The sequence below is a fragment of the Phyllobates terribilis genome, unplaced genomic scaffold (assembly GCF_046119375.1).
Source record: "Phyllobates terribilis strain yellow unplaced genomic scaffold, ASM4611937v1 Scaffold_5__5_contigs__length_657084704, whole genome shotgun sequence".
NCBI classification, from domain to species: domain Eukaryota; kingdom Metazoa; phylum Chordata; class Amphibia; order Anura; family Dendrobatidae; genus Phyllobates; species Phyllobates terribilis.
In genome coordinates, this window is record NW_027362765.1 from 394,157,976 (window position 1) to 394,302,154 (window position 144,179).

The window sequence follows — 144,179 nt, forward strand, 5'->3', positions numbered from 1 at the left end:
AACATCTGCAAGGAGTTTGTATATTCTCCCCGTGTGCGTTGTTTTCCTCCAGTTTCCTCCCACACTCCAAAGACATACTGATAGGGAATCTAGATTGTGAGCCCCAATGGGGACAGTGATGATAATGTCTGTAAAGCCCTGTGGAAATAATGGTTCTATATAAGTGAGTAAAATCAATAAATAAATAGCAGCTGAAAGTCACATTGATCAGTTATGATCGCTAGGGAATGGTCTGGCTAGCCACACGTTTGTATACGTATATGTAGGAGTACAATGCCCAAATACACCAAGAAAACACCCAGGATAAGGTATATGGTAAACAGCCATACTTATTTTAATTAATCTCAAAACCCTGTCTCTCTGAATCCATGTCCGGACGCATTTAGCCCCGGTATCATCAGGGTTCATCAGGGGACTAGATGAGGACTGTCAGTACATGCTTCTGTGGCCACAGGAGCATGTACTGACAGTCCTCATCTGTTCCCTTGATGATGATGATGCCCCGATGGAGTCACTAAACGCAAAAGCACAGTAATATCTTTATTAATGACCTAGTAGATGGGATTAAGAGTAACGTGTCAGTCTTTGCTGACGACACCAGACTATGTGGGATATTAAAATCTGATATTGACATTACGATATTGCAGAACGATCTGGATAAAATGACTGAATGGGAAAACACTTGCCAGATGAGGTATAATGTAGATAAATGTAGAGTAATGCACCTAGGACAGAGTAATCCTAATGCTACATACATATAAGGTGGGAGTATACTCGGGACTACAGAACAGGAGAAGGACTTGGGTATTCTGGTTACAAGTAAGCTGAGCAGCAGTACTCAATGTCAAGCAGCAGCCGCAAAAGCGAACAAGATTTTAGGATGCATCAAAAGAGATAAAATCCCGTGATCCCAATGTATTGTTACCCCTTTATAGATCACTGGTGAGGCCACATCTGGAATATGGGATCCAGGTGGGAAACTAGACTACACTGTGTTCCAAATTATTATGCAAATAATATTTTCTCAGATTTTCCCAAATTACCTATATGAATTGCAGTCATTGTAATTTTCCAGTCAAATAACTATTAGAGTACAATTGAAAGGTTTTTGTACAAATTGCCTATGATAACAGTATATTTTTAAAAAAATAAAAAAACTCAAACTGCACTCAAAATGCATGTTCCAAATTATTATGCACAGCAGAGTTTTCAACCTTTTCATTTTAATAAAGAACAAAAAAATGGTCATTTTTGAAATTATAAGCATTAGCCGGTTATTACAAACTGAAATCAAACAGTTTTCAACTCAAAACTTTATTCTAGGTGATGTTACATTTGCACATAGGACCCCTTGTTCGAAAGGAGCTTCTGAACTCTCTCGTCCATTGAATTTGTCAGGTTTTGGATGGTTTCTGCTTCAATTGTTTTGCATGAGGACAGAATACCCTCCCAGAGCTGTTGCTTAGATGTGAACTGCCTCCCGCCATCATAGACACTCCTTTTGATGCTCCAGAGGTTCTCAATGGGGTTGAGGTCAGAGGAGCATGGGTGCCACACCATTAGTTTGTCCCCTTTTATGCCCATAGCAGCCAGAGATGCAGATGTGTTATGTGCAGCAGTCCTGCCCCCAGCGTAGGACTTCTCCGGTCTGCCAATTCAGCATGGGTGCATGTCTCTGGAGCCAAGGTAGGCCTAACAAAAGGGCGTTAGAGAGTCCAGGTAGAACATGGAAGAAGATGCTCTTAGAGTGCAGCATTCCCACCTGCAGAGTTATGGGTTCGGTGATGAGTTGGATGGTTTGCGGTAAGAGGCCCCCATCCACGGAGGCGACAGATAAGGGTTCAGCCAGAGGTTTAGTGGGAATGCGGTATTTCTCTACCAGGGACTGAGAAATGAGATTTCCGGCAGCTCCAGAATTAAGTTGAGCTAGTTCAAAGTAACGGTTCTCCCCGCAGATGATAGAGACCGACAGCATCAGAGATGGAGAGGGTTTACTCTTGCCTAGGACGACCTCTCAGAGCGATCCTAGACACAGGCGTTTCCCGGCTTCTCTGGGCAGGCACGGATCCGGTGCTCCTTACTGCCAAAGTAGAAACAGCTCCCCTCGGCACGTCGTGACTCTTGACGGGGTTTGACCATCTTGGTCTGGTCTGCATGTGCTCTGGCGAGTGCGCCCGGGGAGTTACAGATGAAGAGACGGGTCTCTGGAAAGTAGGAGCAAGGCGGGGAAACTTCCTCTCACGGGTGACCTCTTTGGTACGCTCCTGAAACCGGATGTCAATCCGGGTGGCAAGTGTCACCAAGTCATCCAGGGTGGTTGGAATGTCCCGACCGGCAAGTTCATCTTTAATCCGGCCGGATAGGCCCTCCCAGAAGACGGACACCAGGGCCTCATTATCCCAGGCAAGCTCGGAAGCAAGGGTACGGAAACGTATAGCATATTGGCCCACAGTGAGACTCCCTTGGCGGAGGCGTAGCAGAGAGGAGGCAGAAGAGGTCTTTCGTCCTGGTTCGTCGAAGACTTTCCGGAAAGCCGTGAGAAAGGCAGGCAAGTTGGACACCAGGGGGTCTCCTCTCTCCCATAGAGGATTTAGCCAGGCCAGTGCCTCCCCAGTGAGATGGGACATGATGAAGGCCACCTTGGCCCGGTCGGCGGTGAACTGGTGTGCCAAAAGTTCGAAGTGCAGGGTGCACTGGTTAATGAGGCCGTGTGCCAGGCCGGGGTCTCCACCAAAATGAGGCGGGGCGGAAAGGCGGGGACCGGGAAGGGATGCCATGGTATTGATGGGCAGCGACGCTGCCGGGGTAGTAGTTGTGCGAGTTGAAGCATCTCCCAATGAGGCAGTCAGTGTGTCCAGGCGGGAGTTAATACTACGCAGGTGACTCAGGATGGACTCCTGTTGGGACCTCTGACGGGATAGTTCATGGCATAGGTCCGAGAGTGAGGGAGCTTGGGTGCCACCGGGTTCCATGGCCCGAGCAAACTGTAACGGGGCCGTGAGGTGGAACCTCTGAGCTGCAATACAAGGTGGAAGTCCTTGTAAGGAAGCGGGTGACTCCCAGGGAAGGCAAGCAGGTAGCCATAGCAAGTGACGGGGACAGTCTCTGGGTAAGCAGGCAGGTGGTCACGGCAAGTGACGGGGACAGTCTCTGGGTAGACAGGCAGGTGGTCACGGCAAGTGACTGGGACAGTCTCTGGGTAGACAGGCAGGTGGTCACGGCAAGTAACGGGGACAGTCTCTGAGTAGACAGGCAGGAGGTCACGGCAAGTGACGGCAGGATCTCCAGGCAGGCTGGCAGAAAGCAAGCAGGTGCTCCCAGGAGAGCGGGCAGACAGACAAGGCGGATACCTGACAGGTAACTGGCAGGCGCTCCCAGGTGAGCGGGCTGACGGAGACAGCAGGTAACAGGCAGGTAACTGGTGTACGCTCCCAGGTGAGCGGTCTGACAGACGAGGCAGGTGACAGGCAGGTAACTGGTGGACGCTCCCAGGTGAGCGGTCTGACAGACGAGGCAGGTGACAGGCAGGTAACTGTCGGATAACAGGCTGGCAGGCAGGACGAGAAGTCAGGCTAGCAGCGGGACCTGAGGGCTGAAGCACAGGAAGACACAGTGCAAACAACTTTGCTCGGGCACCTTCATTTTGGAGGAGGTGCCTTATATATGGGAGATCCTCCGGCAATTGGTGGGGGACTCCTTAGGACGGCGCGCACGGCCCCTCTAAGAGAGAGGGAGCGCGCGCGCGCCCTGAGCACAGTGCCTGGGAAGCAGCGCGGGAGGAGGACGGCGAGCACGGAGCAGAGAGGTGAGGGGAACGGCGTCTCTGCCTAGCAGGGGGCAAAGATGTCGATGCTACATACAAAAGATATAAAGCAGTTATTACGAATCAGTTACCGATCAGATGGACGACCTGGCTACATGGGCTGCCACATGGGAGGCTTGCGGGCCCTCTTTTTTTGTTGCTGGTATTTTCCCCCACGACGTGATGTCCCCACCTCCTAAGAAAAAAAGACAATGGAGCCAGCCCTGCTGGAGCTCTTAATCTCTCTGGGTCACTCCCACTCCTGCCTCCTGGCTGTGCCAAAATCTCCACCCTTGTTCTCTCCCAGCTAAAACTCCCAAAAACTACCATAGGCTATATGCTGTGCTGGGTATCGCCCTTTCCGTACACGCTGGACTGTGCAGAAAGCTAGGGTGACATTCCCCTTTCTCTTAGCTTTCCAAAAATCTAGTTGTTTTGTCACTGGAATGTATCGTATTCCCATAACTCGATGTTGAATTATAGTATCTTACACAAAAGAGCACATGGCCTGGGGAAGGGTCGTCCTGTGCCACTCACAGCTGATGTAAGGTAATTATTACTCACTGTCCCTCAGCCCCCTCCCTTCTGCTTGCTGCAAAAAGTGTTGAATTACACTGGGCATAGAAGAGCGCTATAAAACCCGCCAAAGAATGCACAATGATTGACATGGGATTATCTTGAATATTCTTCACAGGGACTATTTCCAGAATTAAAAAAAAGGATCAGAGTGGTGCTATACCTTGAGGCTCGATAACCCCTAGTATTGACCCTCTCATATGGGTTAACCTCTGCACCCAATATAGTTACACCCCTGGTGTAAAAGGGACAAACATCATAAGGTCTATCTTCAGCTGGTGACTAACTGGAGCACCGTTCTTTAGCCGAGTTTTGGCATTCTTCTGAACTAGTGCAGAGAGGGAAGAGGCTCCTGCTGCAGTTAGTTGTCTTACAGCCACACACACAGGATGGCAAAAAAGATAAGGAGGACATGGCTGATCTCCTAAGACATACAGAGAAGAATTGTGTTTGTGTGTATTTTTTTTTTTGCAATAGGAGACGAGAAAAGAAAGAATCAAAGAAAAGAAGATTACGGGAGGAAATGGTGGGATATTGGTTGAAATTACAACTATAAGACCACTCCACCCTGGTAAGAAGAGATGGTGTAAACCAGTAATGGGAAAAGGTGCTTATTTTCCCAAGGTTTTCCTTCTCCCCTATTTGCAACTCCTTGGAGTGATACAGATTATCAATGCACATGGTATTCAAGAGAAGAACAAGGAACTGGATCATTATATCGAGAACTAGAGAAACCAGGGTCATGGTGTTTTTGCCACAGGGTCCCCTACCCTATTTGTTCTTCGCTCTGTATAAAAGTGCTTATACATGCAATAAGAAATATTAAAAATTCCATATATATAAGAGTCGGCTTGGAGCCCCACATTAATCACTACGTTCTAGAATAAAATGTTCTAAAAACCCAAAGGGGTCCTTTTTTTTTCATTTTTCTCCCCCATCTTATTGAAAATTAGTAATAATAAAAAGATTTCAAAAACACAAAAAGGTAGAATAAACTGGCACTCGGGACGGTTCTTTTTTTGGTTTTTAATATGGTGCCATCTCTGCTTTCAAAGTGTTTCGGATGGATGGCAATGATTATTTTTCTGCCACTTTCACCCACACATGGTCCAGATGTCAACCCAGGTGCTTCTGTACAGGACACCACCCAAGGTAAATCAATGACTTTAGGCTCCTGTGTAATTTTTATTTGATTTGCCTTCAAAGGTTTTAAAAATAAGTTTGACCCAGTAAGTGCACGCGCCAATCCACACAGGCTACTTGTTTTCTGCCCGTTCTGTAACACTCTACATCCTCTTAGACATTCCAAAGGAATGAAAATAAATTTTTGAAAAAAAAAATGTCTGGGTTTGGGCCGATTAAGTACCTGTTTATCCTTCGCAGCTGAGGTTGATCTTTTCCACTTTTTCCAGTGCTGAGAGCAAACACATCCACAATGTATTATTCACAAATCTGTCTCGGTCTGGCAGAAATGGCTGAGTCAGATGTTGGACAGACACGTGTTCATATCCAGAGCTGGGATTACATTACACCCTCCAGCGATTATAGGTTCGTAATGACTCCAACATTGATGGGAGTCATTGTCAGACAGGGAAGCCTGCAGGAAGAGCCACATAGGATGGGAAAAAGAATTAATGTCATCATCAGTGAAAGTTAAATAATCCATTTTACAGAAATGGAACAGGGGATTAGCAATTTTTTGGATTAATAATATAGTTACATAATTTTAGAAATTTAATTATTCATACATTTCATTACTTATCTTGAACTGATCCTGAGTTACATTCTATATTATACTCCAGAGCTGCACTCACTATTCTGCTGGAGCAGTCACTGTGTACATACATTACATTACTGATCCTGCACTGATCCTGAGTTACATCCTATATTATACTCCAGAGCTGCACTCACTATTCTGCTGGTGCAGTCACTGTGTACATACATTACTGATCCTGTACTGATCCTGAGTTACATCCTGTATTATACTCCAGAGCTGCACTCACTATTCTGCTGGTGAAGTCGCTGTGTACATACATTACATTACTGATCCTGTACTGATCCTGATTTACATCCTGTATTATACTCCAGAGCTGCACTCACTATTCTTCAGGTGCAGTTACTGTGTACATACATTACATTACTGATCCTGAGTTACATTCTGTATTATACCTCAGAGCTGCACTCACTATTCTGCTGGTGCAGTCACTGTATACATACATTACATTACTGATCCTGAGTTACATCCTGTATTATCCTCCAGAGCTGCACTCACTATTCTGCTGGTGCAGTCACAGTGTATATACATTACATTACTGATCCTGAGCTGCATCCTGTATTATACTCCAGAGCTGCACTCACTATTCTGCTGGTGCAGTCACTGGTGCAGTTACATTACTTATCCTGTACTGATCCTGAGTTACATCCTGTATTATACGCCAGAGCTGCACTCACTATTCTGCTGGTGCTGTAACTACATTATATACATCACTTATCCTGAGCTACAGCCTGTACTATACTTCTGAGCTGCATTTACAAAATTTCTAAACTTTAAAGCTGACGTTCTTCACATTCGTTGTCAGCTCTGTGGTTGCACAGGGATTTGCATTCTGTGAAGTGTTAGACTTACACCAGGTACTGTACTCCACTAATGGCTGTTAGATTGCCCATTCACATTAGATACGTGACAGCTAAACAATTCTGTGTCGCAAATGAAGAGGAAAGAATAAGCTGCTGCCAGAAAACTGGAGGTGGCATGTCTCCACAACAAAAAGATTGGGCATGTTAAAATCCAACAGTCCCATCTTTCTCCCCACATAAATCTGCAATCAGAATATTTGCCAAAATGCTGCCTCCTCCTCAGCCATAAGCTGCTGCCAGAGATAAAGAGCTCAACAAAGCACATGGATGACGCAGCCAAGATAGCATGGGAGTCAGAGACTTCAAGAGTTTTCCCAGCAGTAAATATGGGGTTTGTGGGTTTTTTCCCCCCAAAAAGTGCCACTCTTATCCTTGGGTCAAATTTGGTATTCCAATTTTGTCTCTTTCATTCAGAGGGAATGAGCCGCAATACCAGACAAAGCCCGTGTAGTGGAGTGGTGCCGTTTCTATACAAAATCCTGCACAAAACCCCTCACTCCTGTAACACCATCTTCTTGTCACTCCAAGTATCGGACATTACTCTTCACATATCTGTGTTCTGTAATATCATTGTGCTATTCCTCTGTTATTTCTCCTAAGAAATGTATGAATACATTGATTGGGTGTTTTTAGTTGGACTTATGTTTCTACACAATCTGACTGTCTAATCAGTGCTGGCAGAGTCAGAGTGTATTGGGACACATCACATTGCCAAGAAAAGTGGAGAAGAGTGGAGAAGTGCAGAATGGAGAAGAGTGGAGAAGCATAGAGAAGCAGCATAGAATGGAGAAGAGTAGAAAAGCGGCGTAGAATGGAGAAGAGTAGAAAAGCAGTGTAGAATGGAGAAGCGTAGAAAAGCTGCATAGAATGGAGAAGCGTAGAAAAGCAGCATAGAATGGAGAAGAATAGAGAAGCAGCGTAGAATGGAGAAGAGTAGAAAAGCAGTGTAGAATGGAGAAGCATAGAGAAGCAGCATAGAATGGAGAAGAGTAGAAAAGCGGCGTAGAATGGAGAAGAGTAGAAAAGCAGTGTAGAATGGAGAAGCGTAGAAAAGCTGCATAGAATGGAGAAGCGTAGAAAAGCAGCATAGAATGGAGAAGAATAGAGAAGCAGCGCAGAATGGAGAAGAGTAGAAAAGCAGCGTAGAATGGAGAAGAGTAGAAAAGCAGAGTAGAATGGAGAAGCGAAGAAAAGCTGCATAGAATGGAGAAGCATAGAAAAGCAGCGTAGAATGGAGAAGCGTAGAGAAGCCGCGTAGAATGGAGAAGCATAGAGACGCAGCATAGAATGGAGAAGCATAGAGACGCAGAGCAGAATGGCGAAGCGTAGAGAAGCAGTGTAGAATGGAGAAGCGTAGAGAAGCCGCGTAGAATGGAGAAGCATAGAGACGCAGCGTAGAATGGAGAAGCATAGAGACGCAGAGCAGAATGGAGAAGCGTAGAGAAGCAGTGTAGAATGGAGAAGCGTAGAGAAGCAGCGTAGAATGGAGAAGCGTAGAGAAGCGGCGTAGAATGGAGAAGCGTAGAGAAGCAGCATAGAATGGAGAAGCGTAGAGAAGCAGTGTAGAATGGAGAAGTATAGAAAAGCAGCATAGAATGGAGAAGCGTAGAGAAGCCGCATAGAATGGAGAAGCGTAGAGAAGCAGTGTAGAATGGAGAAGCGTAGAGAAGCAGCATAGAATGGAGAAGCGTAGAGAAGCAGCGTAGAATGGAGAAGCATAGAGAAGCAGCGTAGAATGGAGAAGCGTAGAGAAGCAGCATAGAATGGAGAAGCGTAGAGAAGCAGTGTAGAATGGAGAAGCATAGAGAAGCAGCATAGAATGGAGAAGCGTAGAAAAGCAGCGTAGAATGGAGAAACGTAGAGAAGCAGCGTAGAATGGAGAAGCGTAGAGAAGCAGCATACAATGCAGAAGCATAGAGAACCAGGCAATGTGAACTGAGGTCTAAGATGGTAGACATGCAAGAAATAGGAGCATGTTCACACTAGCAAAAAAGAAACAAAACCTACAAAAGACAAAAGACAAAAATATATCTCATACCCTACCATCATTATATATAAATGTAAAGCAAAGTTGCATAATAAATATAGGGTACTTAGTGAACTATTTTTGATCAAAAAAAGTATACAAGCCGTCTCACCAGCGGCAAGGTGACCCTAAATTGGGACGGTACCTATACTGCCTATATTAAAAACCTTACTGTATATCAAAGTTGAAGTAATGCATATAAAAGGGTAGACAAATAGGACCGGGTCCCAACTCCAGACCACCCAGGCCCGTGGTAAGCTACATATATACCAGTCAGCTCAACAAAGGGGATGCCACACCCTTAAATTGCACAGAATGCAAACAAGACTAAAAACCAGGCAATGTGAACTGAGGTCTAAGATGGTAGACATGCAAGAAATAGGAGCATGTTCACAGTAGCAAAAAAGAAACAAAACCTACAAAAGACAAAAATATATCTCATACCCTACCATCATTATATATAAATGTAAAGCAAAGTTGCATAATAAATATAGGGTACTTAGTGAACTATTTAATATAGGCAGTATAGGTACCGTCCCAATTTAGGGTCACCTTGCCGCTGGTGGGACGGCTTGTATACTTTTTTTGATCAAAAATAGTTCACTAAGTACCCTATATTTATTATGCAACTTTGCTTTACATTTATATATAATGATGGTAGGGTATGAGATATATTTTTGTCTTTTGTCTTTTGTAGGTTTTGTTTCTTTTTTGCTAGTGTGAACATGCTCCTATTTCTTGCATGTCTACCATCTTAGACCTCAGTTCACATTGCCTGTTTTTTTGTCTTGTTTGCATTCTGTGCAATTTAAGGGTGTGGCATCCCCTTTGTTGAGCTGACTGGTATATATGTAGCTTACCACGGGCCTGGGTGGTCTGGAGTTGGGACCCGGTCCTATTTGTCTACCCTTTTATATGCATTACTTCAACTTTGATATACAGTAAGGTTTTTAATATAGGCAGTATAGGTACCGTCCCAATTTAGGGTCACCTTGCCGCTGGTGGGACGGCTTGTATACTTTTTTTGATCAAAAATAGTTCACTAAGTACCCTATATTTATTATGCAACTTTGCTTTACATTTATATATAATGATGGTAGGGTATGAGATATATTTTTGTCTTTTGTCTTTTGTAGAAGCATAGAGAAGCAGGGTAGAATGGAGAAGCATAGAGAAACAGCGTAGAATGGAGAAGAATAAAGAAGCGGCGCAGAATGGTGAAGCGTAGAGAAGCAGCGTAGAATGGAGAAGAATAGAGAAGCAGCGTAGAGTGGAGAAGAGTAGAATGAAATAGAGAGAAGAAGAGAGGATAAGGGTAGAATGGAGTAGACAGAAGAATAGAGGATAAGAGTAGAATGGAGTAGAGAGGAGAAGAGGGGAGAAGAGAGGAGAAGAAAGGAGAAGAGAGGAGGAAAAGAGAGCAAAAGAATAGAAAAGAGTAGAGAGGAGAAGAAGAGAAGAGTGGAGAAGAATTCCAAGAGGAATAACAGAGGAACAGTCTAATGCAAAGTTGTAGGAAATTACTTTAGAATTGTTATTTTATGGAGATTTATTTCCTAAGACCTGTCAGGAAAGGTGACGGGTCCTCTATGTACAGTCTTAAAAGTCCCAGTATAAACCACTTCACATTTCCTTTGGAGTTTCCCTAGATTGAAGGCAACCATTATTCATACACGACACCAGTCAGATTCGAATGACATGAGGGCCGCCATGAACTGCCTCTCCCAGAATGTCAATTATGCCAACAAATCAGCTGTCTGCTTAGAAAGTAGCCGTTCTCTCAGCACAATTAATGACCAGTGCATAGGCAAGGACATCTCAATATGGAAGATCCACAGCACATAGCGGTCTCAGGAGGCAGCTTGGATGCTGGTAACTTCATAATCCAATGCACTGATCTATGACTTTCACAACTCACAACTTTTTTTCTTTTTTTTTCTTTTAAAGGACCACACATCCGGCTCATAAAACTGCAACTGTGTCGGATCATAACACAACCTTATCGTCGCAAAAACTGACCTAATCCATCACTTGCTGTATGCCTTAGACAAGTAGCATCGGTGAGGGAGAAAGTAGCTAGTTTCTTCCCCGGCTTGAATTTTAAAGGAGTTGTCCACCTTTTGGGACTTGTTTAACTTAAATGCATGCATTTTTTTGCTAAAAAAAAAAAAACAACATTGAAAATGGATTTCATTACAAATTTTGGATTGTTTGTCTTCTGCAACCTTTGTGTTGCTCGCTGCAGAATGAGTTAACAGAAAATCCATCAGAGAGTGCATTTTGATGGTTTAATTGGAAAGTTTGTCTGTTTTTGAGCTTCTCTCAGCTGACTTATGACCACAGACCAACAATGAGGTTGAACGTGCAAGGAAACAAAAACAGTAAAAGTCAAACGGTGCAAAATTTTTATTGAAACCAAATTGGGGGAAATGACAACCCCAAATGCATGCATTTAAATAATAATAAAAAAAAGTCCTGAGATGTGGACATTCCCTTTAATAGAAATTAATATGGTAAATTTAAATAAATGCCATAAGGCGATACAATGTGCTAACTAAAGCCGGGATAAAATTCAGCAGAGCATGTAGATACATCCGTATAAGACTGGACAGATAATTTGTAGCGTCAGCCCTAAATGCTCTATGGGGGCCTCACGGCTTTCAATTGACCTCTGTAGCTTGGATAATGGAGTCGATACTTACATTTCTGTACGTCCTGACGTATTAATTACCATTAAGGACCAGTATCTAGTGTGGATGATCCGCGCTGTAAACTTTACGAGCAGTGAGGAGTTTATAAACCTCTCCTTCACATGGATACAGCTCTGCCACTTTTAAAAGTTTATGTAATGTTTTATGGCCGACTTGTAAAATAGATAAAGACGGAGCGTATGTCTGTATGGACTGTACGCTTAACATGGTTTACAAGACGGCGCCGGTACCAGATACAACAGCCGCACATACGAGACCGGAGGAGCCGCTTCTACCTGCAAGACGGAGAGAGAGAATCTGTAGAGGAAATGTCTCATACAGGGGCATGTAAACGTTTGGGCACCCTTGGTCAAAATTACTGTTATTGTGAACAGTTAAGCAAGTTGAAGATGACATGATCTATAAAAGGCCTAAAGTTATAGATGACATATTTCCTTTGTATTTAGGCAAAAAAAAATATATATATATATATATATATATATAGCCATTTTTTACATTTTAAAAATTACAAAAAGGAAAATGGGCTGACGCAAAAGTTTGGGCAACCTTGGAGATTTGCGTGCTCAGATAACCTTGACCAAGGGTTCAAACCTTAATTAGCCTGTTAGGGTTATGGCTTGTTTACCATCATCGTTAGGAAAGGCCGGTGATGCCAATTTCCCAGCTTTATAAAAACTCAGCCTTCTCTAATTTTGTACCAAAAAACAGCAGCCATGGGTTCTTCTAAGCAGCTGCCTAGCACTTTGGAAATGAAAATGGTGGAGGCCCACAAGCAGAAGGCTATAAGAAGATAGCAAAGCATTTTCAAGTTGTCCTTTCGTCAGTTCAAAATGGATTTAAGAAATAGCAGTTAACAGGAATAGTGGAGGTCAAGATAATGTCTGGAAGACCAAGCAAAATTTCAGTGAGCGCTGCTTGTAGGATTGCTAGAGAGGCAAATCAGAACCCTCGCTTGACTGCAAAATACCTTCAGAAAGATTTAGCAGACTCTGCAGTTGTGGTACATTGTTCTGCTTTTCAGAGACACCTAAACAAATATGGCCTTCATGGGAGAGCCATCAGAAGAAAACCTCTCCTGTGTCCTCACCATAAAATTCAGTGTCAGAGTATGCAAAAGAACATCTAAACAAGCCAGATGCATTTTGGAAAAAAGTCCTGTGGACCGATAAGGTTAAAATAGAACTCTTTGGCCTCAATGATCAAAGGTATGTGTGGAGAAAAAAGGGCACAGAATTTCAGGAAAAGAACATCTCGCCAACCATTAAGCATGGGGGTGCAATCATGCTTTGGTTGTGTTGAAGCCAATGGCACGGGGAACATTTCATGGGTAGAGGGAAGAATGGATTCAACTAAATGTCAACAAATTCTTGATGCAAACATAACATCATCTGTAAAAAAGCTGAGGTTGAAAAGAGAATGGCTTCTGCAAATGGATAATGACCCTAAACACACGTCAAAATCCACAATAGACAACCTCAAAAGGCGCAAGCTGAAGGTTTATAATGGCCCTCACAATCCCCTGATCTGAACATCATTGAAAATCTGTGGCTAGACCTCAAAACAGCAGAGCATGCAAGACGACCCAGGAATCTCACAGAACTGGAAGAATTATCCAAGGGAGAATGGATGAAAAACCCTAAAACAAGAATTGAAAGACTCTTGCCTGGCTACAAAAAGCATTTACAAGCTGTGATACTTTAAAAAAAAAGGGTGTTACTAGGTACAAACCAAGCAGGATGCCCAAACTTTTGCATCGGCCCATTTTCCTTTTTGTAATTATTAAAATGTAAAAGATTAAAAAATATATTTTTTTGACCAGGGGTGCCCAAACTTTTAAGAGCCAAAAGATGAACTGCAGAAAAAAAGGAAAAATGTCAGCCTATTGTGCTCACTCCTATTTGTAAACTAGAAATATTTCAGGGATTTGTTCACATAAAAAAAAAAAAAAACTTTTTTAGTCATTTTTATACCCTAGAGTTGTATAGGAGGGGCAAAAAAAGGGGCATAATTGTCAGTATTCTCCTCGGTTCTGCTATTCTAATCATGAACCAGGAGCTTGGGATGAATGACACTTAGAAAAAAAAGGATAACTCGAAAACTTGTGTCTAACTCTGCATCATTACCGGGGTATTTCCACTTCAGACATTTCTGGCACATCTTCAGTCCTCTGGCCCTGCCCTGCTCAAATAGGTGTGGGAGCTGACGGACACCTATGTGCAGAAAAAGAGAAGAGGGGGACACAAATATGGACGGCTTTTGCCACAACTCATAGAATTGGGAACTATGTAGCCAGACGAAGAATGAGACATCTATCCCAAATGTGTGGCAAATCCTGGGGATATTCCCTGTCCGAGATGAGAATATTTCTTTAAGCCAAAAACCTTTCCCTTTAGCTCCTTCACTTTAAATACTGCCTGTGTCAGTCTCCACTTACGGTCTGGAATTCTGTTCATGAACTAGGGAGCTCAGGATGAAACAAATGTACAAGAGCTTTTCTACTTAAGGGATTTTAAAGCTATGTTGTAATCCATAGGGGAGTGCGGGGGTATCCTGTATAATATATTTAAGTGTCTACGAGACTGTAGTCGGACTCATTTTCAGCACTGAGTGGGTTAAGTTTCCATTTTCCCGGATGCCAGCACGCCTCATGTAGAAGAAATGAATGGCCGCCTGTAAGCATGTGAGGTGCGGCCGTGTTTTCCTCCCTTCTGTTCATTGTACACTGTTTCATTGGAGCTGAGGGCTTAAAATCTCTGTGAAAAAGTTGAAAGGTATAAAAATATAGTCCGGTACTGTGAAGGAGAAGGGGTTTTCAGTGGGCAGTGATGTAATGCACGGGCTCTGGAATGCACATCACCTGAATGGGGCTCTGTACCAGTGTAAGGGAAACGGTGTGTAGTAACCATACCGCCATCATCTCGGTCAGGACAGGACCTATAGCCTCAATCATCAAATTCTTACAAAAGGTAGAGCAATATTAGGGGTAACAGGTACAGTTATGCTACGGGCTCCTTGGATTTCTTACAATATTATTATTTGATTTGCTCATTCCTTAGAAATTTGGTGGAGGATGCGGGCAAAGCCAGAGAATAACATGGCACACAAGCATTTCAGAGTAAACATCTCATAGTCGCTGATCTCAGTTGCCCCATATTTCATCTTACTAAGTCTGATAATAAAGAGAGTGTTTTTTTAAAAAAATAGACAGTTTTTTTTTATTGTTCTAAACTTTTAAATAGTTTTAAAACTACACTTTTTTTTTTTTGTATTTAGAAGCTTGTATGCAGGTGGTCGTGAAAGGTCATACCATATCAATCCACAGGATCAGTCATCAATGAGATCAGTGGGGGTCCGACACATCACACTCAGGACCACCCAGGATCAGTGGGGGTCCGCCGCTTCACACCCAGCACCACCCAAGATCAGTGGGGGTCCGACACCTCACACCCGTGACCACCCAGGATCAGTGGGGGTCCAACACCCAGCACCACCCAGGATCAGTGGGGGTCCGACACCTCACACCCAGCATCACCCAGGATCAGTGGGGGTCTAATACCTCACACCCGGGACCACCCAGGATCAGTGGGGGTCCAACACCCAGCACCACCCAGGATCAGTGGGGGTCTAATACCTCACACCCGGGACCACCCAGGATCAGTGGGGGTCCGACACCTCACACCCAGGACCACCCAGGATCAGTGGGGTTCCAACACCTCACACCCAGGACCACCCAGGACCACCCAGGATCAGTGGGGGTCCAACACCTCACACCCGGGACCACCCAGGATCAGTGGGGGTCCGACACCTCACACCCAGAACCACCCAGGATCAGTGGGGTCCAATACCTCACACCCAGGACCACCCAGGATCAGTGGGGGTCCGACACCTCACACCCAGGAGCAGTGGGGGTCCGACACATCACATCCATCACCACCCAGGAGCAGTGGGGGTCCGATACCTCAAACCCAGGAGCAGTGGGGGTCTGATACCTCACACCCAGGATCAGTGGGGGTCCAACACTTCACATGCATCACCACCAATCAAGCTGCTCTATAGCACCTGGCAGCGACTGCTACATAGTGAATTGAGCTACGCTCTGCCGCTCTATTCCATGTGTTCACATTTGGCTGGAGGCATTTTCAGCTGATCAGATTGATCTCATATTGATGACTGATCTAATGGATCAAGATGAACCCTTTAAGCAACAGGAGAGGAAGATGCAGGGGAATAACACACAACTACAGGATTTGGATCTGAGCTGCATAGATAAAACAATGGGATTCTTTAAATCAAGGTCATTTATAAAGTTGCTTTATTTTTGATTCAAGATACAGTGAAGCAATTCAACTAATTGTTTGTAAATTATTCATACCTCCAAAACTGTTCTCGGATGCATGCCACCAGTTGCAATATTTAGCATTTTCTTTATTCTTGCAAAATTTTTGAAGAAGTGAATAATTACAGTATTTCAGACTTCAGAATTTTCTATTTCCTTGTTCCTGCCATGGTCTGTATTCTCTTTGCTGATGAGGTGATACCTGTGTGAAGTGATTTCCTGCAAATTCCTCTTCACTCATAGAGAGTCGCGTTTTTAGACGGTTTTGTGCTGGAATGTCTGAAATGCATGCACCTTCTTCTGCAAATTGCTTCTTCAGAGAAAAAGAGGACTCGAACGCTATAGCGCCACCTATTGGAAGCAGCAATCCTACAAGTCACAATCGACCCTTTATCAAGTCGAGCAATATGACTTAGGATAAAAAGCAAATCAGAATCTTAATCTGCAGACTCAGTGTTTCGGGCTGTTAGCCCTCATCAGTGCAAAGTATGAGCATTGATTTGGCTAGATGAGAGGCTCTGGACTGAGGTCGAAGGGGTAACATTTCTCCTTGTGGAGAGCGACACACCGCCTCTGGCATATCAAGGTAAGGAGGCTTATTCGCCGTGTAATGCTCCTCTGTGAAATTAAATATGCAAATTGTCTCTTCGGAGAAAAAAGAGGACTTGCATCTTCTTCTTAAATCTTCATCATTCAAAAGTATGTGAGATATTGAGGATTTAAGAGAATAAAGGGTAATTATGTATAATAAAAAAAAAGTTTGTAAAAAAATAAATGAAAAGCTTTTCTGTATGTTTCAATTTCAAATTCTATTTTCTAGAGAATAACAGAGTCCGCTACAGTTGTATCCATTGTGCTGTTTTTCCACAGCATAAAAGGGGCTTTTTCGTGTTTTTACATTAATGTGTAATCGGTTGAACCATCAATCAGGGGAATAAATGAACACACAACCATGCGGTATACAGGGGACCGGGCTGAGTTTTGCAGTGATGTAAGAAGCCGACTTCACTGCATTATTTAATATAACACTTGATATAGCACCTTGTCAGTCAATCCATAAGGATAATAAATATTCAGGTTTAAGAACATAGAAGTGCGGGTTTTGTCTTTCTTCGAATATCTCTGTGTGCAGAATTATTATGCAACTAAATGAAAAATGTATAAATTTCCATCTTCTTGGAGTTTGTCAGTTTTTTAATCTGCTGATTTGGGCAGCATCAACCACAGCCCCAGACACTGATCAGAGAGGGGACCGTTTTCCTTCACCAGAAATCTCTGTGTAAGAAGGATCCACAAGTTCTCAGTAGGGTTTTGGTCCGGTGAGGACGGGGCTGGCACCGAGCAGTGGAGACTTCAATGCCGTGATGGAGCCTTGTCCTGCGGAACAATCCAGGCTTCACTGAAAGATGCAGATTTTCTTGTGCCGCTGCTTGAAGAAAGTGTCTTCTAAAAATGGCAGGAAGTTTGGGAGTTAATCTTCAACCTGGAAAAGGTCCAACCAGCTGATCTTTAATAATCCCAGCCCATGAGAGTGCCACCTACACCTCTCTGGTGTCTGAGGGGAAATGGAGGTCTGTGCCCGTTACTGATCCACCACGGCCCATTTCATCTACTTTGTCATCTCATCAGTCCATAAAACCTGTGAACAATCTGTCTTCAGATATGTCTTCACCCAGACTTTAAGGTTTCCACTTCTGTGTCTTTTTCAGTGGTGGTCGGGCTCAGCCTCCTCACCTTGGCCGTGTCTGAGCATCTTGTACTTCTGTGTCTAGCTCAGTGGTGGTCGGGCTCAGCCTCCTCACCTTGGCCGTGTCTGAGCACTGAACACCTTATACGTCTGCTGGTCTGGAATATGACAGCACTGGAGGATAATGGCTCCTGGTTGCTTCTCATTTGATTCTTCTCAAATCTATGACCATTAATTTATGTCTTTTTTCTCAACACGTTTTTTTGTAGCCCTGTTGACTATTTGCAACAAAAGTTTTGATGGCTCTGTGATCGCTCCAACATCGGAGCAATTTCAGGAGTGCTGCGGACCTCTAATATTTTTCAAAGTTTTTGACTGTTCAGAGTCAGTGAAATCTCTTTTTTGGCCCATTTTGCCTGAAGGAAACAAGCTCCAAATAATTCTGCCAGCAGTATAGAGTTCAGATCACCTTCAGTCAATTAGATATCATGAAACACCCCTTGCATATAACAGTTCAAGTCTAGTTGAAACCTTATAGTTTGCTTCATTGTATCAGTGCAGGTCACTCATAGCTGCAGTTAACGACCATAAGTTCTTGTTTTCAGATGCCAAATGTAATTAAAACGACTGATTCATTGATAGTAATCAGATATTTTGAAACCAGGAAGCAATCAAGACACAATAGGGATTATATATAGAAAAAAAATCAAATGAATACTTTAAAGCCCTGAAGGAGGTAATCTGCTGTAGGAATATCGTTCCTTCTCAGACTGACACAACCTATTTGGACATCATCTTCTCTAAAGCGGCATCTGGTGATCCGGCGATCGTTGGGGAATTGCAGGTGGCTGCACATTTCTTCAGCAGCGGCCACTGCAGGAGAATTGTGGTATTACATAGTGCCCATTCACCATCCTTCAGAACAGGAGCTACTCTGTACTGTGGCTTTTCCCATGGACTTACAGGGGAAATTTTTAAAGGAGAGGACCCCCTGTGTGACACTCACATGCCCTTACAATGGATATGAGCAAGGAATTTCAGAATAGTTCAACCACTATATTTAAAGCAGGTAACATCGTTAAAATGGTGCAAAAGGTCACCTTTAATTTAGATTTTGGAGGCTTTCTTAAAAAAAAAATAAACACATTATGGAAATGCAAATTAAGCAATATTGTTTCTTGGAAGTTGCTTTATCCTTTCCTGTTTAATTTGTAACCATTCCTTATCTTCAGTTCCCTCCTTCTCGGAGATCATGTCCCCGTATATTTTCGCCTTATTGATTTCTGTCTTAGGAGATGATAATACTCGGTTGCCAAAGGAACAGTTAATTGGTTCTGTACTACTTATCATCTGATCATCGCTACATAAATAATAAAGCATCGTGGCTCCTCGGGGGGCATTCATCTTCTGTTGTTCTGAATCTACACATTGCAGTCTGGCCTTTAACTAATGTTGTTCAGAAGGCACTTTCATAAGACGTCATCTCTTCCATTTGCTCATCTGCAAAGAACTGCAGGAGGGTGAACAGACTATTTAATATCCAGTAAATTAATGAAATCATTAAAGAGCCATATTGTTTTCCAGCTAGATTGACAGAGACAACTGCTATACTTGGCTGCACCAACACTGTCCCTTTAAGGCAAAGAAAAAAAGGAAAGTGTTAGGTCTTAGAAAACTATGTAAGAAAGTGAGTAATGATGTCCCCTCCCTGCCTATAATACTAAGTAACGACATCACTTCCCTGCCTATAATGCTAAGTAACGACGTCACTTCCTTGCCTATAATAGTAAGTAACGACGTCACTTCCTTGCCTATCATACTAATGATGTCACTTCCTTACCTAGAACACTAAATAATGTCACTTCCTTGTCTATAATACTATGTAGTGATGTAACTTCACCAGTAAAGTGAGTAATGATGTCACTTCCTTGACTATAATACTAAGTTTATTATGTCACTATATTGCCTAGAATATTAAGTAATGATGGCACTTCACATGTAAAAACCACAAATGAAATTGAAACAAATAGTGGAAATTATCTTGAATTTTTATATTCTGCAGATGTCAGGCAAAATCTCCAACAGCCTCTCATGCTTAATTTATAATATTTGTCTTCTTCTATGGGGGCAGACGGATCTTTTCATACTCGAGTGAATCGGTATCTACTATAGTTTCCCCTCTGGAGGGAGTTCCCTCCTAGTATTGGTTCCTCTCCTGCACTTTTCCTCTCTCGCTCTGTGGGGGCGGAGCCAATAGAACCCTGAACATTTTCCAATAATGGAATCAGAATCTGGGGAAGGGGGGAATTGTGGCAATTAGAAATTACTTATTAAAAAAAAAATTTTTTAAGTTCTATAGCTTCCTAATAATAATTACATTAGGCCAGGAGACCCATCGTCTAATAGTTACATTATTCCAATTCCCGGACTGTGTTTTTGGGCTAGTGCTCAAAGCAGTACAGTATTTCCTGTTTTGGCACCCTACTGGAAGGGTTGGCTGACTGCTTATTCCAATAACCTAAGTCAATTCCTTCCATGTCTATACACCTACTATATGTCTTTAAAGGGAATCTGTCACCCCCTCGGAGATATCAGACCGCTACTATGGGCATACAGGTTATAGAAAAGTAAATCTATACCTACCTGTATGGCCCATAGCAGAGGCCTGATTGCAGAGAAAAGTAGTTTTATCTTTTCGGTTTTCAACAGGGAACGCCAAGCAATGCCCACCTATCTGATTATTATTCCCCTAAATCGCCGCCTATCTGATTATCTGACTACTATGGCCATAGTAGAGGCCTGATATCTGCCAGGGGGTGACAGATTCCCTTTAAGACCTGTCACTGCTTACTACAGAGTATGCATTAAAAAAAGGGCGCACCCCTCCCGTCCACATTACATGGAATCGCTCGCTCCGAAAGCCTCAAGGACACAATTATTTAAAGCGCCGGCTCTTGTGGAATAATTGAGAACACCAAAATAAACAGCCGGGCTGTCAGGTTATCAGCGCCTGTCAGGGAGAATATTAGGTATATGTGTGAGAAGCTATAGACACTACTGATTTTATGTCCGATAGGGATCGCTCAGCCGTTATTGACGCAGCCAATCAATGAGCGCCATCTTTTTTAATTCCGAGTGGCATGAAAAAGTGCTAAACGAGGCAAAGTGGAAGCCAAAGAGCCTGGAGACAACAGCGGATCAGAAACCGGAGTGCTAAGAAATAAACAGCTTGATGTCCAGTAATACAATCGGAGGATAATAGGAGTTAAAAACTAAATGTCGTCCAAGATTACAAATGTTTTTCAGAAGAAACTTATAGTATATATTCTGCAAGTAAACGTCTGCACTGTGCCCATGATATACAAGTAGTCAACAAGGCAGCGATGTCCACTATGTAAAAAAACAAACCAAAAAAAAAACAATCTACAGCTATTTTCTTTTAAAAACAGCAGTGGACATAATGCACATACACTGTGTTCCAAATTATTATGCAAATAGTATTTTCTCAGATTTTCCCAAATTACCTATATGAATTGCAGTCATTGTAATTTTCCAGTCAAATAACTATTAGAGTACAATTGAAAGGTTTTTGTACAAACTGCCTATGATAACAGTATATTTTTAAAAAAATAAAAAACTCAAACTGCACTCAAAATGCATGTTCCAAATTATTATGCACAGCAGAGTTTTCAACCTTTTCATTTTAATAAAGAACAAAAAAAATTGTCATTTTGAAATTATAAGCATTAGCAGGTTATTACAAGCTGAAATCAAACAGTTTTCAACTCAAAACTTCATTCTAGGTGATGTTACATTTGCACATAGGACCCCTTGTTCGAAAGGAGCTTCTGAATAGAGATGAGCGTTGTTCTACTCGAACTGTTCGCCAACCTCAAATTCGAGCTGTTTTGGGCGGTGTTCGAGCCGGTCGGCGAACACGAACAATTTGAGAAAAATTCGGCTGTTCGAGGTTATGTTCGATAACTGTTCGTGCACCAAAATCATAACTGGATTTTTTCTCAGTAATGATGAAAATTAATGTTAATACGCAGTTTGAGTGTACAGCGGGGCGGGGGGAGGGGCAGGGGATGGATCTCTGCAGGAATAATGAAGATCTCCATTTTTTTTTCTCTTTCCTACATTTACAGTGGGGAGGTGCAATCTGTCAGCCTATCAGCAACGCCCACACGGAGCGAAGTGCTTTTTTTCACACAAGCAAGGGCATGTGTCATTGGCAGTGTATGTCACATGTCCTTGCCCTATAAGACCAAGCCATTTTCCCCGTCGCCACCATTTTCTCACTGCTGCAGCTGCGTGTTAGACGGCACCGCTGTTGCTGTGTGCGCTATACCTTGTTAATTTCAAGCCAATTTTCGCACAAATCTACAGATAGCTTGGGAGTAGGGAATAGTTGTGATTGCAGTCCTTTTAAGGACTAGGTTACAGCATTTCCTACGACTTTTATCAGGCAGGTCTGTGCTCTTAAATAGATAGGTTGTGGGAGTAAAGACTAATTGTAATTGCAGTCCTTTTCAGGACTAGGTTACATCAGTTCCTATCAGTTTTTGCCAGGCAGGTCTGTGCCAGTGCTGTGCAAGTTTTTTTCACAGCATTTGGCTGAATCTAGCAAAGCTAATCCTTTTTGGCCTATTGCAGAGTGTGTTAGTCAGTGGAGTAGCCTATCTGTGTTGCAAGATATACCACCTGTGTATAGAATACCAATTTTTTTACTGCACCTAGTGAAGTAAAACCTTTTGGGCATAGCATCATTCTATTAGTCCATCTATACTGACCTCCATCAGGTTGCAAACTGAATATTTTTTTTTCTGCATCTACCTCTGAAAAAATATTGGGCTTCTAGCTGTGTGTGGGTCTTGTTCTATTAATCCATCTATACAGACCTCCATCAGGTTGCAAACTGAATATAATTTTTTTCTGCATCTAGCTCTGAAAAAATATTTGGCCTTCTAGCTGTGTGTGGGACTTTCTCTATTAGTCCATCTATACTGACCTCCATCAGGTTGCAAATTCAAAATAATTTTTATCTGCATCTACAGTACCTCTGAAAAAATATTTGGGCTTCTAGCTGTGTGTGGGACTTGTTGTATTAGTCCATCTATACTGACCTCCATCAGGTTGCAAATTGAATATAATTTTTTTCTGCATCTAACCCAGCCAATAGTTTTGGCCTAATACCACAGTTTGGCCACTCAGCTCTGCTCGGTTACCATCCATTGTTTTTTTGTGCAAACAACTCCAGAGTTGTGAATTAGTTAACCACCAAAATGAGTGGAAAAAGGCCTGCTGCTGGTGGAAAGGGGAATAGGCGTGTTGGGAAGGGGAAAAAAGGTTGTGTCCGTGGGGTAGGTGTTAAAGCAACAGTAACATCTGCAGAAGAAAGACCATCTTCCAGCCAAACTAAAATGTCTACTTCTTTTAGCGGACAATGTGATAAGATCCCTTTCTTACGGCCACGCCAATCGCTACAAATTCCAGATGAGGCACAAAAACAGCAGGTGCTTCAACGGATATCAAGTGCTCCTTTAAGTGGGCTCTCCTCCACATCAACTTCAACATCACAAATACTCCAGTCCTCAAAGGTGTCACCCAAATCGCACTTGCTTCCTCACAGCTCCCAAATCTCCAGCTGCCCGTCTGAGTATGAGGTAGAACAGATGGTTGAGTCTGCAGAGCTGTTTACTCATACTATAGCCTGGGAATCAGAGGTCGACTCCAGCGCTTCTGTGAATCCAGACGAGGAAATGATCTGCACTGATGCCCAGAATCTTTATGAGTCGGATCCAGGACCAGACGCAGAAGGTTCTGACCATAATGTAGACCCTCATTCCCAAACTGTAACTCCTGTTGGTGGAGACAATGAGGAAGACGATGATAAGACTCAAATACCTGATTGGAGCGACAACTTTAGTTTTTTGTCAGGGCAGGAACAGGTTGGCTCTGAGGACGACGGGTGTGATAACACACAGGGTGATGATGATGAGGTTGGAGATCCCACTTACTGTCAACCCACAGTCAGTCAAGAGATGAGGTCAGCAGAGGAGGTGGAGGAAGATGCTAGTGACGACGAGGTCAGGTTGCGCCTTCCTGGACAGAGACATAGTACTGGAAGCACGTCAACAACTGCATCCTCAAACACAACTCTGCCTCTCACCACAAGTCGTGGTGGCTCTTCAGGTCGCATGGGTGCTAAGCCTTGCATAGCCTGGGCATTTTTTCAGATCGATAAAGATGACCCAACTCGTGTTATCTGTAACATTTGTCAGCAAAAGCTAAGTAGAGGCCAAAAAATACAGAGTTTGAGTACTTCATGCATGAACCGGCACATGGACATGAAGCATAAGTTGCAGTGGGAAGCTCAGTGTGCTACAATGCGGCCTAGCCGGCCGGGCCAACCACCGTCTGCCATATCTTGTGCATCCGCGGCCTCTTCATCCTCTGTGACTGGGGGGACAGCAGTCACACCTGTTTTGGGGCGCAGACCTGCCACCTCTTTACCCGCAACAGCCAGCGTGATTGGCAGGTCATCATTTTCTTTGGAGGTGGTAACACCAGCTGGTGTTGAGCGCTGTCCGACATCGATAGCACCACCTTTGGATCAAGGCAACCTAACATGTCCGCCTGCATCTTCCTCACAGACCGGCAGTTTGCCGGGGACACCCTTATCAACCCCGTCTAAGCACAATAGCCAGCCCTCGGTCCCTCAGATGTGGACAAGTAAAAGACCATTTCCTCCTAGCCATGAGAAAGCTAAGAGGTTGAATTTCACCATCTGCAAGCTCTTGGCTACAGAAATGCTGCCTTTCCGCCTGGTGGACACAGAGGATTTTCGAGACCTTATGTCCGTCGCAGTGCCCCAGTACCAGATGCCTAGCCGGCACTACTTCTCAAAGAAAGGTGTGCCTGCGCTCCACCAGCATGTCGCACACAACATCACCGCTTCTTTGAGAAACTCTGTGTGTGACAGGGTGCATTTCACCACAGACACTTGGACGAGTAGGCATGGACAGGGGCGTTACATGTCGCTGACTGGGCACTGGGTAACTATGGTGACAGCAGGACAAGGGGCTGCTGTCCAAGTCTTGCCGTCCCCACGAGTTGTGCGTCAATCCTCTTTATGTCAAAGTTCCTCCACTGCTTCTGCCTCCTCAACCTCCTCTCGGTCTTCCACCTGCACCCAAAGCCTGTCTGGTCATGCCACAAGCTTTCTAACTGCGCAGAAGGGATCCTGCACACCTCCTTACTATGCTGGCAGTAGGGCTCAACGTCATCAGGCGGTTTTTACTTTGAAATGTCTGGGAAATGTGAGTCACACAGCTGAGGAGTTGTGGTCAGCTCTGGAGAACCAATTTCATGAATGGTTGTCTCCACTGGACCTGAAACCAGGGAAGGCCGTGTGCGACAATGCTGCAAACCTGGGTGCGGCCCTTCGCCGGGGCAATGTCACACACGTGCCTTGTATGGCTCACGTGTTGAACCTGGTTGTCCAGCAATTTTTAGCCCACTATCCCAGACTAGATGGCCTTCTGCAGAGGGCACGGTCGCTGTGTGCTCACTTCCGCCGTTCGCATCCCGCAGCTCAGCGACTTACATCTCTACAGAAGTCGTTGGGCCTGCCACTTCACCGGCTAAAATGCGATGTGCCTACCCGGTGGAATTCAACTCTGCACATGTTGCAGCGACTGTGGCAGCACCGACAAGCCCTGGTGCAATACGTTCTGACGTATAGCCTGGGCCAACGAGATTCAGAGGTGGGGCAAATCACGCTGGAGGAGTGGTCTCAGATCAGGGACCTATGCACCCTTCTGCACAGTTTTGAAATGGCGACGAAGATGTTTAGTGCTGACGATGCCATTATCAGCATGACTATTCCGGTGATTTACATGCTGGAGCACATGTTAAACAGAATTCGGAGTCAGGTGGTGGCACAAGAGGAGGTGGAGGAAGTAGAGGAGGAGGAGTTGTATGCGGAAGGGCTAACATCTGCAAGGTCCAGACGGTCGGCAGCACCAAGGCGGCAGGCATGTGAGGGTGGGGGAGATGGTTTTACCAGGGCGCATGGTAGCAGCCAAACTAGTGAGGAAGGTGCAGGAGCCCAGGAAGAAGTGGAGGACGAACTGATGGAAGACTCATCAGATGAGGGAGACCTTGATCACATTTCTGTTGTGCGAGGTTGGGGGGAGAGGACAGAGGAAGGAAGCATGATTGTTACCTCGCCACCAACACAACAGGGACTTGGTGCTCCTGGATGCGCAACACACATGAGTGCCTTCTTGCTGCACTACCTGCAACATGACCCTCGAATTGTGAGAATTAGAAATAATCCTGACTACTGGGTTGCCACACTGTTAGATCCCCGGTACAAAAGTAAATTTGCAGAAATTATTCCTGCCATAGAAAGGGATGCACGCATGCAGGAGTATCAGCAGAGACTGTTGCAGAATCTTACATGTGCTTTTCCACAAAATACCAGTGGTGCACGTAGTGAATCTCACAGTTCCAACTTGCCAACCGTGGGACCGTCAAGTGTTCAGCACTCAAACCGTAACAGAACCACAGTATCTGCTGGTAACATCAATTTTGCGGAATCATTTCACCACTATTTTAGCCCATCCTTTGCAAGGCCACAGGAGACAAGAAGTCTGACACATAGTCAACGCCTAGAGACGATGGTACAGGAGTATCTCCAAGTAAACATTGAAGCCACGACTGTGTCACTGGACCCTTGCTCTTTTTGGGCTTCCAATCTGGATAAATGGCCGGAGCTAGCCACTTACGCCTTGGAGATCTTGTCATGCCCCGCAGCCAGCGTTCTGTCTGAACGTGTGTTCAGCGCTGCTGGTGGTGTGCTGACAGATAAGCGCACGCGGCTCTCCACTGATAATGTAGACAGACTCACGTTCATAAAGATGAACAAATCATGGATCCGAAACGACTTTTCTACCCCTGTGTCATCCTGGGGAGAGTAAAAGCTTGATGATTGGTTAAAATCACCCTACCAACCGTTTTAAGCTTTCAAATTACTAATCATGTTTATCTGTATCTTGACTGGAAAATAATTTGGGCTTTGTAGCAGTGTGCAGCACTGATCCTATTAGGCCATCTATAATAAGCTCCACCAGATTTAAAATTAAAAATAATTTTTAGCTGCATCTAGCCCGGAAAATAATTTTGGGGCTCCGAGATGCGCAAGACACATAAGTGCCTTCTTGCTGCACTACCTGCAGCATGACCCTCATATTGTCAGAATTCGAAGTAATCCTGACTACTGGGTTGCCACACTCTTAGATCCCCCAAACTTTTCGATCAACCTTTTCATTTTAATAAAGACCAAAAAAATGGTCATTTTTGAAATTATAAGCATTAGCAGGTTGTTAGAAACTGAAATCAAACAGTTTTCAACTCAAAACTTTATTGTAGGTGATGTTACATTTTCACATAGGACCCCTTGTTCGAAAGGAGCTTCTGAACTCTCTCGTCCATTGAATTTGTCAGGTTTTGGATGGTTTCTGCTTCAATTGTTTTGCATGAGGACAGAATACCCTCCCAGAGCTGTTGCTTAGATGTGAACTGCCTCCCGCCATCATAGACACTCCTTTTAATGATGCTCCAAAGGTTCTGAATGGGGTAGAGGTCAGGGGAGCATGGGGGTCACACCATAAGTTTGTCCCCTTTTATGCCCATATCAGCCAGAGATGCAGATGTTTTATGTGCAGCATGAGATGGTGCATTATCATGCAGAAAAATGATCTTGCTGTGAAATACACGGTTCTTCTTCTTGAACCATGGCAGGAAGTGCTGTTTGAGAAAATCCACATACATTATGGAGTTCATCTTTAGCGCCTTCAGGGATCCTAAAGGGGCCGACAATCTCTCTCCCCATGATTCCAGCCCAAAACATTACTCCACCTCCTCCTTGTTGGCGCTGTAGCCGTGTTTGCGTGGGGTGTCCATCAACCAGCCATCCTCCACTCCATCCATCTGGACCATCGAGCGCTGCACGGCACTCATCCGTGAACAAAACAGTTTTGAAATCAGTCTTCATGTAATGTTTGGCCCACTGGAGCCGTTTCTGCTTGTGTGAAGTGGATAGAGGAGGTCGACAGGATGGCGTATGCACAGCTGCAAACCTCTGAAGGACCCTGCATCTTGTTGTTCGGGGGACGTTGGAGGCACCAGCAGCTTCAAAAACTTGTCTGCTGCTATGACAAGGCTTTCTTGCCGCTGCTCTTTTAACCTGACGTAATTGCCTGTAGGAAAGAGTCCTCAATTTGCCCTTATCAGCACGCACACGTGTGTACTGTGAATCAGCTACATACTTCTTGATTGCCAAGACACTTCATCCTGATCATCGCACAATGTTGATTGTAGTCATGCCTTGACCTAAACACTCCACAATTTGTTGTTTCTCAGCAGCCGACACATCCTTTTTCTTTCCCATTTTGGCAGAAAATGTAGGCTGCTTAATAATGTGAGAGAGCCTTCTTAAGTAGTCTTGCCTTTCATTGGACACACCTGCCAAACTAATTAGCACAGGTGTCTGCAATTGCTTACAGTGATATAAAGAGCCCTGACACACATCACCATCAATGAGTTTAACTGACAAACAAACAAATTCTTCCCTTATCACTCCTAAACACTTTTTGCATAATAATTTGGAACGCAGTGTACATGTGCTTTTCCACAAAACACCAGTGGTTCACGTAGTGAATCTTACAGTTCTAACTTGCCAACCGTGGTCTGTATGGAGTTGTTCAATAAAGGGCCCAAAATTAAGATAACATAGATGGGAGAGGTCTCTATGAATAGGAATTCCTAAGTATTTGATACCCTGTGAGGGCCAGGCAAAGGGAAAGTTGGACTGGATGGAATCCTATATGGATTTGGGGAGGGAGACATCGAGGGCCTCAGACTTCGCTGCATTGATTTTAAAATTTTACCATGTAACAAAGTGATCTATTTCAGCCATAACAGCAGGGATGGATATATGTGATTGAGTGATATATACTAGGACATCATCAGCAAATAGAGAGCACTTGTACTCGGTGCCTCCCACCTCAATCCACCTAATATTGGGGTTATGGCGAATTGATGAGAGCAGGTGCTCCGTCACTAGGATGTATAAGAGAGGGGACAGAGGACATCCCTGCCTTGTCCCATTGGTGATTGTGAAAGGTGATGAAAATGTTCTGACGCGCCCCCTGGGCCTTGGGACACCCGGAGCCGGACCCTTTTTGGTGGATGCTGGTGGTTGTAGTCTTCGTGGCGGCGACCCGGTTCCGTGGCTCAGGGCGGTCAAACCAGTGGCGGAACTATTTATGTGGTTTTGATGTTTAAATGTCCGACTACGCCACCCGTGGATTGCGGTCAGAGTGAACCGCCGCTACAGGGCAGACCGCTGAGGCTGGTGTTGTGGGTGCAGCAGAGCGTAGCATAACTCCCCACGGGAGGAGTATAGCCTCAGGGCAGTGTATGCGGAGGATGGGGGTGATGGTGCAGGGCAGCAGCAGTAACGACACGGAGTGAGTGATGCAGTTCAGGGCCTTTACTCACAGTTCTTATTATCCAGACCACGTCTGCAGGTAACGGCTGCCCACGTCGTACTGTGCTCACCAGGTGAGGGGCTCAGACAACTCCCAGATAACTATGGAGCACTTCACAGGACCCCCTTTGTGTGTCCTTTGTCTGGCCTTTCTTACCAACACTTCTGTCCGGCTGCCTCGGGCCTCCTCTTGGTAAACTTGGCGCCAGTTTCCCTGACCCTATGTGGTGCCTTCCTAGCGGGTGTAGCGAGGGGCTGCGCCACATAAAATGTCAGAGCCTCCGGTTTCTAGCTGAGGGTCATTTCCTGCCTCCACTAGTTCGGGGACCGGTCTCCCCCTTTGGCCTGACCCCTCCACGCAGGTGGATTCGGGCGTGCGGTGGCGACTCGCCCGTCCGCACCCCTGGGATCCCTTCATTCCTCGTTCCTGGAGCCTTCTCCGCTCCTCTTCCTTCCTTCTCCCTCTTCCAGGCCTGGGCCTCTGTTACTAGGCCCGCCTCCGGAGCAGAGCTCATGCAGAGCCCCTGCTCCCTGCCACTTCTGCTCAGACTTCTCTGCACTGAACTAAGATGGTGCCCACCTTTTATACTCCCTTCTCAATGCACCCAGGAACTGCTTCCTCCCTGCTCCTGCACTACAGGGTTCCCCTTCCTCAGTGTTCCCTCCCCCCACTCCAGCCAGGGACAGGGACTGTCGTGCCCATCTCAGGGGCATATTGGTCGCCCTGCCCCACGGCAATGTGGTGTAATGCATGCAGGTGTCGGGTCCTGATCCACACTCCATCCTTACCTGAGAGTGAGATATCACACCTCTGGGTGAGGTGCAATACGTCTGTAGCAACCGAGCCCTCGGTGCTACAGTTCCATTTATCTTCAGCCTAGGTGACGTATTGCGATACAGGGCCGTGATTTTGGCTATAAAAGGGTCCCCTAGACCCCTACCCCAAGCTTTATAAGAGAATCATATATGGCGTGCCAGGAGACTCTATGGAATGCTTTCTCAGCATCCAACGAGAGTATCTAATTACAAATTTTTAACTGCATCTAGCCCAGGAAATACTTTGTGCCTAGTAGCAGTGTCTGCTAGTCAGCGGATTATCCCGGCTGTTAAGCAAGCTACACCACCTGTAGTTTAGACACTTAATTTTTTCAAAGGAAATGCTTCGGGACCATGGGATACTTAGTGAAGAGCATCAGGAGGCACCCCAAGGCATAGGGGCTGGGACTGGCAGTAGGATGCCTTGCGGTGGACAGCCGAGCTCGATCCTTATAAAAGCTTTTTAACTGCAGCAGCTTTAGTGGATGCTACTGGAGCTGGAATTACGCGGCTGCTGGCATGAGACTTGCCCTCCAATAGATCCTTGTAAATGGATTTAAGGTGTATTCATTCAAATTAGAGAGACAATTTAAATTAAAAAGCTTAGAGCTGCCTCCACCACAGGGGGGCTCGCTCGACCCACCAGCGGACAGGCACCAGTATTGGGAGAGGGGGGCTGGCCGTCAGGGTTCACCGCGGCTCTGGCACAAACCCGGTGGCACGGGCAGGAGCGGACTGGCCATGTCGGCTTCTCACTTTTTGGATTTTAGAAGGGCATGACATGCCTATATCTGTGTCTCCCCCTCCTTTTACTCCTCCACCTCTTTTATTTTCGCATGACTATATGTACTTGTCACTTTTCCATGTGTTAGTTATGTCTTCTGAGCAGTTTGTCAGCTTTTGGACACCTTTGAAGGTGTTTTCTATGTGTTTCTATGTGTTTTTGTTTGCCTGCCATTGGTTTTAACGGTGTTCGACGAACAGTTCGGCGAACACACGGGTGTTCGACGAACACAACCGAACTCGAACACTACGGGGGTGGCTCAACACTACTTCTGAACTCTCTCGTCCATTGAATTTGTCAGGTTTTGGATGGTTTCTGCTTTAATTGTTTTGCATGAGGACAGAATACCCTCCCAGAGCTGTTGCTTAGATGTGAACTGCCTCCCGCCTGCTAATGCTTATAATTTCAAAAATGACCATTTTTTTGTTCTTTATTAAAATGAAAAGGTTGAAAACTCTGCTGTGCATAATAATTTGGAACATGCATTTTGAGTGCAGTTTGAGTTTTTTATTTTTTTAAAAATATACTGCTATCATAGGCAGTTTGTACAAAAACCTTTCAATTGTACTCTAATAGTTATTTGACTGGAAAGTTACAATGACTGCAATTCATATAGGTAATTTGGGAAAATATGAGAAAATATTATTTGCATAATAATTTGGAACACAGTGTAATGCACAGCAATGCCAAAACAACTTGCACATGTTCTGTCTCATGTCACTTTTTAACAACTTCTAGGTTTGGAAAACCCTGAAGCAGTTAAAAGAAGTGACCGGCTCATTCTCCGGCTGGCTAAAAGAGGAGATGCCGGCAAAGACGCCGAAAGAACAATGGTTAAAGAGAAGCCGCTTCAGGAGAACAACAGCCAGGATTATCCTAAAATGACTTTGCCTGGGAAAACTCGATGGCTGCACCGATGTCTAAAAGACGCTGTGTGCACATAATGTGAAGGTGCGCTCAGTCGAGAAGGGGGAGGAGAGTGCGAAGGTGCGCTCAGTCGAGAAGGGGGAGGAGAGTGCGAAGGTGCGCTCAGTCGAGAAGGGGGAGGAGAGTGCGAAGGTGCGCTCAGAAGAGGAGGAGGAGAGTGCGAAGGAGCACTCAGGAGAGGAGGAGGAGAGTGTGAAGGAGCACTCAGGAGAGGAGGAGGAGAGTGTGAAGGAGCACTCAGGAGAGGAGGAGGAGAGTGTGAAGGAGCACTCAGGAGAGGAGGAGGAGGAGAGTGTGAAGGAGCACTCAGGAGAGGAGGAGGAGGAGAGTGTGAAGGAGCACTCAGGAGAGGAGGAGGAGGAGAGTGTGAAGGAGCACTCAGGAGAGGAGGAGGAGAGTGTGAAGGAGCACTCAGGAGAGGAGGAGGAGAGTGTGAAGGAGCACTCAGGAGAGGAGGAGGAGTGTGAAGGTGCGCTCAGAGGAGGAGAGTGTGAAGGTGCACTCAGAGGAGGAGAGTGTGAAGGTGCACTCAGAGGAGGAGAGTGTGAAGGTGCACTCAGAGGAGAGTGTGAAGGAGCACTCAGAGGAGGAGAGTGTGAAGGAGCACTCAGGAGAGGAGGAGGAGAGTGTGAAGGAGCACTCAGGAGAGGAGGAGGAGAGTGTGAAGGAGCACTCAGGAGAGTGCGAAGGAGCACTCAGGAGAGGAGGAGGAGAGTGTGAAGGAGCACTCAGGAGAGGAAGAGGAGAGTGTGAAGGAGCACTCAGGAGAGGAGGAGGAGAGTGTGAAGGAGCACTCAGGAGAGGAGGAGGAGAGTGTGAAGGAGCACTCAGGAGAGGAGGAGGAGAGTGTGAAGGAGCACTCAGGAGAGGAGGAGGAGAGTGTGAAGGAGCACTCAGGAGAGGAGGAGGAGAGTGTGAAGGAGCACTCAGGAGAGGAGGAGGAGAGTGTGAAGGAGCACTCAGGAGAGGAGGAGGAGAGTGTGAAGGAGCACTCAGGAGAGGAGGAGGAGTGTGAAGGTGCGCTCAGAGGAGGAGAGTGTGAAGGTGCACTCAGAGGAGGAGAGTGTGAAGGTGCACTCAGAGGAGGAGAGTGTGAAGGTGCACTCAGAGGAGGAGAGTGTGAAGGTGCACTCAGGAGAGGAGGAGGAGAGTGTGAAGGAGCACTCAGGAGAGGAGGAGGAGAGTGTGAAGGAGCACTCAGGAGAGGAGAAGGAGTGTGAAGGTGCGCTCAGAGGAGGAGAGTGTGAAGGTGCACTCAGAGGAGGAGAGTGTGAAGGTGCACTCAGAGGAGGAGAGTGTGAAGGTGCACTCAGAGGAGAGTGTGAAGGAGCACTCAGAGGAGGAGAGTGTGAAGGAGCACTCAGGAGAGGAGGAGGAGAGTGTGAAGGAGCACTCAGGAGAGGAGGAGGAGAGTGTGAAGGAGCACTCAGGAGAGGAGGAGGAGTGTGAAGGTGCGCTCAGAGGAGGAGAGTGTGAAGGTGCACTCAGAGGAGGAGAGTGTGAAGGTGCACTCAGAGGAGGAGAGTGTGAAGGTGCACTCAGAGGAGGAGAGTGTGAAGGTGCACTCAGGAGAGGAGAGTGCGAAGGAGCACTCAGGAGAGGAGGAGGAGAGTGCGAAGGAGCACTCAGGAGAGGAGGAGGAGAGTGCGAAGGAGCACTCAGGAGAGGAGGAGGAGAGTGCGAAGGAGCACTCAGGAGAGGAGGAGGAGAGTGCGAAGGAGCACTCAGGAGAGGAGGAGGAGAGTGCGAAGGAGCACTCAGGAGAGGAGGAGGAGAGTGCGAAGGAGCACTCAGGAGAGGAGGAGGAGAGTGCGAAGGAGCACTCAGGAGAGGAGGAGGAGAGTGCGAAGGAGCACTCAGGAGAGGAGGAGGAGAGTGCGAAGGAGCACTCAGGAGAGGAGGAGGAGAGTGCGAAGGAGCACTCAGGAGAGGAGGAGGAGAGTGCGAAGGAGCACTCAGGAGAGGAGGAGGAGAGTGCGAAGGAGCACTCAGGAGAGGAGGAGGAGAGTGCGAAGGAGCACTCAGGAGAGGAGGAGGAGAGTGCGAAGGAGCACTCAGGAGAGGAGGAGGAGAGTGCGAAGGAGCACTCAGGAGAGGAGGAGGAGAGTGCGAAGGAGCACTCAGGAGAGGAGGAGGAGAGTGCGAAGGAGCACTCAGGAGAGGAGGAGGAGAGTGCGAATGAGCACTCAGGAGAGGAGGAGGAGAGTGCGAAGGAGCACTCAGGAGAGGAGGAGGAGAGTGCGAAGGAGCACTCAGGAGAGGAGGAGGAGAGTGCGAAGGAGCACTCAGGAGAGGAGGAGGAGAGTGTGAAGGAGCACTCAGGAGAGGAGGAGGAGAGTGTGAAGGTGCGCTCAGAGGAGGAGAGTGTGAAGGTGCGCTCAGAGGAGGAGAGTGTGAAGGTGCGCTCAGAGGAGGAGAGTGTGAAGGTGCGCTCAGAGGAGGAGAGTGTGAAGGTGCACTCAGAGGAGGAGAGTGTGAAGGTGCACTCAGAGGAGGAGAGTGTGAAGGTGCACTCAGAGGAGGAGAGTGTGAAGGTGCGCTCAGAGGAGGAGAGTGTGAAGGTGCGCTCAGAGGAGGAGAGTGTGAAGGTGCGCTCAGAGGAGGAGAGTGTGAAGGTGCGCTCAGAGGAGGAGAGTGTGAAGGTGCGCTCAGAGGAGGAGAGTGTGAAGGTGCGCTCAGAGGAGGAGAGTGTGAAGGTGCGCTCAGAGGAGGAGAGTGTGAAGGTGCGCTCAGAGGAGGAGAGTGTGAAGGTGCACTCAGAGGAGGAGAGTGTGAAGGTGCACTCAGAGGAGGAGAGTGTGAAGGTGCACTCAGAGGAGGAGAGTGTGAAGGTGCACTCAGAGGAGGAGAGTGTGAAGGTGCACTCAGAGGAGGAGAGTGTGAAGGTGCACTCAGAGGAGGAGAGTGTGAAGGTGCACTCAGAGGAGGAGAGTGTGAAGGTGCACTCAGAGGAGGAGAGTGTGAAGGTGCACTCAGAGGAGGAGAGTGTGAAGGTGCACTCAGAGGAGGAGAGTGTGAAGGTGCACTCAGAGGAGGAGAGTGTGAAGGTGCACTCAGAGGAGGAGAGTGTGAAGGTGCACTCAGAGGAGGAGAGTGTGAAGGTGCACTCAGAGGAGGAGAGTGTGAAGGTGCACTCAGAGGAGGAGAGTGTGAAGGTGCACTCAGAGGAGGAGAGTGTGAAGGTGCACTCAGAGGAGGAGAGTGTGAAGGTGCACTCAGAGGAGGAGAGTGTGAAGGTGCACTCAGAGGAGGAGAGTGTGAAGGTGCACTCAGAGGAGGAGTGTGTGAAGGTGCACTCAGAGGAGGAGTGTGTGAAGGTGCTCTCAGAGGAGGAGAGTGTGAAGGTGCACTCAGAGGAGGAGAGTGTGAAGGTGCACTCAGAGGAGAAGGAGGAAGGTAGCGAGGCTTCTCCTCGCCCGGGGCAAAGATGTAAAGGGAACTGGTCACCGCTGCACGCAGTTTGGGCAGCATGATTTTAGCAAGGTGTATTTTTCTCTAAAATGCTCATCTTCGGCTATGGTCCCTGACCGGATCGTTTAAGTCTTTAAAACTGCTTAGATATTTTGGAGCAGAATATACCCGGCTGCAATGGTGCATCCAGGTTGCAATTCATGCTGCCCACAGTTTGGAAAGCATGAATCAGATAACAGGTTCCCTTTAATTTACTGCCCTAGTACAGTATGTGAGTATCCTGAACAAGGCAGATGGGACAATTAACCCAATGCCCCATTGAAGTAGCCCCCTTAGCTAAGTACCCTGAATTTGAATACAAATGCACGTAGCTTGGCAGGTGTGTGGGTGGCACTGTCATCGGCACCACACGCGTCCTGTAGTATGTGTGCATCTTAATGTTTAATCAGCACTGCTCACTATGGCGCTGGAGTGTTTGTTTCTGGAAGGTGCCGGATAACTTCTAACTTTTTTTTAGACTTCATTAAAAGGAGTATTCCCATCTCCAAGATCCGATCCCAATATGTAGTAAGTGTAATAATAATATTAGCAAATACCTCCAATTACAAAAACAGTATAGTTCTTCTGATTAGCTATGTCACTTACCCCATGGGCAGGGTATTGCAGTAGCTTAGGTATCCATGGTTACGACCACTCATATAGGTACAGTTAATTGTTAGTGCTTGCAACCATGCATTCCTAAGCTACTGCAATTCCCTGCACATGGGGTAAGCGACATAATGAATCAGAAGAACTATACTGCTTTTCTAAATTGGAGATATTAGCTATTATTATTTACACCTGCTACATATTGGGATAGGATATTGAAGATGGGCATACCCCTTGACGTACTTCAACTTCTCAGGATACCAATTCAATATATTACTGTGACATGACAAAACCCTCATCGGGATGCAATTGACATCAAAACCACTGGGTGGCCACATGTAGCATAAACATCTTCCGACAGAGTATCACAAAAAGCTTTACGTCGTCATCAACCGGTCACAGGTAGCCACAAATAAAATGTACAAGTTTATTTACAAGAAAAACACTAATTTTTCCGCATTCTTTTCATTCTCAAGAAATGTCTATTACAAGAATGAACAAGTATAAATAACATCGGCAATCATTACACAAATAGATAAAAAAAATAAAAATACAATAAACTGCTCAAACAACAAGTGACGACAAAGCCGGTGGGCCCGCTTCTGACCGGCCCTTGCCGTGGGATAGAAGATACAGTAGTGATGGCACGCTGGAAACAAATCGTCTTTTCAGGATGAATGGGAAACATTTTATGAGACTTTTTCAACCATTGTTACAAGTGCACTGACTACACAATACGTGTGCGATGCTGCCGCCATCTAGTGGCGGTTTGGGGGGATAGACTGCGATGGAAAAAAAAAAAAAAAAAAAAATTTGGGATAAAGTATCAATTTGGATCATAATTAGTTAAAATGACAATATACAGTGATATAGACAGATCAATGGGGTTGTTGCGTTGGCAGACCTGTATTGTAATCGACGGCGCTAGTATGTGGACATGATACATTTATCATTTTAGAGCAGCAGTTTTCAGAGGAGTCACAAGAATGCAAATCTTCCAAAAACGGTGCCACGCCTGTCGACTGGCCGTGTCTGGTATTGCAGCTCAAACAGATTAGCTTCTATAGAACTGAGCTGCAATACCAGACACAGCCCATGGACAGTTGTGGCGCTGTTTCAGGTTACCAGTTTAAGCGCATAATAGACAAATCATTCCCAATGCCAATTCCTTCCCCACAGAACATAGTAGCGCAGCGTTCATGCAAATCAGTATTAACCTCTTCATGACCAGGAATGAAAAGCCCTTAAAGGATATGCACACCTTCAGGGACTCATTTATTCTACTTAAATGCATGTACCGTATATATTGGGATAAAACTCATTTTTTGGAAATGGGTTTCAATAAAAATGTTGCCCCGTTTGGCTTTTACAGGTTCTTTGCTTCTTGTAAATTACTGGCTGCAGAATGAGCTAACTGAAAATCTGTCAGTGAGCTCTTGGGAAGTTTGTAACTTTTCTGTCTTTCTCGGAGCTCTGCTATGGTGATGTATGACCACATCAAAGTTTGACGTAGTCATAAAATCATCTAAGAGGAGATCAAAAAGGTAGTTTAAACTATAAACTATCCATCAAAACGTGCTCACTGACAAATTTTCAGTTAGCCCATTAAGCAGCCAGTGATGTGCAGGGAAACAAAGCGCTGGTAAAAGCCAAACTGTGCTAAAATTTAAAACGGAACCAAATTGCAAAAAAATTATTTTTAAGCCCAAAATACATGCAAGTAAAAATTGTCTGTACAGGTACATATATTTTAATGGCAGCATTTTTTTCCATTTTTGCCTTTCCACACTTCAACAATCAAACCTTTGGGGGGGGGGGTTTGAAAATAAAATGTAAGTGTTTAAGTGAAACAAACTATTTTTATTTTTGTGCAAAGGTTCGTGGGTGATTGCTTTTAATTTTGTGCCTTTTTTCCACTGTAACTGGGGAATCCAGAGGAGGCCAAGTTACAGGGGAAAACAGCCAGATACAGGGACACAAGGCTCTAGGCAGAGCTGACCTACATCCCTTAGACCCAGCAGGTATGCTGCTATTGATACCCGCTGATCATCAGATCCTACAGAAGAATTTGCATTGCCGATGCTTCTATTCACTATACAACGGCAAAAGAAAAAGACGGAGTCAGCAATAAACCGCTTCTGTCTTCTCTTCTGGGTCCTAGATGTCAGGAGCTTTAATTCTCCTCCTAAAAGAGCAGGAGAGCGCCGTAGATTTATGGAGCTTGGTTGTTATCAGGTTAACGCAAATAATCAGGGGGGGCAACATAATACGTTTTTTTTTTTCTTATTAAAAAGTCTGAATTTAAAAAACAGCATCGTATAACGGACCGAGCGCTTACATAACGGAACAAAAACCATCCGCAATATGGAGCGCAGCACAGATAAATAGTGTGCACCGTATGGCGGATAGTCCCTCGCTCTCATATTCATTTATATAATCAGTTTTCTAGGTTACAAAAATAATGGAGATTCAGGAAATACAGGAAGTCTCTCTGCTCTGAGCGACTCTTTGGCACAAAAATCCTTTATTCTTCACCAAGTAATAGAGTCATCCATGTGTAAACCTACACGAACGTTTGGCCTTTCTCAACAAGAGCAAAGACTCAAAGCTAACGGCCATGTTTGGTCAATGGTCACTTGCTCTTCGTCAGCATTCTGTCAGCACTATAGGTGTTGGAACCATCCATTGAGAAAGAAATGGTCTGTTTGACATTTGCGAGAATTGTTAAAAGAGTAGTGCGGCCATGCCTGGAACCCGGTAAAGGATATACAATTTATCAAAAGCTTGTATTCATACTGCCAAGCCCAAATCTGCAGCCAGACCAGGTCCAGAGTGCAGAAGGTAAAATTAAAGGGGCTCCACTTATTTTATTTTTTTTGTGGATTGGCTGAGTGAATGCAGTTCTTAACTAGTCAGGAGAATAAGCCAGGAAATTCAGAACACAAATCCATCCACCACAGGGCTGAAAAGATTTGATGGGTTAGGTCTGACCGTAATGATCCTTCTAGTGGAGAGTTACGGTTTAGTTTTTCTCCCCAAAAAAAAAACTTCTGCAGAGCGAAAGCAGGTGACCATGAGAACACGGCAAAAAAGTATGGTATATCTCATCTTCTAGTATTTCTGGAATTATGGCTTGATCTTTACTGGACTCCTAAATGGATTTTTGAAGAAAATTTGAGATCCATCAACACAAATCAAAGCCAGGGGCGGAAAAAAATGTAAGAGATTAAAAACATAAAAAAAAACACCGCTAAAGTACATAAAAGGCCAGTGCTCGGAAATAAATTACATGCGGTGAAAGGCAGGCATAGAAATCATTTCATAGAGAGAATTAATTCTTCACATTTCATGATATGAACCACGTCATAGATATTTTGGGGGAAATGTTTTCACAATAAAAAAAAACAAAACAGTGATCACTTTGGGCGAATTGTCAAAAAAAAAAAAAAAAAAAAGGATGTAAACACGTCAGATACAGTGTGAATATTCCAAGAGTTAAAATAGAGAGAAATCAATATAAAATAAGGCACATGGAAAAGAAGGCCTAAATCGCCACCTTCTCCAACCAGCTACGTCCACAAGGCAGGCAGAAGGTTTTTCTTTTTGGTCCTCGTTAGGCACAGCTCATATGCGGTGCGTGCGGCCGCAACAGTAAATGTATATATATAAAAAAATCCAAAACATTCACAAAAAGGTGATCCAGGTCTGCGAGGGCTGGAAATCCCTCCTTCACACCAGCTTTCCTGCAGCGACTGACGGGCGCAGCGGTCGTCTTCAAGAGATGGCTTAGAAACATGGAGGGAAAGTTTCATCTTGCAGACTGAGGCTCAAAATACCATATATTAAATAATGGGGGATGAAATTGCATAACTGAGGATTAGCTGGATGTTCGGCTAAATGTAAAAAAAAAACCAAAAAGCATAAAATGATTTTGCAATGTGGGGGAGGGGAATGAATAAATGTAAATGCATAAATGTGTGGATATATTTGCAATTAAAGTTATATTTTTCAGGTATTTGCAATTTTTTGTGTGCATGTATGTAAAAGGGAATTAAAAAAAAAAATGGGTTTTTTCTTTTCTGTTCATTTTTTTCTCGGGTAAACAATATTAAATTAATGGTCTTTTAATTCTATAATGGATATATAGTTATGTAATATATTTTGTTTTTCATCTTTAGGTGAATTTTTTTGTCTATGTAATATATAACATTATTAAATCTATAAAATAAAAATAAAATGTGTAAAAAAAAAAAATAAAAATAAATATATATATATATATATAACACATTTTATAATATCTATATTATAAAATTTGTAAATATCCATACACAAATATATATATATATATATATATATATATATATATATATATATATATACACATACATACATACATACACACACACACAATAAAACACCTAAAAGATGAAAAATAAATGAATTGTATAATTAAAACAACCATTATATAGCTTCCAAAAAAGGGAAAAAAAAAACACAAATGGGCTGCAAAACTATGGCATCAGTTATGCAATTTCATGGTGCGGTACAATACTGCGTTCGGCTGCCTGTTCATGAACAGATCTATAACAGGTCTGCATATTTCCAGAATAGTCGGTCCGCTCTGGTCTGTAACAGTTGGCACAGTGCGGGCAGATGCCCACTGCGTGGTCCAGTAGTAAAGTGCAGGCTCGGGTACAGCTCTCGCCTCATAAGAGATGGACAGACTGCGGCTTTTTTTTTTTTTTTTTTTTTTTTTAAGAAATTGCACTTGGATCGCATTTCTTCATGATGTCCTTCGGCCCTGTCCGCTCCTCCCATGGATTAACTTTTCCAAGGCTTTCGGTCTGCACCCTTGTTCTCCGGTACGTGGCGGTAGCGGCATTTCTCCCCATAAGTGCAGCCGTTCAGCCTCCAGTAGAAACATTCACTGGTTTTAGGGGGTACTTTCTTCTTGGCGCTAAAAAAAAAAAAAAAAAAAAAAAAAAAAAACTCATTTTATTGCATTTATTATCCTTCTTCGTTGTAGTTTACTAGTTACATTTATGGATTGTGCAGTAGCCTTTAAATGGATCAATATTAAAGGCCGCACGCGTATCGGGGGGCCGCACGCCTCTGCTTTCCCATGTAAGCAGTCAGGAATAGAGAGGCTCGCTGATACATTTCTGCTCGTCATTCTGATATTCCAGCTGCTCGGTAAAGTTTTTTTTTTTTCTACTTTTAAACAACAGACGTTTGGGTCGGCGCAGTTCAGCGATTATTAAATATTGATACGCGGTGCGCGCCCCCTTGGCACATTCCAGCTCTCGATTCACGAGCCGACTGCTCAGGCAGCAGAATTAAGGCGAGAAAGCAATCAGCTCGAGTTGCGAGGAGGGTGAACAAATGGTAGATGTCACCCAGGACTGCAATTATTACTCTGCAGCATATTAATGGGAGACACGAGGCGCGCAGACCAGAGGGAGGAGGATGGGCAGAATTTAAGGATCGGCACAGTCTGTTCATGGACAGAAGACCGCTCCTAAAACTAATATTATAAGAAGGAAGATGTTGCACCTCCGGAGCGATCATTACCAGCAGCAGGAAATAGACCATTACAGATCAATCAGAGGGCAGAGCGGCGAGGCCGCGGCCATGTCACCTCTCAAGGTCTAACGACAGTTCTGCAGTGTCACCAGTGAGACGCAGAGGGCTATATGCAACCAGATAAGACATAGGCATCACTTATCATTACCTCCACCTACTGCTAAAAAATTCTATACCCTTACACTCAACACCGGAGTAACAGCATGGTCTCAGTGCAGTCACCCTTTATTACCAGATAAAACTACCTTTGGTGCACAGATCATATGCACTGTAATTGCCATCCACCTTTATTCAGGAGGTGGTTCTTCTTAATCAGTATTCTGTCAGTACTATGTGGACTGGAACTTTCTTTCACTAACTTCTTAGCATGCCTTCCTACTGTCATTGTTGTCGAAGGGGTAACATTTCTCCTTTTGGAGCGTGACATACCGGCTCTGGCATGCCGATGTAAGGAGGCTTATTTGCCGTGCAATGCTCCTCTGGGAAATTTAATATGCAAATTGCCTCTTCAGAAGGGAAGAGGACTTGAACTCTATAGCGCCATCAGTTGGAACCAGCGATCCTACAAGTCACAACTGACACTTTAACGAGCCTTGCAATATGACTTGAGATTCTGATTCGGCTTTTATCCCAAGTCATATTGCAAGGCTCGTTAAAGGGTTGATTGTGACTTGTAGGACCGCTGCTTCCAACAGGTGGTGCTATAGAGTTCAAGTCCTCTTCCTCTCTGGAGAGGCAAACATACGGTCATTGTTTAATAGCTTGGTGTCCCGAACTGAGAGCTTGTCTTCACTATGCCTGTTTGTAGTTAGACAGGCAGCAGAGCAGAAGCAAAACAAAGCCCGCCCCCTCTTTGTATAGCAAGACAAAGGCCCGCCCTCCCAGCTTGGTGTAGCAAGACAAAGGCCCGCCCTCCCAGCTTGGTGTAGCAAGACAAAGGCCCGCCCTCCCAGCTTGGTGTAGCAAGACAAAGGCCCGCCCTCCCAGCTTGGTGTAGCAAGACAAAGGCCCGCCCTCCCAGCTTGGTGTAGCAAGACAAAGGCCCGCCCTCCCAGCTTGGTGTAGCAAGACAAAGGCCCGCCCTCCCAGCTTGGTGTAGCAAGACAAAGGCCCGCCCTCCCAGCTTGGTGTAGCAAGACAAAGGCCCGCCCTCCCAGCTTGGTGTAGCAAGACAAAGGCCCGCCCTCCCAGCTTGGTGTAGCAAGACAAAGGCCCGCCCTCCCCGCTTGGTGTAGCAAGACAAAGGCTCGCCCTCCCCGCTTGGTGTAGCAAGACAAAGGCCCGCCCTCCCCGCTTGGTGTAGCAAGACAAAGGCCCGCCCTCCCCGCTTGGTGTAGCAAGACAAAGGCCCGCCCTCCCCGCTTGGTGTAGCAAGACAAAGGCCCGCCCTCCCCGCTTGGTGTAGCAAGACAAAGGCCCGCCCTCCCCGCTTGGTGTAGCAAGACAAAGGCCCGCCCTCCCCGCTTGGTGTAGCAAGACAAAGGCCCGCCCTCCCCGCTTGGTGTAGCAAGACAAAGGCCCGCCCTCCCCGCTTGGTGTAGCAAGACAAAGGCCCGCCCTCCCCGCTTGGTGTAGCAAGACAAAGGCCCGCCCTCCCCGCTTGGTGTAGCAAGACAAAGGCCCGCCCTCCCCGCTTGGTGTAGCAAGACAAAGGCCCGCCCTCCCCGCTTGGTGTAGCAAGACAAAGGCCCGCCCTCCCCGCTTGGTGTAGCAAGACAAAGGCCCGCCCTCCCAGCTTGGTGTAGCAAGACAAAGGCCCGCCCTCCCAGTTTGGTGTAGCAAGACAAAGGTCCGCCCTCCCAGCTTGGTGTAGCAAGACAAAGGCCCGCCCTCCTAGTTTGGTGTAGCAAGACAAAGGCCCAACCCCCGCTTTGTGTAATCTGTCTCAAGACAGATTACACTCGGCAACAAGCAGTTAACTGCAATTTGTACAGAAGGAAGACCCTCTATCATTTTGAGTGAAATTTCTCGGTTAAAATATCATAATTATTAAAGGGGTTGTCCGGCGTTCGGGTACATGTCTGCAGTCTCACAGTGTGACTGCAGAATTGTGAATCTTCACACTCGGAGCGCTGTGAGGATTCTTTGGTTCCGAGAGTGTGGCCGCAAAATACAAGTGGTACCAGCGAGAGATGCGCGGCCGGACACACCTAATCACATCACATACTTGTGGTCACATGACCGCCCACTCCCAGCGCAGGAGAATCCTCACAGTGTGAAGTGAGTGTGAGGAGTCACAAGTCTGCAGTCACTAAGGCCGGACAACCCCATTTAAATGAAGTGATTTGCAGATCGTCTAATTATCATATCATCTATCCCTTGAGATCAAGTTGTCTGAAAGCACAGGGACCATTCAATTACATCTGTGTCCAAGAAAGCCGAGGCGCAATACAGCTCCCAGCACAGCCCCATAACGCTCCTCACACAGATTCCTTACCATAGAGTTGATGTCGCCATAATTTTTCTTTTAATACATATAATTATTAGGCAGAAATGTAATTTACAGATGGGGAAAGCTGAGGGGGCCGTGATGAGCAGGCATCACCCAGCAATAGAAGAATAGAATATAAATCATTGCTGTAGCCTTAAAAAATAATATAATGATTGATGCTCGATACTACTCGATTATCTATAAAGGCAGAAGTGCAGCGAGTGCTCGCAGGGGTCACACAACTTACTTTGCTGCTGCAGTTTTAGTTTGTGCTTCTGAACCGATGACGGCTAAGGGTCGGTAAGGCTTGTCCGGGTATCGAATCACTAACTTTGTGTTCTCTACTTCTTTACCCTGTGGATAGAAGCAAAATAATTTTTTTCCCCCTCTTTCATTTTTTTGAAAAAGACCCCTTCCAAAATTAGTAACTTATTTTCACACCGACCACTAATTTTTTTTTCTTCTTACTCATACTTCCTTTCAGTTTTCAGCAGGCTCGGAATACACCTCCATATACAGCTGCTACACCGAATCCACCAATCGCAATAGGTGAGGACACAGCTCACCTCCTCCTCCTTCACAGTGACCCTTGCACGCGCTCATTAGCTGCTTTAATATAAAAGATTGAGACCAAGTCTGTTCATTGTGGCTATGTACAGGTGTTGTTTCCTGAAACAGGAAGCTAGATACTAAAAAAAGCCCCAGTGGCCAGTGTGAGAATTGCAATTTTTCTATTTTTTTTTATTAATACAGATTGTGATATGGGAAAAAAATTGGCAAAAATAAGTAGTGTGAAATCTATTTTTCATACAGTTTTTTCCCCCATCACAATCTGTATTAAAAACATTAAAAAAAAGAGGAATCCTACAATTTTAACACTGGTCACCGGCGGGGTTTGACTAATTTCCTGTTTCAGGAAATAATACATGTACATTAGCTAAAATGACTCTGATGCCATCTTTTATACTGAAGCAGCTAATAAGCATGTGCAAAGGTCAATGTGAAGGGAGGGGGGGAGGAGGTGAGCTGTGACATCACCTATTGTGATTGGTGTATCATGTGTTATCATATGTGTACTCCTCCCTCTGATGATAATGAGCCTGCTGAAAACTTCTTGAAAGCACAGGAAGTATGAGAAAGAAAAAAAATTCCAGTGGCCGGTGTGTAAACTGCAAGATTACAATCTGTTTTTTTTTTTTTTTTTGTATAAAAAATTGTGATGTTAAAAAAAATTGGCAATTTAGCAGGGGGCGCTAAAACAGGCGTGTAACAGCAGGGGGCGCTAAAACAGGAATGTAACAGCAGGGGGCGCTAAAACAGGAATGTAACAGCAGGGGGTGCTAAAACAGGAATGTAACAGCAGGGGGCGCTAAAACAGGCGTGTAACAGCAGGGGGCGCTAAAACAGGCGTGTAACAGCAGTTTTTCTTCCTTCTGGGGGAGAGATAACTTGCATAAGCGGTATTATAGTTCTGCAGGCTTCAGAGCTGAGATCTTCCACCATAACCTACTGGTTTGATACCTGCATAGAGTTTGCTGTAATGATTTCAGTTCTGGGAAGCGTCATCTGTAAACTAGACATTGTGAAGTAATATGTACTGGGAAGAACGTGCTGCCCACCCAATCTGCTTGCTAGAAGCTTCCTTAAAAAAGCAGGATAAGAAGAGCTGTACCGCTACAACATACGCGCTCATACACCTAAAGAAGCTATTACTAGGTATACAGAATACACACGTGCGACTTCTTACCTGCAGCGCCTCAAGTGCTCTGGCTGTCGCAATGGGGCATTTAAAGTTTACAAACGCACAGAATCTTTCACCGAGGAGACGAATGCTGTGAATTTCACCATAACTGGGGGAGAAAAATGAAATAAAATTGCAAAAAAAAAAAAATATATTAAATAAGTTGCAAAAAATTAAAAATTGCTGTAAAAACGTAAACTCTACATTATTGATGTTTTGCCAGCAAGTCCCAGAGCTTTCTGCAGGGTCAGTTGGTTAATCAGATGCTCATCTAATTTCAGAAAATAAAAATTACAAAGGAATGGAAAAAACAGCACATCTGCCATGTTTGTTCTGAATTCTGCAATTCTTTATTTCTCCTGCGGAGGCGCTGAAGGAGAATTGAACACTTTCCGCCTTATTCCATCACTGATCACATCTGATCGCTGAGGATTTCAGCAGCAGAACACTCTGTGATCAACTGATAAATGGAAGTCATGCCCTCCGACCGGGCAATAAATGGTCTAAAAATTAAAATAATTAAGATAAATAATAAATATTAAATTATTATTTCTGAGTAAAAAAAAAAAAACCTCTTAGACTAATGAGAGGACTATGGAAAGGTGCTGGCATTGCCTCCCGCCATCCATTAAGCAGAGCGCTCCGGCTGACCACTGTTGCAGAGCGATGCTTTTAAGTAACACGTAACGACAACGCTAATTTCAAGGCTAATTATCAGAGGCAAACAGAGTTAATGAGATGAAGCCAAGACGTTCCCCTCCGCAGAATATACAGGTACAGTCACAATCTGTGAAACTGAACTAAGTGAAATGATGGCCAATCTCAATTCTAAGAAACAGAAAAAGCAAAAAAGCGTGCCGAAAACCAGAAAACCTAGTGCAAAATATGAGGAAAAGCAAAAAAGTGTGCTATTTTTACTATTTAATTTTAAATAATTATTTAATAATATAAACAATATTATTAGTAACAATGATATATAACAATTACATTTTTAATTACATTTATTTATTTATTTATTTATTTTTGCTTTTTTTAATGGCATGCGATAGTTTGCTACATCACAGTGTATTATTTTTGCTATTTAACCCCTTCACAACATGTGCCGAACATGTACTGCAAATGCCCTGTCCCCCCCTGTGGTGCAGACTCCGGCGCTGAGACCGCACTTTTCCGGGCACATGTCAGCTGATTCTTACAGCCGACATGTGCAAGCAGCAGCCGCGGGTGAAATCGCGATCCACCTGCGGCTGTTAACTAGTTAAATGCCACTGTCAAACTGACCGCGGCATTTAACTCGCGCTTCCGGGGAGTGAATTGTTGGCTCCGCCCATCGGAGACCCCATCACATGATCGCGGGTCACTGATGGGTTGGCATGACAACCCGGGGTCTGGATGAGACCCACCCTCCCCTTGTGGTTGTCATAGCCGATCTGCTATGAGCGCCACCCAGTGGTCGGCGTTCATAGCAGATGAGCACTTTTGTTAAACAAAGCAGAGGTGATCGGACAATCGCAGCTTCAAGTCTCCTAAGGAGACTATTGAAGCAAGTAAAAAAAGTAGAAAAAAAGGTTTTAAAAATATTAAAAAAAAAAATTTAAAAAAAAGTTTAAAATCACCCCCCTTTCAAAATAAAATTAAAAAAACAAACAAAATATACACATTTGGTATCGCCGCGTTCAGAATATATATATTTTTTTATGTTGATAGATTGGGCTAATCCAATCGGTAAACGACGTAACGATAAAAAAACGTAAACACCAAAATTACGTTTTTTTGTCGCCGCAACATTGCAATAAAATGCAATAACGGGCGATCAAAAGATCGTATCTGAACCAAACTGGTATCAATAAAAACATCAACTCGGCGCGCAGAAAATAATCCCTCACCCGGCCCCAGATCCCGAAAAATGGAGATGCTGAGGGTCTCAGAAAATAACGTTTTTTTTTGTTTTTGTTTTTTTAAACAAACTGGATTTTTTTTCACCACTCAAATAAAAAAGAACCTAAACATGTTTGGTGTCTACAAACTCGTAATGATCTGGAGCATAAGAATGGCAGGTCAGTTTTAGCATTTAGTGAACATGGTAAGAAAAAAAACCAATTGTGGAATTGCACTTTTTTTCCCTTTTTCCAGTACATGATATGGTAAAACCAATGGTGGCGTTCAAAAGTACAACTCGTCCCACAAAAAATAAGCCCCACACGGCCATATTGACCGAAAAATAAAAAGGCTATGGCTCTGAGAAGAAGGGGAGCAAAAAATGAAAAACCAAAAACAGAAAAGGGCTGCGGCGTGAAGGGGCTAATTTTAAACCATTATTTATTATACACAATAATATTAGTAACAATGATATATAACAATTACATTTTTAATTGTATTTTTTAATTTCATCAATTTTTTTTTGCTTTTTTAATGGCGTCTTAGTTTGCTACATCACAGTGTATTATTTTTACTATTTAATTTTAAACATTTAATAATATTATAAACATTATTAGTAACAAAGATATATAACAATTACATTTTTCATTTTGTTTTTAATTTTGTTGCTTTTTTGAATGGCATGTTATAGTTTGATACATCACAGTATATTATTTTTTACAAATTAATTTTTGTGATGTAGCAAACTTTAACCTCACGTTACATGCTATTAAATGTGCATTTAAAGGGGTATTCCAGACTATAAAATTTACCATCAACTTGATAGAGCATAATTGTAAGATCGGTGTGGGTCTCGCAATGATCGCCAGAATGGGGGGACTTGTGACTTTACCTGATCTCAGCCACACATGTTGCATGGAGCGGCCGGTTGCGCATGCGCATTGAAGATATGGAGATAGCCGGTCGGTGCGTCGTAGGCTTTGAATAGGATAGCGGGGCGCGTGCGCAAAAAGTCGCTCCAATCAACTGATCGTGTCTGGGGTCTCGTAAATAAGAGAACACATAGGTCCCAAGACCCCTGTTCTGGCAATCAATGGGGTCCCACTGCGTCGAGCGGCATACCCGGGAGAAGCTTTTTACTGCAGCAAGAAGCCGCCCAGCCGAAAACAAAGCAGCTTAAAATGCCGGCCCTTTACATAAAGCAGCAGAAACGGTGAATATAAAGCTTTTCCTTACTATTTAAACAGGTCCCGCAGCTGCTTTTCCGTTATCTGGTCGGTGACGTTTCCTACCCACAGCGAACAGCTCTGCGTCCTGCAGAACAATATACGAGGCAGGAGAAGTCAGTGCAGGGAGATGACAAAGAAATCAACCTGAGAAAAGCAAATCCTGAATAGCCACAAAATGTTGCTAAATAAACAATGTTCTGAGGGTGCCAAGATTTATGCAAATACTAAATCTTCGCATATTTTTATACATTCAGTTACAGATGTGAATGTCGCCTTGTCGTGGCAGGTGGGCTTACATGGCTAGCTAATAAAAACGTTTGTCTAGAACCTCACATTAAAACAGTGTTTGTATATACACATTATATGGAGAAAAGTATGTGCCCCCTCCACATTCCACATCCATAGACGTTAATATGGAGTCACCCCTCTGCAGATATAACGGCTCCAGCTCTTATCAGAAGGGTTTTTTTTTTTTATAGGATTTTGGGAATTTTTGCCCCTTCATCCAGAATACCATTTGTGAGGCCAGATACTTATATTGGGGGGGAGGCCGGACTCACAGCCTCCGGTCTAGGTGTTGGATGGGCCTGAGGTCCGGGCTCTGTGCAGCCGATCATGTTCTCCCCTCCATGTCTGTATGGAGCTTGTGCACTGGGCACCGCCATGGGGACCTGAAAATGGCGAACCCCAAAAGGTTCCCACAAAGCTACAGTTGTCCACGACATTTTGTGCTGAAGAATTAAGATTTCCCTTCACTGGAACTAAGGGACCAAACACTGAATAACGAGCCCATACAGCCAGTGGTCTCCTAAGTCATTGCATAGAAATAATCTTGCAGTACCCTGTGTGGCTACTACACAAAGTACGGGGCTGTGCCAGATCTGGTGCAAAAATTCAGCGGATCAGTGGGTGTTTCGGGGATTGGACCCATCAATCATCTAAGGTTATGTTCACATGTTGCGTTTTTGCTGCAAAACCTGCTCTCTTAACAGTAAAGAAGCTGCTTACAAAAAGCAGGTTTTGCTGTGCTTTTTGTTGCATTTTTCAGGATCCCAAAGTTCAGATTTGCTTCCCCCATATAAGTATGAACACAGGTCACCAATGCAAGACATATGGGAAACCATAAAAACATTTTTGGAAAAAGGGCAATCTGATTAAATTATTTAGTGGAAAAACATTTTTATGTCTGAGAAAATAGTGACTATTCTGAATAAAAACATTCACATGAAAAAATACACAAAATGTAACAGTGGGGGGAGGTGAATTGGTCAGGAATAGTTTACCTAAGACATTGGCAGAGTATTGAGTTCATACTACACTGTTTACTTTCACATTTTGGTTGGCCCCATGAGTTGATCAGGTATTGTTCAATTTCACACCTTGGTCAGCCAACATTTACTTTGCACACATTACTAAACTGTAATAATCCTAACTGCCATTCTCAGGTGAGAACATGAAGACATTATAGTTTAAACTTGGGGGAAGGGGGGACAGAAAAATAAATAGGTGAAAAAAATGCTGAAAGAAGTGACAAGCCGCAGTTTACAAAAAGGCAGCAGTTTTTCAATTCAGTCAGGAAAAACAAAAACAAATGTGTGTGCATGAGATTTCTGAAATCTCAGCTTTTGCTGGTACTGTAAAAAGCAGCTTTTAGTTTGCATAAAAAAGCAGCAAAAATGTATTTGTGTGAACATAGCATTATTATACCCTAAAAAAAGAAAAGAAAAAGAAAAGAAAATGCTCCGTTCAAAATTCAGCTCTGCTACATCTATAGTAACCAGAAGATAAAGAACAGAGTCCACCGCAGCCAACATGATAGAAAGCGGTGGAAACGGATCCTGTAATAAGAGACGGCAGTTGTCGAGAAACATTCTCCAATAAAATAGTTTATAATAATATCCCAGCGAAGACGCTCGGGAAGGAACTGAACCGTGGAACGCACGCCTGACTTCAAGATTAAAAAGGGAAGACAATCTGCATAAGTGAAATACTTGTGGAGAGCATTTATACGCTGTTGTCAGCCATTACAGATTTATAGGGTTTCCTCCGGCAGCAGATGTGGCGGCAGTCGCACTCACTCAGACAATTCATTTAGGAAGAGCAGCTCCTCTTCTACCGTCTCATCGAGCTTCATGTTCTCCTGCAAGACTGCCGGGAAAAGAAGGAGAAGAAGAGTCACCGAGAGTTCGGCCTGCGCCCCCGTAAATAAGGGTAACTGTCCGGAAAATCACCTTTAGCAGAAATTGGCGCTTCCAATACAGCAGCGACAGATCCGTATTCCTCTACCAAGTGAAGGCTTTGTCCCTGGGTAAAACCCAGATCCTACAAAAATAGTGAAATACACCTTAGAGTATGTTAAAAATACTAAAAATCTGTAGCTTACTTTGACGCAGCGTATCCAGTTTTCTGCTTTGATGATTTTATTTATTTATTGGAGGATTATAAACATCTATTTTATTTGCTCAGCATCTCCATAATCTCCGAAATCTGGATGTTAAGAATGAACTACTTCCCTGACAGCAATCAGAGATGTTGAAAATGATGGAGGCAACATTTGGCTACAAATTTGTGAACAAGTATAACTGTATGGAGTAAGGTGCAAAATCTTAAAAGGGTTCATCTCTTCTTCAGTCTTCAGGAGCGCACCGCTCCTCTGCCTCCTGCTTGCTGCAGAGCACCGCTCCTCTGCTCCTCTGCCCCCTGCTTGCTGGTGTGCAGCAACTTTCCCTTGAGTGACAGTTTGGACCAGCGGCACGGCTTTAATGCTAGTCTGAAATGTGTCCTGTCTCAGATGCTGCAAGCAGAGACAGATTTGCATGAGCAGCATCGGAGGGGCAATGAAGCTTGGCAGATCCAGTAATCCGGCCAACTTCACAGCAGTGCTTACAATCTGTATAGAGGACTTCTTGTAATTGCATGCTCCTTGCCTAGGAAATCAGCCACCCCTAAGACGGCAGAGTTGGCCGGTAACCTGGACAACAACCTAAAAACTATAGAATTAAAAGTCCTTCCGTTCTTGAGAGCAGAGGAATTTTAATAAGGCTACAATCACACATTGCAGAAAATTTCCGCTGCTGATTCAGTTAAGAATCCGCTGGATTTGGCTGCAGATTTTCCCCACAGTTCATCTACGGTGCATAGAATATGGGGGAAACTGCAATGATAATCCCCAAAATATGAAATCTGCACCATGCTTTCACTGTCATGCGGATTTTTTTTTCTGCAACGTGTGATTGGGATTTTGAAAAACCCATTTACTTGTACTGTAAATAGCTGCGGACTTGCTGTGCGGAATTGATACCGCAAATCTGCGACGTGTGAACCAGAGGTAAATTACAAAGTTGTTTGTTTTTATCATGTGGTTTGCAATTTTACCCCTTCATCTACACTGACTACTGGAGACTCACTTTCTGATGACCTGCCCTTCCTCCATGCTTTATATTGCACCTCAGCACTTTCACCATGCTTTCCACTGCAGCACAGCTGGAAATACAGAATTGTGATGTGATCGAGGAAAAAGAAAAAAAAAAAGCAGAGAACTATCCTGAGTATCCCAAGATTTACTGACATTTTTATTTTACCTAATGGCATTTTATCAACTATATTACACAGGCCAAAAATAATCAAAATGCAGGAATGTATAAAAAAAAAGCCACTAAATTACCATGAGTTGCAAAACTTGGCAAGTGTGTATCTCCTTTGAAGCCTCGCTGCACCCGTCATCCAACTTTAACACCATCTTGAAGGCTTCTTCTGCTTCGGGATACCTCTGTGCAAAAGGACAACAAACTGTTAATGGCAAGTAAACCTAGGTTATTTTATCTACAGGGAGAGGCGACCACATCACATCTATTAAAAGCTTCACAAAATGTTGAGCAGGATGATGGAGGGGCACAAGTGCAGGTGTAAGGCACAAGAAAGGCGACGGCTGCGCCCTGTGCAGCAGCATGCATGTCACAGGCTTCTCTTAACATTTAAGGGGGTCCCTGATTATACAGAAAGGGTGCAGATTACATAATACTTCTCATTGGTGGATATATACAGCGGAGCAGGATGCTGTATACCAGGCTCATCCAGTACATATATACCGTGTATAACCAGTGTGTGAATCTTCATCCATCCTACATTAACATTGCACACGACTAATACCGTATGCAACACAGACACGGGAAAGCAGCCAAAGCGCCTGAAGCCAAAGTTACTACAACTTTAAAGAGCGACGTACATTGCATCCCTTCAGGGCCCGGCCTTTCCTGAAATAACCCTTAGGGCAATCAGCTGAGAGCTGTATGGAAACGTCTGCGTCCACCAGGGCCTTGGGGTAAAGCTCTAGCTGCTCGTAGCAATAGGAACGGTTTCCAAAATACCTGCAAAGTGCACAAAATATTAGTGAGGCCAAGAAAGTCATTACAGGGGAAAAAAACAAACAAAAAACTTTCTCCACGTCCAATAGTTCGGCACCATCTGGTAAACTAGAATATCACAAGACTTAAACTCGGCCCTCCAAAAATAAATCAATCATTTTAGCTATATCTGGAGCCCTGTAACCTCCTACAGCATCCATAACCAGCGCCATCAATATGCAATGGGGAAAATGAGAAAACAACTTCTGCTCAAGTCAGTCTTCACAGCTCACCTCCACCTCCTGCTGTACAATGACACCTTTATATACAGTAGGTAACACAGGATCCACCATTAACAAAAGGTGATGTCACAGGTCACCTCCTCCTATACAATGACTGATAACACCTCTATATACAGTAGATATCACTCATTGTACAGGAGGGAGAGGAGGTGAGCTGTGACATCACCTATTGTGAATGATGAATCCTGTGTTATCTACTGTATATAGAGGTGTTATCACTCATTGTACAGGAGGAGGAGGTGAGCTGTGACATCACCTATTGTGAATGGTGGATCCTGTATTATCTACTGTATATAGAGGTGTTAACACAGGATCCACCATTTACGTTAGTTGATGTCACAGCTCACCTCCTCCTCCTGTACAATGACTGATAACTACAGACTTGGATGAGGTCAGTATATTCCCCATGTTACGTACACAGATAATGTTATCTATCACGATGAACAAACATTTCCTTAAAATTCAAGGAATCAGAGCACAAATCCAATTTCCACCGCAGTTGACATGATGGGGAGATACAAGTCCTCCGGCAGACCCGTCTGACGTTCCCCGGCTGCACATTTTTACCTGTAATCTTTAGGATCTAATCTGATGGCGTCACTGAACAGTTCAATCGCTTTGGTGTAGTTTCCGTCTTCCACTGAATTAATGCCTTGTTCTGGAAGAAAAGAGAAGGTTAATAAAAAAAAAAAAAAGGCGAGGAATGTGGGAATTCGTGTGTGCGGAGCGCTCGCTGCCCGCACGGAGGGGCAGCCACACAATAAGCAACTAAGAATTAAAAAGAATGGTTTTGTTTTGTTGTTTTTTATTTTGTAAGCAAATTGTTGAACGCCGACTTGTTTTTTTCCCTTTTTGACTATAAATGTAGATTATCCAAAGAGCAGCATTATCTACAAGAGGCAGAGTACCCAAAAGTACCCAATCACAGACCGAGCATGATACAGAGACCCCTAAAGTAGCAACAGGACATGTGTCCCCAGTACAGTCAGCATGTCAGAGCCCCCTACAGCGGAGCAAGCACAAGTCAGGGACCTCATAACAGACCCAGCATGCCCCCATAAAGCAAGCACAAGTCAGGGACCTCATAACAGAACCAGCATGCCCCCATAAAGCAAGTAGAAGCCAGGGACCCCATAACAGAACCAGCATGCCCCCATAGAGCAAGCAGAAGCCAGGGACCCCATAACAGAACCAGCATGCCCCCATAAAGCAAGCAGAAGCCAGGGACCCCATAAAAGAACCAGCATGCCCCCATAAAGCAAGCAGAAGCCAGGGACCCCATAACAGAACCAGCATACCCCCATAAAGCAAGCAGAAGCCAGTGACCCCATAACAGAACCAGCATGCCTCCATAGAGCAAGCAGAAGCCAGGGACCCCATAACAGAACAAGCATGCCCCCATAGAGCAAGCAGAAACCAGGGACCCCATAACAGAACCAGCGTGCCCCCATAAAGCAAGCAGAAGCCAGGGACCCCATAACAGAACCAGCATGCCCCCATGGAGCAAGCAGAAGCCAGGGACCCCATAACAGAACCAGCGTGCCCCCATAAAGCAAGCAGAAGCCAGGGACCCCATAATAGAACCAGCATGCCCCCATAGAGCAAGCAGAAACCAGGGACCCCATGGCAGAACCAGCATGCCACCATGGAGCAAGCAGAAACCAGGGACCCCATGGCAGAACCAGCATGCCCCCATGGAGCAAGCAGAAGCCAGGGACCCCATAACAGAACCAGCATGCCCCCATAAAGCAAGCAGAAGCCAGGGACCCCATAACAGAACCAGCATACCCCCATAAACCAAGAGGAAGCCAGGGACCCCATAACAGAACCAGCGTGCCCCCATAAAGCAAGCAGAAGCCAGGGACCCCATAACAGAACCAGCATGCCCCCATAGAGGAGCAAGCACAAGCCAGGGACCCCATAACAGAACCAGAATGCCCCCTCCATACTGAGCAAGCAAAAACCAGGGACTTCATAACAGAACCCGCATGCTCCATAGCAGAGTAAGCACAAGACAAGGACCACATAATAGAACCAGCATGCCACCTTAGTAGAGCAAGCACAACAGGGACCTCATTACAGAGCCAAAATGCAGCAGAGCCAGCACATAATGAAGACCCAGTTACACAGCCTGCATGCAACATACCCACTAAAGCTGAGCAAACACAAGGCTGTGACTTACAGTCGGCATGCAGAAGAGACCCCCATAGTACATTACAGGGCCACCATGCAGCAGAGGCAGCACATAATGCAGACCCCATTACAGAGCCAGCATGCAGCAGAGCCAGCACATGAGGACCCCATTACAGGGCCAGCATGCAGCAGAGCCAGCACATAATGCAGACCTCATTACAGGGCCAGCATGCAGCAGAGCCAGCACATAATGAGGACCCCATTACAGGGCCACCACACAGCAGAGCCAGCACATAATGAGGACCCCATTACAGGGCCACCATGCAGCAGAGCCAGCACATAATGAGGACCCCATTACAGGGTTACCATGCAGCAGAGCCAGCACATAATGAAGACCCCATTACAGGGACACCATGCAGCAGAGCCAGCACATAATTAGGACCCCATTACAGGGTCACCGTGCAGCAGAGCAAGCACATAATGAAGACCCCATTACAGGGCCACCATGCAGCAGAGCCAGCACATAATGAGGACCTCATTACAGGGCCACCATGCAGCAGAGCCAGCACATAATGAAGACCCCATTACAGGGCCATCATGCAGCAGAGCCAGCACATGAGGATGCCATTACAGGGCCAGCATGCAGCAGAGCCAGCACATGAGGATGCCATTACAGGGCCACCATGCAGCAGAGCCAGCACATGAGGATGCCATTACAGGTCCAGCATGCATCAGAGCCAGCACATAATGAAGACCCCATTACAGGGCCAGCATGCAGCAGAGCCAGCACATGAGGATGCCATTACAGGGCCATCATTCAGCAGAGCCAGCACATGAGGATCCCATTACAGGGCCAGCATGCAGCAGAGCCAGCACATAATGAAGACCCCATTACAGGGCCAGCATGCAGCAGAGCCAGCACATAATGAGGACCCCATTACAGGGCCAGCATGCAGCAGAGCCAGCACATGAGGATCCCATTACAGGGTCTCTGTGCAGCAGAGCCAGCACATAATGAAGACCCCATTACAGGGTCACCGTGCAGCAGAGCCAGCACATAATGAAGACCCCATTACAGGGCCACCATGCAGCAGAGCCAGCACATAATGAGGACCCCCTTTACAGGGCCTGCATGCAAAATAGCTCATATTAAAGCTAGCACATGACAGGGACCCCATTACAGAACTAGAATGTAGCGGAGCTGTGGATTTCACTCTGTGCATTGCTGCAAATGTCAATTTCCACAGTGGATTTTTTTTTTATCTGCTGAGTGAGAATCAGAATTAGTTCCATCTTGTTCATGATGCCTGTCCTGTAATACGCAGCATTAACCCAGCAAGTGAATCCTCAGCAGGACGTTAACTGCTTAAAATCTTTTACAGATTACCGGATCCGACACACGCCCGTACATAGAAAATGCAGCGGAAAGTGACCGGTGCATCAGCACGTCCATTAATGCTGCAGATTTTACTGAGGACTTTGCAATCTACAGAGTGAAATCTGGGACTAATCATGCAGCGTGTCACAAATTTGCCGCGGATTTGCAGCCGATAACCTGCACATGTGAACGCATCCTAAACGTTCAATCCTACAGATTTGCACCCACAGGTTTTCAGGGTATGAGTCGGCGTCTATTCTGTAATAGTCACAGAACGAGACGTCAGAGCGCAATGTATACAGTTGGGAATTGAGCAGAAACAGATGTTTAATGTGTAACCTAAAATGCACGCAGCTCTGAAGCACTTTACTGTAAAAAGCCAAATCATCATCATGTATAAATGCACGTTACAACACGGCTGGGAAAGTGTGAACACAACCTACACTGTGATCTCTCTGCAATTACGGCAGATCGGGTGCAAATCTGTGAACTTTTTCTTTTCACTACTGACCTCTGAATATCAATTAGAGATACATTGCATGCTTCCCACCCAGTTAGAGACTTAACCCTCAAACGTTTCTGGGATTTGAGAGAAAAAAAAAAATATACTAACTTTTTTTTTTCCCCGAGAAAGATTGCAATTTTTTACTGGGCGCTACGTCTTGTACTGCAGCTCAATACCACTGACATTAATGCAGCAATATCAAATCAAACCTATGGCCCAGAGGGGCGCTGTAATGAAGAAGATTTCACATAATCTCTTTTACTGCCTTAATTTATATTGTTTGTTCTTTTTACATACTATATCTCTTTTTACAACATAAGAATTGCCCTCAATTTCCTGTACAGAGACAAAGAGCCGCCCCCCCCCACGTCCTGTACAGAGGCAAAGGGCCGCCCCCCCCACGTCCTGTACAGAGGCAAAGGGCCGCCCCCCCACTTCCTGTACAGAGGCAAAGGGCCGCCCCCCCCACTTCCTGTACAGAGGCAAAGGGCCGCCCCCCCCACTTCCTGTACAGAGGCAAAGGGACGCCCCCCCCACTTCCTGTACAGAGGCAAAGAGCCGCCCCCCCACTTCCTGTAGAGGCAAAGGGCCGCCCCCCCACTTCCTGTAGAGGCAAAGGGCCGCACCCCCCACTTCCTGTACAGAGGCAAAGGGCCGCCCCCCCCACGTCCTGTACAGAGGCAAAGGGCCGCCTCCCCCACTTCCTGTACAGAGGCAAAGGGCCGCCTCCCCCACTTCCTGTACAGAGGCAAAGGGCCGCCTCCCCCACTTCCTGTACAGAGGCAAAGGGAAGCCCCCCCCACTTCCTGTACAGAGGCAAAGGGAAGCCCCCCCCACTTCCTGTACAGAGGCAAAGGGAAGCCCCCCCACTTCCTGTACAGAGGCAAAGGGAAGCCCCCCCACTTCCTGTACAGAGGCAAAGGACCACCCCCCCACTTCCTGTACAGAGGCAAAGGGCCGCCCCCTCACTTCCTGTACAGAGGCAAAGGGCCGCCCCCCCCCACGTCCTGTACAGAGGCAAAGGGAAGCCCCCCCCACTTCCTGTACAGAGGCAAAGGGAAGCCCCCCCACTTCCTGTACAGAGGCAAAGGGAAGCCCCCCCACTTCCTGTACAGAGGCAAAGGACCACCCCCCCACTTCCTGTACAGAGGCAAAGGGCCGCCCCCTCACTTCCTGTACAGAGGCAAAGGGCCGCCCCCCCCCACGTCCTGTACAGAGGCAAAGGGCCGCCCCCCCCACGTCCTGTACAGAGGCAAAGGGCCGCCCCCCCACTTCCTGTACAGAGGCAAAGGGCCGCCCCCCCCACTTCCTGTACAGAGGCAAAGGGCCGCCCCCCCCACTTCCTGTACAGAGGCAAAGGGACGCCCCCCCCACTTCCTGTACAGAGGCAAAGAGCCGCCCCCCCACTTCCTGTAGAGGCAAAGGGCCGCCCCCCCACTTCCTGTAGAGGCAAAGGGCCGCACCCCCCACTTCCTGTACAGAGGCAAAGGGCCGCCCCCCCCACGTCCTGTACAGAGGCAAAGGGCCGCCTCCCCCACTTCCTGTACAGAGGCAAAGGGCCGCCTCCCCCACTTCCTGTACAGAGGCAAAGGGCCGCCTCCCCCACTTCCTGTACAGAGGCAAAGGGAAGCCCCCCCCACTTCCTGTACAGAGGCAAAGGGAAGCCCCCCCCACTTCCTGTACAGAGGCAAAGGGAAGCCCCCCCCACTTCCTGTACAGAGGCAAAGGGAAGCCCCCCCACTTCCTGTACAGAGGCAAAGGGAAGCCCCCCCACTTCCTGTACAGAGGCAAAGGACCACCCCCCCACTTCCTGTACAGAGGCAAAGGGCCGCCCCCTCACTTCCTGTACAGAGGCAAAGGGCCGCCCCCCCCACTTCCTGTACAGAGGCAAAGGGCCGCCTCCCCCACTTCCTGTACAGAGGCAAAGGGAAGCCCCCCCACTTCCTGTACAGAGGCAAAGGGAAGCCCCCCCACTTCCTGTACAGAGGCAAAGGACCACCCCCCCACTTCCTGTACAGAGGCAAAGGGCCACCCCCCCACTTCCTGTACAGAGGCAAAGAGCCACCCCCCCACTTCCTGTACAGAGGCAAAGAGCCACCCCCCCACTTCCTGTACAGAGGCAAAGAGCCACCCCCCCACTTCCTGTACAGAGGCAAAGAGCCGCCCCCACTTCCTGTACAGAGGCAAAGAGCCGCCCTCACTTCCTGTACAGAGGCAAAGAGCCGCCCTCACTTCCTGTACAGAGGCAAAGAGCCGCCCTCACTTCCTGTACAGAGGCAAAGAGCCGCCCTCACTTCCTGTACAGAGGCAAAGAGCCGCCCTCACTTCCTGTACAGAGGCAAAGAGCCGCCCTCACTTCCTGTACAGAGGCAAAGAGCCGCCCTCACTTCCTGTACAGAGGCAAAGAGCCGCCCTCACTTCCTGTACAGAGGCAAAGAGCCGCCCTCACTTCCTGTACAGAGGCAAAGAGCCGCCCTCACTTCCTGTACAGAGGCAAAGAGCCGCCCTCACTTCCTGTACAGAGGCAAAGAGCCGCCCTCACTTCCTGTACAGAGGCAAAGAGCCGCCCTCACTTCCTGTACAGAGGCAAAGAGCCGCCCTCACTTCCTGTACAGAGGCAAAGAGCCGCCCTCACTTCCTGTACAGAGGCAAAGAGCCGCCCTCACTTCCTGTACAGAGGCAAAGAGCCGCCCTCACTTCCTGTACAGAGGCAAAGAGCCGCCCTCACTTCCTGTACAGAGGCAAAGAGCCGCCCTCACTTCCTGTACAGAGGCAAAGAGCCGCCCTCACTTCCTGTACAGAGGCAAAGAGCCGCCCTCACTTCCTGTACAGAGGCAAAGAGCCGCCCTCACTTCCTGTACAGAGGCAAAGAGCCGCCCTCACTTCCTGTACAGAGGCAAAGAGCCGCCCTCACTTCCTGTACAGAGGCAAAGAGCCGCCCTCACTTCCTGTACAGAGGCAAAGAGCCGCCCTCACTTCCTGTACAGAGGCAAAGAGCCGCCCTCACTTCCTGTACAGAGGCAAAGAGCCGCCCTCACTTCCTGTACAGAGGCAAAGAGCCGCCCTCACTTCCTGTACAGAGGCAAAGAGCCGCCCTCACTTCCTGTACAGAGGCAAAGAGCCGCCCTCACTTCCTGTACAGAGGCAAAGAGCCGCCCTCACTTCCTGTACAGAGGCAAAGAGCCGCCCTCACTTCCTGTACAGAGGCAAAGAGCCGCCCTCACTTCCTGTACAGAGGCAAAGAGCCGCCCTCACTTCCTGTACAGAGGCAAAGAGCCGCCCTCACTTCCTGTACAGAGGCAAAGAGCCGCCCTCACTTCCTGTACAGAGGCAAAGAGCCGCCCTCACTTCCTGTACAGAGGCAAAGAGCCGCCCTCACTTCCTGTACAGAGGCAAAGAGCCGCCCTCACTTCCTGTACAGAGGCAAAGAGCCGCCCTCACTTCCTGTACAGAGGCAAAGAGCCGCCCTCACTTCCTGTACAGAGGCAAAGAGCCGCCCTCACTTCCTGTACAGAGGCAAAGAGCCGCCCTCACTTCCTGTACAGAGGCAAAGAGCCGCCCTCACTTCCTGTACAGAGGCAAAGAGCCGCCCTCACTTCCTGTACAGAGGCAAAGAGCCGCCCTCACTTCCTGTACAGAGGCAAAGAGCCGCCCTCACTTCCTGTACAGAGGCAAAGAGCCGCCCTCACTTCCTGTACAGAGGCAAAGAGCCGCCCTCACTTCCTGTACAGAGGCAAAGAGCCGCCCTCACTTCCTGTACAGAGGCAAAGAGCCGCCCTCACTTCCTGTACAGAGGCAAAGAGCCGCCCTCACTTCCTGTACAGAGGCAAAGAGCCGCCCTCACTTCCTGTACAGAGGCAAAGAGCCGCCCTCACTTCCTGTACAGAGGCAAAGAGCCGCCCTCACTTCCTGTACAGAGGCAAAGAGCCGCCCTCACTTCCTGTACAGAGGCAAAGAGCCGCCCTCACTTCCTGTACAGAGGCAAAGAGCCGCCCTCACTTCCTGTACAGAGGCAAAGAGCCGCCCTCACTTCCTGTACAGAGGCAAAGAGCCGCCCTCACTTCCTGTACAGAGGCAAAGAGCCGCCCTCACTTCCTGTACAGAGGCAAAGAGCCGCCCTCACTTCCTGTACAGAGGCAAAGAGCCGCCCTCACTTCCTGTACAGAGGCAAAGAGCCGCCCTCACTTCCTGTACAGAGGCAAAGAGCCGCCCTCACTTCCTGTACAGAGGCAAAGAGCCGCCCTCACTTCCTGTACAGAGGCAAAGAGCCGCCCTCACTTCCTGTACAGAGGCAAAGAGCCGCCCTCACTTCCTGTACAGAGGCAAAGAGCCGCCCTCACTTCCTGTACAGAGGCAAAGAGCCGCCCTCACTTCCTGTACAGAGGCAAAGAGCCGCCCTCACTTCCTGTACAGAGGCAAAGAGCCGCCCTCACTTCCTGTACAGAGGCAAAGAGCCGCCCTCACTTCCTGTACAGAGGCAAAGAGCCGCCCTCACTTCCTGTACAGAGGCAAAGAGCCGCCCTCACTTCCTGTACAGAGGCAAAGAGCCGCCCTCACTTCCTGTACAGAGGCAAAGAGCCGCCCTCACTTCCTGTACAGAGGCAAAGAGCCGCCCTCACTTCCTGTACAGAGGCAAAGAGCCGCCCTCACTTCCTGTACAGAGGCAAAGAGCCGCCCTCACTTCCTGTACAGAGGCAAAGAGCCGCCCTCACTTCCTGTACAGAGGCAAAGAGCCGCCCTCACTTCCTGTACAGAGGCAAAGAGCCGCCCTCACTTCCTGTACAGAGGCAAAGAGCCGCCCTCACTTCCTGTACAGAGGCAAAGAGCCGCCCTCACTTCCTGTACAGAGGCAAAGGGCCGCCACCCCCTCCTGTACAGAGGCAAAGGGCCGCCACCCCCTCCTGTACAGAGAAGATTGTCTATTTATCACATTATCTGTCAAACAAGAACAAGTTCTCTAACAGTAAAGAGACCATTTAAAGGGACACTGAAGAAACAAACTGATGGGTGTAAGAATCAATAAACCTATGGGTCAGATTTCTACTGTCCATTTAACATTTTTTAAAAAACACACAGCACAGACATGTACAGCAGATATGTGAATGTGTCCTAAAGCTAACGCCAGACGAGAGGCCAGAGCATGAACTAGGCGTCATGGATGGGGATCACTTTTGTGCGCACTGTCCCTTTAATTCCACTACATGTGCACGGAGTTGCTCCTTACATACTGTTAAGCTGCTCTTCTTTGGTGCATTCATTAATTCAGGCCATTAACAGTCCAGGGATTTAAGGCAATTTGTAAGGTACTGAAGTTAATGTGCGGAGCAGCCCTCACACTAAACTATCCACACAGCACAAATCTGCTGACAAATCAATGATCAAAGCAAAGGGCCTGCCATCCCTTACTGGTCCATGTACAAAGCTTATGCTCCGCATTCATAATGCAATGGATCACAATCCCACCAGATCTTACAGCTGCTGTCATGTTTTCCTATAGTAAGCTTACAGGGGTTTCCGAGATATAAAAAAAAATACAGAAAAGTCCCTCAATCATGATAGCAGAATAGAGCAGAGGGCATTATTGCCATCACCTGTGCCGGCTCTGTGCTGCACCTTTGTTTTGGTGCCCCCGGGGCTGGTTGGAGCTACTGATAAGACTCACAGTTCCCATGATTTCTCTGCCTTCTCGTAGACATTGTATCCATTCTATAGAGAGGAAAACAATTCTAAAAGGGGTTTTCCTGAACTTCACATTGAAGGCCTATCCTTAAAGAGGCATTCCGGCAAAAGACGTGATCTCCTAGCAAGACAGATTCTAACGCTTACTGCCAGGTTTACCTAAAACTACAGCTGTACTCTGGGGGTCCCTGCAGTTAGACACTTCCTATTATTAAAATGAACTCTTAGCAAGTAGGGATGGTCCAAAGCAGAGAAATATAAGATACGATATAGATATTTTTTTATTTTTATTATTACATGATGTAAATACCGCTGTTATCCCTAATCTGGCGTTATTTCTCCTTTGTTCCTGGGATATGGCCCATTTTTCTCTGTATGTAAAGGTAGTCTTGTTAAACAAGTGGGCGTGGTCTTCAACTCTATTCCTTGGGAGTGTTCTTGGGGACCACACCCACTTGGCTAAAATACTAGATTTATATACAGGGAAAAGAGACATATCTCAGGAATGGAGAGAAGCAGGATTAAAAAAAACAAACAAAAAAACAGTGCCAGATTCAGAAGAACAGCAGCATTTATACCAAATTAAAAAATATTAAAAGGTCCCTTTAAGTGAACTGTATGAAACATCAGAAAAAGAACATTTTAATAGTGCAAAAAACATGGTTGCTGCTTGGTTGGCTTCCATCAACTCTGACCCCACGTACCGTATATCCATGAAATCTGCAGGGTAGTTTTTTCTTTATTACTGTAGACGCAATATATTAATATAAATGCAAAATATCTCTTCTTGTCTATGGGATATAATGCTTCTCCATAAGAGATCAATTTGCAAAAATATATATATATATATATATATATATATATATATATATATATATATATATATATATATATATATATATATATATATATATATATATATATATATATATATATATATACACACACACACACACATACACTACTCAAAAAAATAAAGGGAACACTTAGACAACAGAATATAACTCCAAGTAAATCAAACTTCTGTGAAATCAAACTGTCCACTCAGGAAGCAACACTGATTGACAATCAATTTCACATGCTGTTGTGCAAATGGAATAGACAATAGATGGAAATTATTGGCAATTATCAAGACACCCTCAATAAAGGAGTGGTTCTGCAGGTGGGGACCTCAGGCCACATCTCAGTACCAATGCTTTCTGGCTGATGTTTTGGTCACTTTTGAATGTTGGTTGTGCTTTCACACTCGTGGTAGCGTGAGACGGACTCTACAACCCACAGAAGTTGCTCAGGTAGTGCAGCTCATCCAGGATGGCACATCAATGCGAGCTGTGGCAAGAAGGTTTGCTGTGTCTGTCAACGTAGTGTCCAGAGGCTGGAGGCGCTACCAGGAGACAGGCCAGTACACCAGGAGACGTGGAGGGGGCCGTAGGAGGGCAACAACCCAGCAGCAGGACCACTACCTCCGCCTTTGTGCAAGGAGGAACAGGAGGAGCACTTCCAGAGCCCTGCAAAATGACCTCCAGCAGGCCACAAATATGCATGTGCCTGCACAAATGGATAGAAACCGACTCCATGAGGGTGGTATGAGGGCCCGACGTCCACAGATGGGGGTTGTGCTCACAGTTCAACACCGTGCAGGACGCTTGGCATTTGCCACAGAACACCAGTATTGGCAAAGTCGCCACTGGCGCCCTGTGCTCTTCACAGATGAAAGCAGGTTCACACTGAGCACATGTGACAGACGTGACAGAGTGTGGAGAGCGATCTGCTGCCTGCAACATCCTTCAGCATGACCGGTTTGGCAGTGGGTCAGTAATGGTGTGGGGTGGCATTTCTTTGGAGGGCCGCACAGCCCTCCATGTGCTCGCCAGGGGTAGCCTGATTGCCATTAGGTACCGAGATGAGATCCTCAGACCCCTTGTGAGACCATATGCTGGTGCGGTTGGCCCTGGGTTCCTCCTAATGCAGGACAATGCCAGACCTCATGTGGCTGGAGTGTGTCAGCAGTTCCTGCAAGATGAAGGCATTGAAGCTATGGACTGGCCCGCCCGTTCCCCAGACCTGAATCCGATTGAGCACATCTGGGACATCATGTCTCGCTCCATCCACCAACGTCACGTTGCACCACAGACTGTCCAGGAGTTGGCGGATGCTTTAGTCCAGGTCTGGGAGGAGATCCCACAGGAGACCATCCGCAACCTCATCAGGAGCATGTCCAGGCGTTGTAGGGAGGTCATACAGGCTCGTGGAGGCCACACACAATACTGAGCCTCATTTTGACTTGTTTTAAGGACATTACATCAAAGTTGGATCAGCCTGTAGTGTGTTTTTCCACTTTAATTTTGGGGGTAACTCCAAATCCAGGCCTCCATTGGTTAATAAATTTGATTTCCATTGATGATTTTTGTGGGATTTTGTTGTCAGCACATTCAACTTCGTACAGAACAAAGTATTCAATGAGAAGATTTCATTCATTCAGATCTAGGATGTGTTATTTGAGTGTTCCCTTTATTTTTTTGAAGTGTGTGTGTGTGTGTGTGTGTGTGTGTGTGTGTGTGTGTGTGTGTGTGTGTGTGTGTGTGTGTGTGTATATATTATATAATATACATACACATATGCATGTAGGTACGTACACATATATATTAATTATATATTTATTTTTTGCTAATTGTGCTCTTATGCAGAAGCATTATATCTATGCTTATATGTAAAGTAGGACATGGTTCAGCTTGCAAGGCCCTACTTACCAGCAAGATTTCTGGCTCTTTGGATTATGGGGTCGGTACAGTCATCCTGAAAAAAAGAACAAAAAAACAACACTTTATAACTACAGGAAGTCATAATTTTAAAATTTAAAAAGGGATTTTGTCACCAGGTTGGCGCCACCTCATCTAACGGCAGCAAAAACTAGATAATGCACAATATACAGAACATGCGATTAAGTCCCTTAAAGGGAATACAAGTTAAAAAGAAGGTTTTAAAAATAAGAAAAAAAAAGTGATTGTAATTAAACAAAAAGAGAAATCTCAGAACTACAGTTTGTCTGCACAAGTCCCCCCAAAAATGCACTAAAAAGCGACAGTATCATTTTGGGATACATAAAATGTTTTTTTGGTAAAAGCTTCAGCTCACAAAAAAAGACAAAAAAAAACAAAAACATACATACAATCCAAAATGTTTTTTTTTTTTTTTTTTTACAAATTACACCAATTAAAAAAACAAAAAAAACAAACACGAATTGCCATAATCGTAATGACGTGAAGAATTAAGTTACCAAAAGATTTTTACCATATAATGAACGCAACAAAAACTATACTCGAAAACCATGTTTCTTCTTTATCGCATTTGTACATTTTTGTACATTGCACGGCAAAATTAATGGTGAACTTCACAACTACAACTCTTCCCACAAAAAGTTAGTCCTCACACAACTAGGCTGCAAGAAGAAGAAGAAAAAAAAAAAAGTTATAACTTTTGGAAGAGGGGAAGCAAAAAATTAAAGCGCAAAGGGAAAAAAAACAATATTGTCCGTGACTAGGCAAGGGGTTTAGGAAACTTCAAAGTTCAGGTAGTCAAGATTTTCTGATCCTATTGTTGCCATCGATTCTCTGCAGTCTCAGCACCTTTTTTTTGGGGAGGGGGCACCATACTATGCATTTTCTCCATCTGTGCCGCCTCACCTCTTGCACCTTCTCTTCGTTCTCCTTGTTGGCACTGTGCTTCTTGTCAAGTTTATTCCTGCTCTTTGGTCTGATGTGACTGGCAGCGTTGGCAACAAACGCGCTATTTACATCCCACTCCGGCTCCTGCCAAAAAAAAAACAAAATTATAATTGTCATAAGATTCTCATGTAAAAATTTGATTATGGGCAAAAGGGAACCAGTCCGACCAGCTCCCGAGAGCACAACGCCTGAATAATGGAGAGAAGGGGCAACGCAGAGAATACACAGCGCCGAGCTTGTTTCATCATGTTAAAATTAGACTTCCTTCTCCCGCTGAGCCGCTCACCAATAAAGCATCATTATACCCACTGACGTGAGGCCATTCACTAACATTTTGTTTTTACAAGCACTTTGCAATTTTACCCATTTCATAACCTGAAACCACCCCTTTAATACAGATTTAGAGAATTACGCTATAAGCTATCGCTGACATAGCCCTATTATCCAATCATTTATGTAAACGGTTTTATCTCCCAGAGACATCAAGTCTTTATGACCTGCAGAGATTTTTCACTAATAAGGACACAGCAGAAAATTGCTCATAAAGCAATTCCTTCACATGTGACACTGAAGGAGGCTGACTTATAAAGAGGACTCCACTATGTCCCCTGAGATCTGACATGGTTTTGTTATGCTGCAGTAATTGCAACACGACACAACCCCGGTATCTTCAATAAACTATATAATAGGAGAGTCATAATTATATCAATTAGCAGCAATTATTGCGGCGAGTGGCTACACCAGGGCTCTGAAGAAATACTGGCGAACGCGAGTCACAACATCCGAGAAACAACCAAGAAATACTATCATAATACGGCATGACGGCCATTCACATATACTGAGGATTAAAGTTACATCCTGTATTATACTCCAGAGCTGAACTCACTATTCTGCTGGTGCAGTCACTGTGTACATACATTACATTACTTATCCTGTACTGATCCTGAGTTACATCCTGTATTATACTCCAGAGCTGCACTCACTATTCTGCTGGTGCAGTCACTGTGTACATACATTACATTACTGATCCGGAGTTACATCCTGTATTATACTCCAGAGCTGCACTCACTATTCTGCTGGTGCAGTCACTGTGTACATACATTACATTACTGATCCAGAGTTACATCCTGCATTATACTCCAGAGCTGCACTCACTATTCTGCTGGTGGAGTCACTGTGTACATACAGTACAGACCAAAAGTTTGGACACACCTCATTTAAAGATTTTTCTATATTTTCATGACTATGAAAATTGTACATTCACACTGAAGGCATCAAAACTATGAATTAACACATGTGGAATTATATACTTAACAAAAAAGTGTGAAACAACTGAAAATATGTCTTATATTCTAGGTTCTTCAAAGTAGCCACCTTTTGCTTTGATGACTGCTTTGCACACTCTTGGCATTCTCTTGATGAGCTTCAAGAGGTAGTCACCGGAAATGGTCTTCACTTCACAGGTGTGCCCTGTCTGGTTTAATAAGTGGGATTTCTTGCCTTATAAATGGGGTTGGGACCATCAGTTGTGTTGTGCAGACGTCTGGTGGATACACAGCTGATACTCCTACTGAATAGACTGTTAGAATTTGTATTATGGCAAGAAAAAAGCAGCTAAGTAAAGAAAAACGAGTGGCCATCATTGCTTTAAGAAATGAAGGTCAGTCAGTGCGAAAAATTGGGCAAACTTTGAAAGTGTCCCCAAGTGCAGTTGCAAAAACCATCAAGCGCTACAAAGAAACTGGCTCACATGAGGACCGCCCCAGGAAAGGAAGACCAAGAGTCACCTCTGCTTCTGAGGATAAGTTTATCCGAGTCACCAGCCTCATAAATCGCAGGTTAACAGCAGCTAAGATTAGAGACCAGGTCAATGCCACACAGAGTTCTAGCAGCAGACACATCTCTACAACAACTGTTAAGAGGAGACTTTGTGCAGCAGGCCTTCATGGTAAAATAGCTGCTAGGAAACCACTGCTAAGGACAGGCAACAAGCAGAAGAGACTTGTTTGGGCTAAAGAACACAAGGAATGGACATTAGACCAGTGGAAATCTGTGCTTTGGTCTGATGAGTCCAAATTTGAGATCTTTGGTTCCAACCACTGTCTTTGTGCGACGCAGAAAAGGTGAACGGATGGACTCTACATGCCTGGTTCCCACCGTGAAGCATGGAGGAGGAGGTGTGATGGTGTGGGGGGCTTTGCTGGTGACACTCTTGGGGATTTATTCAAAATTGAGGGCATACTGAACCAGCATGGCCACCACAGCATCTTGCAGCGGCATGCTATTCCATCCGGTTTGCGTTTAGTTGGACCATCATTTATTTTTCAACAGGACAATGACCCCAAACACACCTCCAGGCAGTGTAAGGGCTATCTGACCAAGAAGGAGAGTGATTGGGTGCTATGCCAGATGACCTGGCCTCCACAATCACCAGACCTGAACCCAATCGAGATGGTTTGGGGTGAGCTGGACCGCAGAGTGAAGGCAAAAGGGCCAACAAGTGCTAAGCATCTCTGGAAACTCCTTCAAGATAGTTGGAAGACCATTTCCGGTGACTACCTCTTGAAGCTCATCAAGAGAATGCCAAGAGTGTGCAAAGCTGTCATCAAAGCAAAACGTGGCTACTTTGAAGAACCTAGAATATAAGACATATTTTCAGTTGTTTCACACTTTTTTGTTAAGTATATAATTCCACATGTGTTAATTCATAGTTTTGATGCCTTCAGTGTGAATGTACAATTTTCAAAGTCATGAAAATACAGAAAAATCTTTAAATGAGATGGTGTGTCCAAACTTTTGGTCTGTACTGTACATTACATGACTTATCCTGTACTGATCCTGAGTTACATCCTGTATTATACTCCAGAGCTGCACTCACTATTCTGCTGCTTTGTACATACATTACATTACTGATCCTGTACTGATCCTGATTTGCTGGAAATACAGAACTTTTGCACATCCCCATCATAACTAGATGCCTGCATACCTGCTCATTTTCTTCAAGGTGTTTCTTCTTCTCGAGCTTCTTCCGTTCCCGCTGTCTCTGTGGAGAGAAATGGACATATGGAGTAAAGCGTTTTAGAGAGAAATATATAAGCCTGTATAACTAGGTCTCTTGCTAAAAAAAAAAGTTCCCCTCTACAGGCTCTCTCTGTAATTTTCAGTTGTCTCTGAACTAGTGGGTGGACATTAGCGGTTATGCTATCACACAGACATGAGGGACTCCTGCTCCCTAGTGATAAGCGCAAGTGCTCGTTGCTCGAGTTTGTCTGGGGTGCTTGGGTATGCACCGAGTATCACAGGTGCTCGGGTGACATGTTAGAGTTCCCGTGGCCACATGTTTGTTAGACAGCCATAAAATATGCGGGGATTGCTGTCTAACAGCCACGAAACATGTGGACACAGGGACTAGAACAGGTCACCCAAGCATCCGCGATACTCGGCATACCCGAGCACCCTATGCAAACTCTAGTAATGAGCACTTGCTCTCATCACTACTGCTCACATGTCTATGTAGCAGCAGTATGGAGGACATTATGCAGCAGGACTGAGCAGTGCAGCTGTGAATCCAGCACTGCAGTGAGCGAAAACATTTACTAGAAAGCAATAGCACAGTCTGTGTCTTTGCCTCTCTCTTTCACTCTGCTTCTCCCTTTCCATAGATTACAGCTGCCTACAAAAATCTAACACCCCATGAGAGCAACCTTTCTTGTTTTGACCAAGCAGATTTTCATGAGTACAGGAGGGAGGAGAAGTGGCTCATCAGTGGAGAAAGAAGCAGATTTCTCCGATAAGATATATTACAAAGTTTCTTATATCCGCCTGTACTTTTAATTCATGCCATGTCTGTTGAAGTGACGGTGACCAACAACCTTCACCACACATTGGCAATCCAGTGTCTGCAGGAAACCGTCAGAATTTGTAAGATGCCCGACAGGCTAGAGAGGACTACTTACCTTCTTCTTGGCTCGCCGCTTCTCTGCTTTTTGTCTGGACTGACCGTCTTCTGACAAGTCATCATCGGAGTTTATATCTTCTTCCTTCAAATGTAGAAAGAAAGAAAAGAAAACTTATTTTCAAGGCTCCAGATCCCCCACAGAAGACAGGAGGGTTCTTGGCTTTGGAAATGCTGCAGGTCAAGAACTGTCAGTAACTTCTCCGTGGATATGAGCTGAATTTTTTTTATGGGATTAAAAGGATAAAAGATCGATACACAAGTATAACATCATAAGAGCACAAGAATGTATCGCGAGTTATATACAGGACATATTAGGTGGGATGCAGATATAAACATCGGTATCTATATACTCGGGATTATGGACATGTAGACCCGGAATGTCTGATAGCATGAACTAGGCCATATCTTAGAAGACTATTCCTATTTCACCTGTCGAACAGTTGACTTGCTGATTGCTGGGACCCCCACCCACCGAACCATCAGAAATGCCGTATTAGGACGGAGCAGTGGGCATGCACATGTGTCACCTCTCCCCTCATGGTCAATGGGACCAACGAAGATAGACACAAGCTTTAGAAAGATGTGGTCCCGTTTTAAGGGAAGAAAGCAATGGCGGGTTTATAGACATCCCATTAAACCGGTTATCTCCATCTCCGCCTTATGTCCAATTTGGCAATAACTCCGTCCACTAGAGTTGGATTTTCAGTAAGAGTCGAAAGTGGCTGAGCTACGCAGTTCCCATAAGTCCAAATCCCTCCAAGGCCATTTCCATAAACCCATCTTCAGTGATCGCACCCTGAACGGAGGAATTCCCACCTCAGCTATGACCAATTCAAAGAGCCAATGACATCTTCTATGTCCCTTCCACCTCCAAAATCCCCTGCCAAAGTATGGCTCCATCAGTACACCTCCAGTAAAATGAGTTCCTTGTCTTCCATGCCCCTTCCTCGAAACCCCACAACTCCTTACCCACAAAATACCTTGGGCCAACTTTTGATTTCCATACCCATGGAACCTTTTTTACCCCCCTCTCACCTCCATCAGCTTCTCCTGTACCCCCCTTAAAAGTGCCCTCAGACTACCCTCCTCCTTACAGGATCTCCACCCGTCAAAGTTCATGTTCTCTGGTACTCAACCCAACTCCTAGTAATAAGGGGTTGGTAGCCCCAACTCTACAGAACTAGGAAGACCAGAATTTGCCAATGGCCTCCGATTTCCATAATATAAAATATACAAATGGGCAAAAGTTTTTCTTTCCCTAGCACTGCATAGTATTGGCTGTTCCGTTCTTCCATCCATGGTACCATACCTGGAGATTCAGGTCTTTTTTGTGCATTATCTCATTTCGGCAGCCATGGATACCTTCAGCAGTTTCAAAGTCCATTGCATTCTCTGATGTTTCAAGGTGAAGCTTTATGGTGAGGAAAGAAAAGAAACAAGAAAAGTTTTATTAAGAATCCAGGAGCTGAACTCTTACCTTCTTCATTATGGATCAGAAGTCTAATGAATAAAGAACTATCTACCTGGAACTAAAGCATCTGTCTGGTGTGAGCGGCAAATTACTACGTTACATTTACGCTGCATAAGCAAAAAAGTTCACTGAACTTTTATAAAGTGAATGAACAGAGGATGATTCACCCCCCACTGGAGACGGCAGGAGGTGACATTCACATTAATGCTCAAAAGTATGGACCCTTAAAATGAGTGTTATTGAGACGTGCTCTTAGCCTGCGATGGCTTGCAGACAACCAACATGGCTACTCCTCGCATTGGCTGCGACTCCAGTTTCTTTTCCAGGTAGGAGTTATGTGGAGGATCAATGGCTGTATAATGCCAATATTAAAATGGGCATTTTACGAGTCCAGTTAAAAAACAGGAAATCTGATGAGTCCAAGTTTACTTAGTCTCCACCAAACCAGCCTGAAAGCTGCAGCTTGTACTGATCAGGGTGAGATTTCAGCAGCAGCAGCAGGGAGGAGGGACACTGAGGAATTGTCAATTCGGCTCTGTTGGTGGAAGTTTAGCTTTGGCAGGAAAGATGAACACCGAGAAGCTACCAGTCAGGTTAGGTGGGAGGAGATCCAGCTTTAAGGAGGGACACTGAGGAATGGTCAGACTATGTGGGCAGTGATTCTGCAGCAGTTGGTAGGAGAGACCTGAGGAGTTAGGTGGGTGGAGATTGAGTTTAAACTTTCCAAAAACTTTTTACAGCTATTCTTACTTGGATTCTTACAGTCCGTACATCAGCCTCATCAGGTCTCGGAAGACCTGATTTAATAATTTATGCAGTTTGTATTGGAAAGTTTGGTGACTGATCCACTTGAAATTATATTGCAATGATACAGAACATTTTATATACTGTTGGTTCTGATTAATTCCTGACATGAGCTCTTTATGCAGATTTTATCTAATAATATTCGAATAGCGGATCGGCATGAGAAACATCCACAGAAGTATGTCTGACACTCTATGCGAGGATACAGGGGCGTTCCAGTGCCAGGACTTATGGACGCTGCCTTTGTTTTCCTCACTTCTGCTGCAGGTAATACTAATTACCAGATCAATCATTGTTAAATACTCCGAGCACCATACACAAAAGCAACAGGTCGGGGGCCGGAGCAGCGCCGCCCAGCAGCAAAGCAACAGGACGGGCCGAAGCAGCGCCGCCCAGCAGCAAAGCAACAGGACGGGCCGGAGCAGCGCCGCCCAGCAGCAAAGCAACAGGTCGGGGGCCGGAGCAGCGCCGCCCAGCAGCAAAGCAACAGGTCGGGGGCCGGAGCAGCGCCGCCCAGCAGCAAAGCAACAGGTCGGGGGCCGGAGCAGCGCCGCCCAGCAGCAAAGCAACAGGTCGGGGGCTGGAGCAGCGCCGCCCAGCAGCAAAGCAACAGGTCGGGGGCCGGAGCAGCGCCGCCCAGCAGCAAAGCAACAGGTCGGGGGCCGGAGCAGCGCCGCCCAGCAGCAAAGCAACAGGTCGGGGGCCGGAGCAGCGCCGCCCAGCAGCAAAGCAACAGGTCGGGGGCCGGAGCAGCGCCGCCCAGCAGCAAAGCAACAGGTCGGGGGCCGGAGCAGCGCCGCCCAGCAGCAAAGCAACAGGTCGGGGGCCGGAGCAGCGCCGCCCAGCAGCAAAGCAACAGGTCGGGGCACCGCCCCTCAAAGCAAAGCAACAGGATGGGCCAGAGCAGCGCCCCCCAGCAGCCTGGTGATACAAAGAACGACACGTGTCTAAGCTCTTAATGACCGCTCTGTTTATACAGCAGAGGATGGATCAGGATACAAGTTCACAGACGACATTCAATAGAAACGAAAATTAAAAGGATATTCCCAGCTATGTACCGAATGCCACCAACAACTACACTAACCCCACGAGATCACAGACAATATTTTGCTTTAGTTTCTTCCTTTTCGCTATCACAAAACTAGAACTTTTATTTTAGTCAACATAGCCTTATGCAGGTTTTTTTTGGGGGGGGGCACAAACTGAAGTTTTGAACAACTCCATCGACTTTGCAATATATTGTATTGAAAAAAGTAGAAGGGGGGGGTTCTCTCTGGGTTGGAATACAAAAAAAAAAATATATATATACACCATGGATTTTAGGCAGGTGTTGCTTTTAGGATGTTCACCTTGTGGTAAAAATAATACACTTAGTGTGTGTGCATAATATTAATATATATTATATATATATATACATACATACATACATACATACATACACACACACACTGTGTATATACACACAGTACAGACCAAAAGTTTGGACACGCCTTCTCATTTAAAGAAATTTCTGTATTGCTTGGGCTAAAGAACACAAGGAATGGACATTAGACCAGTGGAAATCTGTGCTTTGGTCTGATGAGTCCAAATTTGAGATCTTTGGTTCCAACCACCGTGTCTTTGTGCGACGCAGAAAAGGTGAACGGATGGACTCTACATGCCTGGTTCCCACCGTGAAGCATGGAGGAGGAGGTGTGATGGTGTGGGGGTGCTTTGCTGGTGACACTGTTGGGGATTTATTCAAAATTGAAGGCATACTGAACCAGCATGGCTAGCACAGCATCTTGCAGCGGCATGCTATTCCATCCGGTTTGCGTTTAGTTGGACCATCATTTATTTTTCAATGGGACAATGACCCCAAACACACCTCCAGGCTGTGTAAGGGCTATTTGACCAAGAAGGAGAGTGATGGGGTGCTACACCAGATGACCTGGCCTTCACAGTCACCAGACCTGAACCCAATCGAGATGGTTTGGGGTGAGCTGGACCGCAGAGTGAAGGCAAAAGCACCAACAAGTGCTAAGCATCTCTGGGAACTCCTTCAAGATTGTTGGAAGACCATTTCCGGTGACTACCTCTTGAAGCTCATCAAGAGAATGCCAAGAGTGTGCAAAGCAGTCATCAAAGCAAAAAGTGGCTACTTTGTAGAACCTAGAATATAAGACATATTTTCAGTTGTTTTACAGTTTTTTGTTAAGTATATAATTCCACATGTGTTAATTCATAGTTTTGATGCCTTCAGTGTGAATGTACAATTTTCATAGTCATGAACATACAGAAAAATCTTTAAATGAGAAGGTGTGTCCAAACTTTTGGTCTGTACAATATATATATAGTACAGACCAAAAGTTTGGACACACCTTCTCATTTAAAGATTTTTCTGTATTTTCATGACTATATATGTAGCGCCGGCGTCCCTGCCCTCTGCTAGGCAGGGACGCTGTTCCCCTCACCTCCCTGCTCCGTGCCCGGCGTCCTCCTCCCGCTCTGCTGGCAGCGCGCGCTCCTTCCCGTCCACTGTGCTTAGGGCGCGCGCGCGCGCTCTCCCTCCCTCTTAAAGGGGCCGCGCGCGCCGTCCTAAGGAGTCCCCGGCCAATGGCCGGAGGACTTCACCATATATAAGGCACCTCCTCCAAAATGGAGGTGCCCGAGCAATGTTGTTGCACTGTTTACTACTCTGCTTCAGCCCTCAGGTCCCGTTGCCAGTTACCTGCCAGTTGCCTGCCAGTTACCTGCCAGATTCCTGCCTGATTATCTGCTACCTGCCTGCTAGTCTGAGGTCCGACGGTCTGCCTTACTACTCCTGTCAGTCTGTCTAAGGACCAGTCTGCCCGCTCACCTGGGAGCGCACATCAGCCACCTGCCTGCTTGCCCGAGGTCCGACGGTCTGCCTTCCAACTCCTGTCAGTCTGTCTATGGACCAGCTTGCCCGCTCACCTGGGAGCACTCACCTGCTACCTGCCTGCTAGTCTACCTGGAGGCTCCGCCGTCACGTGCTGTGACCACCTGCCTGTCCAGTGACTCCTGCTCGCTCACCTGGGAGCGCTCATCTGCTGCCTGTCCGCTAGCCTACCTGGAGGCTCTGCCGTCACGTGCTGTGACCACCCGCTTGTCCAGTGACTCCTGCCCGCTCACCTGGGAGCGCTCATCTGCCGCCTGTCTGTTGGTCTTCCTGGAAGCTCCGCCGTCACATGCTGTGACCACCCGTTCTTCCAGAGACTCTCACCTGCTCACCTGGGAGCTCACGTCTATCATCAGCCGCCACAGGTCGTACCAACCCTTTACCTAGAGACTGCCCCGGTCACTTGCCGTGACCATCTGCCCGTTCATCCAGAGACTGCCCCGGTCACTTGCCGTGACCATCTGCCCGTTCATCCGTCCTTCTCCTACCCCAGCTAATCTACCTGGACTTCCGATTCCTTATTGGTCTTATGCTGATGTCTTTAATAAAAAGGAAGCAGAGACACTACCTCCTCATAGACCATACGACTGCCCTATCGACCTGTTACCTGGTACTACTCCTCCCCGTGGGCGTATTTATCCTTTATCCGCTGCTGAGACCCGGTCGATGTCCGAATATATTGAGGAGAATCTGGCCAGGGGATTCATCCGGAAATCTACCTCCCCGGCGGGAGCAGGCTTCTTTTTCGTCAAAAAGAAGGACGGCTCTCTCCGTCCCTGTATAGACTATAGAGGCCTTAACCAGATCACGGTGAAGAATAAGTACCCCCTTCCGCTCATTCCGGAGTTATTTGATCATCTGAGGGGGGCTAGAATCTTCACCAAACTGGACCTCCGTGGGGCGTACAACCTGGTTCGTATCCGTCAGGGGGATGAATGGAAGACGGCATTCAACACCCGGGACGGCCACTATGAATATCTGGTAATGCCCTTTGGTCTCTGTAACGCTCCTGCCGTCTTTCAAGAGTTGGTCAATGACATCTTCCGGGACCTTCTCTACTCCTGCGTAGTGGTGTACCTGGACGACATCTTGGTCTTCTCTCCGGATCTCCAGACTCACCGGAGGGACGTTCGTCAGGTCCTGCTCAGGCAGAATCACCTCTTCGCTAAATACGAGAAATGCCTCTTTGAGCAGACCTCGCTTCCGTTTTTGGGCTACATTATTTCTCAGACCGGCCTACGAATGGATCCAGAGAAACTGTCTGCCATCGAGAAATGGCCTCGACCGGAGGGGTTGAAGGCCATTCAGCGATTCCTGGGCTTCGCCAACTACTACCGCCTCTTCATACCACACTTCTCTTCCCGGACTGCCCCAATTTCCGCGCTCACCCGTAAGGGTACTAATCCCAAAGAGTGGCCGCCCGAAGCAGAGGAGGCCTTTCTTTCCCTAAAACAGGCCTTCTCTTCCGCCCCGGTGCTGCATCGCCCGGACGGCAACAAGCAGTTCTTCCTGGAAGTTGACGCCTCCTCCTCTGGAGCCGGAGCGGTACTTACTCAAAAATCATCTTCCGGGAGAATGGTAACTTGTGGCTTCTTCTCCAAACTCTTCTCCTCTTCTGAGCGCAACTATTCCATAGGAGACCGAGAGTTATTGGCCATCAAACTGGCATTGGAGGAGTGGCGTTACCTACTCGAGGGGGCTCTTCACCCGGTAATAATTTACACTGACCACAAGAACTTGGCTTACCTCCAACATGCCCAGAGACTTAACCCGCGCCAAGCCCGGTGGTCCTTGTTTTTTGCTCGCTTTGATTTTGTTCTTCATTTTCACCCTTTTGGTGTCCGATCTCGAGGAAGAACCTAAACATATCATCGATTCCGCCAGAGTAATGCAGGTGGCTCCCGTGAGCCTTAATCGTCTCCCTCCCGGTAAGACGTTCGTATCAGTACCTGATCGGGAGAAGATCCTACACTGGGGGTCACTCGTCTAAACTAGCTGGCCACGCCGGTCAGAAAAAGACCCTCCAGCTTATTGCCCGGCACTACTGGTGGCCTACCCTGCACAAGGACGTAATAGACTTTGTTTCTGCCTGTGTGTCCTGCGCCCGCAACAAAGTCCCGAGACACCTGCCAGCCGGTCGCCTTCTTCCGCTTCCTGTGCCTGCTGCCCCCTGGCAGCATATTGCTATGGACTTCATAACTGATCTCCCCGTCTCTGCCGGTTGTACGGTCATTTGGGTGGTCGCTGACCGCTTTTCCAAGATGGCTCACTTTATTCCCCTGCCTGGTCTCCCGTCTGCACCAGTGCTGGCTAAAGACTTTATCCGCCACATCTTCCGTCTTCATGGCCTGCCCCTCCACATCGTGTCGGATCGTGGGGTACAGCCACTTGTAAACTGCTAGACGTCACCCTGGACTTCTCTTCCGCTTACCACCCACAGTCTAATGGTCAAGTGGAGCGGATCAATCAGAACCTGACCAGTTACCTCCGGCACTTCGTTAATGCCCATCATTCTGACTGGGTGGATCTCCTACCATGGGCCGAGTTCTCCTATAACAATCACGAGAGCGAATCCTCTTCCAAATCCCCGTTTTTTGTAGTCTTCGGTCAGCATCCTCGGATTCCTTTTCCTGTCTCCACCTCTGTGGACAACCCGGCTGCGGAATCTCTCGTTAGCAAATTTTCCTCCATTTGGGAGAGTACCCGATCCGCACTCCTCCAGTCGTCCGAACGGATGAAAAGACACGCTGACAAAAAACGCCTGGATCCTCCACAATTTCGTCCTGGAGATAAAGTCTGGCTCTCGTCTAAATATGTCCGACTCAAGATACCTTCTTACAAGTTAGGGCCTCGGTTCATCGGTCCTCTGGAGGTCATCAGTCAGATCAACCCGGTGGCCTATAAATTAAAACTCCCGGCCAACTTACGGATCCCTAACTCCTTCCATGTATCTCTCCTCAAACCCGTGGTGCTTAACTCTTTTTCCAAGTCTACAGGTACGCCTCCTGCTCCGGTTTCTGCTGAGGACGAGTTTGAGGTAGAGAACATTCTTGCCACCAAAAGGGTAAGAGGAAAGACCTTTTTTCTAGTAGATTGGAGGGGGTTTGGTCCTGAGGAGAGAACGTGGGAGCCCCGGGAGAACATCCATGCCCCTCTTATCCTAGCTAAATTTCTGTCTGGCCTAAAAAAGGGGGGGCCTAAAAGGGGGGGTACTGTAGCGCCGGCGTCCCTGCCCTCTGCTAGGCAGGGACGCTGTTCCCCTCACCTTCCTGCTCCGTGCCCGGCGTCCTCCTCCCGCTCTGCTGGCAACGCGCGCTCCTTCCCGTCCACTGTGCTTAGGGCGCGCGCGCGCGCTCTCCCTCCCTCTTAAAGGGGCCGTGCGCGCCGTCCTAAGGAGTCCCCGGCCAATGGCCGGAGGACTTCACCATATATAAGGCACCTCCTCCAAAATGGAGGTGCCCGAGCAATGTTGTTGCACTGTTCACTACTCTGCTTCAGCCCTCAGGTCCCGTTGCCAGTTACCTGCCAGTTGCCTGCCAGTTACCTGCCAGATTCCTGCCCGATTATCTGCTACCTGCCTGCTAGTCTGAGGTCCGACGGTCTGCCTTACTACTCCTGTCAGTCTGTCTAAGGACCAGTCTGCCCGCTCACCTGGGAGCGCACATCAGCCACCTGCCTGCTTGCCCGAGGTCCGACGGTCTGCCTTCCAACTCCTGTCAGTCTGTCTATGGACCAGCTTGCCCGCTCACCTGGGAGCACTCACCTGCTACCTGCCTGCTAGTCTACCTGGAGGCTCCGCCGTCACGTGCTGTGACCACCTGCCTGTCCAGTGACTCCTGCTCGCTCACCTGGGAGCGCTCATCTGCTGCCTGTCCGCTAGCCTACCTGGAGGCTCTGCCGTCACGTGCTGTGACCACCCGCCTGTCCAGAGTCTTCTGCCCGCTCACCTGGGAGCGCTCATCTGCCGCCTGTCTGTTGGTCTTCCTGGAGGCTCCGCCGTCACATGCTGTGACCACCCGTTCTTCCAGAGACTCTCGCCTGCTCACCTGGGAGCTCACGTCTATCATCAGCCGCCACAGGTCGTACCAACCCTTTACCTAGAGACTGCCCCAGTCACTTGCCGTGACCATCTGCCCGTTCATCCAGAGACTGCCCCGGTCACTTGCCGTGACCATCTGCCCGTTTATTCAGAGACTGCCCCGGTCACTTGCCGTGACCATCAGCCCGTTCATCCAGAGACTGTCCTGGTCACCTGCTGTGACCTCCTGCCCGTCTTCCCTGGTCGCCACCCGCTCCCTTACAAGGACTGCCCCCTTGTATAGTAGCTCAGAGGTTCCGCCTCCCAGACCCCGTTACAATATATAGAGTATTTTTCGGACGAGGAAAATGGGGGGTGTCTTATAGTCCGAATGTTGGGGGGGGGGGCGCGGGGTGTGTATGTGTGTATGTGTGTATATATATATATATATATATATATATATATATATATATATATATATATATATATATATATATATATATATATATATATATATATATATATATATAATGTGTGGGGGGAGTGGTAGCGGTAGAGGAGCGGGGCACAGGAGGCAGCAGCCTACACTGTCCCTGCTGTTAAAGAAAATGAATATTCACTGCTCCCCACACCCATGGGGAGCACTGAATATTCATGCTCCTTAATAGCAGCACAGTGTAGCCGTGCTGCAGCTCCTGCCGGAATCGCCTGTGCCCGCTGTTAAAGGGCATGAATATTCAACCTCTCTCCACGCCCTTGGGCGTGGGGAGGGGGTGAATATTCATGCCCTTTAATAAGCGGGCACACGTGATAGCCCGGCAGCAGCAGAAGCCGCGCGGCGGCTACACTGTGTGCCGGCTATGAAGGAGAGCGAAGTCACTGCTCCCCGCACACACAGTCCCGGCGTGGGGAGCAGTGACTTCCGGCAGCTGATCTCTCCATGTGAGCCACGCATGGCAGTGACGTCATGCTCGGCTCACATGGAGAGATCAGTGCAGGCAGACCGGACGCAGCACTGGAGGAGAGAGAAGAAAGATGAGTATGAGTGTTTATTTTTTTTTATGTGCAGCCTGATGGGGGATTAGGGGGACCATGCATACTATAATAAGGATGAGGGGGTCATACATACCAGGGTAACGCTGAGGGGGTCATACATACCAGGGTAACGCTGAGGGGGTCATACATACCAGGGTAACGCTGAGGGGGTCATACATACCAGGGTAACGCTGAGGGGGTCATACATACCAGGGTAACGCTGAGGGGGTCATACATACCAGGGTAACGCTGAGGGGGTCATACATACCAGGGTAACGCTGAGGGGGTCATACATACCAGGGTAACGCTGAGGGGGTCATACATACCAGGGTAACGCTGAGGGGGTCATACATACCAGGGTAACGCTGAGGGGGGCATACATACCAGGGTAACGCTGAGGGGGGCATACATACCAGGGTAACGCTGAGGGGGGCATACATACCAGGGTAACGCTGAGGGGGGCATACATACCAGGGTAACGCTGAGGGGGGCATACATACCAGGGTAACGCTGAGGGGGGCATACATACCAGGGTAACGCTGAGGGGGGCATACATACCAGGGTAACGCTGAGGGGGGCATACATACCAGGGTAACGCTGAGGGGGGCATACATACCAGGGTAACGCTGAGGGGGGCATACATACCAGGGTAACGCTGAGGGGGGCATACATACCAGGGTAACGCTGAGGGGGGCATACATACCAGGGTAACGCTGAGGGGGGCATACATACCAGGGTAACGCTGAGGGGGGCATACATACCAGGGTAACGCTGAGGGGGGCATACATACCAGGGTAACGCTGAGGGGGGCATACATACCAGGGTAACGCTGAGGGGGGCATACATACCAGGGTAACGCTGAGGGGGGCATACATACCAGGGTAACGCTGAGGGGGGCATACATACCAGGGTAACGCTGAGGGGGGCATACATACCAGGGTAACGCTGAGGGGGGCATACATACCAGGGTAACGCTGAGGGGGCCATACATACCAGGGTAACGCTGAGGGGGCCATACATACCAGGGTAACGCTGAGGGGGCCATACATACCAGGGTAACGCTGAGGGGGCCATACATACCAGGGTAACGCTGAGGGGGCCATACATACCAGGGTAACGCTGAGGGGGCCATACATACCAGGGTAACGCTGAGGGGGCCATACATACCAGGGTAACGCTGAGGGGGCCATACATACCAGGGTAACGCTGAGGGGGCCATACATACCAGGGTAACGCTGAGGGGGCCATACATACCAGGGTAACGCTGAGGGGGCCATACATACCAGGGTAACGCTGAGGGGGCCATACATAACAGGGTAACGCTGAGGGGGCCATACATAACAGGGTAACGCTGAGGGGGCCATACATAACAGGGTAACGCTGAGGGGGCCATACATAACAGGGTAACGCTGAGGGGGCCATACATAACAGGGTAACGCTGAGGGGGCCATACATAACAGGGTAACGCTGAGGGGGCCATACATAACAGGGTAACGCTGAGGGGGCCATACATAACAGGGTAACGCTGAGGGGGCCATACATAACAGGGTAACGCTGAGGGGGCCATACATAACAGGGTAACGCTGAGGGGGCCATACATAACAGGGTAACGCTGAGGGGGCCATACATAACAGGGTAACGCTGAGGGGGCCATACATAACAGGGTAACGCTGAGGGGGCCATACATAACAGGGTAACGCTGAGGGGGCCATACATAACAGGGTAACGCTGAGGGGGCCATACATAACAGGGTAACGCTGAGGGGGCCATACATAACAGGGTAACGCTGAGGGGGCCATACATAACAGGGTAACGCTGAGGGGGCCATACATAACAGGGTAACGCTGAGGGGGCCATACATAACAGGGTAACGCTGAGGGGGCCATACATAACAGGGTAACGCTGAGGGGGCCATACATAACAGGGTAACGCTGAGGGGGCCATACATAACAGGGTAACGCTGAGGGGGCCATACATAACAGGGTAACGCTGAGGGGGCCATACATAACAGGATAAAGATGAGGAGGGCATACATAACAGGATAAAGATGAGGAGGGCATACATAACAGGATAAAGATGAGGGGTGCCATGCATAGCAGGATAGGGATTAGGGGTGCCATGCATAGCAGGATAGGGATTAGGGGTGCCATGCATAGCAGGATAGGGATTAGGGGTGCCATGCATAGCATGATAGGGATTAGGGGTGCCATGCATAGCATGATAGGGATTAGGGGTGCCATGCATAGCATGATAGGGATTAGGGGTGCCATGCATAGCATGATAGGGATTAGGGGTGCCATGCATAGCAGGATAGGGATTAGGGGTGCCATGCATAGCAGGATAGGGATTAGGGGTGCCATGCATAGCAGGATAGGGATTAGGGGTGCCATGCATAGCAGGATAGGGATTAGGGGTGCCATGCATACCAGGACAGGGATTAGGGGTGCCATGCATACCAGGACAGGGATTAGGGGTGCCATGCATACCAGGACAGGGATTAGGGGTGCCATGCATACCAGGATGGAGGGATGCCAGGCATACCAGGATGGGGATGAGGACCATGTATAAAAGGAAGGGGGGGCATATATACCAGGATAGGGGATAGTCAGAATTGGGGGATATTATCCCTATACCAGTGTCAGCAAAAGACCCCCTCCCCCTTAAAAGTGCATCATGAGTTTTGGTATATCAGAATTCCATTTTTTTTTTTTTTTTTTTTTTTTTGCAACCTTCTTCTTTATGACAATGAGACTTATCATTGGGATTGTAAAACATTTACAAGGACATCTTAACATGCGGCGCCTCATTTGTTAGACGCGTTTTAATCATGTCGGCTTATTTGTTTTACGCTGCAGCCCTGCAGGTTCTGGGGACACCTTCCCGGGTATTAAAATATTATGCAAATGTGATCATCACAGGAAAGTCCGCTCACACAATGCAGCATATTATTGTTAGGACGGGTGGTAAAAAACAAAGCAAATGCAAAAATAGGACCATTTCTTAAAGAAAAAAAGTTTAGTACAGATTCAAGATCCATTTTTTTTTTTCTAATTTCTCTGAACTAACTGAATCAGGTTTTTTTCCCCCCAAGAAACTATTTTCCATAAAAGGAAAAATTCCAAGTAGGGTGAAATGGTGAAAAAAAACCCGCAAATTTCACCATGATTTTTTGGGTCTCCATTATATAGCGCCATTAAAATCACCACTGCGATTTACGGATATCATCTTTTATAGCTTTTCTGATGTGGTAAATATGACCCAGTAAGCAAACTTGGAGATGAAAGTGGATACCAAACGTAAAGTTTTTTTTAAAATATATTATATATGATATTTATTTATTCATTTATTTTATGCACAGCACAAATGAGTACACCCTAACAGATTTGTCAGAAAACCTTGTTTCCTTTCAGAATCAACATTTTCTGTGGGATACCATGCTAGAAAATACGACCACAAATGTGCGCCATTGACTGCAAAGATTTGTTCTTTTGCACACCTGAAAAAGTGAAATTTTCCAAACAAATTCTTTCAAGACCATGTTGCAAAAATGAGTACACCCCAATGAAAAAGGTCTTAGTAGCAAAAGTAAAGTTTAGACTATAAAATTCTAATTAACAAGAATTCAACCACAGGGAAATCAAATTATTTATTACACAGGTGTCCAGCAGACAGTGAGTATACAAGGGTGTTACTTATCAAAGAAAACCTCTTCCAATTTTATGCTGTCAGCAATCAGGGCTGTGGGTTCGAGTCGGTATAAAATGGACCGACTCAGACTCCTAAAATATATAATAAACTAGATGGTGGCCCGATTCTAACGCATCGGGTATTCTAGAATATGTATGCGGCCGACCGGGCTCAATCAGCAGAACGTTATTTAAATTTGCCGCCAAAATCGCTGATTGGTCGCGGCCGGCAACCACGACTAATCAGCAAAACTGTGTTTAAATTTGGCGCCAATATCGGTGATTGGTCGCGGTCGCCACCCGTGACCAATCAGCGAACTGTGTTAGTGAGGACCAGAGAGCTTGTTTAAATTTGGCGATAAAAATCGACCAATCAACAGAGCGTTGTTTAAATTTGGCGGCAATCTCGCTGATTGGTCGCGGCTGGCGGCCGGCCGAGACCAATCAGCAGAGCGGCGTTTAAATTTACTGCCCATCTCGCTCATTGGTCGTGGCCGGCCACTGTGATCAATCAGCGCCGCATTAGTGTGGGCCCGGGAGCGGCGCTGCTTGTGCGGCTCCGTATTAGCAAGGACCGGGGAGCGGTGCTGCCTGTGCGGCTCCTTCTGCTGCGAGAAGCCGGGAGAAGAGCGGCAGCTCGCAGCAGAAGCATCCCGACCGGCGGCGCCGCTCCCCGGTCCTCCGTTCACACTTGCTGTCGGGAGATCAGCGGGCCAAGCCGCTGATCTTCCGACGTTAGCCGCATGGAGGTCAGCGGCGCCGGTCGAGGTAGTTGTGCTGCTAGTGCCGCTCATCTCCCCGCTGCATCGCCGCTGACCTCCGTCTTTTTTCAGAATCCCGCGGCGCTGATTGGCCGCTGCCGGACCAATGAGCGACGCGGGATTTCCAGGACAGAGAGGATAAGACGATTATATATAATAAATTGGGTACAGTAGTTCAATGCAGTTTGTGGGGAATATTTTTTCATACCAATTTGGGAAAGTTATGAAATGTCCTATAAATGGCTGTTCTATTCCTGATCTAAGGCTACATTCACACACAGCGTTTTTGCTGCGTTTTTTTGAGGATACGTTTTTCAGCTGCAAAAGCAGATCAGCTTTTTAAAAAACTGCATCATCTGAAAGGTTTTTGAGTTCATATATAATGTTTTCAATAGCAAAAGCAGATTAGAAAAACGCCGAACAAACTGACATGCTCATTCTTTGTGAGGATCCGTTTTTGAGCCCAAAAATGGATCCTACAAAACGATGTGTCTGAATGTCATATCTTGAAACCCATTGACTTTGCTGGGATGCCCAGAGACACTGCATTTTACTGCAAAAAACGGATCCGCAAAAACGCTGTGTGTGAATCATGGCCGTAGCCAGCAAGGAGCAGGGGCACGCACCTATCAAAACTCACTTGTATGCTGCAGTGCTCCCATCCTGCACTGGCTCCAGACTGCAGGGGGCAATCTCCCCTCCTCTGTCCTGTCTTCTGCTGTCTTCACCAGAGAGAGGAGGGGGAGGGGTGCCTGCCCTGCACAGGATCCGATTCCTGGGCCCCGAGCTGCAGAAAGTGAAAGTACTACTGCTCATCTCTGTCACAGGAAGTTTACTAATGCTAATATTGTAGGTGATTATTATGTGCTCTCTGTACAATGTGTGTGAACTATATGTGCGATATGTACTATTTGCTGTCTGTAGCTGTCATCAGTCTATCACACTATCCCTCCATCCATCCATCCATCCCTCCAGCTATCCATCATTATATTCTATCTAAATATCTTGATTATTGTATCATAAAAATGATTAAATGTCTGATGTTCACATTGTACTACAATACATTTTTCACTTAAATATAAGCAATATATGTGGGAGTCGGAGTCGTGGAGTCGGTGTAAGGGAAATTGAGGAGACGGAGTCGCAGGTTTGGCTTACCGACTCCACAGCCTGTCAGCAATGGCACCACATGGAGAGAAATGTCACAAGACCGCAATGGCACCACATGGAAGAGAAATGTCTCAAGACCTGAGAAAGAAAATAATTTCTTCACACAAGAAAGGTGAAGGCTGCAATAAGATCAGCAAAGATACTGGAGCAAAAGTGATACAAAAATGTAACAAAGATGGAACTGCAATCATCTCACAGAGACGTCCAGGCTGACCACGGAAGTTACCACCTAAAATAGGAGAGTCTTCTAATGAGAAGGGTGGAAGGTAGACATGCTTGTCCATTTCAGTTAGTTGAAGTAGAAAAGGCAAACAGAGGTGAATGTTTCCTGTGACACAATCCAGTGTACACTGCAGAAGAACGGCATGCATGGGTGTCCGCCACGAAGGAAGCCTCTCCTAAAGTCCATGCACAAAAAAGCCCCCTATAATATGCCAAGACCATGCTTAAAAATATAAAGACTACAGGGACTCTATACTCTGGAGTGATGAAACAAAGAGAAATGTTTTTTTGGAACGGACTTCAAAACTGTATGGTGTCGCAAAGGTGAGGAGTCCAAGGAAAAATGCATGGTGCCTACAGTGAAACATGGTGGTGGTAGTGTCCTTATGTGGGGCTGCATTAGCTGCTGGTGTTGGGGGGCTACAAGTCATTGATGGGATCATGAATTTACAGATATACTGCTCTATAGTGAAGGAGAAGATGCCACCATCACTCTGCTCTTGGCAGACCTGCACGTTTCCAACAGGACAATTTTATAAAACACACACATCTGCTGAATTTCTGAAGACAAGCAGGGTGAAAATGATTCAGTGGCCAAGTGTCTCCTGATCTGGCCCAACCAAACCCCTATGGGGAATTCCTAAAAGACAAGCTGTCTTCACTCTCCATCCAGCATCCAGGCTGTAAAAGAGCTCGTTCTAGAAGAATGGAAAAAGATAGATGTTACAATATGTCGCCAACTTGTTCGTTCCAGACCAAGAAGACTTGGTGCGGTCCTTAATAATCAAGGAGGGATTCTTTATTGGTTTGCTTTTTTTGTGGGGTGTACTCATTTTTTACATCAACTAATTTAAGTAAAACTGAAGATTTTGTAATGAAAGTTGAATTAATCAACCTTACTTTCACGTTATGGGTTAAAAAAGGTCCTTCAGAATTGTGTTCTCATGAGATATTTACTAAATTACTGAAATCGGACACAGGTCAGGAGAGCAGACAGTACTTTTCCAAAACTTTTCATTAGTGGGGGCACTTTATAAAGTGATTTCCGAACCTTAAGTCTTATTATTGCGGTTTTCTACATTTTTTAATGCAGCAGAAGAACAGAAAGAACAGAGAAGAGTTTTCCTTGGCCCCTGGTTGTGGATACAAGATGTAGTGCCCAGAAACATTAGTGGGCAGCAGAGCATGCGATGGTTTGTTTGGCGCGGTCTGACTGCAGCTGAGCTCCGGCGTCTCGGTGAAATCCTACTCTTTTTACCCTTGCTCGTGTTTTCAGAGCAGAATAGCTTTCCAGTGCAGGACTTGGCTTTTGTGCTCATGTCATAAAGCAGAGAAGTGCTGGAAAAAGAAATACGCCAATGCAGCAGTTCCGAGTGCCGTTCTCCGATCCACCGAAGCTGCAAGCAGAAGTGGGCACCAGATAAGATGGCACCACCAGCCAAACCCTCATCGTAGGCAATTTGTGCCGGATCAGAAATGTAAAGCGCGTCAGCCATCACCACCACGTTATCACACAGCGAGACGATAAATCATAATGTTCAGGTCATCATTTCTGGGCGTTTTTACAGCAAGTTTGTAGACACAGACTTTTATTTTTTTATTTTTTTAAAGCAGAATATCTGTGGAAAGAAAATTCCGCAAATTCCAAACATTTTGTGTCTCAACTTTGCACCATTTTCAAGACCTCTGCTTGTTCTCAACGAAAGGGAACTCATTTGTTTATATCCAGATGCATTAAATATGTAAAGACTTTGGCCCAACTCCACAAATCATCACTCATCCAAATTAGGGGTCCAACCAAGCAAGAGCATGGCCATCTTCGGCAGTCCTATAGACCGCAGCTCCGTTCCCACAAGACATTTCAGAGCCCTGTACTAAGTACTGGATTTGTTGGATCCCCAGTGATCAGTAAATAATCACTTATCCACTTGGGAGTCCCACCGAGTACAGAGCTTGGATATCTATCTTCGGCAGACCCTTAGTGCAGGGCCACCGCTCCATTCCAACAGGGCATTTCAGGGCCACCACTCCGTTCCAACAGGGCATTTCAGGGCCACCACTCCGTTCCAACAGGGCATTTCAGGGCCACCGCTCCGTTCCAACAGGGCATTTTAGAGCCCTGTACTAGGGACTGGACCTGTTGGATCCCCAGTAATCAGCAAATTATCACATCCACTTTGGAGTCCCACCGAGTACAGAGTTTGGATATCTATCTTCGGCAGACCTTTAGACAGTGCAGCACCACCGTTCCAACAAGGCATTTTAGAGCCCTGTTCTCGGGATCGGATCTGTTGGATCCGCAGTGATCAGCAAATTATCACTTATCCAGAGTTGGGACAAAGCCATTAATATTTCTCACAGCTGAATACTTTCTACAACCTAGGTAATCCTTAATTAGCACATTTTCACATATGGATGTAGTGTTACGGCTGAATAGGTGATTGTCCCCTCCCCCCCCCCTACAAATGACACCTTTTTTGTACAGATCTAATATACCAGTCATGAGAAATCTAGGGTAGAAGCAATATGCAAATCAGGCTGGAAGTGTACTGGGGGCGTGTCATTGCACTTGAAAAAAAAAATTCAAAGGGCAATGACACGCCCCAATGCACTTCCAACTTGATTTACATATGGCTTCTACACTAGATGATTTCTCATAATTGACAACGGATCTCTACGAAAAAAAAAAATTTACAGAAAGTATGCGTATCCCATCCATGTTCTAGCACTTTTAAGGCAGGGTTCACACTAGTGTGCTCATCCAGAAAAAGCGGACGATTTTTTTCTCATTTATCATACAGGTGCAATCCATTTTTAGACAGCAGCAGTAATAAAAGTTTACTGAACACAGTTTCCTATGTCAAAGAACTGCAACGTATCTGTAAAACTCAGATGAACGGTTGCTTCATATGGGATCCGAGTTTTTATGCGCACCACTAGGCTCGAGAAGGCGAGTCTGATCCAACACAGAAGAAACTAGTGGCTGCTGCGATATGCTGCTGCTGCGATATGCTGCTGCTGCTGCGATATGCTGCATCCACAGATTTGGTTGTTGAGGAAAGAAATAAAAAAAAAAAATGCTCATCTGCACTGCCCCAATGAATAAAATTGGTTTGGGTGCTGTCCATTTTCTCACTGACATCGCTCAGACTGATAATTCAGTTGTGTGAACCTACCCAAATTAATTTTTTTTTGCTTTTGTAAAAAATTGCAAAGAGGTGACTTAAATGAGGCCTCTGTCAAATGTTCCAACTAAGTGCCTCTCCAAAAAGAGGAAACAGGTCAAAAGTTTTATAACCAAGTACTGTTCAAGTGTGCAACAGTGATTTGGTAAAACTTTTTATATATTAATCCTGTCACTGACTGGTGGGGGTCTGGATGCTGAGACCCCCATCAGTCAAAATGCTGCTCTGAAGTGTGCAAATCCAGCACGAGCAGCGTGCACAAAGCGGTGTATGGGCTCCATAGTAAGTCTATGGGTCTGTACACAGCTGTGTGTGAGTGAATGTAAGGACCAATACACTTCTATTGAACCCGTACATCGCTCTGTGCACACAGCTCATACAGGAGTTGCGCACTTCAGAGCAGTATTTTGACGGATCGGTGGGATCTCAGCACCCAGACCGCCATCGATCAGCAACAATGTAGTACCTATAATACCAAAAAAAAAAGTTTTACAAAGTGATATAGTTGCATCGTTAATAGTGGTAACGCAGGCAACAGTTTCAAATATTCCCAACAAAAAAAATTGCAAAGGATGCATCTTTCATTCAAAGGAGGTAGACAGTTCCAATGACGGCCCTCTAAAACACACGACTAGAAAAACTTTATTGAAAAAAAATTAAATCACAACCTCACTGCCCCATGTACAATATGTACAGAACCCAGCCCCGCCAGCTTCCCGACGAGCAACACAACCAACTAGTACATCTTACTCCATTGACAATTATAGAAGCTACTGTAACCAGGACTCCTTTCCCAAATTATTGTGAAGAGTTTACAGCACATCCTGCACTGAACTACTGTACCCAATTTATTATATATTTTAGGAGTCGGAACTGGTCCATTTTATACCGACTCCAACAAAATGGACACCGACTCAGACTCTACAGCCCTGGGTGCAACACATTTTGCGTCAGGAGCTGGGACCCCGAAGAAACTCATCAGCTTTCAAATCAATGTATCTTGCTCCAACAAAACTTCAGAAACCTGAAAAATAACTCCCTAAAAGGAGGAAAATTTCACACAGATGCCACCTATAGGTGGCGACAAAGAGCTAGTTTGCATTCTTTGCCCAGAAAGCTTCACCTTACTCTCCACAAGGAGAACCATTACCTTAGTTCACCACTCCAGGCTTCTTCAGTCTGGGGTCCGTCGGTAGGGATGCCAAGTCTCATTGTGCGACTATTCAGCCCTAAGGCAACATTATCTTTAGTAAACTATTAGCTGTGGTGACTGAACGGTTTACACATCCGCACCTATAGGAACAGCACAAAGGCTCCTAGTAGCGGCCCTGCTTGCTAAACAGAGGAGGTGATGTCATTGCAACACTCATATTAGCTGATCACACCATTTGGCAACATGTTGCTTAACTCTTCATAGACCAAGAACACAAAAATGCAAAAGCAGCAAGAGATGGAAGGAGGGGGATATACTCCAATTTCAGAGCTTCCATGTAAACTAATGCAAATATTCACAGCCCCCCCGAGCAAAATCTAGTACATAGCAGAATAATGCACCACGTACACACAAGGGGTCAACAATAGAGCTTACATACAATGTATCAACAGGAACGATTGCAACATAGTGAGCAAAGAATATCAGAAAATAGCTACAACCCTGCACTAATCCAAAACTGTTAATAGCAGCATTGGTGGTCCTCATCTGTGAATGTAGGGTGGGCATCACTGGGGTGGCAGAGGTAAAGGAAGGGTTAAGTTATTGGCACCTTTATCAGAGTGCCCAGCCATCAAAGTAAGGTCAATGTGACACTGGCAGCATCAGCATTGGACATTGACCCCGGTGATTGAGAACCCCATAATGAAAATAATTCCCCTGGATTTGCCAGATCACCAAAAACTCATTTATTGTAAATCTTTAAAGTGGATGTGATAAGATTTCTCAGAACAAAGTAGTTCCAAACGGACTCCACTACTTTGACATAGGTGATCTACCCACAGAAAATATCACTATCAGAGCGCCCCCCAATGATCCGCTGTTAGCGGCAGCAGATACTGGATGCACACAGTGTCCGCAGCAGGACAGCACAGCTGCGTACACCATAGCGATTCCTTTTCTATTTTCCTACTAATGTGTAATAATATTCATTTTTTTTCCCAGTTTGTTTTTATGTCACCCTACAACTTTTTTCTTTTAGTGGAGAGTTTTATATTTTTATTATTATTGCAGCATATGTTGATGTGCTCATTTATACTATTTTTGGGATATATTTGATTCGTTGCACACTGATCCATAAGAGTTTTATTGTATCATTCAAACCCTTCATTTTTTTTTTTTTTTTTTTTTAAACTGATCTTCGCAGATCAGACTCAATTCCATGGGGATCCATCAAAAAGTGATGAAATATAAAAGATCTATTTTAAGCTATGTGCCCACGATGCAGAAATGAAGCAGAAAATTTCTGCAGCGTTTCTGCATGGTCTCGGCAGTCAAAAACGCATGCAGATTGTACACGCGTTTTTGCAGCGTTTTTACATGGGGTTTTGACTTGCGTTTTTCAAGTCCATTGGGACCTCAAATCCGCATGCAGAAACGCACAAATAATGGACATGCTGCAGATTTTTCCGCAAGGAAAATCCGCTGCGGAAAAATCTGCAGCATGGGCACAGAACATGCAAATTTTCATTGGGGATCATGGGGCACGGATTACCAAGCGTTTTTAAAGCGTTTCTGCTGCGGAATTTCCGCATCAAAAACGCATAGTGGGCACACAGCCTTTCAACAGTTTTTAAAGAAACCCTCCCATGAAGTTTTTTTTTAAACTAATTTATGTATATGTGCATGTGTTAATATACTCAGCTACCGCCTCCTTCTCGGGATACAGACCCGTTCTAATCCTTTTCTTAGTGACGTCATCAATCTTCAGGCTCTCCTGGGTCATACAGATCGCAGCATGCCGCAAAGTGGCTTTTACAATGTAGGTCTATGGAGAGTGAGAACGAGACCCCATAGACTTAACATTATAAAAGAAACTTCCGGCTCACAAATAGCATAAGGTGAGCCGGACAGTCTGAAGAGCGGTGAAGTCACTGAGAAGAGCGGCTTTGGATCCTTGAGAAGGTGGCAGGAGGAGGGTATAATAAAAAGATTGTCCAGGACTTTAACATTGATGGTGTATTCTTAGGATCGATCATCAATGTCTGATCGGTGGGGGTGTGACACCCGGCTCCCCCGCTGATCAGCTTTTCCCGGTGTCGGCGGTGGCTGGACCTGCACAACAGAGCTCTGTAGACAGAATAGTGGCCGCGGCCGGGGACTGCACTACTGATTTGAATAGGTGGCGGATGTGTAGTACCCAACCGCAGCCACTATACAGTCAACGGAGCTGTGCAGCCCCAAAACTGAACTGTTCCGGTGTCGCACCCCCACCAATCAGACATTGATGACCTATCCCAAGGATAGACCATCAATGTTAAAGTTCAGTACAAACCCTTTAGTACACATATACACCAATTTAATTAAAAAATATCTTCATGGGAGTGCTTCTTTAACTAAGACGTTCCCCTAAGCGTCAAGGGAGGGAAAAAAAAAAAAAAAAAAAAAATCAAAAGTTTGGAGTTTTTTTACTTTTTATTTTGGTCTCACTTTTAGGCCATTTTCACAAATGGGCTGTTATTTACAGACCGGCCATAGGCCTCCCAACCCAAAATCAATAGTCTCATTGGTATACAGTAGTGTTCAAAATAATAGCAGTGTGTTCAAAAACATGTTAAGCACAAAATCTTTATACTAGTTTCTAATTCTTGCATTGGGAACATTGCACACTTTTCTAATTCAAAACATGAAGAGAATTATAATTTTTAACTACTTTACAGAAAATAACAAAAAATAAACATTGGTCTGTTCTAAAAAAAATAGTTTCTGCATTTGTCTTTACAGACTCACAATATGTACTTTTTTTTTTGAGGATTTAGCATTCCTGTGAATCACTAACCTAATATTTAGTTGTATACCCACAGTTTTTTTAGAACTGCTTCACATTTATGTTGCATAGAGTCAACCAACTTCTGGCACCTGTCAACTGTTATTCCAGCCCAGGAGGCTTTGACTACATCCCACAATTTGGCATCTGTTGGCTTTGCCTCAGAAACGGCATTTTTGATGTCACCCCACAAGTGTTCTATCGGATCAAGGTCCAGGGATTAGGCTGACCGCTCCATAACCTCAATTTTGTTGGACTGGATTTTGCTTGTTTACTGGTGTGTTTAGGGTCTTTGTCTTGTTGAAACACAAATTTCAAGGGCATATCCTTTTCAGCGTAAGGCAACATGACCTCCTCAAGTATTTTAATATATGCAAACTGGTCCATGATCCCTGGAATGTGGTAAATAGGTCCGGCACCATAGAAAGAGAAACATGCCCATATCATGATGCTTGCACCACCATGCTTCACTGTCTTCAGAGTGGACTGTGGCTTGAATGCAGAGTTTGGGGGTCGTCTGACGAACTGTCCGCGGCCCTTTGACCCAAAAAGAACAATTTTTACTTTCATCAGTCCACAAAATGTTTCTCCATTTCTCTTTAGGCCAGTTCATGTATTCCTTGGCAAATTGTATCCGATGCAGTACATGTATTTTTTGACAGTGGGACTTTGCGGGGACTTCTTGCTAAGAGATTAGCTTCACACAGGCGTCTAACTGTCACAGTACTCACAGGTAACTTGAGACTGTATCTGATCATCCTGGAGCTGATCATTGGCTGAGCCTTTGCCATTCTGGCTATTCTTCCATCCATTTGAATGGTAGTCTTCCGTTTTCTTCCACGTCTCTCTGATTTTGCTTTCCATTTTAAACCTTTGGAGATCATTTTAGCTGAACAACCTATCACTGTCTGAACTTCTTTATAAGTTTTACCCTCTCCAATCAACTTTTTAATCAAAGTACACTGTTCTTCTGAACAATGTCTCGAAAGACCCATATTTCTCAGGCTTTCAAGGAGAAATGCATGTACATCATGTGCTGGCTTCACCCTTAAATAAGTGCCACCTGATTCACACCTGTTTCTTCACAGAATGATTGACCTCACTAAGTGATCTCCACACTGCTATTATTTTGAACACTCCCCCGTACAATTATTCAAATACATAGACTCAAAAACCAGCAGATCATGAATGTGGAGTCTGTTGGTTTTCTTAGAATCTACTGCACCAACTGGTAAATTGTTTGACATGTGGTAATATAATTTATACCAAAAATAGTGATTAATCTGGTTAGTTATATTGGACTGCTATTATTTTGAACACTACTGTATATGAGGCTAGCAAGTTCGGGTCAGGAGACTTGTGCCCAGTCCGTGCATTGTGGTCTTTGTGCGAATCCGGCTATAGTCCCAACTTGAGTGGTCCTGGCTGAGTCAATAAGAAAGACCAATATGGCGGCCATACGGGAAATTGTTAGATTAATGAAACTTCAGTTCAGTTTCTGTAACTCACTGATCAGATGCCGTGGTTTAGGCAATCTTTGTGCAGCTACTTAATAAAATAAATGGACAGCCATGACGGATATGATTAGTCCACTGGAGTGGGGTCCCGAACAGAGGGCTTCCCAACCATCCACATTCTTATAAGATATGGTAGGTAGGACTACTTGTCAGAGAACCACTTATAAAAGGCAACTATTGCGGCAATAAGGTGCAGAGGCCTCTATAGGAGAAATTAAGAATTATAATGGCAGCTATTTGGTAGGATAGCCTTCTGTGCAATAAACAAATGACTCGCGTTCACCATACAGAGACCATAATCCTCACAGAGGAACTCAGAGATGGGGAACCCTCCACTATGACGACCATCGGCCCTATAGAGACAATTCCTTTAAGCCTTATTTGTTATCCACGTAGAGTTAAAGCTTCTGTACTAAATCCATTGATTACATTGTCCATGCAAATAATTCCTAGTCTGCAAATATCGGAGCTGTGACCTACATGAGGAGAGGATTCACATGCACAGTAAGATCACACATGGCTCCTCTGTACGCTCACGTGACTCCTCATTGTGATTCTAGTACGGATATCAGGAACATGTACCATTACTGGCGGTGACTCATGCTGGAAATTCTCTGCTCACTCGGTGTAATGCTGCTTTGCATGAACAACAAGAAGCATTTAACAAAAAAAAAAAGATACACTACACAATTAAAGGAGCAAGGTCCATAATAGGTGACAAGCCACATCCAGCACCTCCACACAGTCATGGCCGAAAGTGTTGGCACCCTGGAAATTGTTCCAGAAAATTATTGCAATTACACATGTTTTGTTATACGCATTTATTTCCTTTGTGTGTATTGGAACAACACAAAAAAAAAAATAAAAAAAATAAAGGCGAATTGGACATAATTTCACACAAAACACCAAAAATCGGCCGGACAAAATTGTTGGCACTCTCAACTTAATATTTGGTTGCACACTCTTTGGAATAAATAACTGCACTCAACCGCTTCCTATAACAATCAACAAGCTTCTTACACCGCTCAGATGTAATTTTGGACGACTCTTCATTTGTAAACTGCTTCAGGTCTCTCATATGTGAAGGCGTCTTCTCCCAACAGCAATCTTAAGATCTCTCCACAGGTGATCAATGGGATTTAGACTCATAGCTGCCACTTCAGAACTCTCCAGCACTTTGTTTCCATCCATTTCTGGGGGCTTCTTGAAGAAGGTTTGGGGGTCATTGTCCTGCGGCCATGAGCTAAGATGCAAACCCAGCTTTCTGACACTGGACTCTACATAGCAACCCAAAATCTGTTGGTAATCGTCAGATTTTTGATGCCTTGCACAAAGTAAAGGCAACCAGTGCAAGAGGCAACAAAACAACCCCAAAACATGATTGAACCTCCACCACATTTGACTATAGGTACGGTATTCTTTTCTTTATAGGCCTCATTCCATTTTTTGGTAAACAGTAGAATGATTTACCAGAAAGCTCCATCATGGTCTCATCTGTCGACAAAATACTTTCACAGAAGAATTTTGTCTTACTCACTTACATTTTGGCAAACTGTGGGGCGGCTTATCCACCATCCGGACTATCCCGAGTTGCAACATTACATCAACTTTTCTCTGCCGTTCACATCCAGGAAGATAAGCCATGAGTTACAAACTTCTTGAAAAAGGAACATCAAGATCTCTGGAGATGGACTTGTAACCTTGAGATTGTTGATATTGTTTTGGTTTTCAAGTCCTTAGACAGTTCTCTTGTCCTCTTTCTGTTCTCCATGCTTAAGGCTCCGTCACACTTAGCGACGCTACAGCAATCCCAACAACGATACGACCTGTCAGGGATCGTTGCTGCGTCGCTATGTGGTCGCTGGTGAGATGTCAAACAGTCAGATCTTCCCAAAGACACAGCAGCGACCCGTAAAGATCTGTATAACAATGCACGCCTATGTGTTTCTGTGTCTGAGTCGTCAACAAGGTCGTTGGTAAGGTGTCAAACACACCGATGCATGCTACCCAGCGGGGCCTCAACGATCAAAGAAATGTCTAGACCATTCCGACACGACCAGCGATCTCACAGCAGGGCCCTGGTCGCTGCTAAGTGTCAAACGTAGCGAGATCGCTACTGAAGTCGCTGTTGCGTCACAAAACTTGTGACTCAGCAGCGATCTCGCGTGATCTCGCTTAGTGTGACGGGGGCTTTAGTGTGGCACACACATACAATGCAAAGATTGAGTCAACTTCTCCCCTTTTTATCTGGGGTGTGATTTTCATATTGCTCACACCTGTTACTTGCCACAGGTGAGTTTGAATTAGCAACACATGCTTGAAACAAAAGTTGTTTACAGACAAGTTTGGAAAGGTGCTGACAATTTTGTCCGGCCCATTTTTGGAGTGGTGTGTAAAATTATGTCCAATTTGCCTTTTTTCTCAAGGTGACTGAGCTCAGCACAGTTCAGGGGCCTGCACGCTGCATCGAGTCATTCTCCTCTGCTCCTCAGTGCGAGCGGTCGCCTCAAGCCATCGCACATGCTGATGAAGGAATGTCGCACAGATGGATTGCGGCGTGGAACACTGGATTATTTAAACTTCGGACAGGTGAGGGATATTGACGTTTTTTATTTTTGATTTGTTTACCGGGACAATGGCTTCAGGGATTAGGTGTAAAGGTGAGTATAATGTGTTTTTTATTTTAGTCTTACTTTTACACTTGATGTAGACAGCGGGGGCTGAAACAACTATCAACATTGTCCTTTGCTTGCGCTGATCTCAGAGCAAGCAGGGGACAATGATGAGAGATGCCTTTAACACCCGGCGTTAGGGAACAGCGCCAACTGTACCGCTGATTCTCAGACGCTGGTACGTGTCACACTGATGACACACGGATGTCATCAGCGTGCACGTGTGCTGGACATGTCAGCGTGCTTTGCCCACTGACATGTGCACAGATCCATTCATTTGAACGGGTCCACGTGTGTCAGTGTCTCCGGTACGTGTGGAAACTCACCACACGTACCGGACACACTGACGTGTAAAGGAGGCCTTGGGTAAACTATTCCCGACCAATTCACCCCCCCACCCACTGTTACATTTGTGATTGTGTATTTTTTCATGAACTTTTTTGTTCAGAATAGTCACTATTTTTTCAGACATTAAAATTATTTAGTGGAAAAAGATTTTTATCAAATTCCCCTTTTTCCAAAAGTGGTTTTATGGTTTCACATATGTCTTGCATTGGTGACCTGTGTTCATGTTTCTGTGGTGGAAGCAAAGCTGAACTTCGGGATCCTGACAAATGCAGGAAAAAACTTTGTTTTTTTTGCAAACAGCTTCTTTACTGCCAAGAGGGCAGGTTTTACCTGCAGAAAAAAGGCCACACAACTCACTAGGCCTCACTTATACACACGGTTTCCCATAACAACCAATCACAGCGCAGCTCCCATTTTACCAGAGCCGTTTAGGAAATGAAAGCTAAGCGCTGATTGGTTGCTATGGGCAGTTTGTTAAAAGATAGCTCAATACTATCAGCCCTAGTGTGTCGCACTAGACTGCAGCTCGCGAGATGAAAGTCTATCAGGAAAAACATCTCCACGTAGCCTGAGGTAATGGTTGGATGAATATTACGAATGTGGCTGGATTGGTGCGTGGTCAAGTGATTATGAACAGCATGTCATCATAAAACATCAAATGACGTGCAGCTGAGGTCCCCTGACCACTGCAGCCAATCACTATCTGCAGTGGTTCTGCTGATAGTAAAAATGTGACGTCTTCCCGTCCTATGTAAGAGCAGACCACGGAGCGGCCCTCGTTTGATCCTGGTATGTGCCAGTAGACGAGTATCACCTAGTTTGTTATTTTATTTTCTTTACTGCTCCAACCCACCAGTGAACTTTTCGTTTTGCCTGGACAATCCCTTAAACTTTTTAGAATTTAATTTACTTCCATGACATTGAATTCTGTTACAGATTTTTTACCGTGGGAAAAAAAAAATTCTGCTACAGATTCTGCTCCAAAATCCACTTGAAATCAGCATCAAAAATTCTTCAATGGGAAAACATGCTCAAGCCACATTCCCAAGTGCAAAAACGCTTTTCTTTTCTGCAGGTGTCCACACCAAAACACGGATTAGTAATCTGCTCTGATTATTGCACTTTGCTGCATTTTTCCCTTTTTATCCATTTTTGGTGCTGATTCGAAAACATTTTTTTAAATGCGATTTTTAGTCCAGAAACACTTGGATTCTGAAAATAAAAACTGCATTTTTTTACATTCATTTTTTCCAGGCTCCTCCCAGAAGCCTAAAGGGAAAAACTGCATATAAAAAAAAAAAAAAAATGCACTGTTTAACGGTGTTTTTAACTGCTCAGTTTTTTTGCGGGAATTTTGCTACAACCGGAAGACACTGCAGATTGTCAGCACACAAAAAAAAACGAAGTAGAAAGAACACAGCACGAGGGGATACTGCCTTCCAGGCACAAGGTGCTGTTTTTTTGCACATGGAAAAGTAGTAATATGTCAATTCTTGAGGAGTTTCTGCTGGAACAAAAACAAAAAAAAAAAAAAAGGAAACAAAAACGCTCCAAATTTGACTTCTGAATCAACTGATGCAGAGAAAACATTCCATGCACAAAAATGCATTTATGGTCCGGAAAAGTTTAAACCCTTAGATGCCGCAGTCAAGAGTGGCAGAAGTTGGAAATGAGAGTTGTCGTCCCTTTTGACACCTATCGCACCCCCACCCCCCTTTCTAAAATGCAATTGTAATGGATGTAGCCATGTTTGTACAACTACATGATCGGCCATGTTTGTACACCTGCAATGCCAAGCCTATTGCTGGGCTTCATAAGAGATACCATAGATTATATAGGTGATCAGGGAGGCTAATAAACATGACAGAAAATGAAATTATATATATAATGCACAGGCGCCCAAGAGAAAAAAAGGGCCACTACCACCTCCTAAGCAGGTGGAATTGTGCATTAGGCCACGTTCAGTATTTCATCAGTATTTTTTTGCTGACTGATTTGACAAACTGCAGCGTGTCACTTCTTTCAGCATTTTTTTCCCATAGAAAGCAATGAGTAAGTGCAAAAACGCAGGAAAAAACACAAGTATCAGGTTTTGCTGCGTTTTTGGTGCAAAAACCTGAGGAAGTTGAATCATGATTAATTTTTTTTTATCCATTAAACTTTATCAGCATGCACAAGAGACAAATGTACCTGACAAAAAATGCAGCAAAAACTGCTTTTTGGAAGCAGCTTCTTTACTGCCAAGAGAGCAGCAAAAAGGCAACATGTGAACATAGCCGTGTGACCACGGTCGTAATCTGAGCTATCGGACTGCAAAGGGCCCATATATTGTTGTTGCCCATGGGACTCTTCTATCTGTGTCTGAAACTGTATATAAGCAAGAGGGGCCCCAGTAAACCTGGAGTGGCCCCGATAAGACCCATCATCCTCTAGTTTCAGTGCCACAACCCCCTAAATTCCTCTACTCTCCGCTAACCACATTTTATTACGCCATCTTCATCTCTCGCTCTGCAATGAATCCGGACCAACCTGCTGCACAAGTCGCAGCCCGCGGTGCCCCATGCCACCGTATGATGGCAAAACCCAACGTACACAAACGCTCCCTGTGCCAACTCTGCTCCGCAGCTTTGTTTTATGCAAACGGCAACTATACAAACTGTTCTAAACTACAAATCCCAGCATGCCTCACAAGGCTGCAAATGACAATGCACACTGGGACTTGTAGTTTCACAACAGCAGCAGCCACCACCACATATAGTGTAGCCACAAACCTTACTATTACAAAACTATAACTCCCAGCGCTTGTGTCAGTCACTAATTGTGAAACTACAACTCCCAACAAGCCTCGTCAGCCGATCTTCACCTGTTTGGAGATTGCTATTCCCATTTTGTCCAGTAAGTCAGTGTCCATGAACTACAACTCCCAGCATGCCTTCCAAGGCTACTGTTTCTACAATGAGCATCTAATGAAACCTTTACCCACAACATCCCCTCTAACTGCTGTGACACTACAACTCCCAACATGTCCTGCCAGGTACTGTGAAACTACCACTTCCAGCATGCTTTGCAGGGCTGCAGATGACACTGAGGACTTGCAAGGAAGAGTAACAGGTTGCAGCCTGAGACTACAACTCCCAGCAAGTCCTGGCAGCTGCTCTCACTAATTACTGTGGAACTATAACTCCCAGCATGGCCTGACAGGTCTAGTCACTCTCCCATGTTTTGGAGGAACTAAAGCTCCCAGCATGGCCTCCCAGTAGCTGCAAAACTACAAGTCCCAGCATGCTTTACAAGGCTGCTGATGGTAGGGCATGCTGGGAGCTGTAGTTTCACAGAAGAATGCAGCCACAACTTGTAGCACCGTGTATCTGCAGCTCCCCCGCCCCGGCGACTGCCTCTCCTCTCCTCTCCACACAGCACAAGTACTAGAGAGACTGCACTCAGCATCTTCCGCCAACCGCACCCCAACAATGCATATAGATTCCGGTGTGAACACCCACCTGCCCGCTCTCCGATAACTCCCTGGCTCCCGTCCTCCAGTGGGCAGCACATTCGCCGCCGCTCCGGGACCATCACCCACTCCCGACTGCTCTCTCTGTACCTCTCTACCTCCGCCTTCCGCTCCCAGTCCCCGGCGCCCCGCCCTACGCCCGGCTCCTGTCATAAGCCACGCCCACCACATACCAAACGATGCCGTCATGTCCCGCCTACTTACTCATAACCACGCCCATTTCACGCAAGACTCCGCCCATCCACCGCTAACCATCATTTAGAAAGAATTGGCGCCGTGCCCCGCCCCTTAATAAGACCACGCCCCCTTTATGGTAATTACTTCTCCCTCGTCTACACGTGTTCGGCCTCTCCCGTTATTGTCCATCCTGTGTGACAGCTCCTGGAGCGGAGGACGACTGCAGAGCATCATGTAAGCCGCTCACTGGAAAACGTCACTTTAATTTAACCCCTTTCAGACTGGGCGGTTTTTCATTTTTGTACTTTAGTTTTTTTTTCTCTTTTTTTTTTCAATTTCTCAAACTTTTCTTTTTTTTCTGTAGCCGCCAGAGGGCTTGTTTTTTTTATTTTTTGCAAGACGAGTTGCCGTGCCTGTGCGCACGTTGCAGAGTTGTCGCTTTTTTTCTGCAGAAATTTGTCACAAAACCTGAAGGTTTTTCTGATGCCAGCAAGGTGATTGAGATCCCTCAAGTTTTATTTTTTCCTTGCAGATTTTAGTTCATTTAAAGTCAATTTTTTTCAGCGCTTTTTGCTGCTGATTTCACCCATACTAATGAGTGGGGAAAAATCTGCACCAAAAACACATGTAAAAAACGCAGCAAAAATGCATATTTTGAGGGCAATATGAAAATCACACCTGAAACCTGATAAAAAGGGGAGAAGTTGACTCAGTCTTTGCATTGTGTGTCTGTGTGTGCCACACTAAGCATGGAGAACAGAAAGAGGAGAAGAGAACTGACTGAGGACTTGAGAACCAAAATTGTTGAAAAGTATCAACAATCTCAAGGTTACAAGTCCATCTCCAGAGATCTTGATGTTCCTTTGCATGGTGCACAACATAATCAAGAAGTTTACAACCCATGACACTGTAGCTAAACTCCCTGGACATGGTTGGAAGAGAAAAATTTATGAAAGGTTGTGATAGTCCAGGTGGTGGATAAGCAGCCCCAATCAAGTTCCAAAGAGATTCAAGCTGTCCTGCAGGCTCAGGGTGCATCAGTGTCAGCGCCAACTATCTGTCAACATTTGAATGAAATGAAAAACTATGGAGGGAGACCCAGGACGACCCCACTGATGACACATAAAAAGACATAAAAAGCTAGAGTGAGATCTGCCAAAATGTGCGTGAGTAAGCCAAAATCCTTCTGGGAAAGTGTCTTGTGTACAGATGAGAAAAAGATAAAGCTTTTTGGTAAAGCACATCATTCTACTATTTACTGAAAACGTAATGAGGCCTACAAAGAAAAGAACACAGTACCAACAGTCAAATATGGTGGAGGTTTAAAAATGTTTTGGGGTTGTTTTGCTGCCTCTGGCACTGGGTGCCTTGATTGTGTGCAAGCCATTATGAAATGTGAACATTACCAAAGGATTTTGAGTTGCAATGTAGTGCCCAGTGTAAGAAAGCTGGGTGTGCGTCCTAGGTCATGAGTCTTCCAGCAGGACAATGTCTCCAAACATACTTCAAGAACCCCCAAAAATGGATGGAAACAAAGCGCTGGAGAGTTCTGAAGTGGCAGCAATGAGTCCAGATCTAAATCCCATTGATCACCTGTGGAGAGATCTTAAAATTGCTGTTGGGAGAAGACGCCTTCAAATATGAGAGACCTGGAGCAGTTTGCAAAAGAAGAGCAGTCCAGAATTCCAGGTGAGAGGTGTAAGAAGCTTGTTGATGGTTATGGGAAGTGATTGCACACCCTTTGGAATAAATAACTTTAATTAAACAAATATTAAGTTCAGGGTGCCAATACTTTTTTTCCGGCTAATTTTTGAGGATTTGTGTGAAATTATGTCCAATTTGCCTTTTTTTCTCTGTTTTTTTTTTGTGTTGTTCCAATACACACAAAGGAAATAAACATGTGTCTAACAAAATGTGTGTCATTGCAATAATTTTCTGGGAGAAATACTACAATTTCAAGGGTGCCAACAATTTTAACCATGACTGTATGTTCTTAAAAACCTTTTAATCCCTATATGGGACTTGAACCTGCGATCATTTTGTATATTTGACATTCCATATACCGTGGCTGGTCTTTACATGAGGACCTGGTTGGTAGTGAATAGGGCAATCAGCAGGCCCAGGCTGCCTGGGCGATACACAGGCAATCTCATCATGGGGGAAGAATTGGACAGTGGGAGCCAGAAATAGTATGCTGCTAGAATTGGGCCAATTAAATGGTTAAAGCAATTGGAGCTAGTTGTTATACAGCTGCCACATGCTGTCTATGGAGGAGGCTCGACTCTGAGCCAGCACCATACACCCATACCCACGTATGTCATATTTAATTTATTGTGTGGGTGAGTATTATTTTTATGGCTATACCAAATTAATATACTTTCTTTATTTTACAACTTTTAGACTATTACCAGCATATAATGAAGAGCCGGAACTCTTTTTTTTTTTATTTTGTCCATTGACAGTACTGTGTGAAGGCTGATTTATGTGGGTAGATTTGATGTGACCCTCCCACTAATATAGACTGCATGTGATCTCTGTGTGTATCCAGGATGCCAATGTCTTCATGAACTCATATATCAGCATAGCTTGTATCCTGCAATTATTTCCTCTTCATGTGCTTGCTTCCTTAGCTACAGGCTGTGTTTTTTTTCTACCTTCCATGAGACTGCACATGCTTTCTCCCTTTTACACACTGGAACTCTAAATACAACCCCCTGCCCTTCTATTTGTTTTGCTCTAATCTTTAACACTGAGAGAAGGAAGGGGAGAGCAGTCAGATAGATTTGTAACATTTTTGCAGATCATTCAGCTAGATAAATCATTTACAGACGTCTGCAGCAGCAAAATGGTAGAGAAATTATGTTTAGAAAGTTTCTTAACTTTTTAGGAAGCAAACAAATAGTAAAAAATAGCTGCATCAACGTATACATAGCCTTTAGTTCTACATTAATATTTTGTGTATATATATATATATATATATATATATATATATATATATATATACATACAGTACAGACCAAAAGTTTGGACACACCTGCTCATTTAAAGATTTTTCTGTATTTTCATGACTATGAAAATTGTACATTCACACTGAAGGCATCAAAACTATGAATTAACATGTGGAATTATATACTTAACAAAAAAGTGTGAAACAACTGAAAATATGTCTTATATTCTAGGTTCTTCAAAGTAGCCACCTTTTGCTTTGATGATTGCTTTGCACACTCTTGGCATTCTCTTGATGAGCTTCAAGAGGTAGTCTTGATGTGCACTTGATGTGAATGTGCACTGGCCGTGCTTCAGATTATATTCCACTGTTAAACTGTTGAAAAAGACTCTTGTCAGATGTGTCTGGTCAGCAATTGAATCTATTGTGTGCCTGAGAAAAGCTGCAGCCTATGGTCGCCCTGAGTAACGGTTCCCCCAGGTTTCCAAAGAATTCATGAAACCCGTCTTGCCCTATCTGAACCTAGCGGCATGCTTGTAACATTGGTGGCCCATACGGGGAGTCCTGAGTGGGAATTAGCGTGTAGAGGGAGAAGAGGAAAAGTGTCTGGAAAAACACAGCAGCACAGCACCTCAATTCAACTCTGCTACACCAGTTAAAGGGGACCAGCCCTAAAGAAAAACTCACTAGCAGCAATGGATGTGGAAATACAAATGGACAGAATTAGTGAGCTGCTTCTTCAGTTAACCTGTGAGGAATTGAGAATAGTAGCAGAACATATAAAGATGTCAGAAGAACAGATTTCTTCTCCACACAACTGAAGGCAACTGTTAGCTGCTATTAATGCAAAAATGGATGAGCTGGAGGAGAAAGAAGCTGAAGACATCATGGGGACATTCCTCCAGGAGCTAACAGTTTCTAACCAGGTTGAAGTTGGAGGATGGAGGGGCGGCACCAATTAACAAAAGCGTGAATCTCTGTCCGCAGACTAAACTACTGGAATTGAAAGAACAATTGAAAGCCCTAACAACAGCCCTGCGGGAATCGACCAAAACCTCTGAACGGGTGACAGACTCAGACAGAACCCTTAACCTGCTCTGGTTAGATAAATCAGGGAGAGAGTCCTCTCTAACACCACAAAACACCATAAGGAAAGAATTCAAGATCCTGGGACTGATTGGAAAGTATGAACAGAAAGAGAAACTGTCTTATATGAACTTGTTGCACCAGATCGATGCATGCTTACTAGTGATGATCGAGCATGTTTGCTACTGCTCGATGCTCGCCCGAACATCTCACTGCTCAACATGCTCGGTGCTCGCCGAGTATTTCCGGGGATGCTCGGCTGGAGCTCGGGTCTCCTCCCTGCATGTTTGGCGCTCTTTAGAGCGCCAATAAACATGCAGGGATTGCCTGTCACTCACTGTAATGCCGTAGCCATGTTGGTTGTGGCATTACAGTGATTGGCTAGCTGCACAGCATCATCAGGTCTATATCAGACCTGGAGTTGCCATACTCATCAGTCACTCCGGAATCAGACAGTGTAGGGAGAGCTGCTGCTGAGCTAGGGAGAGATTTGCTTGTTTCTAGTTAGTGTAGGTGTATCAAACTATATTAGAGACACATATCCATCTCAACAAACAGTCCTTCTGAGGACTAATCCATGTGCAGAGATATCAGGCAGGCAGTATATATAGGCAGACAAGCAGGGTATATAGCAGACTGCAGTGCACATAGGACAAGAGGCTCCATTCCAATTCTGTCTGCGGCTGCTGTTAGATATTTCTAGAAATAAGCCAGGTCTCAGGGGCCAGGAATAATTTTTTTTGGATCTTAATCCTCATTATCTGCTTAAAAAGCAAACCAGAGAACACAGTTTTTCTGCGCCATTTGCTTGTTGGTACTGCAGAATACAGCCAGGTCAGCTATTTAAAACGGTGTTTTCTCCATGACACCGATCACATATACATTTTCAGAAAATACTGCCATTTCTGACCTCCATTAAAAATTGGTTTCAGTTTGTCAGTGAAGCAATTGACACCAGTTTGCTGTTCAAAATAGTTAGCTACAGGCCAGGTATTTAAAATTGTGGTTTGTCCGTCACACGGATCACATATAAGTTCGCTCCAAATTCAGTCATTTGTTGTGAGCGTGAAAGATATTGTCCTCCATTTAAAATGGGCAAGGCACGTGGCAAGGGATGGGGAACTGGACGTGATGGTTATGGTGGTGCATGCAGAGGCCGAGGCCGTTGGCAAGCTGAAATTGTGCCACAACAAACACCCACATCTTCTCGCTCGACCTTCCTGTCCCAATTAATAGGGGATCGCAGAACACCACTATTGAACACAGAGCAGTGTGAAAAGGTTATTCGTTGGATAGCAGATAATGCTTCCAGTCACTTAACCACCACCACCTTGTCTTCCACACGGTCAAGTCTCAGTAGCTGTGAGTCTGCACCGCATATTTCTCACCCTGAACTTCCTTCCTCCCACCATGCCGAGTGCCCAGAGACAACTGATCCCACACTTGGACACTCCGAAGAGCTGTTCACTTTTCCATTTATAGATTCGGGCCTCTCGCCCGGTCCACTTGAAGCGGGGCAAGAGGAGATCGCATGTAGCGATCCCCAAATATTTGAGCAGCAACGGTCACACGAAGGCGACTGTGCGAAAGTGTCACAAGAGGTGGACAATGATGAGACACAATTGTCAGAAAGTCAGGAGGAGGACCAGAGTGCGGAAGTGGAAGACGAGGTGGTGGATGATATAGTAACTGACCCAACCTGGCAGGAGGACATGCAGAGCGAGGACAGCAGCACACAGGGGGAGGGAGGCAGAGCACCCCAACAGGCAGGAAGAAGCAATGTGGTAGCCGCAGAAAGAAGGCAGGCTACCGTTCAGCGTAACACCAACACTAAGGAACTTGCCAGTACAACTGTTAGGGCTTCGTGAGTCTGGTTGTTTTTTAAAGACTCTGCCGATAACCCCAAAAAGGCCATTTGCACCACCTGCCAGGCCAGCATCAGCAGGGGTGGCAAAACGACCAGCCTCACCACCACCAGCATGATCAGGCACATGGCAGCAAAGCACCCGACTTTGTGGGCCGAACCCCAAGGTCCAGGAACAGTGTCTGCTGGTGGCACCATTGCTTCTTCCGCTGTTGTGCATGCAAGCCAATCCCCTGTCCATGGTGCATGCGAAGATGCCTCCTGCCCTGCACCTGTCGTTGCACACTCTCAAGTAGCAGCATCAGGAAGCACATCCACGTCCTTGTCCCAGCGCAGAGCTCAGTTGTCCATAACCCAGTCCTTGGAACGCAAGCGCAAATACGCAGCCAACGCCCCACAGGCCACACTACTAAATTCCCACATTTCACGACTGCTTGCGCTCGAAATGTTGCCATTTAGGCTTGTGGAGACGGAAGCATTCCGCAACCTGATGGCGGCGGCCGTCCCTTGGTACTCGGTCCCCAGCTGTCACTATTTCTCCCGGTGTGACGTCCCCGCATTACACAAGCACGTGTCCCAAAACATTAGCTGAGCCCTCAACAACGCAGTTACCGGGAAAGTCCACCTAACCACGGATACGTGGACAAGTGCTTGTGGGCAGGGACGGTACATCTCACTGATGGCACGCTGGGTTAACATAGTGGAAGCCGGACCCAGTCGGACCTTGGGACGGAACACGTCCTCCCGATGCCAAGGATTGTGGGCCCTAGGTCAATCAGGGTTGCCCCTCATCCTCCTCAGCCTCCTCCTCCTCTTCAGCCTCCATCTCCGAAATGACCACATCAGTCACAAGCTGGAAGCACTGCAGCACTGCCTCGGCCAAGCGGCAACAGGCTGTGCTGAAGCTAATATGCTTAGGTGACAAACCGCACAATGCTGAAAAGTTGTAGACAGCTCAGAGAGAGCAGGCAGATCTGTGGCTCACACCGCTGAACCTACAGCCAGGCATGGTCGTGTGTGACAATGGCCGGAACCTGGTGGCGGCTCTGAGACGAGGCGAACTCGCACACGTACCATGCCTGGCCCATGTGCTTAACCTCATATATATATATATATATATATATTACAATCTCTCTAGCATTTTATATGGCACAATATTTGGGTAACGCCTAACACCCCTAACAGGTGATGTCGAAAGAGAGAAGGATCTTGCCATTGGAATTTCAACTTCTGTTCTTAAACCTATGCTTTACTCACCCTCCCTGGGTTCAGCGCTGCGTCTGCACCGCTTCTTCTGATGTCTGTTATTGTCTGCAGCACTGACATCAGAGCGATAGCGCTGCAGCCAATCAATGAGTTCAGCATCTCTGAGTTAATCATGTAGTCAACTCGGACAGAACCGCTGAGCTCAGTGATTGGCTGCAGCAGTGTTGATGTGATATCAGAACGACAGACAATAACAGACACTGCTAGCTGTAGCAGCTGTAGCAGAGACTCGGCTTTGGACCTGGAGATGGTAAGTAAAACACTTTTTTTGAGGGGGAGGCGGGGGGTGTAAAAGTGTTGTCCACTACTAGGACAACCCCTTCTTAAATACGATACTTTACACTGGAGAATAAAATCACTATATAATCACCGTCTGTACCAGCACCGTTCAAGCGATGCCGTGGCTCATGTGACATTGTTGTGCCACGTGAGATCTGCAGCCAATCAGCGGACACTATTAAGCTGCTACGCCTTCACTTCCTTTAGAAGACACCTCGAGCTTGTAAAGCAAGTGAGAATGCAACCATCTATTAGCGACTATGATTGGCTGCAGGGCTCATGTGGCATAACAATGTCACGTGAGCCTCAGCAGACCTGGCGTTGATTTCACTGTGACTGCAATAGCACAGTAGGGGCTGTCCAAGTAGTGGACAATCCCTTTAAAACAAACTGCACCGGGGACAGGAGCTTTGTGAATTAAGTGCCATCATGTTGGTGTGGGCTAAAAGTATTGCCGACCTTGTGGGGAGCCAGGGAGAGTTTGGGTTCTGAAAGACTTCAGATCTGCTGGAGGCTTTACCTGGATCAAGCAGCGCAGAAAGGAGCTTCAGCTATGAAGGAATCAGCGTCTCTGTGCAACGTGGCGTGGGGCGGTAGCCGTGAGCGAGGTACTCATCTCTTACGTCCCGGCACGTTACATGAAGGTCGGGGTCCTGGCTGGGTGTGTAGATTTGTGCTACGGGGACTCTACGTTCTTGCAGGCTGCATGATGCGATGACTTCAGTTGGCCAAGACCCGATGTTGAGGACTTCAATGAGGAAGACCACCACTCAAAAACAAATCTTTAACTGAACAAAAACTTGATAGGGAAGATATATAGTAGATAGCAGGTAAATAACTGAAGTAACGTTCCTTTCACCATACTGAGCATTTTCCACACACAGTCTGAAGTCCTTCCTTGTTACTCGTTCGCTATCTCCACTGCTTCACTTTCCTTCACCACCACCCAGCACAGTTACATGTGACATACAGAAGTAGTGCTGTTGCTTCAAAAGCATCCAGCAACTATTACAAATAACACAAGCACAGGAGACAGGAAGTGTTGTGCTTCAGAAGCATCCAGCAACTAGAGGGGTTAACACAGTCACAGGAGACAGGGAGTGTTTTAGCAGAGCCCCAGGGGGATTGTGGGGAACTTGTTATTGTAGCCTGGCTGAAGCCGAAGAGAAAGGTGGTGTGTTATCTGTATTTGACAGAAGGCAATTGAACAGGATTCAGATCAGGAGATAAACTAAACACAGGTCAGAAACTAAACACAGTTCAGATAAACTTCCTGAACTAACAGTGCAGAGTATTATCAGGCAGGAAGATAGGTGTTAGAACCCTCCTGTTAGTTTTTTCTATCTTGTGTTTTGCGGTCACGTGACCATCTGCCTATATATTCCAGTTCCGCCCTTCTGGCTTTGCTGGACTTCAGTGTTGTTTGACTGTCTTGCTAGCCTGGTGCTTCGGTGCCTATCTCTGTCAGTTCGCTTGGTCCTCTGGGACCTCTAGTACTTTTTGTCAGTTTGTCTTTTGTGTTCTACAACAACTTCTGTTTAGGAGGTGTCCCATTTTTGTCCCAGTCCTTAGTTCTTTTAGGGACCCCTCCCTTAACTCTATAGGTCTTCGTTCAGACTAGCCGAGGACGAAGGCGGGTCTGTTCACTAGGAACAGGCATCCCGCTACATCGTAGGGTTTCAGCTTAGTCTTATTGTAGGGATAGCTTTCCCCCATCTTTCCTTAGTTCTTGTTGCAGATCATAACAGTAAGTCCAGCCCAAAAAAACTTAAAGGAAAGAAATTTGGGGATCAGTATGGTTTCCGTCCAGGAGTTGGCTTAACGCTTGCAGGGATTGTCTCTGGAGGTGGCCGAGCTCCAGCAACACGTGGGTAGCCGTTCTGGAGCGCATTTTGTCGAACCCAAGGTAGGACTGCCTGATGTTTTTTGTGGTAAACAGCAAGATTTTTTTTCCTTTAAAAATGCTTGTTTGTTATATTTTCATTTGAAACCAATATCCTCTGGGAATGAATCACAGCACATTGGTTTTATTATGTCACTTTTTCGCAAGGAACCACAGGGGTGGGCCTTTTCTCTCCAACCTAATGATCCATGTTTGGGGTCTGTTGAGGAATTTTTTTCTTCTATGGGGCTATTATATGACGATCCTGATCGAATCTCATCTGCTGAATCAGAACTTAGACGTTTGAATCAGGGGTCAGATGATGTTGAAAATTATTGCACACACTTCAGGAGATGTGCCTCAGAAGTTAAATGGAATGATTCTGCGCTGAGATGTTTATTTCTTGCTGATCTGAGTGAAAGGGTTAAGGATTTGCTAATTGCATTCCCTGCACCTGAGACACTGCAGGAAGCTATGCAGTTAGCTGTTCGTGTGGACAGGAGACTGAGGTCCAGGGTGAATGATGTAAAAACTCCTGTAACGTCAGGTCCTAGTTCCCAGAAAATCTGCTCTGACAGCGGAGAACCAATGGAGGTGGGGGCAATGTCACTCCGCTCTCAGGAAAAAGGTTTGTGTTTTTATTGTGGTAAAGCTGACCATTTGATTAAGTATTGTGAGTGTTATTTAAGTAAAGAAAAAAAAAAGGTCAGTTACGCCCGTATAGCTTGTTTACGCTCTGCAAGAGTATTTCTTTCTGGGAGTACCACTCTGCAGGGAGATTTGATTGAATTTCAGGTATTTGTGGATTGTGGTTCAACACTTAATGTGATTGATAAGGGGTTTTTGGAAAACCTTAAATTGAAATCCAAACCTTTTTCATCACCTATTTCTGTGGTTGCAATTGATAACACTCCCTTGAAATGTATTACTCACAAGACTGCTGCATTTCCTCTCACTATCAATGGAGTTCAGCAAGAAATTTTGGACTTGGTTGTATTAGATAATTTACCCTCTCCAGTTGTTCTAGGATTTCCTTGTTTAAAACTGCACAATCATTTGCTGGACTGGTCTACTAATGTGATTAAGTCTTGGAGTCCGAAGTGCTATGATAAATGTTGTAATGATCGCATTGCGGCTGTGGTAAAAGTGGAATTACCTGTACCTATTCAAGATTTTTGGAGGGTTTTTTCGGAGGAGGAGTCGCAAGTTTTACCTCCTCATAGGGATTATGATTGCACCATTGAGTTAGTTCCGGGTGCTACTCTTCCCTAAAGTCGCTTGTTTAATTTGACTATCCCTGAAAGAAAGGCTTTGGAGGAGTACATACAGACTAGCCTGGCTGCTGGTCACATTAGACCTTCTAAGTCGCCGGTGGCAGTTGGATTCTTCTTTGTTGAAAAAAAGGACGGCGGTTTACGTCCATGTCTGGATTTTCGTGAAATTAATAAGATTACCGTACGCAATTCCTACCCATTGCCGTTAATTACTGACTTGTTTAACCAGTTAGTGGGAGCCAAGTGGTTCTCCAAAATTGATCTCTGGGGGGCATACAATTTGTTAGGAGTGAAGGAGGGTGATGAATGGAAAACTGCTTTTAACACTCCGGTAGGTCATTTTGAGAATCTGGTGATGCCTTTTGGTCTTACCAATGCACCTGCATTTTTTCAGAACCTTATTACCGATGTCCTGAGACCTCTGATTGGTAAGAATTTGGTTGTGTATTTGGATAACATTTTGATTTATTCACCAGATCTGGAGTCCCATTGGCAGAGTGTACGTGAAGTTTTGCAGTTATTGAGTGATAATTCACTCTTTGCTAAGCTGGAGAAATGTGAGTTCGCTGTGCAGAAAATTAGTTTTTTGGGCTACATTGTCTCCAGCGAGGGCTTTGAGATGGACCCGGTGAAGGTTCAGACTGTGCAGGAATGGCCTAGGCCTATTGGTTTGAAATCTAAACAGAGATTTTTGGGTTTTGCCAATTATTACAGGAAATTCATTAAGATTTTTTCTGTAATTGTTAAACCTCTAACCGATCTCGCCAAGAAAGGTGCAAATACGGTCCTGTGGACTACTGAGGCCATTGAAGCATTTGAGTATCTCAAGGAGAGGTTCAGTTCTGCCCCTATCCTTATGCAGCCTGATGAGACCAAGCCTTTTTTGGTCGAGGTCGATGCTTCATCGGTGGGGGTTGGAGCAGTTTTGTCTCAGGAGAACAAGGGTGGAGTACATCATTGTGCCTTCTTTTCGAGGAAATTTTCAGAAACCGAACTGAATTATGATGTTGGAAATCGGGAGTCGCTGGCTATTAAACTTGCGTTTGAACATTGGTGTCATTTTTTGGAAGGCGCTAGATTTCCTATTCAGGTTTTCACAGATCATAAGAATTTGATCTATCTGGATGCTGCCAAGCGCTTGAATGCCCGTCAAGCTAGGTGGGCACTTTTTTTTTCTCTGTTTCATTTTTCTGTTACCTATATCCCTGGTACTAAGAATGTTAAAGCCGATGCTTTATCTCGCAGTTTCTCTCCTACGGTCGGTGCCGAGAAGGAGGAGAGCATTTTACAGAAAGGAGTTGTGGTGGCGGCTTTGGACTCCGTTTTGGAGAATGGGATTCTGAAAGCTCAAGATTATGCTCCATCTAACACTCCCCATGGGAGGTTGTTCGTGCCTAGAGCCTTTAGGAGAGATTTGTTTGTGGAGTGTCATGAGTCTCGGTTGGCAGGTCATCCAGGAATTTCGAAAACTAAGAGACTTATCCGTCGCAGTTTTTGGTGGCCTGGATGGCAGAAGGAAGTCATCAAGTGGGTGCGTCAGTGTACTGTGTGTGCTAGATCAAAGGCTTCACATACTCCTGCTGCGGGGTTGCTTTGCCCTCTGGAAGTTCCTAGTGCGCCTTGGACGCATCTCACAATGAATTTTATTACTGATCTTCCTGTGTCCGAGGGTTTTACTGTCATCTAGGTGGTCGTGGACCGTTTTAGTAAGATGTGTCACTTGGTTCCATTCATTAAGTTGCCCTGCTCCAAGACACTCGCTAAGGCGTTTGTTAAGGAGATTGTCAAGCTCCATGGCGTTCCCACGGATATTGTTTCTGATAGAGGACCTTAGTTTGTGGCTCGCTTTTGGCGTGCTTTTTGTGACAGGTTGGGAGTCCATTTGTCATTTTCGTCTGGGTATCATCCTGAGTCTATTGGACAGACTGAAAGAAAGAACCAGGATGTTGAATAGTTTTTGCGTTGTTTTGTGGCGGACAATCAAGAGGTGTAGTCTGAGTTTCTGCCTCTCGCAGAATTTGCTGTTAACAATCATACATCCTCCTCTGCTGGGTGTTCTCCTTTTTTTGTTGTACTGGGAGACATCCGTATTTTGGTTCGTTCTCCAAATTAGGGTCAGCGGTGCAGGAGGAGGAGAGTTTTTCCTGTGATTTGGAGAGAGTTTGGGTTAATGTACTGTACGTTGAAACTTTCAAGAGGCTAACAAGAAATCCAAGAAGTATTTTGCCTGGAAACGTAAGGAGGTTTTGTTTACTGTGGGTGACATGGTTTGGTTGTCCTCGAAGAACCTGCGGTTGAGGATTCCCTCTAAAAAACTGGGTCCTAAGTTTGTGGGTCCATTTAAAGTGCTTTAGGTTGTTAACCCATCTGCTGTTAGGTTGGATGTCCCTACTTCCTGGAAGATTAATCCTGTGTTTCATGTTTCCTTGTTGAAAAAGGGCTGACGTTTCTGATAGGGACGCCACTGTCACAGTTCCTCCTGTGGTGGAAGACGGCGAATTTGAGATTTTACGTATCTTGAATTCTAGATGGCATAGAGGGAGATTACAGTATCTTGTCTCCTGGAAGGGTTTCGGTCCCGAAGACAACTCCTGGGTAAGGACGGATGATGTCTCTGCTCCTAGGCTTGTTAAAGCTTTCCACAGGAGGTTTCCGGATAGGCCTGGAGGATCCAGAGGATCCTCATAAAAGAGGGGGTACTGTTAGAACCCTCCTGTTAGTTATTTCTATCTTGTGTTTTGCGGTCACGTGACCACCTGCCTATATATTCCAGCTTCGCCCTTCTGGCTTTGCTGGACTTCAGTGTTGCTTGACTGTCTTGCTAGGCTGGTGCTTCGGTGCCTATCTCTGTCAGTTCGCTTGGTCCTCTGGGACCTCTAGTACTTTTTTCAGTTTGTCTTTTGTGTTCTACAACAACTTCTGTTTAGAAGGTGTCCCATTTTTGTCCCAGTCCTTAGTTCTTTTAGGGACCCCTCCCTTAACTCTATAGGTCTTCGTTCAGACTAGCCGAGGACGAAGGCGGGTCTGTTCACTAGGAACAGGCAGCCCGTTACATCGTAGGGTTTCAGCTTAGTCTTACTGTAGGGACAGCTTTCCCCTATCTTTCCTTAGTTCTTGTTGCAGATCATAACAATAGGCACTGGAAGGAATTGTGTCACAGGGATCATCTCCCTCATCAAACCACCCCCTTCATCTACATGCAGGATAAAGAATTCTGTGTACTATTGTGTCCTTGTGAAGGAAAAGCCTGTGATTGTGTATTCATAGAAGTGTGCTGCTAAGAGATCTAATCTATGCTGAATTATGCTACTGAATAGACTGTAATACTGTGCCTTGTGAAGAAACTACTGTATTGTTACTGGAGCCGGTTGCTCAAGAAACTCAGACTGTACTGTAATGAAGATTGTGCTGTAATATCCCTGAATTGCACTGGCCCTGCTTCAGATTATATTCCACTGTTAAACTGTTGAAAAAGACTCTTGTCAGATGTGTCTGGTCAGCAATTGAAACTATTGTGTGCCTGAGAAAAGCTGCAGCCTATGGTCGCCCTGAGAAACGGTTCCCCCAGGTTTCCAAAGAATTCATGAAACCCGTCTTGCCCTATCTGAACCTAGCGGCATGCTTGTAACATTGGTGGCCCATACGGGGAGTCCTGAGTGGGAATTAGCGTGTAGAGAGAGAAGAGGAAAAGTGTCTGGAAAAACACAGCAGCACAGCACCTCAACTCAACTCTGCTACACCAGTTAAAGGGGACCAGTCCTAAAGAAAACTCACTAGCAGCAATGGATGTGGAAATACAAATGGACAGAATTAGTGAGCTGCTTCTTCAGTTAACCTGTGAAGAATTGAGAATAGTAGCAGAACATATAAAGATGTCAGAAGCACAGATTTCTTCTCCACACAACCGAAGGCAACTGTTAGCTGCTATTAATGCAAAAATGGATGAGCTGGAGGAGAAAGAAGCTGAAGACATCATGGGGACGTTCCTCCAGGAGCTAACAGTTTCTAACCAGGTTGAAGTTGGAGGATGGAGGGGCGGCACCAATTACCAAAAGCGTGAATCTCCGTCCGCAGACTAAACTACTGGAATTGAAAGAACAATTGAAAGCCCTAACAACAGCCCTGCAGGAATCGGCCAAAACCTCTGAACGGGTGACCGACTCAGACAGAACCCTTAACCTGCTCTTGTTAGATAAATCAGGGAGAGAGTCCTCTCTAACACCACAAAACACCATAAGGAAAGAATTCAAGATCCTGGGACAGATTGGAAAGTATGAACAGAAAGAGATCGATGTATGCTTACTAGTGATGAGCGAGCATGTTCGCTACTGCTCGGTGCTCGCCCGAACATCTCACTGCTCGACATGCTCGGCGCTCGCCGAGTATTTCCGGGGTTGCTTGGCTGGAGCTCGGGACTCCTCCCTGCAGGGATTGCCTGTCACTCACTGTAATGCCGTAGCCATGTTGGTTGTGGCATTACAGTGATTGGCTAGCTGCACAGCATCATCAGGTCTATATCAGACCTGGAGTTGCCATACTCATCAGTCACTCCGGAATCAGACAGTGTAGGGAGAGCTGCTGCTGAGCTAGGGAGAGATTTGCTTGTTTCTAGTTAGTGTAGGTGTATCAAACTATATTAGAGACACATATCCATCTCAACATACAGTCCTTCTGAGGACTAATCCATCTGAAGAGATATCAGGCAGGCAGTGTATATAGGCAGACAGGCAGGGTATATAGCAGACTGCAGTGCACATAGGACAAGAGGATCCATTCCAGTTCTGTCTGCGGCTGCTGTTAGATATTTCTAGAAATAAGCCCAGGTCTCAGGGGCCAGGAATAATTTTTTTTGGATCTTAATCCTCATTATTTGCTTAAAAAGCAATCCAGAGAACACAGTTTTTCTGCGCCATTTGCTTGTTGGTACTGCAGAATACAGCCAGGTCAGCTATTTAAAACGGTGTTTTCTCTGTGACACGGATCACATATACATTTTCAGAAAATACTGCCATTTCTGACCTCCATTAAAAATTGGTTTCAATTTGTCAGTGAAGCAATTCACACCAGTTTGCTGTTCAAAATAGTTACCTACAGGCCAGGTATTTAAAATTGTGGTTTGTCCGTCACACGGATCACATATAAGTTCGCTCCAAATTCAGTCATTTCTTGTGAGCGTGAAAGATATTGTCCTCCATTTAAAATGGGCAAGGCATGTGGCAAGGGACGGGGAACTGGACGTGAAGGTGATGATGGTGCATGCAGAGGCCGAGGCCGTTGGCAAGCTGAAATTGTGCCACAACAAACACCCACATCTTCTCGCTCGACCTTCCTTGCCCAATTAATAGGGGACCGCAGAACACCACTATTGAACACAGAGCAGTGTGAAAAGGTTATTGGTTGGATAGCAGATAATGCTTCCAGTCACTTAACCACCACCACCTTGTCTTCCACACGGTCAAGTCTCAGTAGCTGTGAGTCTGGACCTCATATTCCTCACCCTGAACTTCCTTCCTCCCACCATGCCGAGGGCCCAGAGACAACTGATCCCACACTTGGACACTCCGAAGAGCTATTCACTTTTCCATTTATAGATTCGGGCCTCTCGCCCGGTCCACTTGAAGCGGGGCAAGAGGAGATCACATGTAGCAATGCCTAAATATTTGAGCAGCCACGGTCACATGAAGGCGACGGTGGGAAAGTGTCACAAGAGGTGGGCGATGATGACACAATGCCAGAAAGTCAGGAGGAGGACCAGAGTGCGAAAGTGGAAGACGAGGTGGTGGATGATATTGTAACTGACACAAACTGGCAGGAGGACATGCAGAGCGAGGACAGCAGCACACAGGGGGAGGGAGGCAGAGCACCCCAACAGGCAAGAAGAAGCAATGTGGTGGCCGCAGAAAGAAGGCAGGCAACCATTTCCCCATAATACCAACACGAAGGAAGTTGCCAGTACAACTGTTAGGTCTTCCCGAGTCTGGTTGTTTTTTAAAGACTCTGCCGATAACCCCAAAAAGGCCATTTGCACCACCTGCCAGGCCAGCCTCAGCAGGGGTGGCAAAACGACTAGCCTGACCACCACCAGCATGATCAGGCACATGGCAGCAAAGCACCCGACTTTGTGGGCCGAACCCCAGGGTCCAGGAACAGTGTCTGCGGGTGGCACCATTGCTTCTTCCGCTGTTGTGCATGCAAGCCAATCCACTGTCCATGGTGCATGCGAAGATGCCGCCTGCCCTGCACCTGTAGTTGCACACTCTCAAGTAGCAGCATCAGGAAGCACATCCACGTCCTTGTCCCAGAGCAACGTTCAGTTGTCCATACCACAGTCCTTGGAACGCAAGCGCAAATACGCAGCCAACGCCCCACAGGCCACACTACTAAATTCCCACATTTCACGACTGCTTGCGCTTGAAATGTTGCCATTTAGGCTCGTGGAGACGGAAGCATTCCGCGCCCTGATGGCGGCGGCCGTCCCTTGGTACTCGGTCCCCAGCCGTCACTATTTCTCCCTGTGTGACGTCCCGCATTACACAAGCACGTGTCCCAAAACATTAGCCAAGCCCTCAACAACGCAGTTACCGGGAAAGTCCACTTAACCACGGACACATGGACAAGTGCTTGTGGGCAGGGACGGTACATCTCACTGACGGCACACTGGGTTAACATAGTGGAAGCCGGGACCCAGTCGGACCTTGGAACGGAACATGTCCTCCCAATGCCAATGATTGTGGGCCCTGGGTCAATCAGGGTTGCCCCCAGTCTACAGCTCCTGCACCTCATCCTCCTCAGCCTCCTCCTCCTCTTCAGCCTCCATCTCCGAAATGACCACATCAGTCACAAGCTGGAAGCACTGCAGCACTGCCTCGGCCAAGCGGCAACAGGCTGTGCTGAAGCTAATATGCTTAGGTGACAAACTGCACAATGCTGAAGAGTTGTGGACAGCTCTGAGAGAGCAGGCAGATCTGTGGCTCACACCGCTGAACCTACAGCCAGGCATGGTCGTGTGTGAGAATGGCCGGAACCTGGTGGCGGCTCTGAGGCGAGGTGAGCTCACACACTTACCATGCCTGGCCCATGTGCTTAACCTCATGGTTCAGCGGTTTCTCAAATACTGCCCGGAGCTGCCGTATCTTCTTGTTAAAGTACTCCTCCTGTGTGCCCATTTTAGAAAGTCGCCTTCAGCTTCCGCCGCCCTTGCCGTGTTTCAGCAGCGTTTTCAGCTTCCTGCTCACAGTCTGGTATGTGGTGTCCCCATGCATTAGAACTCTACACTGCAGATGTTGGGAAGGATTTGTGAGCAGAAGAGGGCAGTTGTTTAGTACCAGCATCAACAAGGCCATCGGTATTCAGTTCAGACTCCACACATAAGACCTCAGGAGTGGACATGGATGTCAGACATCTGTACCATCTTCCAAAATTTTGAGGACTCCACCAAGATGGTGAGCGGCGATGACGCATAATTAGTGTTACCCTCCCGCTTCTCTGTCTTCTGAAACGCTCTCTGCTCACAATCGATGATGAGGTACTTCCTGCACTAATGTCATACCGTCTGATCAACGTGGATAGCCAGAGGACAGAGAGGAGGAGGAGGAGGAGCAGGAGAGCATGGTCAGTCATCCTCTTGGTGAGGACACGGAAGTCTTGCCTGTTAGCAGTCTGGCATGCATGGCTGAGTTTATGTTACGCTGCCTTTTACATGACCCTCACGTTCTCAAAATATTGTGTGACAGTCATTACTGGTTGGTGACACTTCTAGACCCACTCTACAAGGAGAACTTTATATCTCTTATTCCTGAGGCGGACAGGTCTACAAAAATGGGGCAGTACCAGAAGGCCCTTGTTGCGGAACTATTAAAAAAATTTGCATCTGAAAACGCTGGCGGCAGAGGTCACAGTTCGTTGGACAACCAAGGAGTACAGGTGAGAGAGACACAAATGCAATCCAGCAGAGGCAGGGGAACACTGTCAAAGTTCTGAGAGAATTTTCTCAGCCCCTCCCATCGCACAAGCCCTGAGGTGCGGGGTAATCTCACAAGGAGTGCAAAGTTTGGGAAGATGCTGAGGGAGTACCTTGCCAACTCTTCCAACATCCTCCGTGATTCCTCTGTGCCTTATAATTATTGGGTGTCCAAGCTGGATATGTGGAATGAACTGGCTCTCTACGCCTTGGAGGTCCTGGCCTGCCCTGCCGCCAGCGTTTTATCAGAGCTGGTTTTTATTGCTGCTGATGAAATTATAACTGATAAGCGCATCCGCCTGTCAACTGAAAATGCTGACAGGCTGACTCTTAGAAAAATGAACAAGGGCTGGATTGGGACAGACTTCTCAACACCACCGAATGATAGCAGCATAACATAAACTCAAATCCAGTGTCTTTTTTTGGGAGGTGTATTCCCATGCACCTCTTCACACCCACACATGGGTATACACTTCCTGATTTTGGCTATTTGCTCTTGTCCTCCTCCTCCTTCTCCTCATCCTCATCCTCCACCACCATATCACCAGGGTGACCATGGTCTGTGATGCAACACTCACATCATTCTTTTAAAGGGTGTTTATGATGCTCGTAAAGAAAAAAAAAAATTATACCGTATGTTCATGTATACCCCATGTGGCCCTGCTCTATGTGTCTTTGAATTGTTAGTGGGCTTTTTCCCAAATTTTGCCAGCCCTTGCAGTCACAGCATGGGCATTACCACTATAGGAGACCCGCTCCTTTATAATGGGAACATTTTTTTTTTACTGAGACCCTCCTCTATGTCTCTTCAAAGGGGTATTGGGTTGCATCCAAACTTTTGGCAGCCCTTGCAGTCACTGCATACGCAATAACAGTATAGGAGACCCACTTGTTAATAATGGGAACAACAAAGCATAGCCGGCTGATGGCTCTCTAACAATAACGATGGCCGACTCCTGGCCTTTTAAGAATAGTAAGGGCCGCCTGATGGCCCTATAAAAATAGGCTTTGTGACTTTCAGAGTCCCTCCATCATAAATGAAACAGGATGTGTATGATGATGTGTCACACACCACATTGCCAGATAAGGTTGTAAAATGTTAAAATGACATTTCGCGGTGAATGCATTTGTCTTAAAAAATAACGTAAAAACAAAACAAAACAGTAGGATCTTTCTTTAGTATAAAAAACAGAGTCGCCAATGTAACCTTAATGTAATCACATTGTTCAGCTCCTGCACCTCCTCTTCCATCTCCGAAATGACCACATCAGTCACAATCTGACAGCACTGCTGCAGCACTGCCTTGGCCAAGCGGCAACAGGCTGTGTTGAAGATAACATGCTTAATGCTTAGGTGACAATCCGCCCAGCGCTGCAGAGTTGTTGAAAGCTGTAAAACAGCAGCCTGATCTGTGGCTCTCACCGCTGAACATACAGCCAGACATGGTCGTGTGTGACAATGGGCGGAACCTGGTGATGGAGAAATGACAGCCGGGATAGATACGGTTTCCCTCTATGCCAGTCCTTTCACCGGGCTAAAGAATATGGCTGTGGTGAAATACAACTCCCACTGAGAAGCTGTTTCAGATTGAAAAACATTGGGCCCACCAGAGGATTTGATTCTGAGGGTTCATCTTTCTCCCCCACTCAAGAGCCCTATAGCAGCGGCAAAGTTAGCGCTATCATGAACTCTCCTGAGGTAGAAGCCAGGGTACACCAGTGGCTTCTTTGGTGGGACCATCCAACCCTGCCGAGAAGTAGTCCTGGCTAAGAAAAGTGTGTGGGAAGGTTCCCGGACACTCTATGGCTGCTTTTTTACTGAGGTGGAAACATACGCAAACACGGGGAAAATCCTTGCAGATGTTGTCCTTGCAGGGATTTGAACCCAGGATCCCAGCGCTGCAAGGCTTCAGTGCTAACCACTGATCCAATGTGCAGCCATTCACCCTCTAATATCTAACAGGCTGGAGAAACTTGCACCTACTGCCACTCTATCTTCTGCTCCCTTGTGAGAAACTAATGTATTTGGGCAGCCACTCTGTCTACCAAATAAAATTCCTGAGAAGGAAATTGGGGATGATTTCGCTGCTGGTACTGGGGGCAGTGCTAATACCATGGCGTCACACCATAGTTTACTGGAAATATTCCAGGCTGGTGGGAGGCAAGCAAATTCCCACAGAAAAGTACCAGCAGTAATGTTCAGGGACCCGCGCTTGTAGAAGACGGAGACAACACCGGGAGAAATAGTGACAGCTGGGGACTGAGTATGGACACGAGGCATGAGGCATGAGGTTGTGAAAAGCTTCCCCCCTCCTCGAGCCTAAAAGGCCACATTTCAAGTGCAAGCAGCTGTCTAGAAATCTGTCACTTTCGTTTTGCGACCTGTGGGTGGGTGGGTGGCTGGCTGCATGCTTGCGCTTGCATTCCAAGTAACAGAAAACTAAGCAGATGGTGGTCTCTATCATCATCATGGCCTCACGTTGGCACTATGAACTCTCCTGAAGGAGAAGCCAGGGCCCACTGGAGGAGTCTCCGGTTTTCTGGTGAGTCCGTCTGTCCCTGCCGAGAAGCAGCCCTGGCTAAGAAAAGTGTGCAGGAAGGTTCCAGGACACTCTACAGCTGCTTTTTTAATGTGGATCGGACGTGCTTATGCATGTTATTTCTCAAACCGCATTGCAGATCAGGCCATTGCCCAACTCTGTAGTCATGAAATTAAATGCGCAAAGAAAGATGTTTGTGTGTCAAAGCACCACCGACAAGTGAGAGATGATGTTGGACGGGCTGCCATTGCTTCTGCAACAAGCTGCATTAGAGGACTTCCTGGGAGAAATGACAGCTGGGTAGATATGGTTTCCCAAGTCCTTTCACCAAGCTAAAGAATATGGCAGTGGTGAAATACAACTCAGCAAAAAACTCTGTGGACTGGCTCCGTACCGTCCCTGGCCACTTTCACTTGACCACGTATTTGTGGTTAGGCGGTCCTTCCCAGTAAGTGGACTGCGGAGGGCACAGGTAATGTTGTGGGACCCGTGCTTGTGGAAGGTGGAGACGATACCGGGAGAAATAGTGGTGGCTGGGGATCGAGTATGGATATCCGGCCGCCGCCAGCATGAGTTTATGAAAAGCTTCCGCCTCAACGAGCCTAAAAGCCCACATTTCAAGTGAAAGCAGCTTTAGAGGACTTCCTGGGAGAAATGACAGCTGGGTAGATATGGTTTCCCAAGTCCTTTCACCAAGCTAAAGAATATGGCTATGGTGAATTACAACTCAGCAAAAAGCTGTGGACTGGCTCCGTACCGTCCCTGGCCACATTCACCTGTCCACGTGTTTATGGTTAGGTGGTCCTTCCCAGTAAGTGCACTGGGGAGGGCACGGGTAATGTTGTGGGACCCGTGCTTGTGGAAGGCGGAGACGATACTGGGAGAAATAGTGGTGGCAGGGGACCAAGTATGGACACCCGGCCGCCGGCGGCATGAGGTTATGAAAAACTTCCGCCTACACGAGCCTAAAAGGCCACATTTCAAGTGAAAGCAGCTCTAGAGCACTTCCTGGGAGAAATGACAGCTGGGTAGATATGGTTTCCCAAGTCCTTTCACCAAGCTAAAGAATATGGATGTGATGAAATTCAACTCAGCAAAAAAAGCTGTGGACTGGCTTCCTACTGTCCCTGGCTACATTCACCTGTCCACGTGTTTGTGGTTAGGCGGTCCTTCCCAGTAAGTGCACTGGGGAGGGCACGGGTAATGTTGTGGGACCCGTGCTTGTGGAAGGCGGAGACGACACCGGGACAAATAGTGACGGCTGGGGACCGAGTATGGATACCCGGTCGCCGCCGCCATAAGATTGTGGACAGCTTCCGCCTCCACGAGCCTAAAAGCCACATTTCAAGTGCAAGCAGCTGTCAAAAATTTGGCAGTATAGTATTGCAGCCTGCGGGTGGGTGTTAGATCCTTGCTGTTAGGTTTTTTTTCCTTTGCTGGTCACATGACCTTGTTGGCCTATTTAATCCTGCTCCGCCCTTCTGGCTTTGCTGGACTTCATTGTATATCTACTTTCTAGCTAGCCTGTGCTCTGTGTCTTGCTCTGTTAGTTTGCTTGGTCTACTGACCTCTATGTTCTATATATTTTGTTTGTTCGTCTGTCTGCTACTATTTCTGTTAGGAGGTGTCCCATATTCCTCCCAGTCCTTAGTACTTGTAGGGATTCCTCCCCCACATCTATAGGTCTTCGTACAGACTAGCTTAGGACTTTAGCAGGTCTGATCGCAGGATCAGGTTCCCTGTTACATCGTAGGGATTCAGCTGAGTTCTATCGTAGGGACAGATCTCCTCTCTTTCCTTAGCTCTGGTAGCAGAACATAACAGTAAGTCCAGCCAGCAAATTCTCTAAGGAAAGATTTTTTTTTGTTCCATCATGGTGTCGGTTCAGGATTTGGCTAAACACCTGCAGGGACTCTCTCTGGAAGTGGCCGAGCTCCGTCAGCACGTGAGTAACTGTCCTGGAGCATATTTCTTGGAGCCTAAGGTATGTTTGCCGGATTTATTTTTTGGTGAACATCGAGAATTTTTTTCATTTAAAAATGCTTGCTTATTGTATTTTCGTTTGAGACCCAAGTCCTCTGGGGATGAATCCCAGCGCGTAGGGTTCATAATGTCACTTTTGCGCAAAGAGCCTCAGGAGTGGGCCTTTTCTTTGCAACCTAGTGATACATGCTTCAGATCAGTGGATAGTTTTTTTTCTGCTTTAGGACTATTATATGATGATCCTGACCGTGTCGCATCAGCTGAGACTGAGTTGAGACGTTTAAAACAAGGATCAGGTAATGTCGAAAAATATTGTACTCATTTTCGTCGTTGGTCCACTCAAACAGGGTGGAACGATTCTGCTCTGAAAAGTCTATTTCTTGCTGGGCTCAGTGAAAGGGTTAAAGACCTGCTAATTGCTTATCCTACACCTGAGGATTTGCAACAGGCTATGCAATTAGCTATACGGGTGGATAGAAGACTGCGTGCTAGGGTTAATGAGAGCAAATCCTCTGCTATGTCAGTTTCTGGTTATGATAATGTGTGTACTAACAGTGGTGAACCGATGGAGATTGGATCGGTGGCACCTCGCTCTCAAGAAAAAGACCGTCGTTTTTCGGAAGGCTTGTGTTTCTATTGCGGAAAATCTGGTCATTTGATTAAAGGCTGTGAGCTTCGTATGAAGAAAGAAAAAAAAATGGTCAGTCATGCCCGTATTGCCTGTTTAAATTCCAAGGGTATATTTTTAGCTGCTTCCACGATTGCTCAGGAAAAATTAATGGAATTTCGGGTGTTTGTTGATTGCGGGTCTACACTGAATGTAATTGATGGGGGATTCGTGGAAAAACTCAATTTAAAACCTGAACCTTTATCATCCCCCATTGCTGTGGTTTCTGTGGATGGTTCCCCTTTGAAGAATATTACTCTCAAGGTCTGTGAATTTCCTCTCACTATTAATGGTGTTCACCATGAGAAATTGGATTTGGTAGTGTTGAATAACTTGCCTTCTCCAGTAATATTGGGATTGCCCTGGTTAAAATTTCACAATCCTGTACTGGATTGGTCTACCAGTGAAATTAAATCCTGGAGCCATAAATGTTATGACAAGTGTTGTAACGGGCGTATTGCAGCTTTGGATAGGGGAGAATTGCCTGTTCCTATTCAGGATTTTTGGAGAGTTTTTTCTGAGAAAGAATCGCAGGTTTTGCCTCCCCATAGAGACTATGATTGTTCTATTGAATTTGTCCCTGGAGCGACTCTTTCTAAAAGTCGTTTATTTAACCTTACTATTCCTGAGAGGAAGGCTTTGGAGGAATACATACAGACAAGTTTGGCCGCCGGTCACATTAGGCCCTCTAAGTCTCCTGTGGCGGTTGGATTTTTTTTTGTAAAAAAAAAGGACGGCGGTTTACGTCCTTGTCTGGATTTTCGTGAGATTAACAAAATTACGGTACGCAATCCTTACCCACTGCCATTGATTCCTGATCTGTTTAACCAGTTATTGGGGGCCAAGTGGTTCTCTAAAATTGACCTTAAGGGGGCATACAATCTGTTGCGCATGAAGGAGGGTGATGAATGGAAGACTGCTTTTAACACTCCTGTGGGTCATTTTGAGAATCTGGTTATGCCTTTTGGTCTTACTAATGCTCCTGCATTTTTTCAGAATCTGATTAATGACATCCTTAGACCTTTGATCGGTAAAAATGTGGTTGTGTATTTGGATGACATTTTGATTTATTCGCCAGATCTGGAGTCTCATTGGCGGAGCGTGCGTGAGGTATTACAGTTATTAATGGACAATTCGCTTTTTGCTAAGCTGGAGAAATGTGAGTTCGCTGTACAGAGAATTAGTTTTTTGGGCTACATTATCTCCAGCAAAGGTTTTGAGATGGATCCGGTTAAGGTTCAGGCTGTGCAGGAATGGCCTAGGCCTATTGGTTTGAAATCGATACAGAGGTTTTTGGGTTTCGCCAATTACTATAGAAAATTCATAAAAAAATTTTCTAGTATTGTCAAACCTCTGACTGATCTCACCAGGAAAGGTGCTGATGCGGTTCAGTGGTCTTCTGAGGCCATTGAAGCTTTTGTGTATCTCAAGGAGAGGTTCACCTCTGCTCCCATCCTTATGCAGCCTGATGTTACTAGGCCGTTTTTGGTTGAGGTTGATGCTTCCTCTGTGGGGGTTGGCGCAGTATTGTCTCAGGATAACGGGGATGGATTACATCCCTGTGCCTTTTTTTCAAAAAAATTTTCGGAGACTGAATTGAATTACGATATTGGTAATCGGGAATTATTGGCTATTAAACTCGCATTTGAACACTGGCGCCACTTCTTGGAAGGTGCGGAATTTCCCGTTCAGGTTCTTACGGATCATAAAAATCTGATATATCTTGACGCTGCCAAGCGCCTGAATGCCCGTCAGGCTAGGTGGGCACTGTTTTTCTCGCGGTTTAATTTCTCCGTTACTTACATCCCTGGTACTAAGAATGTTAAGGCGGATGCCTTGTCTCGCAGTTTTTCTCCCATAGTCGGTGCTGAGAAAGAGGAAAACATTTTACAAGAAGGTGTTGTGATAGCTGCTTTAGACTCCGTTTTGGAAGATGAGATTCTTAAAGCTCAGGAGAATGCCCCATCTAACACTCCTCATGGGAGGTTGTTTGTGCCTGGGACCTTTAGGAGAGATTTGTTTGTTGAGTGTCACGAATCTCGGTTGGCAGGTCATCCCGGAATCTCTGAGACCAAGAGACTGGTGGGTCGCAGTTTTTGGTGGCCTGGATGGCAGAAGGAAGTCATTAAGTGGGTGCGCCAATGTACTATATGTGCTAGATCTAAATCCTCACATACTCCTGCTGCGGGGTTGCTTTGTCCTTTGGAGGTCCCCAGTGCTCCTTGGACACATTTGGCTATGGACTTTATAACTGACCTTCCCCCCTCTGAGGGTTTTACTGTCATCTGGGTGGTCGTGGACCGTTTTAGCAAGATGTGTCACTTGGTTCCCTTCGTCAAACTGCCCTGCGCTAAAACTCTCGCTAAGGCCTTTGTCAAGGAAATTGTCAGACTTCATGGCGTTCCTACTGACATTGTTTCTGATAGGGGTCCTCAGTTCGTGGCTCGTTTTTGGCGTGCCTTTTGTGACAGGTTGGGAATTCATTTGTCGTTTTCGTCCGGATATCATCCTGAATCTAATGGCCAGACAGAAAGGAAAAACCAGGATGTTGAGCAGTTCTTGCGTTGTTTTGTGGCAGACAATCAAGAGGGGTGGTCTGAGTTTCTGCCACTTGCTGAATTTGCTCTGAACAATCATACATCTTCTTCTGCTGGTTGTTCGCCTTTTTTTTGTTGTTCTGGGAGACATCCGTCGTTTGGGTCGTTCTCCAAGTTGGGATCTGCCGTGCCTGAGGAGGAGAATTTTTCCGGTGATTTGGAAAGAGTTTGGACGGATGTGCGTGGTAATCTTCAGGAGGCCAACAGAAAATCTAAAGACTACTTTGATAGGAAACGACAGGAGGTTTTGTTCGCTGTTGGTGACATGGTTTGGTTGTCCTCTAGGAATCTGCGGTTGAGGATTCCTTCTAAGAAATTGGGTCCCAAGTTTGTAGGGCCCTTTAAGGTGCTTCAGGTTGTCAACCAATCTGCTTTTAGGTTGGAGGTTCCTACCTCCTGGAGAATTAATCCGGTCTTTCATGTCTCTCTGTTAAAAAAAGCTGTTGTGTCGGATGGTGACGCCTCTGCCTCTGTTCCTCCGGTGGTGGAGGACGGGGAATATGAAATTTCTCGCATCCTTGACTCTAGACGGTATAGAGGTAGTTTGCAGTATCTTGTGGCCTGGAAAGGTTTCGGACCCGAGGATAACTCTTGGGTGAGGTCAGATGATGTTTCCGCGTCCAGACTTATCAGAGCGTTTCACAGGAGATTTCCTGATAAGCCTGGTCCTAGGGGATCCGGAGGATCCTCTTAGAAGGGGGGGTACTGTTAGAACCTTGCTGTTAGGTTTTTTTTCCTTTGCTGGTCCCATGACCTTGTTGGCCTATTTAATCCTGCTCCGCCCTTCTGGCTTTGCTGGACTTCATTGTATATCTACTTTCTAGCTAGCCTGTGCTCTGTATCTTGCTCTGTTAGTTTGCTTGGTCTACTGACCTCTATGTTCTATATATTTTGTTTGTTCGTCTGTCTGCTACTATTTCTGTTAGGAGGTGTCCCATATTCCTCCCAGTCCTTAGTACTTGTAGGGATTCCTCCCCCACATCTATAGGTCTTCGTACAGACTAGCTTAGGACTTTAGCAGGTCTGATCGCAGGATCAGGTTCCCTGTTACATCGTAGGGATTCAGCTGAGTTCTATCGTAGGGACAGATCTCCTCTCTTTCCTTAGCTCTGGTAGCAGAACATAACAGTGGGTGGGTTGGTTTATGGCTGCATACTTGCGCTTGCATTCCAAGGAATGGGGTAGGGACAACTGAACGCTGCACTGGGACAAGGACGTGGACGGTGATTGTTGCAAGTCTGCAACGACAGGTGCATGGCGGGAGGCATCTTAGCGTGCACCAAGGATCACTTATGATGGGCACACTTTTAGGCAGTGACCTGGGAGTCAGAGATGCTTCCCCATGCTGTTCCCATGTCTTTTCAGCACTGTATGCATGTGTCTGATGATGTGTCACACTCTACTTGGCCAGATAATGTTGTAAAATGTTAAAATGACATTTCCCAGTGAATGCATTTGTCTTGGTTGGGAGCAATGCAAAAGTGCAAAAACTCATCAAAAACGCTACGTGTGAACATAGCCCAAGGTGTGGAGGAGTATTTTTGTTTTTGGTTATTTATTTTTGCCTTATATACAAGTCATTACCCTGGAAAGGATGTTCCTTAACATATTTCCCAGGAAAATCCATTTTGGTTTAGTTTTTGTATTTTTTATTGTGAGTCCGTAAAAGTGGCGTAATACTCTGACAACGTTGTTGACAGCAGTGATCTGGAAGTCAGAAATGCTTTCAAGGGTCTTCCCCATGCTGTTCCCATGTCATTTGAGCACTGTTCCCATCGATTTAGGCAATTTTTAGGCCCTCTGCAGACCGCCGGGGTGAGCCGCCTGAAAAATGCTTGAGTTTTCCATAGACTTACATTGGGCTCGTTGCTCGGGTCGAGCACCCGAGTATTCCAATTTGCTCAACCCGAGCAACGCGTACCCGAGCATTTTAGTGCTCGCTCATCACTAATGCTTACAGAAAGGCTACCAGCCAGATGAGATTGTTGAGGGGGTGGTGAAAGCGAGCAGCCCAGGACTGAACCTCCGTAGCATGCTAGAAATGAAAAGTCAATTGACCTTGCAACAACTGAAGATGATTTTATAAGGGCATTATAAAGAAGAGAGTACTTCAGTATTGTTCCACCGACTCATTAACCTCTCACAGAAAAATAATGAATCACCCCAAAGTTTCTTGTTCAGAGCAATTGAACTGAAGGATAGACTGTTGTTTGCATCCAGAGATGTAGAAGCGGAGGAGAAGTTTGATGCTGGACTAGTCCAGAAGAAGTTCTTGAGATCATTGGGAACGGGGTTAATCAGAAAAGACATCAAGTTGCAGCTGAAACAGTACCTAGAAGATCCTGGCATTCTGGACAAAGTTCTAATTGAAAAAATTATAGAGGCCGCTAGTTTGGAATCAGAGAGCGAACAGAAGTTAAAGAAAGGCTCTGCTCCTAAAATCACCAAAATGAGTCAGCTGAAGTTGGAGACCCCCGGGGGCCAGTCCGAAGATCATAATGGAGACCCTTCAGTGCTACCTCCGAGAGGGAACCTTAAATCACCAACAAAAGAGAGGACTGCCAGGCTGACTGGGAGGAAGTAATAGGAGAACTGCGAGCCGAGTTGATTGAGGTGAAAAAGTTGATTCGTTCCAGGCCAGAACCTATACCCTTCAGACCCAGGAGTGGGTTCCAAAAGAAGATACCAGGCCTGTGAAGCGTGCCGTTCATCAAATCAGAGTACAGTGTGTGTCCACTGTCTACGTTGTGGTGAGGAAGCACATTATGCCAAGGAATGCCAATGGTTACGGTCTTTTGGGTTAAAAGACAGGAGGTTGCCAGTGCGGGGCGACTGGTGACCTCGACACGGAGGAGGCCCCAGAAGCAGACCGACATCGACCTAGATCGACTAAGAGACCACCACAGATTGAAGCTCCGGTGGTGGATAGTGACCTTGAAAGTTCCGATGAAGAAGAGAACACCGTTGTATTTCTTGGACCAGCAAGGAGAGTGATGTACCAACCCTCCGGGGAGTGAACTAAGTCCCGAGTGTCCAGAGTTTGTACCAAGGTGTACAGATGAAGTCCAATTCAGATCTGATGATCGAACACCGGTTACTGGAGAGACCGATCAACGCTCAGGAGAAGTGGAATTACCAGACCATGTGGAACCAGGTGATTCCGGAGAAGTACAGGAACTTACAGAGGCAGTTCCAGGAGCATCTGAGGAAGCACGGGAAATTAGTGCGGCGGAAGAAACTCCTGTGACCGAAGAACCCGTGGTATCTGAGGAACAACCCACCCGGAGGATGTCAAATCGAGAAGTGAGGAGGCCCGTGATGCTGACATATGAGACACTTGGTGAACTGAGTCAAGTGCCAAGGACTGTCGACTGGAAATAGGTATCACTGCCTACGGACCAGATAAGCCCACTGGAGTGGTATTCACCACCGAGATGCAGTATGAACGATGTTGCCTGGGGGAAAGACTTGTTTTCATTCTTTGATTTTCCTTAAAAGGCTTTGTAGAAACAAAGAACTGTTAAGGCCTAGTGAGAGAGAGAGCTGGTTGAAGACGTACGGAAAGCTCCAGCTGAAGAGACGCTGATTGTGTTGTTTATTTCTTACTGGAGTACTACAAGAAAAAGGTCGTAGAATAGGTTGTTATAAATGTTTATAAATGTTATGCCAATTTGACAATGCCAATTTGTATATAAAAGTTACTCAACTTTCACCACTGTCTCAGAATTGGTCAGATTGACCAATTAAGATGAATGTCGAGGACGACATTCAAAAAGGAGGGTAGAGTGTGACATGCAGAAGTAGTGATGTTGCTTCAAAAGTATCCAGCAACTATTACAAATAACACAAGCACAGGAGACAGGAAGTGTTGTGCTTCAGAAGCATCCAGCAACTAGAGGGGTTAACACAGTCACAGGAGACAGGGAGTGTTTTAGCAGAGCCCCAGGGGGATTGTGGCGAATTCGCTATTGTAGTCTGGCTGAAGCCGAAGAGAAAGGTAGTGTGTTATCTGTATCTGACAGAAGGCAACTGAACAGGATTCAGATCAGGAGAGAAATTAAACACAGGTCAGATAAACTCCCTGAACTAACATTGCAGAGTATTATCAGGCAGGAAGATAGGGAATGGAAGGAATTGTGTCACAGGGATCATCTCCCTCATCAAACCCTCCCCCCCTCCATCTCCATGCAGGATAAAGAATGCTGTGTACTATTGTGTCCTTGTGAAGGAAAAGCCTGTGGTTGTGTATGCATAGAAGTTTGTTGCTAAGAGATCTAATTTATGCTGAATTATGCTACTGAAGAGACTGTAATATTGTGCCTTATGAAGAAACTACTGTATTGTTACTGGAGCCGGTTGCTCATGAAACTCAGACTGTACTGTAATGAAGATTGTTGCTGTAATATCCCTGAATTGCACTGGCCCTGCTACAGATTAAATTCCACTGCTAAACTGTTGAAAAAGACTCTTGTCAGATGTGTCTGGTCAGAAATTGAATCTATCGTGTGCCTGAGAGAAGCTGCAGCCCTGAGTAACGGTTCCCCCAGGATTCCAAAGAATTCATGAAACCCGTCTTGCCCTATCTGAACCTAGCGGTGTGGGTGTAACATGTATGACTAGCCCAGGGGATGGGGATGACTCGGTACCCGGGCCTTTGCATGGCCTTGGAGATGTCGTGGTGGTCGGCTCCCGGGCCCGTACCCTGGGGTCGCTCTTTAAAAGGGTGGATAATTGTTGGTTATTTTTATGAAAGTTCGTGACGCCACCTGTGGTTTATGGTGAGAATCATCAGCGCTGCGGCAGTCCACTGAGACGGGTGATAAGGCAGCTCGATGGTATAGCTCCCCACAGGTGGAGCTAGGCCTCAGGGCAGCGTGGGGATGCAGGACAGGCGAGACTCAGCCGGGTCAGAGCAAGAACGGGGACAGACACGGTAGTCACTTCAGTACCTTTTACTGATGGAAATTCAGGCACATCCCGGAGCACTGTAGAGTGAAGGGTGCATATCAGGATCCTCCCCAATGAGCGGGTGTAGGGCCTCCTGTTTCTTGCCTCTGCGTAGTAAGTTTCTGACCTGCCTGGAGCTAGGCCTAACTTTGTCTCTGTCCTGCGCTGGCTGACCTTGTGTTAGGGCCTTTTCTTGGAGTACACACTCCTCAGCTTACGGGGCCTATGTGTCTCCTGGCTCTGTTACGTATCAGCACTTTAGCGATCCTGGGACTTGTAGTTCTCCAGGGATTCCGGTTATGCCTTACTGGGTCGTAGAGATCCCGGTAAGCTTCGGACCCGGTGTCCGGTAAATTCTTCGGGGTGAGCTAGTTAAGCTCCTCTGCCCCCTATGTACTAACTCTCCACTCGCCTTTGGCCTACTCGGGCTCTCACTAGGCTATACACACTAACGGCAGCTTGCCGCGCTTCACCGATCTTATGGCGCCGGCACACCTAAAGCTCACTATTCTGAGCTACAACTCGACTGAGCTCAACTCTGCATTCAGACCTGTACTTGCTGAACTCTCCAGAGGAACTACTGAATCACTGAGCTCCACTGCAGACTGACCTCTCTCTGGCTCATCTCCTGCAGGAACTCTGTTCTGGCTAGTCTGCCAACTAAAACTAGACTCGACTGCCTGGCTCCACCTTCCCTATTTATATCCCTAACGGCTCCCTCTGCTGGTCTGAGGTGGAAGGTGGAGATGTGTGAATGGTTATGGGGGCCTCTTGTGGAGGAATCCATCAATGCACTCTTCTAGGATCTGTGATACCAAGCGCAGCTGGGCATCACATACACAGTCCAGTGGTCTGCGGAAAAAATTGGAGACATCTCCAATTTTGATCCTAGTGTGATCAAATCGGCAACGCAAGTCAACGGGTCTGTGAAAAAATCAGACTGCTCTTGGGTGACATCTGAGTGCAGTTCGATCTTCATGGACTGACAGAATGGAGAAGGTGGAGAAACTTTTTTCTTTATCTCTCTAGAAAACTGATTCCACTATAATCAAACTCTGATCAGAATAATGGGACCAGTTTTCTCGAATGTGACGTTAGCCTTAGAGTGGATGTATCAAATATATGTCATCTTTTATTGATCGGATACGTGATAACTTGTTCATCACTTCGGGTCTGACCGCCACGATTCTGAGAATAGGACTCTGTATAGCTACGTCTGAATGGAGTAGAGGTTGTGTGCAGCACAACTCCATTTATTCTCTTTGGGACTACCGGAAACTGCTGAGCACAGAACTCAGCTATCTCTCTATAGAGCCTGGTTCTTGGAATCGGTGATTATCCCAGTGATTGGACTCCTCAACGATCAATAATGGAATTGATAGGGGAGAACTTTCTGCATTGTGACATCTTTCTTGTGTATTAGTTTAAAAATGCAACATAAGTTATCTCTTAATGTCAGGGGACGACACTCCGCTGCCTCCAATCATCAGGACAATTACGTAATTGACTGATGAGTGATGGACGAGGCCGCAGCTGTTTTCCCTACTCAGTTAGTTATTGGAGAACTCACAGTGAATGTATAGTATATACACATGCCATTCCAACGCATGGACTAATATTATATATAATATATATATACAGTATATACACACACACACACTGTGAGGAAAATAAGTATTTGATACACTGCCAATTTTGCAAGTTTTCCCACCTACAAAGAATGGAAAGGTCTGTAATTTTTATCGTAGGTACACTTCACCTGTGAGACAGAATCTAAAAAGAAAAATCAGAAAATCACATTGTATGATTTTTACACAATTAATTTGCATTTTATTGCATAAAATAAGTATTTGACACAATAGAAAAACAGAACTTAATATTTGGTACAGAAACCTTTGTTTGTAATTACAGAGGTCAGATGTTTCCTGTAGTTCTTGCAAGTTTGCACACATTGCAGCAGGGATTTTGGCCCACTCCTCCATACAGATCTTCTCCAGATCTTTCAGTTTCGGGTCTGTCGCTGGGCAACATTGAGTTTCAGTTCCCTCCAAAGATTTTTTATTGGGTTCAGGTCTGGAGACTGGCTAGGCCACTCCAGGACCTTGAAATGCTTCTTACGGAGACACTCCTTAGTTGCCCAGGCTGTGTGTTTTGTGTCATTGACCCATCTTCAATACTCTGTGGCAAGACGACTCGCTCAGCTGCTTCCGCAAGTAGACTCGGGCATAAAGCCCTGCACTCCAGCAAAATAAACACAGCCTTACTGGCAAAATGACAAAACAAAAGAATAAACGATAGCAGAGTCCATATGCGTATGGGATTTGCCCACACAGGTTGTAGTCCCAGCTTCCAGCTCTGTCCTGAGCTGAAGCTCTCCCAGTCTGGAGACCTTGCCTCTCCAAACCACAACAGAGAAAAAAAAACAGGACTGAACATTTAAACGTTGCTCAGCCACACCCTGAGGTGGAGGTATGGTAAATGATGTCCCTCCCATCTCTATGTCATTCTCATAAAACCACACCCTTTAAAAGAGTTAACCCCCAGCATATAACATGCTGGCAGAAAGTTTATTCGTTTCAGTTCACACAGGCTAGCAACCTGCGTGACATATACCTCCCCTCATATATCATACCAGTGACTCTGTCACATATCCCCCCCCCCTATACCCAAAGCCGGGGGTTTGGGCACCTTCCGATACCAGACAGGGAATTCTAGATAGGGCATCAGCATTCCTGTGTAACTTTCCGGGCCTATGCTCTATGTGAAAGTTGAAGTCCTGAAGAGCTAGGAACCATCTAGTTACCTTGGCATTTTTACTCATCTTTTCCCTCAACCTTCTCAACGGGGCATGGTCTGACACCAACTTAAACTGCCGGCCTAGTAGGTAGTATCTTAGTGTATTTACGGCCCACTTTATGGCTAAACACTCCTTTTCTACTGAGAGGATGATAGGAGTTATACTTCACCCAAGACTACGATGTAAGACACAGATGAAGTTATTCTTCCCTTATCTGGACATTTGGACTGACGCCCAGAAATTAGATTGTAACTTGTTTTTAGCTGTCTCAGCAACCTTCTACTGCTATGAATTATCACTTTTCTGCTTATGAAACTTTCTTATCAACATTCCACTGTTATGAATCATCACTTCACTGCTTGTGAAACAAAGGCATTTTACTGCGCATGTGTGACAAAAAACTATGATTATTAGTATAAATAAAGGGACAGCACCTATAGAGGCAGACGCGCTCAGGGGCTTCCCAGTACTTGATTATACACTACGTGTCTGTGTATTTCTTGTTACGGGGATACCCCGACACCAACAAGGACCCTCCATGTCTGAATGATCCTAACAATTCCTGGCGCCCGAACAGGGACCCGAGGTCTGCGTATTCCTTCAAGTTCATCGACCGGCACGAGTAACTGCTGAGATTGGGACATCGGAACAGCAGATGACAAACCTGGCCAGGTAAGAGACACTGTTAGTTCTCTTACATCTGCTCTGCGATAGTCCGTAAATTTCATGCATATCTTGTGTTGGGATTGAGGAACTAGTAGAGAAGGATACCTATAGCTCGGGTCATTCATGTATATACTGTAGGATCTGCCGAAGGAGAGGTCAGAGAAGGTTATGAAACGGATGGTATGAAAGAGATGTGGATGTCGGGAATAGCCTCATAAGCCGCACTAAGGTAGATGACATAAGTATTACGGAGATTGCCTAACTGAGTCATAAGGTTGTGTCCTTTCGGGGAAACCTTCGCTCACGCTTAACTCCCGAACCTTTGTCCTCCTTTTTGACGGATAAGAGATTGACAGAATGAGCCCATGGAAGTAATGATAATACTCCAGGGACACGATATATAATGGAGACTGTATGGTTCATTTTATGTATTGTTGGTCTTGCCCTTGTTGCCATATATATATGTGTTAGAATTACTCTACACTTCAGACAAAACGGTCCAGAGAAACCGTTTCAGATACTGGCTCCTTAGGACAGAATAGGTAACGAGGAAAGGTAAAATATAGAATATATTTTATCTAACCCAAAAAGCCTCCTAAGGTAGGAATAGTCAGGAAAAATGGGCAACAAACAGACTAAGACCACAAATGATGAACAAGATGTCTATACAATCGTGAAAGAAAGGTGTGGTGTAGAAGCAACTAAGAATTTAGGGAAAGTTTGCAAAACTTTTCAGGTAGCAAGGCATGACAGGTTTAACAGGAAACTATGGGAGGACATTCGGGTTAGAAAAGCAGGAGTGATAAGAGACAAAGGATGGCAGGAACAAGTAGAGGCCATGGTCGAACTATCAAAAACAGCAGAGACAGACCATTGGACTTTTAATAAAGACAATGGATTATGGAGAACTCCAGTCAGACAGGGTCCCATTGTACAAACAGAAAACAGTAAACAAATGAACCCATTGGCACCACCATATCAGCCCAGGTCAGAACCCACACTGTATCCTGATTTTCGGGGTCCGGGTGGATGGACATGTACAAACTGTGGACTCCAGAATCCAGACTGGAGAGACACATGTGCAGGATGTGGAGCACCACGACCACATGATATGTTGGCACCAGTGCGTATCCTCAGTCGACCATACAGAGAAGAAGATGGTGGCAATCCACCGCGTAGAGTAACTAGATACCATCAGACTAGACAATATTTTCCATGGACCCCCGCTGAGGGAATGTCCCTACTTCAGAATGCACCAGATCCAATACAATGCCCACTAAGATTTGCTACGTACATACAGCAGATAATACACACCCATAATGGAACATGGTCAGATGGGACAGAATTATGTAGAATGAAAATGACACCAGGGTTGTATCAGGAATTGATGACAGTTATAGAACCTCATAGACCTCAACCAGTAGATGGTGAGGATCCAAATACCGCACTGTCAGGACAGAATTTTATGATCAGACTTATGGAGTTTATGAGAACTAAACAACGAATGAGAGGGACTTCAGGAACTGTCTCCCAGAAGTCAGGACAGCCTGTAGATGAATACTACTTAGCGGTAGAAAACAGTTACAGAGACGAGGGAATGGACCTTACCAATGAAGGAGTCATTCGACTGATGACAAAAACTTTTATAGAGAATCTTAACCCAAAACTTAGGGAAAAGTTCAAGGCTGCAACTCCTGATTGGAGAACCTTAGATGATCCCCAGATAGTCAGACAAAAACTATTAGGGATAGAAATGGATATGCGTGAGGCAGCATCCAAACCCGTCAGAGTAGCAGCAAATAATTGTCTGGTCAATAAAAACAACAGATCAAATCAGACCTATGACAAAGGGAACTTGGATAAGAAAACTAATCCATGTCACTACTGTAAGAAACCAGGACATTGGATTAGAGAATGCAGGAAAAAAGCCAGGGATATAGAAGATGGTACCTATGTCCCAAGAGAATCACAAGAAAAGACAGTACAGGCTTCTGCTCCTGCAGCAAGCGAGTGACTAGACGTGATGCAAACCACTTTGACTGGAAGGCGCCCAATAATTCAGGTAAAAGTAGCAGGAAAACAATGCCCTTTTCTAATAGATACCGGAGCAACTTCCTCCGTCCTCAATGAAGACGCCTTACCAAATGCTGATTGTTTATCAGATGATGTAACCTATACCGAAGGGTATGATGGAGGAATCAGGCCACTCCCATATAGTATTTCCCTTGAAACAAAGATAGGATCTAAAATATTTTTATCTAAATTTCTTTTTGTCAAAGGGGCACCTACTTGTCTTCTAGGTACAGACCTATTAAAGCAGACAGAAATGAATATCCAATTTTTGGAGGATGGTAGAGTCCAAATTTTGGTGCCTGATGACCAAGAGTCTCTAGAAAACATTGTAAAAGTCCAAGCCTTAGAGGATGAGAAAGATCCTGCCCCTACCCAAATTATTTTAGATCTTTCTGAGGTACCAGAAAAATTATGGGCACAACATGACACCGATGTAGGACTAATGCCAATAGCTCCAGTAAAAGTCACTCCTGTTCGAGGTGTGACACTACCCCAATTAAGACAGTATCCTATTAGTGCCCAACAAGAACACGCCATAGGAGAACAGATAAAAGATTATCTAAAAACTGGAGTACTGATAGAAGTAAAGTCACCAGCCAATACACCGTTGTACCCCGTAAAAAAGAAATCTACTGAGGGGTCAGCTGCTAGGTACCGGATGGTACATGATTTAAGAGAGATAAATAAAATTTTGGAACCTATTACTCCTGTTGTGCCAAATCCACACACGTTGCTATCACAGATCCCAGCAACAGCACGAGTATTTTCTGTCATAGACTTATCAAATGCATTTTTTTCAGTACCATTACACCCAGACTGTTACAAACTGTTTGCATTTACATTTAAGAATAGACAATTAGCATGGACAAGATTACCACAGGGTATGATACATTCACCTACCTTGTACTCAGAAGCTATGAGATCAGTTCTTCAAAATTTCAAACCTACGGATGAGGTTGTAATTCTTCAATATGTTGATGACCTATTGTTATGTGCCCCTGCTCAAGAGTCCGCAAACAGCAACACAATAAGATTGTTAATATTTCTAGCAGACGTGGGCTGTAAAGTTAACAAGAAAAAAGTACAACTTTGTATGACTATGGTAGTATTTCTAGGACACTGCATTTCACAAGGTATTCGGCACCTCACCGCCGACAGACTAAAAATCATTAGAGATCTTGTTCCTCCCAAGAACTACAAAACATTAAGAGCATTTTTGGGAATAGTATCACACTGCAGACAATGGGTTATACATGCTAGTCAGCTTATGCAACCTCTATATGATTGTTTAAAAATCGAGCCTTTTCAGTTAACTGAATCAGCGCTCATAGCCTTTCAAGACCTCAAGAAAGGTCTCATGTCAGCCCCGGCCTTGGGAATCCCAGACTACGCCAAACCATTCCAATTAATGGCTGCGGAAATGTCTAATCATGCTACAGGAGTACTAACACAGAAACATGAAAATAAACAAAGACCTGTCGCATACTATTCTGCTCAATTAGATAATGTTACCAAAGCTGCACCATCATGTGTCAGAGTAGTAGCAGCTGTCTCTCTTTTGGTAGAAAAAGCCTCAGAAATAGTACTAGACCATGCCTTAATAGTACAAACTACACATGATGTACATGGCATACTGAATCAGGTATTGCCAAAACACATTTCAATGGCTAGACATCTTAGATTACAATGCTCCTTACTAATGCCACCAAACCTCACTTTTCGCCGCATATTGTCTCTAAATTTAGCCACTCTGTTACCACTAGAGACAAAGGGGGGAGTGGAAGGAGGTCAGGAAGACGAAGATGAAAATTTTTTACAATACCACGAACAAGACAATATAATACATGATTGCTTACAGTGTATAGAACAAGAAACACAAGGGCTACCTAATGTACAGGACACCCCTCTTGACAATCCAGACCTACATATGTATATAGATGGTAGTAGGTATGCAGATGAAACTGGTAACTTTCACACAGGTTATGCCATTGTATCAGATCATGATGTTATTGAAGCTGAGCCAATGCAGGCCAGCTGTTCAGCCCAGGAAGCTGAACTATTAGCTCTAATACGAGCATTACAGTTAGCAAAAGAAAAAACCGCTAATATTTTTACTGATTCTAGATATGCATATGGTATTCTACATGATTTTGGATGTATATGGAGAGCTAGAGGTTACATGACAGCTTCAGGTCAACCAGTAAAACATGGACAAATGATTAGACAAATCCTAGAATCAGCTGCCTCAACCAAACAAGTAGCAGTAATAAAAGTACCTGCACATGTAAGACTCGACACCGAGATAGCTAGGGGTAATGACCGAGCCGACAAGGCTGCTAAGCGAGCTGCAGTAAAACCTCTGACAACTGACCACACTATTAGTGCAGTATCAGAATTTGACTTAATTACACGGCTCAAAGAAGCCCACCAGCAGGTGAGTAGAGAAGAAAAAGAAGAGTGGCAGAAACAGGGGGCAGAAGAAAAAGAAGGACTATGGAGAAAAGGAGATGAGCTTTGTCTCCCCCGAGCGTGGTACCCTGTTGTGGTCAGTGAAGCCCACGGACCTACACATGTGTCTGCAAACGGTATGATACAGAGGGTCAGACAGAAGTGGTTAGCCCCAGGGTTCGGCCAGGTAGCTCGAGCAAAATGTGGTTCTTGTGAAATCTGTTTAGCCCACAATCCAGGACAGACTGTTAAGACCCCCCAGAAGCACCATGTAAGACCACTATATCCGTTCCAGAGACTTCAGATCGATTACATCCAGATGCCTAAGCATGGACACTATGAGTATGTACTGGTATGTGTGGACATGTTTTCGGGGTGGCCAGAGGCTTATCCAGTTCATACAGCCACGGCTAAAGTCACTGCAGTAAAAATAGCACATGAACTGGTACCCCGTTATGGTATCCCAGAAGTGATCGAGTCAGATAGAGGTACACATTTTACTGGAGAGATCTTTCAGAATGTAATGAAAATGTTGTGTATAAAAAGTGAACTACACACCCCTTACCACCCACAGAGTTCTGGTAAGGTTGAGAGAATGAATGGAACACTTAAGTTAAAAATACAGAAAGCCATGGCAGAAACACAGAAACCATGGACTGAGTGTCTCCCAATAGCATTGTATTCAGTCAGAAACACCCCCCAGGGAAAGAGCAAACTCACCCCCCATGAAATATTGTTTGGTAGAGTTGCCAATACAGGATTGTATTTCCCACAGACTTTAATGTTAGAAACTGAAAGCTTAACTGCTTATGTACAAAATTTATGTAAGCATGTGTCTAAAATACACTCTTTAGTGTTCTCTTCCATTCCAGATCCAGATTCCATTGAGGGAACGCACAAGCTGCAACCAGGAGACGAAGTTTACGTAAAAAGACATAACAGAAGAACGCTAGAACCCAGATTTGAGGGTCCATATCAGGTGTTATTGACAACTCCAACTGCAGTAAAATTGGAAGGAAAATCAGCATGGGTACATGCAAGCCATTGCAAAAAGAAATAGTGGTGATTGTACTTGTGTTAGCTATAACGATAGATCAGGGAGACCTGTGGGATAAACTAAGTTCCCCAAAACCTGCAGATAATAAATTTATAAAACATCATGAGACATTGGTAAACGGGCTGCTCGATGGCAGACAGAAAATAGCAGACTGTTGGATTTGTACGCATTCTCCAATATCAGCCACGAGCATACCCTTCCTGGCCGTACCCATGACCCCTGAGGAAGTGTTTACATGGACTAATTGCTCAGACAAATTAGCAAATAACCAAACCGTTAATTCTAGATTATGGAACACCACTGTTGCCATCCCAGTTGTGGGGTGGGTGGGATTTCCCTGGTGGCAAGGTAATATGACCGGAAAAATAAACAACTTACAATATTTAGCGTTTAAAGGAGGTGTATGGGTTCCTAGAAATAAGACGGGACTAACAGACTTAGGGTTAATTCCTACAGAAAATATACAACTCAGTTTTAGTAGCACAGTATCTTCTTCTCAACCTTTTAAACCTGATATAGTAGAAAAATACATACACAATAATGGTTGGAAATATTCACAATTATTCCCCGATGGAAACAATGATACATGTTCAAAGATACCAGGTAATATATTATGTAATGAGTCAAGTGCATATGACCCAGGTACACCGACTTGTGAAAATCCAGATGCAGGATACTGTAGTGTTAGACTACCTAACTGCGGCCCAGGGAGGAATGTGTCAAATTATTGGTCCAACCTGTTGTCATTACATAGATCCAAACAGTACAATGAGTATGAGGTTCAAGCTGGCAGATATACAACGATTACGGGATGAATATGACAGACACAATGACCAAAATAAAGATAGCTGGTGGTCAGACACCTTCTCCTTTCTCAACCCAAAGAACTGGTTTAAGGGTATTGGAGGTTGGGTGGCTGGAATTCTGCAAGGTATATTACAGATTGTGCTAATTATAGTAGTCATATATGTAGTGTTTAAAATAGGATTAAAAATTATTTTAATATGCATAAATAAGCTTTGTAACACGGACTCAAGAATATGAAAGAAAAGAACTCCCGGACCAGGTCTTCTACCAAAAGTCCATAAGGAAGAATCAAAGGGGGGACTGAGAGGATGATAGGAGTTATACTTCACCCAAGACTACGATGTAAGACACAGATGAAGTTATTCTTCCCTTATCTGGACATTTGGACTGACGCCCAGAAATTAGATTGTAACTTGTTTTTAGCTGTCTCAGCAACCTTCTACTGCTATGAATTATCACTTTTCTGCTTATGAAACTTTCTTATCAACATTCCACTGTTATGAATCATCACTTCACTGCTTGTGAAACAAAGGCATTTTACTGCGCATGTGTGACAAAAAACTATGATTATTAGTATAAATAAAGGGACAGCACCTATAGAGGCAGACGCGCTCAGGGGCTTCCCAGTACTTGATTATACACTACGTGTCTGTGTATTTCTTGTTACGGGGATACCCCGACACCAACAAGGACCCTCCATGGCTGAATGATCCTAACACTACTATTGCGTAGTTTTTCTCGCAGGAGGACAGCTTCCGACTCAGATAGAGAATGGGAT

General features: G+C 45.7%; 1 protein-coding gene across 2 annotated transcripts; it reads right to left on the reverse strand.

Annotated features, from left to right (window-relative positions):
- Positions 1-40,357: 40,357 nt before the first annotated feature.
- On the reverse strand, positions 40,358-102,253 carry LOC141271219 (uncharacterized). 2 transcript variants are annotated; one of them, XM_073681338.1, is made up of 15 exons: positions 91,211-91,398; positions 72,116-72,217; positions 70,805-70,888; positions 69,835-69,891; positions 66,807-66,932; positions 65,874-65,919; positions 53,996-54,086; positions 53,009-53,150; positions 52,448-52,552; positions 51,015-51,105; positions 50,862-50,931; positions 48,791-48,868; positions 45,683-45,785; positions 44,183-44,289; positions 40,358-40,878 (listed from the first exon to the last, which is right to left on the reverse strand). In XM_073681338.1, exons 2-15 carry the CDS (start codon positions 72,188-72,190, stop codon positions 40,743-40,745), a joined length of 1,311 nt encoding a protein of 436 aa, XP_073537439.1. In that variant the 5' UTR covers positions 72,191-72,217; positions 91,211-91,398; the 3' UTR covers positions 40,358-40,742. The 2 variants fall into 2 exon arrangements, with proteins under 2 accessions (XP_073537439.1, XP_073537438.1); XM_073681337.1 differs by lacking the exon at positions 91,211-91,398 and adding an exon at positions 102,075-102,253 and having other exon boundaries at positions 40,365-40,878.
- Between the last annotated feature and the right edge of the window lie 41,926 nt (positions 102,254-144,179).

Excerpts from the sequence above, each read along its gene's own strand:
- LOC141271219 (XM_073681338.1), bottom strand. The coding sequence starts at position 72,190 with ATGGACTTTGAAACTGCTGAAGGTATCCATGGCTGCCGAAATGAGATA. Across the intron at positions 66,933-69,834 it reads ACCTTGAAGAAAATGAGCAG|GAGCCGGAGTGGGATGTAAA; the intron begins GTATGCAGGCAT and ends TTTTTTTGGCAG. Across the intron at positions 44,290-45,682 it reads GAGCACTTGAGGCGCTGCAG|GGTAAAGAAGTAGAGAACAC; the intron begins GTAAGAAGTCGC and ends TTCTATCCACAG.